Source organism: Pelophylax lessonae (genome assembly GCF_965119305.1).
Source record: "Pelophylax lessonae genome assembly, chromosome: 8".
Classification (NCBI taxonomy): Eukaryota; Metazoa; Chordata; class Amphibia; order Anura; family Ranidae; genus Pelophylax; species Pelophylax lessonae.
The window spans coordinates 176451282-176595460 of NC_138775.1; positions in this window are offsets into that span (position 1 = coordinate 176451282).

Sequence of the window (144179 nt, forward strand, 5' to 3'; positions counted from 1 at the left end):
ACTTTAAAAACCTACTTTATGGTTTCAGGGTTAAAAGAGGGAAGTACTGCGTGTGCCAGTGGACATGGAATGTTAGTCGGGGAGATGTCTGTACAATGGATATCTCATCACAAATTGCATCAATCTTTTTAAAGTGATTGGCAATCTCCTGGGCAGTGAGTGAGTTAGTAAGTGCTGGCGGTGAAGGATGAAGTACAGAGTTAAAGCATATAGTAACCCCCCAACTTTTTGAGATGGGGACGAGGGACGCCTACAGTATTTACCAAAGTATGTAGGCATATGACGCAACCCCTGCCACACCCAGGCAAATTATATTAAAAAAATGATTAGCTAAACCCACTAGTGCTTTTTTTTTTTTAACAATACTATTCCTTTATACTGGCTTTTGAAATTTACAAATGGAGCAATTTAGAAACTGGAGGAAAGCATTAGCACTGGGAAACACTTTTTGAAAGATAAAAAGTGTGTTTTTTTATATACAACAAAAGAGATCAGATCAAAATGAGGGACAAATGAGGAGGAAAGAGGGATATAGGGACTTTGTTGCAAATCAGGGACAGTCCCTCAAAATCAAGGACATTTGGAAGCTATGGTTAACGGTAGAATATAAATTATTAAATATAATTAATGAAATGATTTAAATCTAGACCATAAAGGACTGTTATACTTGTTTTCCTGTAATAATACTTCATGCCTGTTAGTGTACTGGGCCCCTAACGAATAAAAAACGAGCACAGACCTCACTAAGCAATAGATTTAGAGAGTAGTAAGATAAATCAGTTCCCTAATCTTACCACAGTTGTAAAATCTGTCCACTTGATTAATTAGTAGAAAAAAAACTTCTTCCGCACTGTTTTTCTTACAGCTTGAAAACTCTAGACTTTGAGCTGTTTGTTTCTAAGATCTAAACAGGCTATTTTATATAGTATGTACATATGACCAAAACAATATAGCATTTATTTTAATTGTGTTATTTCTTAGATTTTCTTAGGCTTAGTTATCAGTCACAAAACTGTTTTTAATATGACTCACTATACTTCTAAGGTGACAATTGTTTCTACACCGAATAAACATAAAAAGCCTGTCACCAACATTGTTAACCCATTTACTATAGTCTAACACATATATACTGTATGACAGCATGGTGGGCCTTAGGGCATAAATGTGTTACTCTGAGGGTGCACCTAACACCTATATGCCATACACTGTATGTGTCGCTGTGTTCTTCTGGGGTTGTGCCCAACCGGCGCCCCCAGAACTGTGACAGAGAAGAGGTTCACAATAACATCATTACTATATAGCCAATCATGAATCCTGATTGGGAGCCCCTTCTGCAAGTCTCAGATGTTATGGTCCACTTAATGGGTCAGCTTCCATAGTTGGAAAGGACATTCCACCTATGAATATGGTTTCTGAGTTAAAGCCCAATTCCATATTGCCTTCTAAAATGATTCATTGTCCTGCACATTTGGAAATAAAAAATTTATCTCTTGCTGTAGTACTTTTGTTTCTTTTTGTATATAGTATTGGAAAGTTTTGGGAGAGTATTATAAACCCTGTCAGTTTTTTTTTCCATCTGTGTCCTACTGGGGAGATGTTTCTTCATTTCCTGTTCCATAGCCACTACAGAAAGAGATAAGAAATCCCTCCAAAGTGAGAGAATCCCTACTTGTCAGGGTCGCTAGAACTACCATCCCCATTGGAATATTTGTCCTCTATTCCTGTTTTAGCAACAAAGAAAAATTTGTAAAAGACAGCAGTAAAACCTGACAGGACTTCTAGTCCCTTTTCACTCTATTCAACATTAAAACATGTTTTGCCTTTGGTTATACTTTAAGACTAAATCCTGAAGGAAGGCCATGCAGCTCTCTGCTCCTCACTGCTAACCTCTAATACATTGTGAGGGGGATCTAATGGAGGATCTCACAATTACTGTAGGATTTGAGGATAAGTTTCTGAACCCTTTTATGTCATAGCTCTAATATATTGTACTTCCTTTTGGTCTCTGTCTTTAAAGCCGCATAGCCCTTCCTAATTAGGGAAATTGTCTCACAGAGAGTGGATAGAGTGGAGTACAAAGACAAGTGCGTCTTGCCTACAGTCAAGAATTTTGGTGGGAGTGTCATGGTCTGGGGCTGCATGAGTGCTGTCGGCATTGGGGAGCTACAGTTCATTGAGGGAACCATGAATGCCAACATGTACTGTGACATACTAAAGCAGAGCATGATCCTCTCCTTTCGGAGACTGGGCCGCAGGGCAGTATTCCAACATGACATCCCCCTCGCAATCACAAGTGTAAATGTGCCCTAATAACTAGGGGGACAGCAAATTTACACTGCTATACATGCTGTACACTCACTACTTTACATTGTAGCAAAATGTAATTTCTTCAGTGTTGTCACATGAAAAGATATAATAAAATAGTTACAAAAATGTGAGGGGTGTACTCACTTTTGTGAGATACTGTATATAATTGTAACACACTGGGGGTGATCTACTAAAAAAAGAGAGTGCCAAATCTGGTGCAGCTGTGCGTGGTAGCCAATCAGCTTCTAAAGCCCCATACACACAATCTGAAAATTAGATGAAATGTACGGCTTTCAAAGCGATTGTACAATAAACTGATCATTAGTGCAGAGCTTTCGAGAGCCGATCACAACAGTTCATCCAATATTATCAGATCAGACAGGCATGAATATTTTTCTCGTACGATACCAGATCATACGATTTTCATTCAATCAGTACAGTTGTCATTTGAAAATAAAATACAAATACACTTACATTACTTCCAAATTTGTATTCTGTCGTATGAGAATTTTTGTAACTTTAGTAAACTCTTCATTTTCGAAGTGAGAATAGCATGGAAAAAAAAAAAAAAAAAGGACGATCATTCGTTCGATAATCTCATTGTGTGTAAAGGGCTTTACTTCAGCTTCTTTAATTAGGCTTTAACAAAAAATCCTGGAAGCTGATTGGTTTCTATGCAGAGTTCCAACAGATTTTGCACTCTCCAGTTTTAGTAAATCAATTCTGCTATGTGCATATGTTTTCTTTTCAATGTGTTTATTGAATATCATAATAAAAAGGACATACAGATAATAAATTAGCCTGCAAGGCCCAAAGGTGTAAATTAACAAGTATGATACAAATATTCAAAACCCTTTAGAGTGGTTTGTGTAATTATATGGAGACAGAGATAGTATAATTCAAACTAAACGTATGACCACAACAAGTAGCAAAACCTTTTTACGCACTCTAATGTCGTAGAAGGCTCAGGAGATCCCGGGCTAGGGGAAGGGAGCATCGCCAGGGCTCCTCCAACCCGATGGGAGTTAGGCATGCCACCTCCATGGGATCAAACTGTGGACATGGAGACCCCATCAAGAGAGTCTGGAGACCCAGGAAGGCATCCACCCCTCCAGCCCTCGTCTAGAACCACCAATCTAGCTATCGTCAAAGCCAGGGCAACTTGTATCATACAGAGAGGGAGAAGAGACATCAAAGAACTACTCTTGTGTCTAAAAAAAACTTGTGTGTTGGCTATCAAAATATAAGAAAATAGGAGGGGGGGGAAAAATTTCCATTTTTGAAACAAGTGTTCAACCTTCTGAGCATTCCATATGGTAGCACGAGGAGCAGAAAAAGGATTTCACAATTGGAGGAAAAGGAATAGATGCAGAGTAAAGAGAGAGATGTAAGGGGGGAGAAGCCAAGTGGCTTTTACAGAAAGAAAAGTCAAAGAGAAGTGGGTCTGCAGGGAGGGTCCTTTTGGGGGAATGCCATGCCCGGGTACAGGGATACTCCAAACATAATGCGCCCAAGGTTCCAAGACTGCTTCAAACCTTCACAATCTATCCTGAAGTTTAGCAACAAGTTGTTCCTGAGACATGATCCAGGGGACTTTCTGCTTTGTTGCTGATATTGAGACCAAGGGCTTAATCCAAGCTCCAGCTATCATAATTTTAGCTCCCAAAAACATAAAAAAGATCAAGGTCTGAGTATGTTTAGGGGTTTTATCTACCCTGTGGTTCAAGAGGGCTATGGTGGGATCCTGAAGAACAGCAACCCCAGTAACTTTATTAGGTGGAGATATTTGTGAAGCATGGAGCCAACACCCTCTGAAGCACAGGGAAAAAGCATCTGGGTAGATTATGGCTAATCTGACGAGGATATAATACCATCTAATGAGTATTTTAACATTCATTTCTATTAGAGATATGTTCATGATACTTTTGTAGGAGCATTGGAGTGACTGGAACCACTCAGCCGGGTCCCACTGTATATCCAAATCAGAACATTGGAACACCATTGTTCATAGGTTGTAAGTTTGGGGAGGGGGGGGGGGTCAGGTTTGTCTAGCCAGATAGAATGTAGGAAGTGCAAAATCTGGGACTGTCTAAATTTCTTAATGGGAGGCATTTCGAGTTTACTCATACAGTCCGAGAGAAATGGGACCCATTGAGTTAAAGAACTGTCCTATTCTGAAGGGTCCTTTGTTGAGCCACCAACGAAAGGCTTGTATATTCAAACCTGGGGGAAAGGAAGGGTTATTGAACAGATGGGAGAGTGGTTTGGTACTAGAGATTAAAGAAACTTGTTTTCTATAAAGCATCACACAATTCCAGGGGGTGAGAGAGGGTGGGGCGAGGACTGAAGAAGCTCCTTGCAAAACACGTTAGTATGCATCTTCTTCTGTATACTGACATGAACCTCCAATTCATGTTTGTGTGATGACTGTCTCAGAGGTGATATCCCTTACATTGGAAAGATCAAAACTCACTTCCTGTTGAATCTAAAGAACAGGAAGTGAAGACAAATCTCCTTTATAAGATACAGAAGAAGGAAAAAAAAAACAACTGTGGTTTTAACCCTCCCTACTCTATGAAAAAAAAAAACACTTTTGGCATTAGATACCATATTTATTGGTGTATAACACACACTTTTTCCTCCTGAAAATGGAATGCAAAACACGCGTGCATGTTATATATCGGTATTTGAAAAAAAAAGCTAATTGGGGAAGGGCTCCAGGCAGGGCCGATCTTGGGTGGGCGCACAGGGTGCCCCATGCCCAGCGGCAGAGGGGGGGGGCACCCAGGAACCAGGCCAAGGCAAAGGGAGGGGGCGAGTGCCACTGGATTACACATTGATGGGCACTGGTGAGGCTGCATTGATGGGCACTGGTGAGGCTGCATTTAAATAATAAAAAAAAAAAAGTTCTGAGCTACCTTTATTTTGCTTCAAAGTTCTTTATTTAAAACTTAAGATTTTTTCCTGAAACTTCCCTCTTAAAATGAAGGTGTGTGTTATACGCTGATAAATACGGCACTTTAACAGCAGTGTCAAAAACCAGTGGCGTAGCGTGGGTTGTCAGCACCCGGGGCAAGGCAAGTAATTTGCGCCCCCTAACCCGTGGGATTTTAGCACTCGAGTCTCTTCCACTAGATTAGTTAAAAAAAACCTTACCCCCCAAGCACATGTATTGTTTGTTATGAAAATACTGATGTAATTAAAGTAAAATGCATCTAAATACAAGTTTGAATGACCAGCGTGCCCCCTTTCAAAGTAAAATGCATCTAAATACAAGTTTGAATGACCAGCGTGCCCCCTTTCAATGCAGAGAGACCAGCGTGTCCCCTTTCAATGCAGAATGACCAGCGTGCCCCCTTTCAATGCAGAGAGACCAGCACGCCCCCTTTCAATGCAGAGATACCAGCGTGTCCCCTTTCAATGCAGAATGACCAGCGTGCCCCCTTTCAATGCAGAGAGACCAGCGTGCCCCCTTTCAATGCAGAGACACCAGCATGCCCCCTTTCAATGCGGAATGACCAGCGTGCCCCCTTTAATGCAGAATGACCAGCGTGCCCCCTTTCAATGCAGAGAGACCAGCTTGCCCCCATTCAATGCAGAGAGACCAGCGCACCCCGTTTCAATGCAGAATGACCAGCGTGCCCCCTTTAAATGCAGAATGACCAGCGTGCCCCCTTTCAATGCAGAATGACCAGCGTGTCCCCTTTCAATGCAGAGAGACCAGCGTGCCCCCTTTCAATGCAGAATGACCAGCATGCCCCCATTCAATGCAGAGAGACCAGCGTGCCCCCAATCAATGCAGAATGACCAGCATGCCCCTATTCAATGCAGAGAGAACAGCGTGCCCCCTTTCAATTCAGAATGACCAGCGTGCCCCCATTCAATGCAGAATGACCATCGTGCCCCCATTCAATGCAGAATGACCAGCATGCCCCCATTCAATGCAGAGAGAACAGCGTGCCCCCTTTCAATGCAGAATGACCAGTGTGCCCCCATTCAATGCAGAGAGACCAGCGTGCCCCCTTTCAATGCAGAATGACCAGCGTGCCCCCTTTCAATGCAGAGTGACCGGCGTGCCCCCTTTCAATGCAGAATGACCAGTGTGCCCCCTTTCAATGCAGAGTGACCAGCGTGCCCCCTTTCAATGCAGAGAGACCAGCGTGCCCCCTTTCAATGCATACAGACCAGCGTGCCCCCTTCAATGCAAAGAGACTTACCTGCAGCGGCGGCTTCTCCTCAGTTCCCCGCGTTTCCTCGAGTCCTCCCGCCTCCTCCTTTCGGCCAATCAGGAACGGGTCTCGGACCCGCTTCCTGATTGGCCAGGAGGAGGATCCATGTGACAATAGTGAATTTTCATTCGCTATTGTCACACAATGGGTGCGCTCGGGGCGCACTGCTCTGCGCCCCGGGTCCACCCTTTTTTGAAGCCTATTAGAGCCTCTGGCTCTAATCAGGTGATTAAAAAAAAAAACACTCTGTGACAGCGCAAGGCTGCTGACTCACTCACTGCTAAACTGACTGAGCAATGAGGAGAGGCGGCATAGGCAGGGCTGACACTGCGGATGCGCCCCCCCAGATGTTGCGCCCGGTGCGGCCCGCCCCCCCTGCACCCCCCACGCTACGCCACTGTCAAAAACTATGACAGATGTTAGTCAAAAATAGTACTTTTTGCAAGAGACAAAATACTCTTTTCTATTGCTGAAATGGTAGTAAGTATAAAGAGGTATTTTATCCACTGCTGGTTTACTACTTTTGTGTCAATTATTAACATAATATCATTTGTAAATGTAAAATAAACAATACGGTGCTTAATCTGGGAATGGGCATGTCCACTTTTTAGGGTTTTACTTAATCTTAGTTGTCTCCACAAAAAGGGCCACTAGTTTCTAAGAGCTCTGAACCAGGTGAAACATACAGTACAAAGCAACTTACCTTCCTTTCCTATCTTCTGAAAAGTCTGATGCACCAAGTCATCCAGGGTGAAAAAACATATTTCATCCAGCTTATTTTGGTGAAAAAAATTTAAATATATCAGCTAAAGGTAAGAAAGTTGGAAAGACTAATAACCAGTAATGGAGATATGACCAGATTCATCAGAAAACCCACAAAATACCTCATCACAAAGGCCAGCCAGATCAAATAACTAAAGAATGCTAATTTTTTTACATCAATTAGGGAAAACAGCTTGACAGAAATTCTGGACTTGACTCAGGGATCCATGTATGGCTTCGATACCTTCACTACAGATGTCAATGTCATAACAGCAGTAACTGCATGTTCTGAACCTGAGACCAATGAACACGTAAGAGAAGCACATTAAGTAGATTGCAGATTAATGAATTAGAAAGTTGGATGTGTTTAAACGTGTCTCCATAAGGAACCACTCTGGTTCTACAATATCTATTTATATTGTTCATGAACAGGGAAAAAGTAATTGTTTATATCTTCCACAAACTCCAGTAATGAAAGAAAATTTTCACACCACCAAGCTGTTCTCCACAATCACTTTATTTTAAATCACTGGAGTACTAATGTGCTTTACACTACAAGCATTTAATCATAATTAAAAATTAAAATCAAATTAAAATGTAAAAAAAAAAAAAAAATAAACCTTTCTCGGCCGAGCAAACAAAAGACATGTAGGTGCCCCCAATACAACATAAAACATTTATTCTTCATATCACCAAACCACATACAAATTAACATTGCATTTTTTAGGAACTGATAACAAAATTCTGCTTGCTCCACCTTTGATGCTTTTTCATCAAAATGCATTACATAGAGTTCAATAGTGAAATGCTCTTAAAATGCATGTAAAACACAACACGCATAAAACACATTGCACCTAAACTGCAAAGGTGTATAATAAGCTTTATACCAGTCTGAACAATGTATTCTAGAAAACAACAAATCATTCAAATATTAATATAATGCTAAATAGCATAATGATGACACACACACATCCTTTAGTTCTTGGTATATCTGCAGCCAAAATGTTAAAATAAAACATGGCAGTTAGGTGGTATATGGACACTTTTCTTTCTTTTTTTATGTATGTAGTTGATGCTATTGGGATCATTTTTTACTTTTAAGAATGGGAGGCCTCAAGACTGCTCATTAATGTTTTGGATTGTACAGCCTTAACCCTGTGGGCCAGGAATTTGCCTGCTCGGTTGGCATTAACAAAAGTGTTTTTATGTTTAATCGGCTAATATGTTTGTCATATTGTTGTACTAACATAGTTCTTGGGGCTTCTCTAAGGGCACGCAGGGAATCAGATAGTTTCTGTGAAGGATTTCATTTATTTATGGTTTCCAATTTGTGTATTTCAGCTATGAGATTGGTAAGGCGTAGGTTTCAGCATCTCTTGGCTCTGGCACTCTGCTGGATCAGTATGCCCCTTATGAACACTTTGTGTGCGTTCCAAAGGATAAAGGGGTCGGTGACTGATGCAGAGTTGGATGTGAAATATTCTCTTAAATTTTGGGCAATTCGTTTTCTACTTCTAGGCTCTTGGAGTATTCTTGTATTGCAGCACCAGATGGGGCTTGGGGAGGGAAAACCCTGTTCCTCAATAACAATAGATATGACAGCATGGTCTGACCATGTAATGTCATAGATTGTGGAAAAAGAGATTTTTTGTAACAACCACTTATCAACTAGAAACATATCGATATGGGAGTATGTATGATATCTGGGGGAGAAATAGGTGTAGTCCCTTTCGTTAGCATGTTGGCATCTCCAGACATCATACAACTCCTCTGAGTGGAGTAGTTTTTTCAGATCAGGATTACAGTTTGAGATGCAGGATGAGGAGTCCAGCTGTGGGTCAGCAGTGACATTAAAGTCTCCGCAAAGTAGCAGATGGCCGTATCTCATTGTAATCGCACACTTGATTAGCCTTTGGAGAAATCTCAATTGGTGCAATTTGGAGGCATAAAGTGTCATTAGGTTGTATGGACATGATTAATGTCACAAGAAGCAATGATGTAGCGCCCTTCGTCATCTATATTTGAGTCTCTAAAGCTAAAGGCCAGAGTGTCTCGTATAGCTAGGAGTACTTCTCTTTTATTTTTCCACTGCACAAAAGGGAAGACGTGTGGATAGTTATAGCCCTCATCAAGGGAGGACACTGTGATGGTGGTTCCATTGTGGGCAAGGCCAGGTATTTCCATTTGTGTGGAATCTGGCGCTTTCTTAGGGCCTTGGTGATCATGGCCAGGTTGCTCCTTCGCTGGAGTGTGTGCCTGCATAGGTCTGGGAGTAGTTATAGTGAGGCGGATTGTGTAGGGCGATGATCTACTCTGCGGAATGCTTCTAAAAGAAGTTCTTTAGAGCGGTAAAAGTGCAACCTGAGTAAGACATCTCTAGGCACATCACCAGGGAGAAATTATGGTTTTGGAACTCGGTGATTTCTGTTCACCGGGAGTTTCAGGAGTGATCGATTGGGAGCAATAGCAGAAAACAGTTCCTGGGCATACTGTGGAAGTTGGGTAGCTGGTACTGATTCTGGTATCCCCCTTATTTTTATGTTGTTTCTCCTGGACCTGTCTTCCAGGCCAGCTATTTTATATTTTATCCACATTATATCTTCCTTGTGTGCACCATGGGCATCTACTAATGTGTTAAAGGAGATGGAATATTCTCTCATGTTCCTTTCCACATGATCAACTCTAACTCTGTCCCCCCTTGCCTGAACCTCTTCCTGGCATTTCCTCACTGTGGAGACCATATCATTGTGCAGAGAAGATCTGAGGGACATCAGCATCTCTTTTAATACTGTCTGACACAGGGTGGCCTGATGTGGGGAATCCAGGAATGGGGTCAGCCGCATGACCATCAGGGGGTCTACAAGCCTGGAGGGGGTGAAATCCATCGACACCCCAAATGGGATCACGGAACCTGCTCTTTCATCCTGCAGTTTGTGGGCTCAGCCGCCATTTTGCTGTAGCCCACACTCTGCTAAGGGGAAGAATCCTGTTAGTTTGTGCAGCTGCGATGGCCTTTCTTTCCTTCTACTCGTCATGCCTCCTGCTTCTTGGGGTCCAGCGGTTTGGAATGGCGTTGTCTGTGGGCGGATAGGGCTCAGATGGATGCGGATTCCCCTGGCTGTTGGCGGAGCTCCTGTGTTAGGCAGACATCATGGAGCTTGGTCGCCACGCCCCTTAGGGGGGTGTTTTTCAAAAAGAATTCTAACCAAAATATAGCATGGAGACATGGATGGATGAGGGAGTTTGCTGTTAATATTAAAAATTAAATAAATAGTGTTTTTAGCTTGTGGTACCCAGCTGCAATGTAGTTCTGCTTTAACCACTTCTGGACCAGAAGGATTTACCCCCTTAATGACCAGGCCATTTTTTTGCGATTCGGGAACTTCGTTACTTTACCTGACAATTGCGCGGTCATGCGATACTGTACCCAAATAAAATTTATGTCCTTTTTTTCCAACAAATACAGTAGAGTTTTCTTATGGTGGCATTTGATCGCCTGTGCGATTTTTCTTTTTTGCGTTATAAAAAAAAAAAGTGACAACTTTGAAAAAAAAAAAAAAAACAATATTTTTTACTTTCTGCTATAAAACATTCCCAATAAATAAAAATATAAAAATCAAATGTTTTCATCGTTTTAGGCCAATATATATTCTGCTACATGTTTTTGATTAAAAAATCCCAATAAGTGTATATTTAATTGATTTGCATAAAAATTATTGCATCTACAAACAAAGGATAAGATTTATGTCATTTTTATTTATTTATTTATTTATTTTACTAGTAATGGTAGCGATCAGCGATTTTTAGCAGGACTGCGACATTGCGGCGGACAGATCAGACAACTAACTGACAGTTTGACACTTTTGGGGGGACCAGTGACATTACTAAAGTAATCAGTGCTAAAAATATGCACTGTTACTGTACTAATGACACTGGCAGGGAAGTAGTTAACACCAGGGCAAGCAAATGGTTAAATGTGTGCCTAGGGGGTACTCTCTAACTGTATGGAGGAACACAGGATCCCTGTGACCATCACTGACAGAACAGCTGTGTGCCGTGTTTACAATGGCACACCGCCGTTCTGTCTCTCTAGTAAGCGATCAGGGGTGCCAGGCGGACATCGCAGCCATCGGAGAAGCTGATCAGCTCCCCCTGTGGCGACTGGGTGCGCAAACGCTTTTATGGCAGGCGCACGTGTGCCCCTGCTTGCGGTCCCACAAAGCAACATACAGGTACATCGTTTCATCAGTATAACTACAGCAGCTGGTCAGCAAGTAGTTAAGGAAATCAGGCTAATGGTGGAGACACATAGCACCTGCACTTCAGCCTAAACTACACAGCATTGAATAAAGATGGGATGAAAATGCTGGCATTCTATGTTTTTATGGTTACAATTCTGTTTCTGGATAAGCACATTTTTATTGGACAGGTAGGGCAGTTCACACTTACGATCATGAATGTAACTGTTTGCTATTACTTCCAATTTAGGTATAGCACAGAACATAGCACACAAAAAAAAAAAAATCACTGACAGGATAAATGAAATGCATTTAAACGCAAAGATTTATCTGTATGCAAAACCCTTAACAGAGTGAGCCAACATTTTTAACATTGCTCTCCCTTTGATATCAATAAATTACTCTGGAAAGGCATGCAGCTTTACCAGTTTGATCAGAGCGAAATGAAGCAGGTTTGAAGAGATGCTTTCAATCTTTGACATAGTAGCCAAACTGATGCAATAAATTATTGAACTGTGCTCAACAGCGATGATTATAGTGCATATTAGAAGTGCAACCACAGTCAATAGTGAAAGGGTTACACATTTAGGATATTTTCTTTGACTGATAAATAGGCTTCATTGGTATTAATGACAAGTAACTACTGATCAGATTAAAGAATGTCTCTCTTTCTTTTGAAAATTTTCAGGAAATCCTTAGGTGCATGCTGCAAAGTCAGCCAGCACTTAGCAAAGTCTCAGATTTTTCCTGCTGCTGTGTTTATCCCAATAGTAATGAATGTGTGTATTCAAATTAGATATAGAAAAGCCTTTTTACAAACACACTTATGGCGCAGCTCCTGAGGAAAGTGAAAAACGCACATCTTTATTTTTCTTTAGTACACACAAGTTAAAGTTATGGATACTGATTTATAGTATACTAACTGTTTTGCGTGCGTTTCTAGCAAGGTTACTTTGCGGTACAACCATGGAAACTTAGACCTTTGTGGTGTATAAATGTGCTTTTACTATGCAAAAACAATCTGTACATACAAAACTATTACAATATTTAGGAGCATAATACAAGACTAGCAGATACAGATAAAGATAAAGCAAATATACTTAGCTAAAAGAAGTTTGCAGCCATGGAGTCCCGTTTGCTTTCGCACATGGCACAGAGAAAAGTCAGTAGTCATCGCTTCATGGATGTTTCGTTTGAGACTGACTTCTTGCAGCTTTGAGCAGTTATTTAGACTTGTGATTAAGGAATATACCATCCCCCCAAACCAACACCATTTATCCTGAGGACAAAAGGGCTGTTTATCCATTGTACAGTGACTTTGAAGGGGGGGGTTAGGCTTGGCCAAACTTCCTTCCGATACCTTTACAAAAGAAAGGTATCATTTAGTGAGCCACTGTTAAATATGCAATTTCCACAACACTAACATGAGCTAAAATACAATATTGCACCTATGTGTAAGGTTAGTGACATGATTATCTACTCATACCTCATATGTAGAGATGTATAGAACTGTTCGCCGGCGAACAGTTCCCGGCGAACTTAGCATGTTCGCGTTCGCCGCTGCCGGCGAACATATGCGATGTTCGGTCCGCCCCCCATAAGACATCATTGAGGCAAACTTTGACCCTGAACTTTACAGTCAGCAGACACATTTCCAGCCAATCAGCATACCTCCCTCCCACACCCTCCCACCTCCTATAAATAAGCAAGGGCAGCATCCATCTTAGATCATTCTGAAGCAGTGTGTGTAGTGAGAGTAGGGAGAGAGCTGCTGCTGCTGCTGCTGCTGCTGCTGCTGCTGCTGCTGCTGCTGCTGTTAAGCTAGGGACAGTTAGTCAGTGTTCCTGGTCTTGCAGTGTTCTTGGTCCACTACTGCTGTAATATCAGCACCCCAAAAAGCCCTTCTAAGGGCTGGTATTTGTGTTTTTTTTTTTTTATATATATATATATATATATATATATATATACCTAGCGTCCCCAAAAGCCCTTTTAAGGGCTGGTAATTGAGTTGTTTCTTCTTATATATATATATATATATATATATATATATATATATATATATATATATATCTATCTAGTGTCCCCAAAAGCCCTTTTAAGGGCTGGTAATTGAGGATTTTTTTTATTTATATATATACATATATATATATATATATATATATATATATATATATATATATATAGTGTCCCCAAAAGCCCTTTTAAGGGCTGGTAAGGTAATAGAGTTTTTTCTTTATATATATATCTATATATATCTATTGTACACTGCAGTTGCCTGCCCGCTGTGTGTGAGAGGCCACAGACCTACCACAGACTGTACTGTGTGCACACCACACTCATTTCGGGTGGCACAGGCACAGTACCTTGCATTTTAAAAAATATTTTTTTTTTCCTCTGTCATAATTGCAGTGAGTGCTGTGTCAGGTCCACAGAGTGCACTGTACCCACTGCAGTGCACTGCCCACCACTGATATATATACGGTGGCACAGCATCTTGTTGCAATAAATTGAAAAAAAAAAATATTTTTTATTATTGCAGTTGCCTGGGCTGCCAGTTACTGTCAGGTCCACAGAGTGTACTGTGCCCACTGCAGTGCCACTGTGTGCCCACCCACCACTGATATATAAGGTGGCACAGCAGCTTGCAAAGTAAAAAAAAATATATATATTTTTTAATTGCAGTTGCCTGGGTGCCAGTGACTGCTGTCAGGTCCACAGAGAGTGTACTGTGCCACTGCCCACCCACCACTGATATATAAGGTGGCACAGCAGCTTGCAAAGTAAAATAAAATATATTTTTTTAAAATTGCAGTTGCCTGGGTGCCAGTGACTGCTGTCAGGTCCACAGAGAGTGTACTGTGCCACTGCCCACCCACCACTGATATATAAGGTGGCACAGCAGCTTGCAAAGTAAAATAAAATATATATATTTTTTAAAATTGCAGTTGCCTGGGTGCCAGTGACTGCTGTCAGGTCCACAGAGAGTGTACTGTGCCACTGCCCACCCACCACTGATATATAAGGTGGCACAGCAGCTTGCAAAGTAAAAAAAAAATATATTTTTTTTTAAATTGCAGTTGCCTGGGTGCCAGTGACTGCTGTCAGGTCCACAGAGAGTGTACTGTGCCACTGCCCACCCACCACTGATATATAAAGTGGCACAGCAGCTTGCAAAGTAAAAAAAAATATATATATTTTTTAAATTGCAGTTGCCTGGGTGCCAGTGACTGCTGTCAGGTCCACAGAGAGTGTACTGTGCCACTGCCCACCCACCACTGATATATAAAGTGGCACAGCAGCTTGCAAAGTAAAAAACATATATATATATTTTTTAAATTGCAGTTGCCTGGGTGCCAGTGACTGCTGTCAGGTCCACAGAGAGTGTACTGTGCCACTGCCCACCCACCACTGATATATATGCCTGCAAGAGAAAAAGCCAGCCGCAGAGAAGCCGTATTCCTGAAAATATAAGAAAAATGCTGTTTTTTAGGGGTTCTGGACATGCTACAGAGCTGAAACTTGACAGGTACACTTTTTAGACCCCCCAGACACTAAATACAAAAAATGACATGCCTGCCTAAAAAAGTGCCCGCTAAATGCCTGCAAGAAAAAAAGCCAGCCGCAGAGAAGCCGTATTCCTGAAAATATAAGAAAAATGCTGTTTTTTAGGGGTTCTGGACATGCTACAGAGCTGAAACTTGACAGGTACACTTTTTAGACCCCCCAGACACTAAATACAAAAAATGACATGCCTGCCTAAAAAAATGCCCGCTAAATGCCTGCAAGAAAAAAAGCCAGCCGCAGAGAAGCCGTATTCCTGAAAATATAAGAAAAATGCTGTTTTTTAGGGGTTCTGGACATGCTACAGAGCTGAAACTTGACAGGTACACTTTTTAGACCCCCCAGACACTAAATACAAAAAATGACATGCCTGCCTAAAAAAATGCCCGCTAAATGCCTGCAAGAGAAAAAGCCAGCCGCAGAGAAGCCGTATTCCTGAAAATATAAGAAAAATGCTGTTTTTTAGGGGTTCTGGACATGCTACAGAGCTGAAACTTGACAGGTACACTTTTTAGACCCCCCCAGACACTGAATACAAAAAATGACATGCCTGCCTAAAAAAATGCCCGCTAAATGCCTGCAAGAAAAAAAGCCAGCCGCAGAGAAGCCGTATTCCTGAAAATATAATAAAAATGCTGTTTTTTAGGGGTTCTGGACATGCTACAGAGCTGAAACTTGACAGGTACACTTTTTAGACCCCCCAGACACTAAATACAAAAAATGACATGCCTGCCTAAAAAAATGCCCGATAAATGCCTGCAAGAGAAAAAGCCAGCCGCAGAGAAGCCGTATTACTGAAGATATAATAAAAATGCTGTTTTTTAGGGGTTCTGGACATGCTACAGAGCTGAAACTTGACAGGTACACTTTTTAGACCCCCCAGACACTAAATACAAAAAATGACATGCCTGCCTAAAAAAATGCCCGCTAAATGCCTGCAAGAGAAAAAGCCAGCCGCAGAGAAGCCATATTCCTGAAAATATAAGAAAAATGCTGTTTTTTAGGGGTTCTGGACATGCTACAGAGCTGAAACTTGACAGGTACACTTTTTAGACCCCTCAGACACTAAATACAAAAAATGACATGCCTGCCTAAAAAAATGCCCGATAAATGCCTGCAAGAGATAAAGCCAGCCGCAGAGAAGCCATATTCCTGAAAATATAAGACAAATGCTGTTTTTTAGGGGTTCTGGACATGCTACAGAGCTGAAACTTCACAGGTACACTTTTTAGACCCCCCAGATGCTAAATCCAAAGAAATTTTTTATTTTTATTTTTTTTTAATTTTTCCAATAATTGGCTCTCTATCAAAAAATTATAATTTTTAAGAACTTTTTTTTGCGTGATCCTTCTCCGGCATGCCACAGTCCAGGTGTTAGTCCCCTTGAAACAACTTTTCCATCACTATTGTGGCCAGAAAGAGTCCCTGTGTGTTTTAAAATTCGCCTGCCTATTGAAGTCTATGGCGGTTCGCCCGGTTCGGCGAATTTTAGGTTCGCGACATCACTACTGATATGTTTTGAAGGATAAATGCTAGTGGGTTGAGTAACCCAGAGGCTTCCTCAAAGCTGTAAAAATGAATGATTTTTTACCTGCGACTCTGGATTAGTCTCACAATCACTGTGGGATCTTGATAGTGCATCTTGTGTAAATATATTTAAATTAATAATGTGAATCAATTTAGTATCAAATTAAATTAAGAAAAAAATCAAATATATACCATAATTAATACAAAACAGTGAGTTGATGATGTGAATCAACCTATGTGACAACAATAATAATAATAAAATTGTGACAAATAGATAAATGTAACTGTAAAATGTAAATGTGACCACTGATGACGTCGGACGCTCTGACGAAACGCGCATTGGGTTAATACACTGTGACATGTCACTTCCTCTTGGAACGCAGGTGGAACGCGGAACAGGAACCCTGCTGTACTGAATGGCCTCTTAGCACACAACATCTTGTAAGTTTTTAATCTTTTATGCGGGTACCTATTAAATGGAATTAGTATACTATGAGGAGCCCCCTGTTCTTTATATTTTATGATATATAATCTGGAGACCAACTGGAGTAGATTTATTAAAGGAGGATACCTATTAGCGTTGGGGAGACCTCAATTGCTGGATATGCATAATTATTTCTACCTCTGGTGAGTAGGCATCCCAGATTTAGGTGGTGGAAGATCACTCTTCACTATTCACGTTTTGGAGGAGTTGGAATATCTCACGAATATGTCACCAACTACAGTTCACTGGTGTTGATGGACAATAATATTAGTGCTTGAGAGTGTGGTTTATTTTAAAGCAATATATTATTTCACATTCCTCAAAGCTGTTGGAGCCTTTAATTCTGCAGTTTTCCTCTCCAGTAGGAATGGGCTTGGGCATGTTCAGGATCCCACCTGCTCGATCCCATCAGGAAAGAACGGGAAATGTCTCACTGCCTGTGATTAGCCAAGTGCAGTGTCGGCTTTCTGGCGGAATTGGGCAAGTGGGATTTCAAACACGCTTGAGCCCATCTCTACTCTCTAGTGAATATTAATAATTTTAAGAACATGGCTCAAAAAGTGCCCAAGATACAGCGGGTAAAATAAGAATTGAACACGTCACCATTTTTCTAGGTAAATATATTTCTAATGGTGCTATTGACATGACACAACCCTGTCAGACTCAGTAGGGAAATTTGAGGCAATTTGGGACCCTGGGTGGTCTATATGGATATTCCCTGGACCACGTAAAGTATGAACTATGGGGTGAATGGTGAGGCTTCTGAGGGGTTGGCTACCTCTTCTCTCTTCTTCTTTCTATCCTTTCTTTTCTGACTCTATCTTCTTTCTTAACATTTTTACATTGCCTTTTTGTGAGTACTGTTTATACATTATGCTTTATAACCAAGGGTCTTGTTTCTAGAGGCCTACTGGTCCAATTAATACAAGGTTTCTATAATCTTAATGGAGATAGCAGCTGAAACTGTTTAACAACCCCCTCTGCTACTTAACTGACCAGATAAATATGGAGTCAGGAGTTTCACTGACTTGATTCTATACTCTAAATAAAAAGTGTTCCTTTAATTTTTGTGAGCAGTGTATAGTTAACTAGAAAAATGGTGACATGTTCATTACTTATTTTACGCACTGTATTTAGGCACCCCTCAAAGGAGATGCTGATTTTATTGGGCCTAGCCTGCCTGGCATTAAACAATTCAAAAATTGCACCATAACACTTACCAACTCACCAGTGGTAACCAGTTGATTGATTTCATACCATTGATCATTTGCTTGCAGAGAATTTATATAAAGTAATAGCCTAGCCACCTCGATTCTAAGCCTAAGCCTATTCTAACTACCCTGTAAAGGAAAGATGTTTATACTTACTTAACCTAAGGGTGCTCCGATCTAGTCACATGATCGGGTACCAGTGCTCGCTACAGTGTAAAGGTACCCCTTAGTAAGTCTATGGGCGACGTCAGTGCCCAGGCTCTGCAGCTGTTGTCGATGTTCTCTCCTCCTCACTGAAGCCAGCTGCTGGAGATTATGTAACTGGACCGGAGTGCCTAAAGAATAGGTAAGTATACATACCTTTCCTTTACAGGGTAGTTAGCACAGGGCTTAGAATGAGTGTGGGAGTAGATTTAGGCTTAGATAGCTTTTATCTGTACTTCAACTTTAACTCTGAGGGAGATGGGGTTAAGGCACAGGACACCCCTGGGTAAAAAACAGACTTCAGTGGTTGGACGAAAAGAAAAGAAAAGTGTACTCTCAACATTTAAGCCGACATTCTGTGAGTTCTTGGCTGAGAGGGTGAAGTAAACTCTCGGGCAAAACACCACCTTATTCAGGGACCATTATATTCCTCCTGGGGAAAACTGCCTCTAGTGGTTGCCCTTCCTAGGCAGTATGCCTAGGAGGATGAGGCATTCAACATATACCCTTCCCTGGGTAGGGGCCTGGGGGAAGAGAGCTTAACAAGGTCACACCCAAATATTTATGTCCTTTCCCAGCCTGAACCACTAGCAATAAATCTCCTAGTGGTTGGTGAGGGGGGACATAAATATTCATAACCCAGCATTGTTGGATCTGTGTGCTGTAATGCTGGGGACACCGCTCATCAGCAGTCAAAGATAAATGATAACACTAGGCTTAGGGAAAAACCTAGTTAATAGATATACTATTATTGTCAACTGTTTTTTGACCAGGGAAGGGTTTCTAAATTCCAAAATAATATAAAAATAACTTTATGTGTTAGTTGACAAGATGTGGGAAGTGAATAGTGTTTTAATCAATGGTATCCTAATGAAGTTGCATTGTTCTGCATTTTCCCAGATGGGAGCACGTTTATAAAACAGGAGCAATGCAAATTCAATGGATTTAGTCAATGTAGAATGCAGACTGTGCATAGTGATTCTGTCTGAAGCAGAGAACTGTTATTGAATACAATAAAATGCTTTGCATTTACTGTATTCTTTATGCAGAGGAATACATGTATAGTAGGGTTGTGTACAGTTGGATTCCTTTAATTGGATTCTATCCAAGCCAGTGGAGAATAAAACTGGCCATACATGGATCAAAATATTGTACAGTTTAACAGAAACTGTCTGAGTTGCAATCCATGTATGTGGTTGCACACAAGATGATCTATCGATCAACTTGTGTACAAGCAGCCTGTTGTTTTTTTTTTTTTCCCAAATGATCAGCGCCACTGACTTTAGCCAGCAATTCTTATTGTAGTCTGATGGCAGGGAAGGCTCCCGGCTGTCAGAATACAAAGGCTCAGCAGAAAGGAGTCCCTCAACCACATTGAATGTGTGGATGGGGAAATCGGATCATTTTTTTTTATTCCGCCTGCTAGTGGAATGAAAAAAAAAAAAGTTCAATACATGGGCTGCCTAACCAAATTCTGTGCTGATAATACCATTTCCATTTTAGGTACAGCACTGTTAACCCTATATATATGTCCAGAAAACAACTAAAACTGCACTGCTCAGACACCCCATTCAGTTGCTCCAGCCGGCTGTTATGCTGCTTGCATGTGCTGGTCAGACTAGATACAGGCTTGTCAGGCTTAATCAGGACTACAACAAAATTGTGCCAAGTTGCCTCTGTCTACACAACACAAAGCATTAAAATGGCTTCAGCTTAGGTTCCCACCCATGGGAGAACCCAATAGTAGAGGCCTAACAATTAAGCCCAAAATTGGGTGAAATACTTTTTTGGGGGTTCTCCTGTGGGTGGGGATCTATGCTGCAGCCCTTTTAATACTTGTGTGACTGTTAACCACTTGACCTCCAGATGGTTTTACCCCCTTCATGACCAGGGCATTTTTTGTTATTCAGAACTGTGCTACTTTAACTGGCAAGTGCTCGTTCACGCAACACTGTACCCAAGTGAAATGTAAATCCTTTTTTTCCACACAAATAGAGAATTTTTGGGCGGTGTTTAATCCTCACTGGGTATTTTAAATTGTTTGCTTTATAAATGAAAACATGCTGAAAATTAAAAAAAAAAACAAAAAACATGTTTTTTTTCGGTTTTTAAAATGTTGCAAACAAATAATCTTCCTTCATGAATTTAGGTCAAATGCTACATTTCTTTGGTATAAATAACACAAATCAGTGTATATTATTAAGTCTGTCTGAAAGTTATAGAGTCTACAAGCTATGGTATATATCCGTATATTTAAAAATTCATCAATCCTGATGTACATTTCATGAGAAAGTACCTCCCAAATTACCACATTTTGGAAAGTAGACAGTCCCAAGGTATTTAGTAAGAGGCATTGCGAGTAGATTTTTATTCAATTTTAATAAATGGATTCCATTCCTGACTATTGTTTACTATGTGACATGGGATTGCACAGCGGTGATGTGGTATGTGGGCCACTCACAATGGCACCAAGGTGGTGGTAGACACAGTGTTTGCGGATCATGCTGCAGTTTGTCCTATGGGACACACGCAGTACACATGAGCACCGTGTTGTTTGGGTAAGTCGCGGTGCCTGGGGAGCTGTAAATGCAGTTGAGTCACTAGGGGGGCAAGAGGGGGCCATGCTCCACCAACATTATAATGTGCCCCCCCATGTGTCCCCCCAACTAGATCCTGGCCACCTCCTGCTCTGGGATGGTCAATCGGTGAGCCCAGATTGTGGGTTCCCGACCCACCATCCCCCAGTATCAATGTGAAGAACGGAGCCTGGCACTAGAGGAAATGGAGCCGATGCTTCCTGTATAGCGTTGACTCCTGTCACAGGCGGAGTGATACCAAATGTACTCTGCCTGTGACAGTCACAGTAGCGATACAGGAAGCATCGGCTCTGCTCTCTACTGCAGCCACATGCTTCCTCCAGCGCTGGCTCCTGTCACACTGATGCTCAGGGATGGTAGGTTGGGAACCAGCCAGCAATACCAACCAACACTACCCACCAACAGTACCTTCCAGCAGTACCCGCAAGCATTACCAGCCAGCAGTACCCATCAGCAGTACCAGCCAGCAGTACCAGGCAACAGAACCCACCAGCAGTACCAGCCAGCAGTACCCACCAGCAGTACCCACCAACAGTAAAAGCCAGCAGTATCAGCCAGCAATACCAGCCAGCAGTACCCACCAGATGTACTGGCCAGCATTACCAGGCAGCAGCAGTATCAGCCAGCAGTACCCACCAGCAATACCAGCCAGCAGTACCCACCAGCAGTACCAGCCAGCAATAACCACCAGCAGTACCAGCCAGCAGTACCCACCAGTAGTACCAGCCCTGGAGGACAGCCAGCAGCAGCCACCAGCCATAATCCCCTGGGGACAGCAGCAGCCAGTGATACCTGCAGGAATCCTGAGGAAGGAATGAAGATTGAGGTCAGTTGAAGTGCAGGTAAAGCACAGTGCATTCATGTGAAAGCAGACTTAGGCCCCTTTTACACAAGCGGTCCGATCAGGACTGCCTGTCTGTTTTTCAGGTGGACCCAATCGGACCCTCCATTCACCTCTGAGGAGTGGCAGATGTAAACAGACTTGTGTCCATTTTCACCCACCTATCTCCAATCCAAACCACCTAAAACAACAGAAAGGGATCCCTCCTCTTCTGTCTGGGCTGATGAGAGGGCCCAAAGAGTAGAGCGTGCTGTGTCCGCGTCTGCTCTGCCTGTGTGGAGTGGACGCGGACCTGTCATCTGCCCGCTCCACTCATTGTGGCCCATGTCCAGTTACTAAGTCGCTGAAGTGGCCCTCGCTCTTCAAAAGGAGGGGCATGAGTCCCGGGTGGAGCGGTGCGCTGTAGCAGCCTTCACCTTTAGTTTTGCCACGGTGTGTGGAAGAGGGAAGGAGTCCTCGTTGGAGAGGTGCGCTGTACTGTAGAACATCAGGAGACCCACAAGGAAATTATTAAGATCTCCCATGAAGTTGAAAAATGTGTTAAGACCAACGCTGTCGTGGCTTGCCTTAACACTTTCATCACTGTTTTTGGGGTGTCATTTCACATATACCCATGGCATGTGTGAGCATTATATCATTTACTGACAACTTTGTGTAAAAAAACAAAAAAAAAATAATAATTTTCTAGAAACTTGTGGCAAAATATAAACTATTCCATGGACTCATCATGCCTCTCAGCTAATAGCTTGGAGTGTCTACTTTGCAAAATGGGGTCATTTGGGGGGTTTTGTGCCATCTTGGCATTTCATGGCCTTCAAAAGTGTGATAGTTAGTAAGGAGTGAGATCAACAATTTATGCCCTTAGAAAGCATGAAGGTGGGGATTGGTTTCCTGGGTCCTGTACGCGGCTAGACTGCCAAAAAGTCTCACACATGGGGTATCCCTGTACTCAGGAGAAGCAGCAGAATGTATTTTGGGGTGTCATTTCACATATACCCATGGCATGTGTGAGCAATATATTATTTAGTGACAACTTTGTGTAAAAAAAAACAAAAAAAAAAAAAAAAATTGTAATATTCCTGAAACGTAGGGCAAAATGTAAAATACTCCATGGACTCAATATGCCTCTCAGCAAATAGCTTTAGGTCTCTACTTTCCAAAAAAGGGGTCATTTGGGGGGTGTTTGAACAGTCCTAGCATTTTATGCTCAATCTTAGCAACACATCACCCACTCTTCTAACCACTTGAAGACCAAGCCTTTTCTGTCACTTTTTGTTTACATGAAAAAATATTTATTTTTTTTACAAGCAAATTGCTTTGAACCCTCAAACATTATATATTTTTTAAAGCTGAGGCCCTACAGAACAAAATGGTGGATGTTGCAATTTTTTTTGTGACACGGTATTTGTGCACACATTTTCCAAACGCAATTTTTGCGTAAAAAAACACTTTTTTATATTTAATGCAGAAATACACTATATAATTCCTAATTGTTTGGTAAAATTTAAAATATGATCTTATGCCGAGTACATAGACACCAAACATGACATGCTTTAAAAATTGTGCACGCCCGTGCAGCGGCAACAAACTAGGTACGGTTTTAAAAGCCTTTAAAAGTCTTTACAGGTTACCACTTTGGACTTACAGAGGAGGTCTACTGTAAGAATTACTGCCCTCGACCTGGCGTTCGTGGCGATACCTCACATGCATGGTGCAATTGCGGTTTTCATACGACACTAGACCAACGCTTGTGTGCGCATTTGCGCGAAAGCACGGGGGGACAGGGGGGGCTTGATTTTTTTTTTATTTGCTTTTTCATGTTATTTTGACACCTTTTCTTTCATTTTTTTTTTTTAATAATTTTTATTGTTATCACAGTGAATTTAAATTTCCCCTATGATAGCAATCTGACGTGACAGATACTCTTTTTTTAAAAAATTGGGTCTTTTAGACTCTAAATCTTTCCTCTGACCTTAACGCATCTGACCATACCAAAATTGGTGTGATAAAATGCTTTCCCAATTCCCAATGGCGCTGTTTATTTCTGGCGAAACAGAAGTCATGAATTGCTTGTAGCTTCCGATATCTTAGGCCATAGAGATGATTGGAGCCATTCTCATCTCCATTCAGCTCTATGGTTAGATAACTGAACCCCCGACTGCACTCTCGGGTTAACCGGTGGGACAGGAGAGCCCGAGAAAAACCGTGGAAGGCGGCGGAAGGCGGCAGGAGGGGGTTCCCCTCCCACTGCATGTAAAAGCAGTCTAGCGGCCGATTATCCGCTAGGATTGCTTTTACATGTAAGCCGACCACTGGCTTTAAAAAACGATACCAAGATGATGCCTGAATCTGCAGGCATCATCCTGGTATAACCACTCAAAGTCCAGCAACGTACCAGTACATTGCTGGTCCTTGTTTGGCATATAGTGCAGGTTTTTTTTTTTTTCATGCAGCCTGTGGGCTGAACAAAAAAAAGAGAACCTATCAGAAATCAGCACAGGAATATTGTGTAGTATTACCCATCATTAACCGCCGACACATCCACCCACTGAATTTAATGACGGGTATACACAACAATATTCCACGTATACCTAAATAGTATTTTAACTGCAGTGCTGAAATCAGAAAATTACCACAGCTGCTGCCAGCAAAGGTATCCATATATGCTGAGCGCAAACGCTGTTTGTGTTAGAATATATAAAATCAATGTGGCAGCTGACGAGTACCTGCAAGAGAAATAGGTTCACAAAAGAATGAAAAACAAACAGAGTACAGTAAAAGTACAGTAGGAAGTGTAGAAGAACATGTAGAAAAAAATGACTGACACGACAACTATTTTTGGCTTTTTTATTTATTTTTTTTTTCTTCAAACGTCGAGTTCCAGGTTCCAGGTTAGGGTCTCTCAAAATGACGATAGCCATCGAACATCTTTTGAGACCCTGTGTAAATGTGCCCTAAACTGTGCCGTGCTGTACCCTACGCTAATAATCGACTAGTGTACGGTAGCGACGGAAACAGTCACCGTGGCAAAGACCAGGTCGGTCAGGACAGTCGGGACAAAAATTCTGGGTGTCACACCTAAATTCACGCTTGCTGCAGACACGGCATCTTTTTTGGGGGTATCGTTGGGTAGGGGTACTCGGGAGGAATTCCGGAAAATGCCTCTCATGCAGCCGGCTCACTGCATCTGGTTGGGGAATTGGGGCAGGAGCACCAGCTGGATACAGAAGGGCTCTGATTATCTCTTCTTGGAATTGAAAGAAGGATAATGTTCCGGCAGACGCTTTGTATAAGACAAAAGCGTTGTAAATAGCCAATTGAAATAGGTATACAGACACTTTTTTGTACCAGCGTCTGGCCTTACGGGCAATTAAGTATGGTCCCATCATCTGGTTGTTGAAGTCCACCCCTCCCATTTTACGGTTATAGTCGCGGACACAGAGGGGCTTCTCAACAACAACACCGGTGACCGTAGTAATTTGGACTGCCGTGTCTGGGTGAATGGAGGATAGAACGAAAACGTTCCGTTTGTCCCTCCACTTCACTGCAAGCAATTCATCACACCTCAAGCAGGCTCTCTCCCCCGAGCTCAGTGGGGCATTTACTAGCCGTTGGGGGAAGCCCCGGCGATTAGATCGCACGGTGACACAAGCGCCAATTTGCAATTGAAAGAGGTATCTAAAAAGTGGCATGCTTGAATAGAAATTGTCCACATACAAGTGGTACCCCTTTCCGAATAAGGGTGACACCAAGTCCCAAACTATCTTGCCGCTGCTCCCTATGTAGTCTAGGCAGTCGGGGGGCTCTACAGTGCTATCTTTTCCCTCGTAGACACGGAAATTAACTGTATAGCCTGTGGCCCTGTCAAACAGCTTATACAACTTGACCCCGTATTTGGCACGCTTGCTGGGGAGATACTGTTTGATAGCAAGGCGGCCAGTAAACTTAATCAGGGACTCGTCAACGCAGACATCTTGTTCAGGGGTAAACAAGGCTGCGAACTGCTGAAGTGGTCTACGAGGGGCCGAATTTTGTGGAGCCGATCATATTCAGGGTCTCACCGAGGACTAGGGATGATCGAACGGTTCGGGTCCACCATTGGTTCGACCCGAACATTGGGTGTTCGAGGTTCGGCCGAATTTAGAACTTTTTGCCCAAAAAGTTCGGAATTCGGCAACCAGAACCGCCCGAAATGCAATGCTTCAGGAAATGGGCTTTAAAAGCCCGTGATTGGATCAGAACCATTAGCAAAAGCCAATTGAGGGGGCAGGAGAATGCTAGGAATGTGATTGGAGTGACTAGGGGGTCCCTAGACCAATCATTAGTGAATACGCCCCCCAGTATATAAGATCGCCCCCGCCATATTCCTAGCATTGTTATACTGGACATGGAAGAGAATGGAAGCAGTTCTGTTAATTTTACTTTAAAAGTGTCCTTTAGCTATTTATTAGTGTGAGGAAAGGGATATCTAGTGTAGTTAGAGTGCTCCTTTACACTTAAGTTAGCTTCAAAAATTGAGTTCCTGTAGGGAAAGTGTTAAGTGTAAGGGGACCGTAGTGTAGTGTAGGGTTAACTGGCAGTGACTGCTATGGAAGGGTGACAAAACCCTTCCATAGCAGGGTGACCGCTATAGAGAAATTATCATTTCTCTGAATAGCTTCGTAACTGGAATATGGCTTCTCACCAGCCAAGCATTTTTTATGCTGCAGGGGCTGCCACTGCCAGTGCTTTTTTGAGGACATGTTTTATGTCAGACATGACATCTGAACATGTGTATAGGGGGTATATATAGACCTATATGTCTGAATATATACCCCTAGACATATAGGTGTGATAGTAGCAGAAATAAATGCTTGCGCTAATGAAATAATTTACAGGAATATATTTCTGCTACTATCACACCTATATATGTCTAGGGGTATATATTCAGACATATATGTCTATATATACCCCCTATACACATGTTCAGATGTTTTGCCTGCCTCAAAAGAACCCAAAAAAATGCCAAAAAAACGCTAGCATCAAAAATAAAATGCCCAGGTGTGTTTTTGCTGGCATTTTTTGGGAGGTTTTGGAGGCAGGCAAAACATCTGAACATGTGTATAGGGGGTATATATAGACATATATGTCTGAATATATACCCCTAGACATATATAGGTGTGATAGTAGCAGAAATAAATGCTTGCGCTAATGAAATCATTTACAGGAATATATTTCTGCTACTATCACACCTATATATGTCTAGGGGTATATATTCAGACATATATGTCTATATATGCCCCCTATACACACGTTCAGATGTTTTGCCTGCCTCAAAAGAACCCAAAAAAATGCCAAAAAAACGCTAGCGTCAAAAAAAAAATGCCCAGGTGTGTTTTTGCTGGCATTTTTTGGGGGGTTTTGGAGGCAGGCAAAACATCAGAACTTGTGCACAGTACCACTATACACATGTTCAGATGTTTTTCCTGACTGCAAAGAACCCCAAAAAATGCCTGCTATTAAACCGGGAGAGAAGCTAACTACCTGTGTTTAAAGTGGTCTAATACAAACAATCCTTTTTTTTTTCTGGTTCTGGACATGCTACAGAGCTGAAACTTCACAGGTACACCTTTTAGACCCCCTAGACACAAAATCACACAAAAAAAAGTTCTTAAAAATTGTCATTTTTGATAAAAAAGCCAATTATTGAAAAAAAAAAGAGATTTTTTGATTTTTACTTTGGATTTCGTATCTGGGGGGTCTAAAAGGTGTGCATGTGAAGTTTCAGCTCTGTAGCATGTCCAGAACCAGAAAAAAAAAGATCGTTTGTATTAGAACACTTTCTTTCAGGACAGGTAGTTAGCTTCTCTACCGGTTTAATAGAAGGCATTTTTTGGGGGTTCTTTGCAGTCAGGAAAAACATCTGAACTTGTGTATAGTGGTACTGTGCACAAGTTCTGATGTTTTGCCTGCCTCCAAAAACCCCCAAAAAATGGCAGCAAAAACACACCTGGGCATTTTTTTTTTGGACGCTAGCGTTTTTTTGGCATTTTTTGGGTTCTTTGCAGTCAGGAAAAACATCTGAACTTGTGTATAGTGGTACTGTGCACAAGTTCTGATGTTTTGCCTGCCTCCAAAAACTCCCAAAAAATGCCAGCAAAAACACACCTGGGCATTTTTTTTTTGGATGCTAGTGTTTTTTTTTGGCATTTTTTTGGGTTCTTTTGAGGCAGGCAAAACATCTGAACTTGTCTATAGTGGTGTATATACACACATACATATATTTATATACACACCTAGACATATATAGGTGTGATAGTAGCAGAAATATATGATTGCGCTAATGAAATCATTTACACTACATTTAGGGCTTAAAAATGGTGTTTATTGATTACCGAAGTTCGGGTCCCATTGATTTCAATGGGGTTCTGAAATCCGGGCCGAACTTTCGGGAAGTTCGGATGTTCTGGCCGAACCAAACTTTTCAAAAGTTCGATCATCCTTACCGAGGACGACAGAGTTCATTGTCGTTGAAATGCATGAACCGAAATATTTGTTCATATCGAGCCCTGGACATAGCAGCAGAGAACACGTGCATTTGATGAATTGGGTCAGTGGACCAATATAACCACAATTCATTCTTTTTTGTAATGCCCGTGTTAAAGGAAAGGCCCAGAAAGATTTTAAAATTGGGAATCGTAATAGGATTCCAGGCGAATGGTCTGGCAAGGGGTAAATTTGGGTTGGCGGCGATGAATTGTTGAGCGTATAAATTTGATTGGTCCACAATAGATCTGAAAAGATCTTCTGTGAAAAACAGCTCAAAAAAGTTAATGGGATTAAAACCAGCTGTTTCCACTTGGATTCCTGGTTGGGCAGTGAATGGGGGAAGTACTGGCACTGTGCAATATGTGGGCTGCCAATTAGGAAATGCCAGCGCTTCAGGGAGGACACTATGGGCTCTACGGGCCAGTCTTCGAATACGCGGTGGCTGCGGGCCACTACTCGTGCTAGCCACCGCACCAGCTTCAACTGCACTTATGGGACTCGCCCCGTCACCAAGTGATACTGCAGTGCTGGTTGTACTAGGTCCAGGGTGTACTAGGCTGCTCGTGCTTGCAAGATCACGAGAAGTGTCAGCGGAACTAGTACTGGCACTCTGCTGCATACGAGAAACTTCCGGTTCTTGCATCTCAGCAACTCCAGAATGGGGTTGGGTACGCCTGACCTTAGCAGGGACCCCTCTGTTGCCTGAGCTATCTGTCAGGGAGCCGCTGCTGTCATATGGTTCGTATACTGACCCTGATTCTGCCAGTGAGGCTTCCCCATCGCTCTCATCTGACATGGTCAGTATACTATATACCTGTTCACCATTGTACCAACGTTTGGTCATTTTAGTAACTAAATTTACCGGTACAGTAGTGTGACTACTAGGTAATAATAGCACCTGGTTGTCGAGGACTATTTGGTCGCTACAAAAAAAAACTGCTAGTGCTAGCAGAGATCAGGCCTGACTCTGCTAACGCAGCGGTTTTGTGTTTTTTGGAAGTGACAGTAATCTATTGATTACTACACTTACCTGGGTAAGCTGGACAGGGGGGCTAAACACAGGTGCTAGCAGGAATCAGTGCTGATTGTGCAAACACTGCGTTTTGGGAACACTAAACTATGGAGACGCTAGTATAGTTCTGATCAGATCAGATATTGATCTGTTCAAACACTATACTAGTAATGGAGGTGTGTGTGTGTATGTGTGTTAGTGTACTTGACTCTAACTGACGCTAAATAACGGTGGTGTAGTGGGACCCTGATGCTAACTAGCCTAAGTTGTGTCACCCGTGACACTAATACAGTGATCGGTAATCACTCTACATAGTGAACACTGTGACAGGGCAGTGAAGGGGTTAACTGGGGGAGATCAAGGGGTTAAACCTTTATAGGGGATAGATGGCGGGTGGCCTAAACCTATTTGGGCTTAGCGCAAGCGCAAATTAGGGTCACAAGTGACACTAATACAGCGATCAGTAGTTATCTGATATACTGTATATATTAGTGCACTGTGTTATAGGGAGTGAAGGGGTTAACTGGAGGAGATCAAGGGGTTAAAAGTTTATTAGGGGATAGGTGGCGGGTGCCCTAACCCTATCTGGGCTTAGCGCAAGTGCAAATTAGGGTCACAAGTGACACTAAATACAGTGATCAGTATTTACCTATATACTGTATTTAGTGCACAGAATGATAGAGAGTGAAGGGGTTAACTGGGGGTGATCAAGGGGTTAAAACTTTATTAGGGGATAGGTTGCGGGTGCCCTAACCCTATTTGGGCCTAACGCAAGCGCACCTTAGGCTCACAAGTGACACTTATACAGTGATCAGTAAAAGATCTGTATACCACTGTATATAGTGTTCACTGTGAGGGGTTTGGGGGGGGGGGGTGATGAGGGGTGATCAGAAGTGATCAAGGGGTTAAATGTGCCTATGTGAAGTGTGTTAGTGTGCTGCTTGGTGGAACTCATGTTTTTGATGTCTCTCTGTCTTCTCCTGGAACCGAAAGGGCTCCAGAAGGGACAGTTACATCACTTCCCCTGCCTATGTTTACATTACACAGGCAGGGGAGAGGTTACCATTGGCTGGAACTGATCGCCAGATCCAGACCAAAAATCATTGGTCTGTATCTGGTGACTGATCGGTTCCCTGCCGAATCAGACCAGGATCGACTCCCGCGGCGCGTGGGAGCGTGCTCTAGGAGCCGTGATCGCGCCCGACATAGGTCTACGTCGCTGGACAGGATCATGCCACTTTGCCGCAGTAGTATCAACGTAAGCAGTCAGCAAGTGGTTAAGTGTTAAGTTAGTGGAATAAAAAGGTATCATTGCATACTGCATTACTCTCGTATTTTGTAACCCTATTTATATATTTCCTTTTTAGATTTTTTCAGTGGTATAATTAAGTGGGGAAAATTATGAGTGCCCCCCCCCCCCAGTTTTGACTGTGGTATCTTATGTGCACCCCCCCTCCCCCCTATATATTGTTCCTAGAGTCGCCGCTGAGTAAATGTACTATTGCCAATCAGCAAGTGGTAATCCTAACCACTAAAGGACTTGGGACGTACCTTGGAAGTCCTGAAACTCTTTCCCTCTGGGCAAATGCCTACAAGTATAGCTGTCATGACTTGCTGTCAATCTGACAACTGATGTCCTTACTTGTATGGGAATGTAAGCAAAAAATATATTGATCATAATCCAGGAGCAGAAAATTACAAAGGCAAACCTTTTATAGCTTTATGTAGAGTGGTGTAGAAATAATACCCATGAGGTTTTTATTTTTGTCTGGGCCTGGTTAAGGAGATTTACCCTCTCCATTTGTCAGGCTTACCATAATCAGTAAAAGTGAAAAAAAATTACAAATTTAGAATTTTGGGTTGTAGACCAAAACAGTGATAGAAAAGAAATCTTCCAACTGGGATACTAGTTCTGGGAACCCAGGTGACAACCAAAGATTCTCTCAATTTGGAGGGATTCTCTCTCAATTCTTGTTTTGGCTATGGGAAAGGAAAGTGAAGGGAAATCTCCCCAATGGTTCACAGGTGGCAAAAAATCCAGACTGGGTTTATAACCCTTTCCTACTCTATCCAAAATAAAAATAAAAGTTTTGCCTTTAGTTCTACTTCAACCCCTGATTAACCTCTTGCTCTCACTTGGCATAATTATTTCCTTCCTGTTTCTGTTGTTAACCAAATTATTTTTATATTGTTTGTAAGAAATGTTTTATAAAGTTTATGTTTACTTGTTCAAGTTGTTTCTTTTTTAATGTAAGTATTGCAAAATATGCCCCAAAAAGAAACTATTTCATTTGTAAATAACTTTGCCATGCTTTGTCTTGGAAAAAATTTTTTAATGTAATGAAAAATGGGTCAGTGATAGAATACAATTAGCACCTTATCATTTCAAGTTTTCAAATTATCACAGGTCAGACTGGAACAATTTTTTCTTTTTCATATATTATACAGTATATCTTTTACTTCTTTATGATAAGCAATAAGGTTTTTGCAAACATTTTTAGGCCTTTAACTGAAAATGCCTTTGTAGTTTACCTGGTTTAGTAGTTCAGGGGAGTAAAAAAAACTTTATTATTTATATATATTTTCAAGAGCAATTACTAAAGCTGTATTTAAATACAGGCTGTCCTCCCGGTTACAAACATCTGACTTACAAATGACTCCTACTTACAAATAGAGAGAGACAACAGGAAGTGAGAGGAAATCCACCCCTAGAAAGGGAGATTCACGCCTGTAAGACTTATCATAGGAAAAAGGTGTCTCCACTGAAGCTGTATCACCAATCCTTGTTTCCACATCAACCAAAAATTTTCAAAATCCAATTGTCCTAGGGACACAAAGTGAGGTGACATCTTCAGAACAGGGGCACAGACAGCAAAACAAATGTCACAGGGGTGTTAACCCTTCCCTGTGCTATCCAAAAAACGTAAAAATATTTTTTTTCTTGAGCTTTACTCAAAAAATGTACTGTTCTGACTTACAAACAAATTCAACTGAAGAACAAACCTACAGCCTCTATCTTGTAACCCGGAGATCACCTGTATATGTAATTGTTATGTTTCTAATAGACCAATCAAGCTTGTAAACCTATTCAACTAACAGATGGATTTTAAAGTGGGCATCAACAGGTGCTATGCATACTGCAGGCTTCTCTGTTTTTACAGTTATTTTATAGGGAAGGGGTAGAGGCACCTGTCTATGTCACCTGGTGGCCCCTGCCCCCCTTCTGACTTCACAGGTGGGTGCATGCTGGGTCCGTGACATCAGAAGGGGCTGTGCCACCAGGTGACGTGGACAGGTGGTCCTGCACTTCCCTATAAAAAACTGTCAAACGGTGCCCTTTGAGGACCTGCTATTGGGACAGGGGCCTCTCCCTCATGCTCTCTCCCACATATACTCCCAGCTTTCCTCACCGCGGCTGACTTTGTACTCCAGGGTATTCTAAAATGGGAAGGAGAACTGCGCAGAACGTTCACCGTGACTCAACGGCGAAACATAGTTTGGTTCGCACTTAAATCCTCCATGTGCATGCATTCAGGAATCCAATTACAAGCTGCTGTCACACTGGTACTATACTCCCGTGAGACTCCGGCGACTCTTTCTCGAGACCTCCGATAGGTGCTGGCGCTGCCACCAAGAACAGGGCACTCTGCTCCATATCTTTTGGAGTTGCTCTAAACTCCGTGGCTTCTAGAGTGAGGTACATAGAATAGCTCAGCTGATGACAGACTTTGTCGTTCCGGATGATCCTGCCTTCTTCCTACTCCACTGCTAACTATCCTGCCTACACAATACAAGAACTCCGTTCTCTGCCACCTATTAAATGCTGCCAAATCTTGTATTAGTCTTCGATTGAAGGACACTTCTCCTCCCTCGATATCCCTATGGTTGCAAAAAGTGAAATTGATCAATGACTTTGAGGACTTGGTTCTGACCACACAGGGTAGAAGGGAGCATTATTCCAAAACCTGGGATTGTTGGAACATGCATATCTTCTCGGATGAAGGTCAGGCCGATGTTTGTGCCTAAGTGGCCTGGAGATAAGGTGCCCGCAAATTCCCTTTCTTTTCCTTTCTCCTTTTTAGTGGTCCTCCCCTCACCTACCCTTCTCCCACATATCTCCAGCCTTCTCCCCCCCCCCCAATTATGAAAACATATCCTGGTATTACCTACACTATAATTCCGATGCATACTCTACTTTATGCTACATCATAAGTATTACGCCATTACAGTTAAGTGTATCATGTTTACAGTAGTGTACCTTTACGTTACTTACCCAGTTAATGTTCTTAGATAAGCTACCTGTCTACTTGCATGACTCTCTATGTATTTGTTCGCTACCTTTGATGAGATGTTGCTTTTTGGCAGTTTTGCCTATTTACTTTGCCCATTGACCTGATGTACTGAGTGTGCGTTGTGACTCTGTTATTTGTTTTTTTATGCCTAATAAAGAATTTGAAAAAAAAAACCTGTCAAACAGAGGAGCCTACAGTAGGCATAGAGCCTCCATATTGTTGAGAACGATTTTTTATTAAGAACATTGTGGGTCAGTGGGTGGCATGATTGATGACAGATCTTCATTGGGGGACACTGTTTTTTATATTTTATCGTATAATAAAGAATTTGTCAAAAACTGTCTCTGTGTTTTTATTTTTTTTTTTTACACTTTTTTGGTGAATGGGTACGGGTATGTGCTCGGATAAGGGTCTGGTATGGATTTTGGGGGGGCCCCAGGCCGTTTTTTCTTTTTAATTTTGGCGTGGGGTTTTTTCTAATATTTTTCTATTGCCGGGCAATGCTGGCATTGTTTTCTATACATTCATCTGTCAGTGAGGAAGCCTGCTGAAAGTTGATGACTCATGGTGGTAAGAACGTGGGTGGCCCGCTGCTTAACAACCAGCTATTTCATCACACAGAATTCAAATCGGTTGATCGTTTTTCGACCAATCCAAATTCTAATTGTTCTGAAAAGTTGGAATTCATTAGAAAATTAATAAATGAAATCAATTTTAATGAAAATGAAACTAAGTTTAATAAAACTGAAATGAAACTAAACTAATTCCGAAACCTAACGAAACAAATTCCATAACGAAAAAAAAATTAGTACTATAAAGAATCTATCTGAAACAAAACAAATTTTTTCTATCTGCACATGTTTATCTGCCTTTAACATGTGCAAATGGTGCTGTATGATCTTCTCCACCTGTTTTATACTGTATATTATATTCCAAAATTCAAGGTATTTGATCATACTGCTGCTCTCTTTGTGCCGTCATTTGAATTAGCTCTGCTCGTTTTATCTTGGCCTCTTCTTGTAGTTTTTCTTAATAAATTCATGCTGATATCCTTTATCAATTAATCTTTTCCCAATTATTCTTGCCTGATTTATATAGCCACTCTCTCTTGTTCAATTACGTATAAGTCACATTAGTTGGTCCTTCAAAATATTATAAAGCCAGGGACTGTGATGACAACATTCCACTGGCAAATACCTGTTACAGTCAACCGTGTTTAAAGTGTGTTTTAGTTGACAGCCCATTTTCTTCAATCGTTACTACTAAATCCAAAAAGTTAATTTTTTCCTTGCTGATATCCCATGATAAGTGTATACCTACATCATTTAAATTCATAACAAAGAATTCCTGGAGACTCTCTTCTGTACCTTTCCATTTGATAACGTCATCAATATATCTTTTATGAACAATGAATTCTAAGGGCATTCTACTTCTGATATACTGTATGACTTTCTCTTCCCACAGGGCCATAAAAAAATAAGCTACACTTGGGGCAAACTTAATGTCCATTGCTATGCCGGTCTTCTGTTTATAAAATGCTTGATCATACCAAAAGTAGCTACTTTTTTCTTTAAGATTTTATTTGCAAAGTAATTTGAATGGGCAAATTGGGTAAACAATGAGACGGTTACATTATATATGACAGGTCCGGGAAAAAATCCGAACAAAGAAATAAAAACTAGGGAATTGCCAAGCTTTCCAGGTCAACTTAGCATCACAACTAAAGTCCCTGAGTCTCTGGTTTAGAAAGCTCTGAGTTGTGCCGTATGGTGAATCAAAACAGCACAACCCGGACCTCATGTTGAGAATCCCAAAGCATTGAAACATGCTAGGATTAGACATCTGTATAGGTAAGTACATCCTACATTATTAGGGGGATGCAATTACTGTAACCATCCACATCTAAACCATGCCCTGCAGCGTGGTGGGCTTTAGAGATAATAAAGGAAATGGAAACTGGAAAATAGAATAGAAAAGAAAGGAAAAAGGGGGAGAGAAAAAGAGGAGAGAAGAGAGGAAAAAAAAGAGGAAGCCAGAAGGAAAAGAGGGGGGAAGGGGAGTCCTATGGAGTAAACGTCAGAGTTTTGATATTGAAAGAAGCTGGTTATCAAATTTGGAAGGTTGGGTACATGCAATCAATGGTTGCTAGACCTTGAGAAATGTATTGTGTGTATCCAAAGCTTATGCGGTCAACTTTTCATTGACCATGATATCATTCATATGATTCTTGACCACTTCAAAGCTAAGTGCAGAAGTTAGTTGTTTTAATTGCAGTAAAACGATGCAAAGCCAATTGGCTTTCCGGAGTGAGCAGTTATACAATTGGTTTATAAAGAAGGGCCTCGTAAGATCCCTTTTAATGTTGGTGTGGAATATGTTACATGTATATGTTAACCCATAATCTGCATACCTTTGGGACAAGACCACCAAATGTGTGCCATGGTGCCTTCCTGGGAACATCCCCAGAAGCAAAGAGTGGAATAGGATGGAATAAATTGTGCCAGCCTACCATCTATACAGCAATTTATAAGCATTCTCCAATATGAGAACATTTTTAGAGCTTTTAGAGAGTGCAGTTGTCATGATCTGTAATTCCTTCAGATCAAACTTTTTCCCTAAGTCTGTTTCCCATCGCAAGTGGTATGGTCACACTGGGGGTGTCCTAGAGGAGATAATTGATGCATAAACTAGAGATTAAGCCTGGGGAATGGGGTCGGGCCCTACAGAGGCTTTTCAAAAGGATTTAACCCGTACGGAGATTAAAAAAGTTGTTGGAGAAAATGCCTAAGTTGTAGATAACTGTAATATTCACGAAGAGAAAAGTCACGGGAGGACCTAAGGGCCTCAAATGTCATAATTCTCATGGGGATGGACAGAGAATGAATATCAACGAAGCTATTATCAAGAGTTTGTGTTATTGAATATGTATAATGTGTGGAGGGATCATGACCTGCAGTACCAGAAAAAAGTATAACAATTTCAGGAGATAGGATATGCAAACCACCGCAATACTTCCAAACCAGGACAATGGGAAGTGGGAAAAAAAGAGAGCATATTAGTTAAATATTTTGAAAAAGAGGGGGAAGTTGGCCTGGTATAATCCATCATACCTAGGGGTGAGCCGAATACCCAAATAGGGCAAAAAGGGAAGCCAATAAAATGGGAAAACATCTCTCAAGGCTCAAGTTCAGAAGGTGGGAGGTTTACTGACATTGCTTTGGACTTGGTAGAATTGTTGTATAAACCTGAAAGGGACACAAAAGTGTCTAAAAGGCAAAATAGATTGGGCAAAGAGACTCTAGGGGATGTTCGGGACATCAAGATATCATTCGCGAATAAGGAAATCTTATGAGCGGATCCTGCAACATCCACGCCTCTTATTTCTGGATGGGTGTGGATCCAAAGGCTCTAAAGCCAAAATAAATAAGAGGGGTGAGAGTGGGCAGCCTTGGCAGGTGCCTCTCCTGAGAGACAGAAGGTGGGATTCAAACCCGTAATATTTAATTTTGGGCTGGGGGGAATCATACAACGCCGTCAACCAGTTTAGGATCGAGTCACCAAAACTGTAATGACAGAGCGTCTTATTGAGAATAAGCCAAATAGGGTCTGAAGTAGGTCCATGAAGAATGGTCACAATCAGATTTTGGTAACATAACTAAATTAGCGGTCAAGAGATCAGGTGAAAAGGTCCAATCATTCTTGACCGAATTATACATTGCTGTCAAGTAGGGGGCTAAAACGTCTGCCAATTTTCTGTAATAAATTGCCGTGAAGCCATCAGGGCCTTGCCTTTTGCCAACTTTCAATTCTTTAATACATTGTAAAACCTCTGATACCTGGATATCACGATCCATAAGGGCTGTGTGTGCCTTGGATAATGTGGGCAACGTGAGGCATTGCAAGAAAGTTTCTGTGTCCTGGGTATTTGCTTGAGTATGGGCCGAATATAATGCAGTAAGTCTAAGGTGGAATTCATCTAAAATCCTAGTTGGGTTGGTGGTGAGGACATTATGGCGAGTGTGTAAGGTAATGGGAGTGAACTTAGGGGTAAAGGTGCGTAACCTATTGGCCAGCATTGCATTTATACCATCCACAATTGGTCTTCTGGGCAGGTTCTCTTTGTTCTTTTGTACCTTAGGTACTGTATATATAACAGGAATTCTACATGTTTTCTCCAAGATCTTATTTTTTTGTAGGCCCAGGTGTACTTCTTTCTCCAATTATTTGCTGTGTTGTGAAGTGGGGTTATTTATTAATTATTTAAAAAATGAGTGTCATAAGACTTCGACCAGATGAAAGTAAAGAAATACAAGAAAGAATTAAGGAAAGTAGTATACCTGGGCCTGAAAAAGAACATCTTGAAGAAAAAAGAAGCTAAACATCCAGAGACATGAAGAATTCCTGTTATAAGCTGAGCCAGGTGCTGGTTTAGGCATCTGGGTGAGTCCCGATTATATGGTCATGACTTTCCCCCAGCCCGGACCGGCTCTGATGTCAGCCGACAGCGGGCTTCTGCTAAAAATGTCTCACAGGAGTGCAGAACGAACTGTACTCCTGTGATCCACACAAGCTTAAGCTGTACTTCTCCGTTAAAGCGGAGTTCCAGGCACAAAATCGGTATTTTTTTTTGTGCCCCTCCGCTAGCTACACATAACCTGAAAAGGAATTGGATAGTTATTTTTTTTTTTTTTTTTTGTATACTCACCTTGTAATTGAAGATCGTAAATACTCACCTCAGGGTACTTCCTCCTCCAGCGCCGAGGCTCACCCCGTCACTTCCTGCCTCGCAATGATTCCTGGGAGCTGAACATCATCGCTCCCAGGAATCAATGCGACGGCACCGGCCCCGCACGTCACTTCCGGGCGACGCCGCATTCCCCTGCTAAACAGCTTCTGGGAATGCCCAGAAGCTGTTTAAGAATGCAGCGCCGTACCGGAAGTGACGAGAGGGGCCGGTGCGGCGCATTCTGGGAGAAGAAGACGCGGAAGAAGACACCGAAGAGGACCGCGCCGGCTTCAGCTGCCCACAAGAGAGATGGAAACGCTGTGGAAGAAATTTTCAAAGTAAGTATTTCTTCTAAAAGGTAAGTGCGAACCGGGACAGATCAGAGGCTAGCCATTGTGGAATGTGCTAGCCCTGACTGTCCCGGGGGTATGTTCAGTAAAAAATCATTTCTGTGCCCGGAACTCCGCTTTAAAGCGGTTGTATCCCGCTTTTTGACACTTTTACCTACAGGTAAGCCTATAATAAGGCTTACCTGTAGGTACAAATAATATCTCCTAAACCGGCACAGTTTAGGAGATATTTACAGTGCATGCAGCCGCTCGCGCGAGCGGCGCATGCGCTCTGAAGGTCCGGGGGGACCTTCAATTAACTTGCCGGGAGCTTGCCGGAAAAATCACTCCCGCGCGCATGCGCGGGAGTGACGTCATCGCGGCTCCGGCCAATCAGCGCGCTGGAGCCGTCTCTTTCGGCCAATCAGCGCGCCGGAGCCGCCGAACCCGGAAGAGACGACGAGGGATCATGGCAGCGCCCGCATCGATGTCCGGGGGTCCGTGTCGGGGCTTCGCTTTAAGGTAAGTTAAACATAATGGGCTAGTATGCGATGCATACTAGCTCATTATGCCTTTGTCTTGCAGGTTTTTTTTTTTTTTTTTAATAGGGTTTACAACCGCTTTAAAGGAGCTGCACCACCTTCCTGTGAGACACAGTGGGGTAATCATATGAAGGACCCCTGTGGACAAGAGGCTAAAATGGTCCTAACCTGATAAATGGGGATACTACAGTATAGTGTCCAAATATCATATGCTCATCTTTTACTTATTGGAGGTTAGAGTTCTGAGAGCCTAAAAGGAGCACGTGGTGTTAACATTAAGGCTTGCTATATCCATTACATACATAGTGAAGGGTATACCCGATCACTGAAGTTTAAAACACTATAAGAAGTTTTCCGGTAAATAGATTGTATACCTATCTGATGGATTATATTTACACTTTATTTATTTGAAATACAGTAGTATTGTCGTAGGTGGTGCATTTATAATTGAGTATTATTTTTATTACTTTGTTATGGTATAGCTATTTAACCGCTTTCCAACCACCTGCCACCTTTTTACTGCGGCAGGGTGGCTCTCCTGCGCAAACCGACGTAGACTTACGTCGGTCGCCCGCAGGAAGCTAGGAAGGCGACCGTGCGTTGCCAACCGCACACTACCACCGGCACACTACCACCCCCACTCGGCAGCGAGGAAGCCAATGCACGGGTCAGGTGGCTCAGATTGCCGCCTGACACCCGCGATTTCTCCCCACTGAGAGAGAACGGTCAGCTGTTGTAAACACAGCTGACCGCTCTTCTCCCTGGAATGATCATAGAGCCCATGTGATCCTTCTATATAGGATCACATGTCTCTATGGTCATTTCAGAAGCCACGCCTCCCCACCCCCCCCCCCCCCAGTTAGAATCACTTCTCTAGGCTCACATTTAACCCCTTGATCACCCACAGGGTTAACCCCTTCCCTGCCAATGGCATTATTATAGTAACAGTGCATATTTTTAGCACTGATTACTTAGCAATGTCACTGGTACCCCCAAAAGTGTCAAAAATATCAGTTAGGGGTCCGATCTGTCCGCTGCAATATTGCATTCATGCTAAAAATCGCAGAGCGCCGCCATTACTAGTAGAAAAAAAAACAATAAAAATTACATAAATCTTTCCCGTAGTTAGTAGACGCAATAACTTTTGCGCAAACCAATCAAAATACGCTTATTGCGATTTTTTTCATACCAAAAATATGTAGCAGAAAACAAATTTGCCTAAAATGTTAAAAGATTTTTTTTGAGAATGTCATATAGAAGAATGTGAAAAATATTGTTTTTTTTTTTTTTTTTAAATTGTCGCTCTTTTTTTGTTTATAGCGCAAAAAATAAAAATCGTTTAGGTGATCAAATACCACCAAAAGAAAGCTCTATTTTTGGGAAAAAAGAACATACATTTTCTTTGGGTACAGAATGACACGACTGCACAATGTGTTTTGATCGTTTTTAGTCACGTTATTAGCAGAGCAGCACTTTCGTTAGTATTGCTTATCATTGTATTTGTGGAAATACAAGTGTCTGCAGCAGCTTTTTGGATTTTCCTTCTCTTTCAAATCCACATTACTGTTCCCATTGTTGATTGCACATAACTGAAGTCACTAGTAACAGTTATTTTGGTAGCACAGGGCTATACACTATCACTTTCCAAAACCTGGAGCGCTCTGATGTAAAAAAAAAAAAAAAAAAATTGGCCTTAATTTGGAAATTTGACAAATTGCCATCTTTTTTACTTTCACAACTTCAGGGTTATGGATTGTCTTACTGACCAATAGTAAGTGCTAAAATAAATAGTCTACATATAGTTGAGAATTGCATAGAGCGTTCCCTTGGCTGTCAGGATTTTCCAGCAGATATCCAAAAGAGTTTATAGATATTAGTAGATAGATGCCTGTTTTTTCAAAAACATCTGCCATGTTGGTAGATTTACGTGCATGCTGATCTTATTGTCTTCTATGCGCCATCTGAAATTTTAAACAAGGGTGCGAGAGGAAATGCTTTCAACGGCTACTTGTATGATAAGTAGCTAACAGAGCAGGGAGGATTAACACAGTTTTACCTTTATATACAGCATATATTCAGCTATATTAGTGTGAAGTTTGGATAAGGCTATAACATTTCTAGTCACTGATCCTCATGAGAAAATCATTCCTATATCCAGCATAGAAATATTAACAATATTCTCTATTCTTTGAATACTTTTACTTTTTTCACTCCATCCAATTAATTCCGTTACTACCCTACAACCTGGGGGTCAAGTACGGCCAGTTATAATTATATGAAAATGTATTCCTATAGCTGTCTTATTCTACAGTGCTGGGAACATTTGAGAATAGAAGGTTTTTTATAAGGCAATGCTAGCTCACACATCAGATGTTGCTATAATTCAGCCAACATTTTAGACGGTACATGTAGCATAGATTAGTTCATGGCATTACATAGAAAACTACCTAAATGACATACAACAGCCCAGCCTGCAGATTTACATTAAATATCTAAACAATGGATGGAGCAAATGTAGGGCAGAAGATCTAGGTATAGAATAATGCATATTCTGGGTGAGGAAGGTGTTTTTAGAGCAATTGTGTATAGTTTTTACAAAGGTATTTTTTTTTTCTTTTTTTTTTTAACAGAAGTACAAGATATCAGGTCAATGTAAGTTATCTTTAATAGTGTTGAGCGAACACGGACTGTATTATTCGTGTTCGTACCGAATAATTGGATTTTTTGTACCCGAACACGGACACGGACACTTTACTGTATGTTCGGGTAAAAATCCGTGTTCGGTCGTTTTATTTCCGGGTTTTGCATGCTTTGGCGCTCTTTTCATGGCGGGCTTTCAACAGCCAATCAACAATCGTTTAACTGGTGTGCCTTAAGCCATCCCAGCCATGCCTGCAAATGTCTCAGTAGCTGTGATTGGCCGTCTGAAGCATGTGACCAAGTCTTTATAAGTTCGAGGCAGCCGCAGCGGCGTCATTATGCTGCTTAGATTCAGGGACAGAGCACACATCAACGTGCTGGCTGCTGATTAGGGAAAGATAGGCAGGAAAAAACCATTTGTGTCCGGATAGAATTGAGGGACAGGTCGGAGTGTTTAGGCAGGGCGAGTTGTAGGCATTTTAGGGATAGAGTCTGCTGAATTATATAGGGTCAGTGTCTTCTACAAACTACAATCGATATTGCTGTGTGGGGGGTGGGGTCTGCACTCAATCCTGATCTACGATCTCTTCTCAATCCTGTTAGGGACAGAGTCTGCTGAATTTTAGGGAAACTGTGTTCTACAAACTACAATCGATATTGCTGTGTGGTGTGGGATTGGAGATAGGCAGGTGTCAGTGATCCACATCCATTTTTCTGTGTGTGAGCTGCAGTGAACACAATCTTTTTGGGCTGCAGTGAACACAATCTTTTTGGGCTGCAGTGAACACAATCTTTTTGGGCTGCAGTGAACACAATCTTTTTGGGCTGCAGTGAACACAATCTTTTTGGGCTGCAGTGAACACAATCTTTTTGGGGTGCAGTGAACAAAATCTTTTTGGGGTGCAGTGAACACAATCCTTTTTGGTGTGCAGTGAACACAATCTTTGTGGGGTGCAGTGAACAAAATCCTTTGTGGGGTGCAGTGAACACAATCTTTTTGGGGTGCAGTGAACAAAATCCTTTTTGGGGTGCAGTGAACAACATCCTTTTTGGGGTGCAGTGAACACAATCTTTTTGGGGTGCAGTGAACAAAATCCTTTGTGGGGTGCAGTGAACACAATCTTTTTGGGGTGCAGTGAACACAATCTTTTTGGGGTGGAGTGAACAACATCCTTTTTGGGGTGCAGTGAACAAAATCCTTTTTGGGGTGCAGTGAACAAAATCATTTTTGGGGTGCAGTGAACACAATCTTTTTGGGGTGCAGTGAACACAATCTTTGTGGGGTGCAGTGAACACAATCTTTTTGGGGTGGAGTGAACAACATCCTTTTTGGGGTGCAGTGAACAACATCCTTTTTGGGGTGCAGTGAACACAATCTTTTTGGGGTGCAGTGAACACAATCTTTGTGGGGTACAGTGAACAGAATCTTTGTGGGGTGCAGTGAACACAATCTTTGGGGGGTACAGTGAACACAATCTTTGTGAGGTGCAGTGAACACAATCTTTGTGGGGTGCAGTGAACACAATCATTGTGGGGTGCAGTGAACTCAATCTTTGTGGGGTACAGTGAACACAATCTCATACTGAAGGTTTGAGGGTGCTGCCTGTTCCATACTCCCCCTACTCCTCATCTAGCCTTTTAGGGGTACAAACAATAGTAATTGGGGCCTAGTGTGGTTGTGTACGTGTGATATACATACACTTTTTTGGGATCATATTTTCTATTCCGCTATTTAATCAAAAACCTTTGGGGATCAGTTAAATTGGGGGATAGTCTGTGTTGGTACGTGTGAGAGAGATCCACCTTTCCAAGTTGTTGGGGTTCATCTCATACTTCTGAAGGTTTGAGGGTGCTGCCTGTTCCATACTCCCCCTACTCCTAGCCTTTTAGGGGTACAAACAATAGTAATTGGGGCCTAGTGTGGTTGTGTACGTGTGATATACATACACTTTTTTGGGATCATATTTTCTATTCCGCTATTTAATCAAAAACCTCTGGGGATCAGTTAAATTGGGGGATAGTCTGTGTTGGTACGTGTGAGAGAGATCCACCTTTCCAAGTTGTTGGGGTTCATCTCATACTTCTGAAGGTTTGAGGGTGCTGCCTGTTCCATACTCCCCCTACTCCTAGCCTTTTAGGGGTACAAACAATAGTAATTGGGGCCTAGTGTGGTTGTGTACGTGTGATATACATACACTTTTTTGGGATCATATTTTCTATTCCGCTATTTAATCAAAAACCTTTGGGGATCAGTTAAATTGGGGGATAGTCTGTGTTGGTACGTGTGAGAGAGATCCACCTTTCCAAGTTGTTGAGGTTCATCTCATACTTCTGAAGGTTTGAGGGTGCTGCCTGTTCCATACTCCCCCTACTCCTAGCCTTTTAGGGGTACAAACAATAGTAATTGGGGCCTAGTGTGGTTGTGTACGTGTGATATACATACACTTTTTTGGGATCATATTTTCTATTCCGCTATTTAATCAAAAACCTTTGGGGATCAGTTAAATTGGGGGATAGTCTGTGTTGGTACGTGTGAGAGAGATCCACCTTTCCAAGTTGTTGGGGTTCATCTCATACTTCTGAAGGTTTGAGGGTGCTGCCTGTTCCATACTCCCCCTACTCCTAGCCTTTTAGGGGTACAAACAATAGTAATTGGGGCCTAGTGTGGTTGTGTACGTGTGATATACATACACTTTTTTGGGATCATATTTTCTATTCCGCTATTTAATCAAAAACCTTTGGGGATCAGTTAAATTGGGGGATAGTCTGTGTTGGTACGTGTGAGAGAGATCCACCTTTCCAAGTTGTTGAGGTTCATCTCATACTTCTGAAGGTTTGAGGGTGCTGCCTGTTCCATACTCCCCCTACTCCTAGCCTTTTAGGGGTACAAACAATAGTAATTGGGGCCTAGTGTGGTTGTGTACGTGTGATATACATACACTTTTTTGGGATCATATTTTCTATTCCGCTATTTAATCAAAAACCTTTGGGGATCAGTTAAATTGGGGGATAGTCTGTGTTGGTACGTGTGAGAGAGATCCACCTTTCCAAGTTGTTGGGGTTCATCTCATACTTCTGAAGGTTTGAGGGTGCTGCCTGTTCCATACTCCCCCTACTCCTAGCCTTTTAGGGGTACAAACAATAGTAATTGGGGCCTAGTGTGGTTGTGTACGTGTGATATACATACACTTTTTTGGGATCATATTTTCTATTCCGCTATTTAATCAAAAACCTTTGGGGATCAGTTAAATTGGGGGATAGTCTGTGTTGGTACGTGTGAGAGAGATCCACCTTTCCAAGTTGTTGGGGTTCATCTCATACTTCTGAAGGTTTGAGGGTGCTGCCTGTTCCATACTCCCCCTACTCCTAGCCTTTTAGGGGTACAAACAATAGTAATTGGGGCCTAGTGTGGTTGTGTACGTGTGATATACATACACTTTTTTGGGATCATATTTTCTATTCCGCTATTTAATCAAAAACCTTTGGGGATCAGTTAAATTGGGGGATAGTCTGTGTTGGTACGTGTGAGAGAGATCCACCTTTCCAAGTTGTTGGGGTTCATCTCATACTTCTGAAGGTTTGAGGGTGCTGCCTGTTCCATACTCCCCCTACTCCTAGCCTTTTAGGGGTACAAACAATAGTAATTGGGGCCTAGTGTGGTTGTGTACGTGTGATATACATACACTTTTTTGGGATCATATTTTCTATTCCGCTATTTAATCAAAAACCTCTGGGGATCAGTTAAATTGGGGGATAGTCTGTGTTGGTACGTGTGAGAGAGATCCACCTTTCCAAGTTGTTGGGGTTCATCTCATACTTCTGAAGGTTTGAGGGTGCTGCCTGTTCCATACCCCCCCTACTCCTCATCTAGCCTTTTAGGGGTACAAACAATAGTAATTGGGGCCTAGTGTGGTTGTGTACGTGCGAGATACATACACTTTTTTTGATCATATTTCCTATTCCGCTATTCAATAAAAACCTTTGAGGATCAATTGAATTGCGGGATAGTCTGTGTCGGTACGTGTGAGAGAGATCCACCTTTCCAAGTTGTTGGGGTTCATCTCATACTTCTGAAGGTTTGAGGGTGCTGCCTGTTCCATACCCCCCCTACTCCTCATCTAGCCTTTTAGGGGTACAAACAATAGTAATTGGGGCCTAGTGTGGTTGTGTACGTGCGAGATACATACACTTTTTTTGATCATATTTCCTATTCCGCTATTCAATAAAAACCTTTGAGGATCAATTGAATTGCGGGATAGTCTGTGTCGGTACGTGTGAGAGAGATCCACCTTTCCAAGTTGTTGGGGTTCATCTCATACTTCTGAAGGTTTGAGGGTGCTGCCTGTTCCATACCCCCCCTACTCCTCATCTAGCCTTTTAGGGGTACAAACAATAGTAATTGGGGCCTAGTGTGGTTGTGTACGTGCGAGATACATACACTTTTTTTGATCATATTTCCTATTCCGCTATTCAATAAAAACCTTTGAGGATCAATTGAATTGCGGGATAGTCTGTGTCGGTACGTGTGAGAGAGATCCACCTTTCCAAGTTGTTGGGGTTCATCTCATACTTCTGAAGGTTTGAGGGTGCTGCCTGTTCCATACCCCCCCTACTCCTCATCTAGCCTTTTAGGGGTACAAACAATAGTAATTGGGGCCTAGTGTGGTTGTGTACGTGCGAGATACATACACTTTTTTTGATCATATTTCCTATTCCGCTATTCAATAAAAACCTTTGAGGATCAATTGAATTGCGGGATAGTCTGTGTCGGTACGTGTGAGAGAGATCCACCTTTCCAAGTTGTTGGGGTTCATCTCATACTTCTGAAGGTTTGAGGGTGCTGCCTGTTCCATACCCCCCCTACTCCTCATCTAGCCTTTTAGGGGTACAAACAATAGTAATTGGGGCCTAGTGTGGTTGTGTACGTGCGAGATACATACACTTTTTTTGATCATATTTCCTATTCCGCTATTCAATAAAAACCTTTGAGGATCAATTGAATTGCGGGATAGTCTGTGTCGGTACGTGTGAGAGAGATCCACCTTTCCAAGTTGTTGGGGTTCATCTCATACTTCTGAAGGTTTGAGGGTGCTGCCTGTTCCATACCCCCCCTACTCCTCATCTAGCCTTTTAGGGGTACAAACAATAGTAATTGGGGCCTAGTGTGGTTGTGTACGTGCGAGATACATACACTTTTTTTGATCATATTTCCTATTCCGCTATTCAATAAAAACCTTTGAGGATCAATTGAATTGCGGGATAGTCTGTGTCGGTACGTGTGAGAGAGATCCACCTTTCCAAGTTGTTGGGGTTCATCTCATACTTCTGAAGGTTTGAGGGTGCTGCCTGTTCCATACTCCCCCTACTCCTCATCTAGCCTTTTAGGGGTACAAACAATAGTAATTGGGGCCTAGTGTGGTTGTGTACGTGTGATATACATACACTTTTTTTGGATCATATTTTCTATTCCGCTATTTAATTTAACTGGGCCTCCATGCGAGACCTGTGTGCCTTGTTGCGCTGTTTTGAGTACTCCACCAACATGGCCAGTGGCAATGACGCCGTTCTCAGCTTAACTATCCCACTTCTATGCCTCCTTGAAAAAACAATTCGGGCGATGATGGAAGAGGATGTGGCACAGGATGAGGAGGAGGAGGAGGATGAAGAGGTAACATTTCCAAGGCTTTCAGGGCAGTCATTCGCAAGGGGCTCCGAGGGTGGGTTCCTGCACACGCAAACGCCAGGGACGCAATTGTCCAGCAGGGGCACAGTTCTGGAGGATGAGGAGGATGAGGAGGAGGAGGAGCTGGAGGAGGAGATGGAACCATGTTCACAGCAGGGTGGCACCCAGGCCAGCTCATGGCCATCACTGGTGCGTGGCTGGGGGGATACAGAGGACACGGACCATACACCTCCCACAGAGGACAGCCTTTCGTTGCCTCTGGGCAGCCTGGCACACATGAGCGATTACATGCTGCAGTGTCTCCACAACGACCGCCGAGTTGCCCACATTCTAACTTGTGCTGATTACTGGGTGGCCACGCTGCTGGATCCCCGTTACAAGGACAACGTACCGTCCTTAATTCACTCACTGGAGCGCGATCGCAAGATGCGCGAGTACAAGCGCACGCTGGTAGACGCCATGCTGCTGGCATTCCCATCTGACAGCGGGGCCACAGTGGAAGCACAAGGCAGAGGAGGAGGAGGAGGAGGTCGCCAACGCAACCAGGGCACCGCCAGCACCTCAGAAGGCAGGGTTAGCATGGCCGAAATGTGGAAAAGCTTTGTCAGCACGCCACAACAAACAGCAGCACCAGCAGCTCAGATGGAACGTCTTAGCAGGAGGCAGCATTTTACCAACATGGTGGAGCAGTATGTGTGCACACGCCTACATGTAGTGAATGACGGGTCTGCCCCCTTCAACTTCTGGGTCTCCAAATTGGGCACATGGCCTGAGCTTGCCCTTTACGCCTTGGAGGTGCTGGCGTGCCCTGCAGCCAGTGTATTATCTGAACGGGTATTTAGCACGGCTGGGGGCGTTATAACAGACAAGCGCAGCCGCCTGTCCAGAGACAATGTGGACAAGCTCACGTTCATTAAAATGAACCAGGCATGGATCCCACGGGACTTTTCCGTACCTTATGCAGAATAGCAATGGATACCGACCTTACCCACCCATTGTTCCATTTTTGCTCTTTCTCACTCTTTTGGGGTGTACCCTCATTTAAAATTTGTGAAAAGAAGCAGTGTTGGCTACCTCGTCCTCCTCCTCAGGGCCAGATTAATGTAGGGGCTATTGGAGCTGCAGCTCCAGGCCCCTACCTTTTATATAGGCCCCGGGTTGGCCATATTCACTGTTACCGCTCTTCTGTCACTTGTAAACACAGAAGTCTGGCTTCTATGCTCGCTTCCCCAGGCAGCACCCTCAGAACCTCCCCACACAGCGTGAAGGCCGGACAAGGAGGGACAGTTGGCGATGCATGGATGTGTTTATGGGCTTCAGAGACAGCATCCCATGTTGAATTAGGCATGCATGGCTGCACCCTTCCTCCTCTGGGTGCATGGCAAGGCACGGCCCTAAGGCCCTTCAAAATCCTCAGCACCAAGCCCATGATGCTGTTAATCCGGCCCTGGTCCTCCTCCACCGCCGCTTCCACCTACACCGCCCATAGGTGTGCGCAGCCTATTGCATTAAGGTGTGCACCCCAAAGTTGAAATACACATGCATGTGTTTGCCAGCAGGGAGAGTAATGTATCGGGGCCATGTACCTGTAGGCAAGGAGAAATAGAGCAGAGCAGGTCCCAGGGAGATCTTTCCCATCTCCTCACTGGCAATGCTATGTGCCCTAGGTGATTAGGGTGTGCCCAGGCACACCCAGCACACCCTGTGCGCACGCCTATGTCACCGCCACATCCACCACCACCTTAACCTCCCTCCTACTCCATATGGGCCTCGTCCTTCAGAGATGAAGAAGAACATTGTTTTATTTTTCTGTTTTTTTTTGTTGTTTTAAGTTATTTCCCTATCCACATTTGTTTGCAGAGCACTTGCCATGCTCTTAATTACGTTTTGCTGCCATTTGCAGCACTCTAGCCCTTTCCTTTGGTGTTTTAGAGCCATTTTAGTGCCTTAAAGTTCGGGTCCCCATTGACTTCAATGGGGTTCGGTGTCCGGGAAAAGTTCGGTAAAAGTCCGGGACACGGACCCGGACTTTTTTTTAAAGTTCGGCCGAACCCGTCGAACACGGACATCTAGGTGTTCGCTCAACCCTAATCTTTAACTGTGTTACTTTTACACCTTATTCCTATGTATACATATGTTTTACTATTTGTAAAAGGAGACAGGTGTATTTGTTCAGGACTAATGTAGACTTTACTTTCTGCTTTAAAATGCTAGAAAATGGTTGTGCTTTATGCATTCTCAGAATGCAATGCACTTCCCTTATGGATGATAGACAATTACACTAAGCCAATGAGAACTTCCTCTAGTGGCTAATCTATACATTTCTATGTTTATTAAATTCAAAATAGAGAAGCTTTAGCTTGCAAAAAATGTGAATGCCAGATCAAAATTGGCTATAAGATAAACATTTAATGCAGATTTCAAGGAAATAGGACAAGGACAAGTAACACTGAATCAAATACGTGATTTACTGAGTTAGTACTTCATACACTGTTGTGGGTTCACTTCAATTTCCAAATCTTGTCAAGGGGTAAACTTTTTTCATTACATTGTGCCTTTCTAGATAACACAGAGAAGTGTAAAAAATGTATGCTTTTTGTAAATCAGCCTCACAGTAAATTGTTGAAATTTGTAAAATGTTCCTTTCCTGACAGACTCCATGGCAGCATACGTTCGGGTAGGCCCCGCCTCCTCTCCTACCTCATAGGACCCCACTCCCATAAATCTTTGCTCCCTTTCAGCATCAGTGTTCCTTTTTTGTCCTCCTCATTCATACGGTGTATGTTCCTACAAATTTCGGTCCTATATGCTGGAAGCAGGATTGGGTCGCGGAGCCTCCGCTAAGCCCTGGCTCTTAGCAGGGTATGGAGGGGGCAATAGAAGAGACCCCTTGCAGGAGCTTGGAGGTCCGGCCGAGAGAGCCCTGCTGCTGCGGGTGGCCCATCATTGCCCGAAGATACAGCTGGTGATGCGTCTCTGGACCCGTCCGTGCTCCGGTCAGGGTGGTAAGCCCTGTTATGGGACCCTTTTTTACTATGTTGGAATGCTTGTGTTTCATGTTCTTTGTTATTTTACTGTGGCAGTGTCATGTCTTTTGTGGCTAGTCTCCCCAGGGGTCTTTCCTAGGTCGCCTGCAGTAAAATCGTTTTGTTGTTTGTTTGTTGTATGCCTGTTCCCTGTCCGGTTCCCGGCCGCGGCCGTGATCGCGGGCTGATACTTCCTGGGTTGCGCCGTGCGTCTGCGCATGCGCGGTAGCCGCCGAGAGGTTAGATTCGTCGTGCATGCGTGGTAGTGACATGTGACGTCACTCGCGCATGCGCGGCGCGTCCCAGCGGCCACAGGGCGGTCTATTTGAACTGCCTGAAGTGCCAGAGCTGGTGGGAAGGTCGGCGTTTATGACAGCCTCCCCCAGTCTCTGGTTCTGTGATTAAGGTAAGAGGTGAACCTTCTTTTATGCCTTATAAGCCTTATTTTTGTAAGCCTTCATATTGATTTCAGCCTGATATTTTTTATGTCCAGTTGGAAGCTATACTGCCCATCTTCTATTTTTGAATATGGATGCATCTCCGCCCCCTAGTGGCCAGCCCGCTCATACAAGGTATGTGCTGGGTGATTTAGGGGGGGGGGGAGAGACCTGTGTGTGTGCTATTGGCTCTTGTCTCTTCTATGCTATGTCTGTCTCCAGCTCTTCTAGGTCTGATCAACAGCCCAATACACGCAGTGAAGACAGACACTCTAAAGCGCATCACCGGCACTCCTCTTCGAACTCCAGACGCAGCTCCCCCCATAGTAGGGGACGTGATGGCCATTCTTCTTCTGACAAACATCATGGGAAGAAGTGTTGGGGGTGCGGTACCCTAGTATCGGAGGGGACCTCCCTGTGCAAGCCCTGCTTTGCCCAAGCTACGGGTGAACGGGAAAGGTCGGACCAGCATATTGAAGAGGTTGTGCATAGAATCCTTAAAGACTCCCTTGCGGATCTACACAGGCCAAGTACCTCTGCAGGGCCATCCCGCTCTCCTGAAAGAGACCTTCTGGTTCAGGATCCTTTTGAATCTTCCCAGCCCAGCCATCCTTCTATATTACCGTAAGAGTCTGAGTCCGACTCAGAAGACTCCGGTACAGGGTTTGAGTTTAACCTTGTCTCCCCTCTAGTTAAAGCGGTGAGAGAAGCTCTTGATTGGGAAGATCCTGCTGTCTCCTCCCCGAAACAGCGGAAATACTTCAAGCAGTTATGTAAAGAACGCCTGAATTTTCCATTCCTGGGAGAACTGGGAGACATAATCTCCGAAGAATGGGGCAAAGTGGAGAGGAAAAATTCCATGACCACGAAAATGACAAAGCTGTACCCATTTAAACAGGAAGAGGTGAAGCATCTGGAGTCTTCCCCTAGTGTGGATGCGGCTGTGATGCGTCTTGTGAAGCACGCCACTCACCCGATGGAGGACACGGCATCATTTAAGGATCCTTTGGATAGGAGGATTGACGCTGACCTTAAGCGGGCATATCTTTCAGCCGGCATGGCCTGCAAGCCAGCCTTGGCCTTGGCTACAATTTCAAAAGCCATGGAAGTCTGGATCAACGCCCTGGAGGATACTCTTAAAGGAGTTTCGGAAGAAGTTCTTCGGAGCTCCCCGATTCAGGAGCTGAAGATGGCTGCGGGCTTCCTGAGGGAGGCATCTATAGACACCATTCGCCTTTTGGCCCGAGTTATACTGTCTTCGGTCACGGCTAAACGTGCCCTTTGGCTTCGTCCTTGGGTTGCCGATGCTGCTTCCAAACAGGCATGGTGCCGGATTCCCTTTGAGGGTTCTTCCCTCTTTGGGAACAAATTGAATGCGGCCATAACTCGGGCTACCGGCGGGAAGTCTGGGTTCCTCCCTCAGGATAAACGCCCAGGCGCTCAGAAGCGCTCCTTCCCAAAGAGACAGAATGTCAATCCTTCTAAGGAAGCGCGCAGCTACAGACCGGGCAAGTCCTACGGAAGAGGCTGGAAGTCAAGACAATCCACCTTCCAGAAAGGCCCAAAAGGCACTTCGTCTGGGCCCGTCCAGGCTTTCCCGGTAGGAGCCAGGTTGCTCCAATTTAGGGATGTCTGGGCGGCCTCGATCCAGGATCCCTGGGTTCTAAATATTGTGTCCAAAGGGCACTCTTGGGTGTTCAACAACGTTCCCAAACCCAGGTTCATTGCCACATCTCTTCCTCCTTCATCAGAAAAAAAGAAGGTTCTTCTTTGCTATCTAGACACCTTATTGGCTCAGCGAGCTGTGGTTCCAGTACCCGAAGCGGAAAGAGGTCAGGGAGTCTATTCACCCCTCTTCCTTGTTCAGAAGAAGAACGGCACTTGGCGGCCTGTGATAGACCTCACGTACCTCAACAGATCTATCCGTCGAGAAAGATTCAAGATGGAGTACCTGGTCACAATCCAGCATTCGGTTCTTCCAGGAGACTGGCTAGCATCGATAGACCTGAAAGATGCGTATTTTGATGTGCCTGTGGCAAGAGAATATCATCAGTTTCTCCGATTCGCTATCGGTCTTGCTCACATGCAGTTTACATGTCTCCCCTTCGGGCTTTCAACACATTTTCCAAGACCTTATTGGCAGTTGTAGCTCTCATCAGGACCAGAGGTATGAGGTTGCACCATTATCTGGACGACCTCCTTCTTCTGTCCCAGGACAGGTCTCAGCTACTGATACATCTGGAGCAGGTGATTTCTACTCTCCGAGAGTTCGGGTGGATCTTGAATCTCGAGAAGAGCCATCTGGCACCAACGCAGTCGCTAGTGTTCCTAGGGGCATTGTTCAACACGGTGAAATGCACCATTTCTCTGCCCAAAGAAAAAATCCCAGTGATTCAAGGCAGGGTGGCTTTCGCTCTAGCTGCCTCCCGTCTCACTGCCCGCCAGTGTCTGAAGGTAGTGGGGACTCTTGTGGCTACATCACCCATGGTAAAGTGGGCTCTGTGGAAGCTGAGACCCTTCCAGAGGGGTTTTCTCCAGCAATGGACGTCAGAGAACATGTCACAGGTTATTCACCTGACCCCATTCATGAAAGGGTGCCTTCCTTGGTGGTTACGCCGTGTAAATCTCACCAATTGCCACTCGATTGCCCCAATCACTTGGATCACGATAACCTCCGATGCCAGCAGTACCGGTTGGGGAGCCCACTGTCGCTCAGAAGTAGCACAAGGCAGATGGAACTTTCCCGCTCACGGAGTGGTGTCCAACATTCTAGAACTGCGAGCTGCCCTCAAAGCCCTTCAGGCTTTCCACCATCTGACTCAGGGAGCCTCAGTGCTACTCAGGATGGACAACACCACAGCAGTGGCATACGTCAAGAGGCAGGGAGGAACTCGCAGCATGTCTCTCCTCCAGGAAACGGAGCCGATCATGTCGTGGGCCCAGCAACATCTGGCCAATCTTTCAGCAGTCTTTGTTCCGGGAGTGCTGAATGTGGAAGCAGACTTTCTGTCCAGATACCAACTCGACAACAACAAGTGGTCCCTCCATCAGGAGGTGTTCGATTGGGTTCTGTCTCTGGGAATATCTCCAGAAGTGGATCTTTTTGCGAGTCCACGCAACAAGAAGCTTCGGAAATACTACGCAAGGTTCAGGGATCCTCGAGCCTTCGGAGTGGATGCCCTCACGGACAGATGGATTTTCAAGACTGCTTATGCCTTTCCACCGGTGCCAATAGTTCTCCATTTCCTTCGGAGACTGAAGATGGAGGAGGTAGAAATCATAGCGATAATTCCCTTCTGGCCCAACAGGCCCTGGTTCACCCTGCTGTCACTTCTCAGCTTCAGGGATCCAATCCCTCTACCTCTCAGGCCGGACCTTCTATCACAGGGTCCTACTCTGCATCCATGCCCAGGGCGTCTGCACCTCAAGGCTTGGTTCTTGAGAGGGGGAGGTTGGAGGCCCTCGGATGTCCAGAGGAGGTGATCCCTACTCTCATGAGTTCAAGAAGAGGTAGCACCAACAGGGTCTATGAGAGGATCTGGGCTAGGTTCATGAGTCATCAAGCCCAGGGGTCTGGTCCAGTAGACACACCTACTATTCAGCAAGTCCTGAGTTTTCTGCAGTCTGGGCTGGATCTCTCCCTTTCGATTAGTTCTCGCCAGGTGCAAGTCTCTCCCATCTCAGCCTTCACCGGAATTCCGTGGGCAAGACATCAACTGGTCCAACAGTTTTTCAAAGGCGCAGTCAGGCTTAGGCCTCAGAGAGAGCCGAGATTCCCAAAATGGGATCTCCCATTAGTCTTGGATTTCTTTTCCTCTGCGGATGTTGCTTCCATGTCAATCAAGCAGCTCACCTTGAAGACAGTATTTTTGGTAGCTATTACCTCTGCTAAAAGGGTCTCTGAGGTCCATAATCTAGGTTGCAAAGAGCCTTTTCTGACCTTCTTTCAGGACAGAGTGGTCCTAATACCTATGCTAGGGTCAAACCCTAAAGTAACCTCTGTCTTCCATGAAAATTCTGAGATAGTCCTTCCCACCTTCAGAACCGATGAAGGATCTCCAGTCCATCCACTAGATGTGGGCAACACTTTGAGTCTTTATTTGGAGTTTACATCCTCCTTCCGCCAATCGGATTTTCTTTTTGTCCTCCTTCATGGAAAGAAAAGAGGAATGCGTGCCTCTTCTAGAGCAGTGGCTGCGTGGATTGTCCAGGCTATTCAGTGGGCGTATAGAGCAAAGGGCTTGGCTCCTCTGGAGGCGGTGACGGCTCATTCTACCAGAAGCTTGGCTACGTCTTGGGCAGCATCTAAACATGTCGCTCCCGATGTGATCTGCAGAGCAGCCTCCTGGTCATCTATCAACACTTTTCTTTTCCATTATTGTGTTGAACCTGCCTCATTATCCTCTGTTAATTTTGGCGTTCAAGTCCTGTCAGTTGATGGTGCCAATTAAAATTTCTTTTGTTCAGCATCTTCCCACCCGGGAGTGTATAGCGAGTTATTTCCCGAACGTATGCTGCCATGGAGTCTGTCAGGAAAACGGAAAATTGATATCAATACTTACCATAATTTTCCTTTCCTGATGGACTCCATGGCAGCAGGAGTCCCCTCCCAATTCCTGAGTAGGCTAGTTACAGAACACTGATGCTGAAAGGGAGCAAAGATTTATGGGAGTGGGGTCCTATGAGGTAGGAGAGGAGGCGGGGCCTACCCGAACGTATGCTGCCATGGAGTCCATCAGGAAAGGAAAGTTACGGTAAGTATTGATATCAATTTTCTGTTTTTTTACACGCACTGCAGGACAGGTAATCCCATGTCCGCAGATTATTGGAATGACAGCCTCCTATCAGGTGACAGGGCTTGGCCCAAACATTAGCTTATTCTTAATCATTTACCAAGATTAAAGTCCAAATCATTTCTTTCTTCCTACATCCTTGTTGGAGCTTCGCAGTCAATAAACATACACTATACAAAATAAATCATTATTCATAATAAAAGGCAACTCAATATATACAATATGCAATACATTATTCCTATCTATATGTATACACACTAATATCATGTATAAAATAAATATCTGACACGAAAACTGAAGGAAATTATATACTGTATATTTATTAATAATAACCTCTACCACTGCTAACCACAAGCTAACCCTTTAAGTGCTGAAATCAGAAATCAAAACCATTCGAATGTTTTTTGAGCCCAATTAATCTGTGATGTGAGGAGAAAGACGAAAAGAAGGAAGGAATTGAAGGAAGAAGATAGAAAAAGAAAGAAGGAATGTCCAAACAGCACAGGCATTAGGCTAAAAAAACACCTTTTAACCACTTAAGGACCGCCCACCGCAGATTTACTGTGGCAGGCAGCCCCTCCTGCACAAACCGACGTAACTGTACGTGGGTCGCACCCCAGTAGCTAGGGGGCGAGCTCGCGCAGGCGCGCTCCCACCCCCACTCAGTAGAGAGGACTCCGATGCACGGGGCTGGAGGCTCCGATTGCCGCTGGGCACTCGCGATCGTTCCCCGCTGAGAGAGAAGGACGGTCAGCTGTTGTAAACACAGCTGACCATTATTCTCTCTGGAATGATCACATAGCTTCTGTGATCCTTCTATATAGGATCACAGGTCTCTGTGATCATTTAAAAAGCTCCGCCCCCCAGTTAGAATTACTCCCCTAGGCTTACATTTAACCTCTTGATCACCCACTGTGTTAACCCCTTCCCTGCCAGTGTCATTATTACAGTAACAGTGCATATTTTTAGCACTGATTACTGTAGTAATGTCACTGGTCCCCCAAAAGAGTCAAAAATGTCAGTTAGGGGTCCAATCTGTCCGCCGCAATGTCGCAGTTCCGCTAAAAATTGCAGATCGCCGCCATTGCTAGTAAAAAAAACAAACAATAAAAATTACATAAATCTTTCCCGTAGTTAGTAGACACAATAACTTTTGTGCAAACCAATCAAAATAAGCTTATTGCGATATTTTTTTTAGTGAAAATATGTAGCAGAAAACAAATTGACCTAAAATGCTAAAAAATTTTGATTTTTAAATTTATTTTAGGGAATGTTATATAGCAGATGAAAAATATTGTTTATAGCGCAAAAAAATAAAGTCGCACAGGTGATCAAATACCACCAAAAGAAAGCTCTATTTTTTGGAAAAAAAGGACATCAATTTTATTTAGGTATAGCGATGCACGACCGCACAATTGTCCATTAAAGTAACGCAGTGCCGAATCGCAAAAAATGGCCTGGTCATTAAGGGGGCAAATCCTTCCGGTTCAGAAGTGGTTAAACTGGGACCTATCTGACAGTTGAATAAAGTTTTGTAACATAAGGTCTCATTCACATGGGTGAAAATTTGTGTGCCCCATGCAGGGCCGTGTTTTGCTGGCAAGAGGATGCACAGGTATTGGGCGCATCCCTTTGCAAGCAATACTATAAATGTCTATTGAGACAAGCAGCCGCATGGAAACACCACTGTGTCCCACTGTGACGCACCCAGGGTGAGTTTACGGACACACAGATTTGGACTATTAAGAACAAATCCCAGTTATATTAGATCCACCATATACTGTTTAATATTGTAATATATTAGAAACTATACAGATTTTTGTTTTTTAGATTATATTACTCTTTTTCACCATACCAGTGATTTTCTGGTAAATCAGTGCTTAAATGATGATTAATCAACTACAATTAGTGGTGTTTTACTTAATGTAATAGTAAATAGAGATGAACTGAACACCCCTCAGTTTGGTTCACGCCAGAACTTTCAAACAACGCAGGACGGCCCTGAACGAGGAACCCTATTGAAGTCTATGGGACCCTAACAGGGCAAATCAAAAGTCCCCATTTTGAAGGCTTATATGCAAGATATTGGCCAACAAAAGTGTCTGACGCTGTGATCAAATAATTTAGCTGACATGTCCATGCATAATGCTAAAGCATCATAGGAGTAACTGTGGACAAGGAGGCAGAATAAGCCACTCTGGCAGCTGCGGTGGACTGCGCACTAGTGCCAGCTTGGGCCATAGAGGATGAGGAGGATGGTTTAGTAAGCCAATCCACCACCTCCTCCACGTGCTGTGGCTGGAAAGCATTGGCAACATCACTAAACAGAGACAAAGGTGATCTACCAGAGGACAGACCACGTGCACCTTTTCCTGTGGACACAGACCCTGCTGCCCCCCCCACCATGGGCATATTGCTCTAATTTTAAAGATACAGGGAAATGTGCATTTGAATGCACTTTTATTCATTATTTATTTATTATTTGGATTGTGGACTGACACTGACAGAAATGTAAAAACAATAAAAAAAAAATAACCGCGTCGCAGTCAGAAAAACTGTGACTGACAATATAAAAAAAGGGGCAGGTAGGGGACAAAAAAATAAAAACAAACAGCAACCAAAAAATAAAAAGGGGGTATACAGCACTAAATGTTATGTAAAGCTGTGTTAAACACTGCACTACACTAACACATTACACTGACTCACTATTCTCACACATTATACTAACACTAAACTAACACTCTACACTCAAGAGTCACAATAAGTGAACACACTAACTGCTAGTAGCAAAACGAGCCCTGCTCTATCTTCACTACAACACGCTACAAGAAATTTCTATGGGAAGTTACCTTTTATAGTGTGGGGTGTGACTATGAACATTGAGCCATGATTGGAGAAAGTAATCAACAGTTTGTCAAATCAGGGCTCTGACAGTGCTAACTGGTGAACCCTTGCACCTTACCAGCATTAAGGGGCAAAGCTTTATCCAATTAGGGCCCTAGAATGCATTGTGAAGTATGCAGTACATTGTGGGGTATTCAGCGGGTGAACATCCCGCCAAGCTACCCCGCAAATTTAGATGTTCGCCGAATAGGTGAACAGGTGAAGTTCGGTCCGAACATTTACTCGGCTCGAACTGTTCACCCATCTGTAATATTAAACCCATTTTTTAAAATGTAGTTATTAAAGTCCAGACTTGCATACAATGTACAGTCTACATCCTTAAAAATATCATCCTTCTTTTGCTGCCCAGCCAGACCCCGAATCAGTAGGTAGAACAGGCACGTGTATAGGTATGGGCTGGAGAACATAAGCACTGGGTTGTGTTTAAACTTATTGTTGTGAATGCATTGAGATAAAAAATGCTAAGCTTTGAATGCAACTTTAATTTCCCTTTATTAAGTAATAATTTACTTTACATTACAAAACATCTTTACAAAATATCTTTACATAAGGTACATGACAGATTTTAAGAGATTACCCACGAGCCACCTTTTTTAAGCACTTGCAAACCAGGCTATTTCTGGCACTTTTTGTTTACAAGTTTAAATTCAGCATTTTTTTGCTAGAAAATTACTTAGATCCCCCAAATATTATACATTTTATTAGCAGAGACCCTAGAGAATAAATGGTGATCGTTGCAATTTCTTATGTCACACTGTATTTGTGCAGCGGTTTTGCAAGCGCAATTTTAATTGTTTTTAATTTTAGTTAATTTTAATTAAAAACCTTATTGAGTTTTAAAAAAAACACATTTACCCCAATTTTTTGTAAAATGTATAGGATGACGTTATGTTGAGTAAATGGATACCTAACATTTAATGCTTTAAAATTGTGCATGCTTGTGGAATGGCGACAAACTACAGTACCTAAAAATCTCCGTAGGTGGCGTTTAAACCACTTATGGACTGCCCCATGCAGAAATACTGCAACAGGCCGGCCCTCCTGTGTGAAATCACGTACATGTACGTGATTTCCCACACAGGGTCTGGAGCGTGCGCGGGTGCCTAGCAAACCTTTCCTGCTGTGATTGGACACAGCGGGAGCCAATCATTGGGCCCAGTGGACACGATGTCTGCCAGGACCCGCCGATCATTCACATGAGAACTGCGATCTGCCTATGTAAACAAAACAGATCACCGTTCTGTCAGAGAGGAAGATGAAGATCCTGTTTTTCTGCTAAGCAGGTACAGGGATCTCTGTCTTCCTCTAGTTAAGCCACCCCCACACAGTTAGAAAGCACTCCCTAGGAGCACACTTAACCCTTTTTGTATGCTCTGATATAGTCCTTTATATGGATACTAATGGCACTATAAAGCCCACAGTTTCATTGGATGTACAAGAAAATTACCAAAGTCCAAAGTTCTAGTGTTGGATATCAGGCATAGAAGATTCCAGCAGTGGTATACACATTGTATTTACCCTGTATGAGCCTTTAGGAGGTGTAGTAGCCTAGAGGAGGCTGGTTAATCAAAGCTTTAGAAAGAAATCACACTCAGCTTATTAGGTCAGCAAAAGTTCATGCCTGCATAACCATGCCAGGAAATGTCAGTGTACACTTTGAAATCCTTCCTCGCACTGTAGATGGTATATCACAACAACATAAGATGAACTTTTCCAAAGCGCACTTCTGGAGACTCCACTCAGCGCCCCAAACAGTATTACATAGGAAGTCCATGTAAATCTTGTAGTCAAATCATGGTCAATATTCCAACATCCATAAAAGTCATATTTTGTGCAGTAATACAGTATCTACACACACACACAAAGGCTTTCATATGTGAATCCTATAAACAATGTACACTGCTAAATAAAATTAAAGGAACACTTTTTAATCAGAGTACAGCATCAAGTCAATTAAACTCCTGGGATATTGATCTGGTCAGTTAAGTAGCGGAGGGGGTTGTTAATCAGTTTCAGCTGCTTTGGTGTTAATGAAATTAACAACAGGTGCACTAGATGGGCAACAATAAGACAACCCCCAAAACAGGAATGGTTTTACAGGTAGAGGCCACTGAAATTCTTTTTCCCTACTCATTTTTTCTGACTGTTTTTCACTAGTTTTGCATTTGGCTAGTGTCAGTGTCACTACTGATAGCATGAGGCAATACCTGGACCCAGTAGAAGTTGCACAGGCAGTCCAACTCCTCCAGGATGGCACATCAATATGTGCCATTGTCAGAAGGTTTGCAGTGTCTCCCAGCACAGTCTCAAGAGCATGGAGGAGATTCCAGGAGACAGGCAGTTACTCTAACAGAGCTAGACAGGGCCGTAGAAGGTCCTTAACCCATCAGCAGGACTGGTATCTGCTCCTTTGTGCACAGAGGGACAGGATGAGCACTGTCAGAGCCCTACAAAATGACCTCCAGCAGACCACTGGTGTGAATGTCTCTTAACAAACAATCAGAAACACACTTCATGAGGGTGGCCTGAGGGCCCCACATCCTCTATTGGACCCTGTGCTCACTGCCCGGTACTGTTGAGCTCGATTAGCATTTGCCATTGAACACCAGAACTGGCAGGTCTGCCACTGGCCCCCTGTGCTTTTCACAGATGAGAGCAGGTTCACTCTGAGCACATGTGACAGACGTAAAAATGTTCCTTTTTTAATTTAATTGAAATTTTTGGAGCAGTGTGTATAAAGTGCCACAGAAAATCAATGATAAAAATTGTACAAAAAACAGAGCAAAAAAAAAAATGTTTCCTGACAGACTCCATGGCAGCATACGTTCGGGTAGGCCCCGCCTCCTCTCCTACCTCATAGGACCCCACTCCCATAAATCTTTGCTCCCTTTCAGCATCAGTGTTCCTTTTTTGCCCTCCTCATACATACGGTGTTATGTTCCTACTATTTCGGTCCTATATATTGGAAGCAGAATGGGTCACGGAGCCTCCAATAAGCCCTGGCTCTTAGCAGGGTATGGAGGGGGCAATGGAAGAGACCCTTAGCAGGAGCTCTGTGGTCTGGCCGAGAGAGCCCTGCTGCTGCGGGTGGCCTATTATTGCCTGAAGGTACAGCCGGTGTTGCGTCTCCAGGCCTCAATTCTGCTTTAGGCAGGGTGGTAAGCCCTGTTATGGGACCCATTTTTTGTCTCCTCTTTATGTTATGTGTATTGCTGTCTGCCTGCATGAGTCTATACCGAATATTGTGCTTATTGTCTCATCCGATATATACAGTCCAGGTTCACTCTTTTTGTTTACTAGGCCTTTTCTGTATTGCTTACTTGTGTATGTGGCTCCCGGTCCGGCCGCGGCCGCGAACGCGTCCTCTGCTTCCTGGTTGCAGTACGCCCCGGGTAGTAGATTCAGCACGCATGCGCAGAAGCGACGTGTGACGTCACTCGCGCATGTGCAGTGCTTCAGGATGGCCGCAGGGCGGTCTATTTAAACGTACAATTCGTCCAGAGCTGGTGGGAAGGTCGGCATATCGGTAGCCTCCCCCAGACTCTGGTTTAGTGCATTAAGGTAGGTTCTACTATCCTATTCCGAATTACTGCAGTATTGTATGGGTACTTAATGTGCATATCCTCCCTCCAGCTAGACAGACAATTTACGGATTGCTTTAAGCTATGGACTCATCACCGCCCCCTAGTGGCCAGCCAGCTCATACAAGATATGTGCTGGACATTTAGAGGGGTGGAGAGGTCTGTGTGTGTCTTTCTTATGTCTCTTATGTCTTGCTGTATGTGTCTGTCTCCAGCTCTTCCAGGTCTGATCAGCAGCCCCGCGCACGCAGTGAAGACAGACATTCAAAGTCGCAGCACCGGCACTCCTCATCTAAGTCCAGGCGCAGCTCCCCCATAGTATGGGATGTGATGGCCAGTCTTCTACGTCAACACATCATGGCCACTTGGAGCGCCCGCACGGGAAAAAATGCTGAGGGTGTGGTACCCTAGTAACAGATGGTTCCTCTCTGTGTAAACCCTGTTATGCCCAAGCTACGGGTGAAAGGGAGAAGTCGGACCAACATATTGAGGAGGTTGTGCACAGAGTCCTGAAAGACTCTCGCTGAATTTCACAGGCCAAGTGCTTCCGCAGGGCCGTCCCGCTCTTCTGAAAGAGATCTTCTGGTTCAAGATCCTTTTGAGTGTTCCCAGCCCAGTCATCCTTCTATCCTTCCGTCAGAGTCCGAATCTGATTCAGAGGACTCCGGTACTGGGTTTGAGTTTAATCTCGTCTCCCCGTTAGTTAAGGCGATGAGAGAAGCCCTTGATTGGGAAGATCCTGCTGTCTCCTCTCCGAAGCAGAAAAAATATTTCAAGCAGTTATGTAAAGAACGCTTGAATTTTCCATTCCTAGGGGAGCTGGGAGACATAATCTCCAAGGAGTGGAGCAAAGTGGAGAGGAAAAATTCCATGACCACAAAAATGGCGAAGCTGTATCCATTTAAACAGGAAGAGGTGAAACATCTGGAGTCTTCCCCTAGTGTGGATGCGGCTGTGATGCGTCTTGTGAAGCACGTCACTTTTCCGATGGAGGATACGGCGTCGTTTAAGGATCCTTTGGATAGGAGGATTGACGCTGACCTTAAGCGGGCGTATCTTTCAGCCAGCATGGCCTGCAAGCCAGCCTTGGCCTTGGCTACAATTTCAAAAGCCATGGAAGTCTGGATCAACGCCCTGGAGGATACTCTTAAAGGAGTTTCGGAAGAAGTTCTTCGGAGCTCCCTGATTCAGGAGCTGAAGATGGCTGCGGGCTTCTTGGGGGAGGCATCTATAGACACCATTCGCCTTTTGGCCCGAGTTATGCTGTCTTCAGTCACGGCTAAACGTGCCCTTTGGCTTCATCCTTGGGTTGCCGATGCTGCTTCCAAACAGGCATGGTGCCGGATTCCCTTTGAGGGTTCTTCCCTCTTTGGGAACAAATTGGATGTGTTCCTCCCTCAGGATAAATGCCCAGGCGCTCAGAAGCTCTCCTTCCCAAGGAGACAGAATGTTAATCGTTCTAGGGAAGCGCGCAGCTACAGACCGGGCAAGTCCTATGGAAGAGGTTGGAAGTCAAGACAAACCACCTTCCAGAAAGGCCCAAAAGGCACTTCGTCTGGTGACTGTGAGGCCACCAAATCCTTTTGAGGTTGGGCCCGTCCAGGCTTTCCCGGTAGGAGCCAGGTTGCTCCAATTTCGGGATGTCTGGGCGGCCTCGATCCAGGATCCCTGGGTTCTAAATATTGTGTCCCAAGGGCACTCTTGGGTGTTCAACAACATTCCCAAACCCAGGTTCATTGCCACATCTCTTCCTCCTTCATCAGAAAAAAAGAAGGTTGTTCTTTGCTATCTAGACACCTTATTGGCTCAGCGAGCTGTGGTTCCAGTTCCCGAAGCGGAAAGAGGTCGGGAAGTCTATTCACCCCTCTTCCTTGTTCAGAAGAAGAACAGCACTTGGCGCCCTGTGATAGACCTCACGTACCTCAACAGATCTTTCCGTTGAGAAAGATTCAAGATGGAGTCCCTGGTCACAATCCAGCATTCGGTTCTTCCAGGAGACTGGCTAGCATCGATAGACCTGAAAGATGCGTATTTTCATGTGCCTGTGTCAAGAGAATATCATCAGTTTCTCCGATTCGCTATCGGTCTTGCTCACATGCAGTTTACATGTCTCCCCTTTGGGCTTTCGACATTGCCTCACACATTTTCCAAGACCTTACTGGCAGTTGTAGCTCTCATCAGGACCACAGGTATCAGGTTGCACCATTATCTGGACGACCTCCTTCTTCTGTCCCAGGACAGGTCTCAGCTACTTGTACATCTGGAGCAGGTGATCTCTACTCTCCGAGAGTTCGGGTGGATCTTGAATCTCGAGAAGAGCCATCTGGTACCAACGCAGTCGCTAGTGTTCCTAGGGGCATTGTTCAACACAGTGAAATGCACCATTTCTCTGCGCGAAGAAAAAATCATAGTGGTTCAAGGCAGGGTGGCTTTCGCTCTAGCTGCCTCCCGTCTCACTGCCCGCCAGTGTCTGAAGGTAGTGGGGACTCTTGTGGCTACATCACCCATGGTGAAGTGGGCTCTGTGGAAGCTGAGACCCTTCCAGAGGGGTTTTCTCCAGCAATGGACTTCAGAGAACATGTCACAGGTTATTCACCTGACCCCATTCATGAAAAGTTGCCTTCCTTGGTGGTTACGCCGTGTAAATCTCACCAATTGCCACTCGATTGCCCCAATCACCTGGATCACGATAACCTCCGATGCCAGCAGTACCGGTTGGGGGGCCCACTGTCTTTCAGAAGTAGCACAAGGCAGGTGGAACTTTCCCGCTCACGGAGTGGTGTCCAACATTCTAGAACTGCGAGCTGCCCTCACAGTCCTTCAGGCTTTCCACCATCTGACTCAGGGAGCTTCAGTGTTACTCAGGATGGACAACACCACAGCAGTGGCATACGTCAAGAGGCAGGGAGGAACTCGCAGCATGTCTCTTCTCCAGGAAACGGAACCGATCATGTCGTGGGCCCAGCAACATCTGGCCAATCTCTCGGCAGTCTTTGTTCCGGGAGTGTTGAATGTGGAAGCAGACTTCCTGTCCAGATACCAACTCGACAACAACGAGTGGTCTCTCCATCAGGAAGTGTTCTATTGGGTTCTGTCTCTGGGAATGTCTCCAGAAGTGGATCTTTTTGCAGGTCCACGCAACAAGAAGCTTCGGAAACACTACGCAAGGTTCAGGGACCCTCGAGCCTTCGGAGTGTATGCCCTCACGGACAGATGGAATTTCCAGACTGCATATGCTTTTCCACCAGTGCCAATAGTTCGCCAATTCCTTCGGAGACTGAAGATGGAGGAGGTAGAAGTCATAGCGATAATTCCCTTCTGGCCCAACAGGCCCTGGTTTCCCCTGCTGTCCGTTCTCAGGTTCAGGGATCTAATTCCTCTACCTCTCAGACCGGACCTTCTGTCGCAAGGTCCTACTATGCATCCTTGTCCGGCACGTCTGCACCTCAAGGTTTAGTTCTTGAGAGGGGGAGGTTGGAGGCTCTCGGGTGCCCAGAAGAGGTGATCCCTACTCTCATGAGTTCAAGAAGAGGTAGCACCAACAGGGTTTATGAGAGGATCTGGGCTAGGTTCGTGAGTCAAGTCCAGGGGTCTGGTCCAGTAGAAACACCTACTATTCAGCAAGTCCTGAGTTTCTTGCAGTCTGGTCTGGATCTCTCCTTATCGATCAGTTCTCTCAAGTCTCCGCCATCTCAGCCTTCACTGGAGTTTTGTGGGCAAGACATTAACTGGTTCAACAGTTTTTCAAAGGCGCAGTCAGGCTTAGGCCTCAGAGAAAGCCGAGATTCCCAAAATGGGATCTCCAATCAGTCTTGGATTTCTTTTCTTCTGTGGATGTTGCTTCCATGTCAATCAAGCAGCTTACGCTGAAGACAGTATTTTTGGTAGCTATTACCTCTGCTAAAAGGGTTTCTGAAGTGCATAATCTAGGTTGCAAAGAGCCTTTTCTGACCTTCTTTCAGAACAGAGTGGTCCTAATACCTATGCTAGGTTCAAACCCTAAGGTGACCTCTGTCTTCCATGAAAATTCTGAGATAGTTCTTCCCACCTTCAGAACCGATGAGGGATCTCCAGTCCGTCCTCCAGATGTGGGCAACACTTTGAATCAATATTTTGAGTCTACATCCTCCTTCCGCCAATCGGATTTTCTTTTTGTCCTCCTTCATTGTAAAAAAAGAGGAATGTATGCCTCTTCTAGAGCAGTGGCTGCATGGATTGTCCAGGCCATTCAGTGGGCATATAGAGAAAAGGGCTTGGCTCCTCCGGAGGCGATAACAGCTCATTCTACCAGAAGCATTGCTACGTCTTGGGCAGTGTCTAAACAGGTCGCTCCTGATGTGATCTGAAGGGCAGCCTCTTGGTCATCTATCAACACCTTTCTTGTGTTGAACCTGCCGCATTATCCACTGTTAACTTTGGCGTTCAAGTCCTGTCAGTTGACGGTGCCAATTAAAATTTTCTTTGTTCAGCATCTTCCCACCGGGAGTGTATAGCGAGTTATTTCCCGAACATATGCTGCCATGGAGTCTGTCAGGAAAACGGAAAATTGATATCAAATACTTACCGTAATTTTCCTTTCCTGGTGGACTCCATGACAGCAGGAGTCCCCTCCCAATTCCTGAGTAGGCTAGTTACAGAACACTGATGCTAAAAGGGAGCAAAGATTTATGGGAGTGGGGTCCTATGAGGTAGGAGAGGAGGCGGGGCCTACCCGAACGTATGCTGCCATGGAGTCCTTCAGGAAAGGAAAATTACTGTAAGTATTTTATATCAATTTTCCGTTATAGTCCAAATAGTCCCATAGACCATATAAAATATATGCAATCAAATGAGAAACCAACAAAAAAAAAAAAAAAGCAAAGAACTTCCTCCGATTCAAAAATGTCTTCAGAAGTGTAAACACCACCACAGTGGCTTTCACCACCCCTTGGGGGTATTCGCTCACCCTATACTGTGGCCCTCACTAATATGTGAAGTAATTTGCACTTTGTAAGTATTGACTCAAATCCCTCTTTATTCCATGAAGCTGACCATCTGATCACAAGTATGTTCTCAATAGGCAATAAACCAAGGAAGGAAGCACAGACATCCAATAGTGCAGACCAATTAATTCATATTTTTTTATTAAAAACAAGAATTGCAATTACATGTAATCCATAAAATCAGACATGGTATAAACACAGGCAAAGCACTGTTCTCTAAGATGTCGTCCAAGCCCTACCCAGTGTGTCGATGTCACTGCCCACCTGACGCGTAGTGCCCATTTGGCTTTTTCAAGCACTGCCTTTCCAATGAAATGCTGTATAGTTCTAAATCTAGCCATGAATTCACACTGAGCCTTCAGATACCTTTTTCGATGAATGTGTAACACTTACCTACAACCACCCCTTTTTATTCTTCAATTTGAAGTGGTCTCAATGCACAGCTGGTCTCAGCTCTGGCTGGGGAACTGCATCCCCTCTTTCTCCCTCCCCCTACATGTCCATACTGGCTTGGGGAGTGGCAGTTGGTCTATAAGGATGGTGGCAAATGTGTAGTTTCACATGTTGTTTTTACATGATCACCATTAATTTTCACTTGTTTTAAGAACACTTTATCACACCATAATGTTCACAAAGTTGTCCCTGAGGAAGAAGCCAGTTGGCTTTGAAATGCGTTGGACACAATATGCAACCTCTGCATAAAGATTAGTCTGTATGTATCATATTACATGATCATGTGTTCACTTTACTATATAGAATTTCTAAATATTGTTCTTTGTACACACTTTTACTGTATCTTTAATAAAATGTATACATTTTCATAAGAATATCAAATACCTTCTTGAGCCTTTAAAGTCCCACCTCATAGGGGAATTATGATTCTTGGTACAGATTGCAATATAGAGATGTGGCCAACATAACAAGAAAACCTCTAAATCATTATATTGTTTGGTATGTTGTTCAGTGAGGAGGATTCTAAGGCCATTCCTGGCCTAGAAGAGTCGGTTACTAGTTGTTGGTGTGGGGTTTTTTTGTTTTCACTTTCAAGTCTAATTATAATATTTAGTAATTCATTTAGCTGCTGTGTTCTTTGGTGTTTAACCTGTGAGCTTATTTTAATTAAAATGCCTCAAATGTAGGCCTTGTGTGAGGACCACAAGAGAAAGGGGTCAATGACCGAAGAAACAATGGGCTCAATTCACAAAGAAGTATCTTACTGCATCCGAGTGTGAGGTAAGATACCATGCAGCGTTTTTGAAAATGTTTTTGTCATTCACGAAAAAAACATGCAATATTTTATGAAGTCATGCAGTATTTTAGTAGTGAAAGCCTGGGGTAGCTGGCATCCTTAACAAAGACTGTAAATAGCTGGTTTTTAAGGATGGCCACTGCATCCTTAAAAACCGATGAGTCATTAGCTGTTGACGGATTTATTTAATCACTTAACGCAAAGTGACGTAGACCTACGTCGACTGACTTTAAGAGGTTGTACCGGGATGATGCCTCTAGCTAAAGGCATCCTCTTGGTGCCGTTTTTATAGCCGGCAGTTGGCTTTCCGGCGGTAATGACCAATGCGCTCGGCCGTTTCCCTGGCGAGCGGAAGGTGGACATCCCCCCTCCCGCCGCCTTCCGCGGTTCTGCCTGAGTCTCCTATCCCACCGGGAGACCCGAGCAACCAGTTGGCACATCCGCCGGCTACCTGGAGTTCCGATCAAAGCTGGATGTGTCTCCAATGACGTAACCCGGAGGCGGTGTCCATGACGTCACATCCGGGTTACGCAGCTGCTAAAGGCACCGGATTTAAAAATGAGTGTATTAAAAAATGCAGTTTTCGGTGTTTTGAATACATGGAAGTGTAAAGGAAGGGTCTTTTAGACCCTCGATCCCTCCATAAAGAGGACCTGTCACTGCCTATTGCTGTCACAAGGGATGTTTACATTGCTTGTGACAGCAATAAAAGTGATCAGATTTTTATTTTTTTTTTAAATCCTGTGTTAAAATAAAAAAAAAAAAAAAAAAATAAAAAGCAAAAAAAAAGTTTTAGCCGCCCCCGTCGCCGTGAGCTCGCGCACATAAGAAAAAGTATATGGAAGTCGCTGTTCAAACCACACATGTGAGGTATCGCTGCAATTAAGAGAGCGAGAGCAATAATTTAAAAAAAAGAGCTACACTCTAACTCTAAACTGGTAACGGTTAAAAATTTTTAAAGAGTCGCTTATGGGGATTTTTATTGACCGTAGTTTGGCGCCATTCCGCGGGTATGCGCAATTTTAAACCATAACATGTTGGGTATCTGTTTACTTGGCGTGACATCATCTTTCACAATATACAAAAAATGGGCTCAGTTTACTGTTTATTTTTTTTAATGCAGTGAAATGTAATTTTTTCGTAATTTAAAAAAAAAAAATGGTGTTTGAAAGACCGCTGCGCAAATACCGCGTGACAAACTTTATTGCAATGACCCCCATTTTATTCTCCAGAGCCTTTGCTAAAGAAATATATATATTTATCACGTATCACATAGTAAACATTTCTAAAATGCCTTTGTTGTAGTTTTTAAGTCCAAAGTTCTTCTTCAAGAAGAGAATTAAAACTAAACATAGTATTTAGAAAATCATTGATGTTGTAGTTGATTTGTCTCACATATTCGCATTGATGTGATCTTGAACGAATCCTAGTTTGTGTTTCTTTTTGTTTTTAGGTAGACATAAATGTAGTTATAAACACAGTAAATAACAAAAGCATTGATAAATGCCAGTTTTAGCCAATTTTTGATTCTTGTATGAGGGCTGCTGGGCTGTGGTGCCTAAAGGTGTTTGGAAACCATGCATCAAAACCTTATCGTCACCTACCCCTCGTACCCTCATCCCTGGTGAACAGTTGTTTCACTAATGGTAGAATGGAGAAATATCTCTAGCCCATCACAAACTTTGCCTACCTGTTTAACTGCTACACATAAATAAATGTTGTGTGTTGGTTTTTGAGGGCTCTGGGCACCACAGACTAAAAAATATCAAACAAGAATGTATGCTAAAGAAGGTATTTAACTATACTTCTGATATTTACTATACGCCTAACCTGTGGAAACCCTCCAAATAATGGAAAATTGATATCAAATACTTACTGTAATTTTCCTTTCCTGATGGACTCCATGGCTGCATACATTTGGGTAGGCCCGCCTCCTCTCCTACCCTATAGGACCCCACTCCCAAAAATCTTTGCTCCATTTCAGCATCCATGTTCTGTAACTAGCCTACTCAGGAACGGGGAGGGAACTCCTGCTTCCATGGAGTCCATCAGGAAAGGAAAATTACGGTAAGTATTTGATATCAATTTTCCATTTTCCTTACAGACTCCATGGCAGCATACGTTTGGGAAATAACTCGCAATACACTCCCGGGTGGGAAGATGCTGAACAGAAAACTTTAATTGGTACCATCAACCGATAGCACTTGAATACAAAAATGAACAGATGATAAAGCAGCTGGTTCAACACAGTAGTGAGACATAAAAGTGTTGATAGAAGACCAGGACGCTGCCCTGCAAACTACTTCAGGAGCGACATGTCTGGAAGCTGCCCAAGACGTCGAAACACTTCGAGTTGAGTGTGCCGTTACCACTTCTGGAGGATCCAAGCCCCTAGATTTGTATGCCCACTGAATGGTCTGAACGATCCATGCAGCAATACTGTAGCTCTAGAAGAAGCCTGCATTCTTTCTTCATCCCGTGAAGGACGAAGAGAAAGTCTGTCTGACGAAAAGCAGCTGTAGTCGATATATATTGCTTCAGAGTGTTACCTACATCAAGAGGATGAAGTCGAGAGTCTTCGTCTGTCCTAAAGGTGGGAAGGACGATTTCCTGATTTTCGTGAAACACTGAAGTTACTTTAGGAGTTGAACCCAGCATAGGTATTAGGACCACTCTGTCTAGAAAAAAGGTTAGGAATGGTTCTTTTACCTCCAGACTTTGGATCTCGGAGACACACCTTGCTGAAGTAATTGCCACCAGGAACACAGTTTTAAGAGTAATTTCCCTAATTGATAGAGGTCTACTTGAAGATGATTCAAGTGATGAGAAGAGATCCAAAACTAAGGAAAGATCCCATTTTGGAAAGCTCGTCTTCCTCTGGGGCTTAAAGCGGAGTTCCGGGCACAAAATCGATGTTTTTTTTTTTTTTTGTGCCCGTCCGCTAGTTCTGGATAACCTGAAAAGGAATTGGATAGTTAGGTTTTTTTTTTTTTAAAACTCACCTTGTAATTGTAGATCGTAAATACTCACCTCAGGGTACTTCCTCCCTCGGAGCCGCGGCTCACCCCATCACTTCCTGCCTCGCGATGATTCCTGGGAGCTGAACGTCATAGCATTCCCCTGCTAAACAGCTTCTGGGCATGCCCAGAAGCTGTTTAGGAATGCGGCGCCGCACCGGAAGTGACGAGAGGGGCCGGTGCGGCGCATTCTGGGAGAAGAAGATGCGGAAGAAGACGCAGAAGAGGACCGCGCCGGCTTCAGCTGCCCACAAGAGAGATGGAAACGCTGTGGAAGAAATTTTATAAGTAAGTATTTCTTCTAAAAGGTAAGTGCGAACCGGGACAGATCAGAGGCTAGCCATTGTGGAATGTGCTAGCCCGTGCTTATTGAAAAATGACATCTGTGCCCGGAACTCCGCTTTAAGTCTCATTGCACCCTTGAAGAATTGGCGAATCAGTACATTTCTTGCCCAAGAAAGTCCTGTAAAGGATGAGATAGCTGAAACCTGAACTCGTAATGAACTGACAGATAAAGACAGATCTAGGCCTGATTTTAGGAAGCCCAGAACATCCTGTATTGTAGGAGTCACATCAGGATCGCTTCTAGGAGATAAATAGCTGGAGAATTTTGCCCAGATTCTTTCGTAAACCCTATTGGTGCTGCTTCGTCTAGCGCTCAGAAGGGTAGGAATAGCCTCAGCTGGACATCCTAGGGCCTCCAGTCTCCCCCTCTTTAATTATCGAGATATAGACTGGGCAGAAGGAACCGCGCATTCAACCAAGGCTCGGCAGTTCCTTAATGTTTTGCAGGACAATTTCATGGGTCAGATGGTGAATGCACCAACAAGAAACAATGCGGTACTTGACCTACTGATTACCAACAATACAGACCTGCTCACGGGCAACTTAGGAAACAGTGACCATAGGTCAATTAGTTTCAGTATTAATTACAGTAATAGGAAACACAAGGGTAATATAAGGACACTGAATTTCAAAAAGCCAATTTCCCAAAACTGCGCTCTCTGCTAGAAAATATCAAATGGGATAGAACCCTGCGAACAAAGAACACGGAGGAAAAATGGGAGTGCTTCAAGAGCATACTTAACAAAGGGATTGACCAGTGCATTCCAAAGGGAAATACATTTAAAAGAGCAAAACTAAAACCTGGGTGGCTAAACTCCAACATAAAAATGCATATTAATGCTAAAAAAAAGGCCTTCAAAAAATATAAGACTGAGGGGTCATTGGCAGCATTCAAGCATTACAAAGAGTGTAATAAGAAATGTAAAGACGAAATCAAGGTGGCTAAAATAGAACATGAGAGACATATAGCAGAAGAGAGTAAAAAGAACCCCAAAAAATTCTTTAAGTATATAAACAGTAAGAAAGCGAGGCCAGAACACATTGGCCCCATAAAAGATGACAAGGGAGATTTGGCCACAGAGGACAGGGAAAAGGCGGTAGTGTTAAATAATTTCTTCTCTTCAGTGTTCACAAAAGAATTTGGGGGCTACACTAACCCAGCTTGTAAGGCCAAACTAAACAACACACCTCAGGAAGTACCGCCATGGCTAACAGAAGATAGACTTAGAACTAAACTAGAGAAACTTAACATAAATAAATCAACGGGACCGGGTGGCTTGCACCCGAGGGTTCTTAAAGAGCTCAGCCAGGTGATTGCCAGTAGGGATGATCGAACGGTTTGGGTCCACCATCGGTTCGGCCCGAACATTGGGTGTTCGAGGTTCGGCCGAATTTAGAACTTTTTGCCCAAAAAGTTTGGAATTCGGCAACCAGAACCGCCCAAAATGCAATGCTTCAGGAAATGGGCTTTAAAAGCCCGTGATTGGACCAGAACCATTAGCAAAAGCCAATTGAGGGGGCAGGAGAATGCTAGGAATGTGATTGGAGTGACTAGGGGGTCCCTAGACCAATCATTAGTGAATACGCCCCCCAGTATATAAGATCGCCCCCGCCATATTCCTAGCATTGTTATACTGGACATGGAAGAGAATGGAAGCAGTTCTGTTAATTTTACTTTAAAAGTGTCATTTAGCTATTTATTAGTGTGAGGAAAGGGATATCTAGTGTAGTTAGAGTGCTCCTTTACACTTAAGTTAGCTTCAAAAATTGAGTTTCTGTAGGGAAAGTGTTAAGTGTAAGGGGACCGTAGTGTAGTGTAGGGTTAACTGGCAGTGACTGCTATGGCAGGGTGACAAAACCCTTCCATAGCAGGGTGACCGCTATAGAGAAAAGATCATTTTTCTGAATAGCTTCGGCACACCCATATGGCTTCTCACCAGCCAAGCATTTTTTATGCTGCAGGGGCTGCCACTGCCAGTGCTTTTTTGAGGACATGTTTGATGTCAGACATGACATCTGAACATGTGTATAGGGGGTATATATAGACATATGTCTGAATATATACCCCTAGACATATATAGGTGTGATAGTAGCAGAAATAAATGCTTGCGCTAATGAAATCATTTACAGTAATATATTTCTGCTACTATCACACCTATATATGTCTAGGGGTATATATTCAGACATATATGTGTATATATACCCCCTATACACATGTTCAGATGTTTTGCCTGCCTCAAAAGAACCCAAAAAAATGCCAAAAAAACGCTAGCGTAAAAAACAAAAATGCCCAGGTGTGTTTTTGCTGGCATTTTTTGGGGGTTTTTGGAGGCAGGCAAAACATCAGAACTTGTGCACAGTACCACTATACACAAGTTCAGATGTTTTTCCTGACTGCAAAGATCCCAAAAAAATTCCTTCTATTAAACCGGCAAGGTGTTACAGGAGCGAAGCAAACCCCCTGTCAGAAAGTTTTCTAATACAAACGATCTTTTTTTTTCTGGTTCTGGACATGCTACAGAGCTGAAACTTCACATGTACACTTTTTAGACCCCCCAGATCTGAAATCCAAAGTAAAAATCAAAAAATCTCTTTTTTTTTTTGTTTATTTTTTTAATTTTTTCAATAATTGGCTTTTTTTATCAAAAATGACAATTTTTAAGAACTTTTTTTTGTGTGATTTTGTGTCTGGAGGGTCTAAAATGTGTACCTGTGAAGTTTCAGCTCTGTAGCATGTCCAGAACCAGAAAAAAATGATCATCTTATATGTGTTAAAGTTAAAGGAGGGTCCCGACCCACATCCCTGTTCTACTGAAAATTTATCTTTTTTTTTTCATGGTTCTGGACATGCTACAGAGCTGAAACTTCACGTGCACACCTTTTAGACCCCCCAGATACTAAATCCAAAGTAAAAATCAAAAAATCTCTCTTTTTTTTTTAATTTTTTCAATAATTGGCTTTTTTATCAAAAATGACAATTTTTAAGAACTTTTTTTTGTGTGATTAATAGTTAATGGGGCATGACCCAGAACCCTAGGCACTTTTTATGGGCATTTATTGGGTTTTAGGGCTTCAAAATGGTGTTTTTTGATTACCGAAGTTCGGGTCCCATTGATTTCAATGGGGTTCTGAAATCCGAACCGAACTTTTGGAAAATTCGGGTGTTCTGGTCGAACCGAACTTTTCAAAAGTTCGATCATCCTTAATTGCCAGACCATTATTCTTGATCTTTAAGGATAGTTTACAGACGGGTATGGTGCCAGCTGATTGGAAAAAATCCAACGTGGTACCAATATTTAAAAAAGGGCCGAGATATATCCCGGGTAACTATAGACCGGTCAGCCTTACATCAGTAGTCTCCAAGATTTTGGAGGGGATGTTAAGGGACCACATACAAGACTTTAGTAATGAAAATAGTATTATAAGTAGTAATCAGCATGGATTCATGAAAAATCGTTCTTGCCAAACCAATCTATTAACCTTCTATGATGAAGTGAGCTGCCACCTAGATAAAGGTAAGCCTGTGGATGTGGTGTATCTGGACTCTGCAAAGGCCTTCGACACAGTTCCCCACAAACGCTTACGGTTCAAACTAAGGAAGGTAGGTATGGACCATAAGGTGAGTACTTTGATAGAGAACTGGCTCCAGGAGAGAGTGCAAAGGGTGGTGATTAATGGGGAGTACTCGGATTGGGTGGGTGTGGAAAGTGGGGTCCCCCAGGGTTCTGTCCTGAGGCGAATCCTGTTTAATTTATTCATAAATGATCTAGAGGAGGGGATATCTAGTACAATCTCAGTATTTGCGGATGATACTAAACTAAGCATGCCAATATCTTCTATGCAGGATGTGGAAACCTTACAAGCGGACCTGAACAAAATAATGGGGTGGGCAACTACATGGCAGATGAGGTTTAATGTTGAAAAATGTAAAGTAATGCACTTGGGTGCCAGAAACCAGAAAGCAAGCTACTCATTAGGGGGGGAACCTCTGGGTGAGTCTAGGATGGAAAAGGACCTGGGGGTACTGGTAGACAACAGGCTTGGCAGTGGCATGCAATGCCAAGCCGCTGCAAGCAAAGCCAACAGAATACTGGGATGTATAAAAAAGGGGATTCACTCCAGAAATAAAGAGATTATTCTCCCACTCTACAAGACTCTGGTCCGGCCACATCTGGAATATGCTGTCCAGTTCTGGGCACCAGTCCTCAGGAAGGATGTGCTGGAACTGGAAAGAGTCCAGAGAAGGGCAACAAAAATAATTAGGGGAATGGAGGACATCAGCTATGAGGAAAGACTACAAGCACTGAACTTATTCTCTCTGGAGAAGAGACGATTAAGGGGGATATGATATCAATGTACAAATACTGTACTGGCGACCCTAGCATAAGGAACAAACTATACAGAGAAAGGGAATACAATAAGACACGTGGCCACTCACTAAAACTAGAGGAAAGGCGGTTTAACCTTAAAGTACGTAGGGGGTTCTTCACTGTCAGAGCAGTAAGGATGTGGAATTCTCTTCCGCAAACAGTCGTATCAGCAGGGAGCATCGATAGTTTAAAAAAACTATTAGATGGGCACCTTAAAGACCACAACGTACAGGGGTATACAATGTACGGTTAACAGCAAACACACACACACACATCATAGGTTGAACTGGATGGACTGATATCTTTTTTCAACCTCACTAACTATGTAACAGAAGATCCGGCCTGAGAGTTAGAGAGACAGGAGCCCGGTAACTGAGCAGTGTCAACAGAGGAAACCATGGCCTGTTGGGCTAGTATGGGATCACTGCTAAGACCTCCACCGCCTCCATCCTGAGTCTCCGTAGGAACTGGAGAATAATCGTAACCGGGGGAAAGACGCAGGCTCTGGGAAACTTCCAACAGTCCATGAGAGCATCTACCCCAACGGTTCAGGGGTCTCGGAATCTTGGAAAATCAAAGCCCACACAGGGATCGTCTGTCTCCGAATCACTCTCTGAGAGGAGGGAAGGACGACTTGGCTGAGAAGAATCTAAGCAGTCTTGACCCTGCGATTCCATTTCTGGGGAGCGAGGTTGCACATAAGTCGCTCTTTGGTGAGAGACCCCTAGATCCGCCAGAGAGTCCTTCAGGACCCGTTTCACTACAGACTCCAGATGCTGGTCTGAGCTTTGTCTTTCCCCTGCGGCTTGAGCATAGCAACGGTCACAGAGAGATTTTCCGTCTGGGACCTGCAGGCCACACCCCCAGCATTTATTTTTGCGGGATTGACCCGAGCTACCGTGGACCCTAGAAGGAGAGGACAAGTCTTCACCACGGTGCCTAGAGCTGGAAGGGGATTTACGCCTTGATCTAGCAGAGGAATGCCGGTGCTGTGACTTTGAGTGGCGATCCTCTTTGCAGGCAATATGCTGCGGATCAGACCTTGAAGAACTACAAGACATAAATGATAGAGAGAGATAGCACAGGAAATACTGGATCCGTGTTACCTCCCACCAATAACTGTCCCCCAAAATACCTGCCATGAGAGGGCTGACCACCTAGGGGCGGAGATGACTCCATGCTGGCTGAAGCGATTCGCTAAAGACAGAAGGAGACAGAAAATAAGTATTGTGCTATAAGCTGCCAAAAAGTGGGGGGGGGGGGAGGGGAAAGGGAGAGTCCCCCACCAGTGTCACTAACCTGTTGGATAGGAATCCGGAACCTGGGGAAGCCTGCTGCAATGAAAATGACATTCCCATTTTTGCAAAGGCAACTTCCCTATTTAAATTTGGCGCCAGGATGATGTCAGCGCCAGTCACGGCAACTGCGCATGCGCAACATGGCCGCCAAACGCGAAACTGCGTAAGTGTAAGGGATGTCAGGTACCCCATAAAAATAACACATTTCCGTTTTATGGCATTTCTATTAATTTACCAGTAGATGGCAGCACAAAGCACAAAGTTCTACTGCAAGCAAGGCATGGGAGGAACTAAAAGTTCGACGTTTTGTTTCTGGGGGAACAGAATAGAAGTGCTGTGTCCCTCAGACTCATAATACCTCATGTCCTTATTGCAGGTAAGAAGGAATATATTTATGGTTATAAACAGGGCAAAGTCGATTTAATTTACATCCCTGTGATCAGTAAAGGCTCCTGTCACTACTGTGTGATTAAATAACATACTGCACAAATGTTAGTGGGTCACACTGTAGCATCACATGACTACAGTGTACCAGGAATGGGATTATTATAGTGTTATGTTGTTATATCTTATATTAGATTGTTTTATGAGACCGCTGGGGTACAGGAGGAGTACAACATATCAGCACATGTTTAATTGGTTATTATTTTCTATGAGGATGTTATTCCTGTATATCAGAATGTTGATATTATTATATATATAGTTATGTAATACAATAGTATATATGAACAGAATAGAAGTGCTGTGTCCCTCAGACTCATAATACCTCATGTCCTTATTGCAGAAACGGTTTCAATAAAAATAATTCTGGTTTCACCCGGTCCGATCCCTTCGCACATTGGAATTATTGACCATACTTTCAGCATATGTGCAACAAAATTGGCGCCCGAACAGGGACTGGGTGAAGAAAACGCAAAGGTCACGGAAGTGGAAGAGAGCGGTTACGCTGTCCGTGGCGAAGCTGAGAGAAGATTAAAGTATTAACCATTGCTGCACGGGAATCGCATACAGATGGATATAGAAAAGTTGCAAGATGAAATCAGTGGGCATCTGATTCACATGACAGTCGGTGATCTCATAGAGACTTGCCAGTTTATTAAGGCCTCTGAAGCAAGTATGGCGAAAGGAAAAACCCGGCGCCACTACATGCGGATAGTCAATGAGGTGATAGATGAACTGGTCGAGACTGAAAGTGAAGAAGCGGTGACACAATTTCTCCAAGCAACTAAAATATTTGTCAGTGAGCTAGAGAAAAAGAGGGACGATGCTGAAGCACCAAACACCAGTGAAAAAGACCCCCAACCGGAACATCAATTAGCCAATCTGAAACTACAATACCACACTATGCAGGAGAAGTTCCAGGAAACGTCCAGAATGATCGAGGAACAGAAAAAAGAGCTGAGTACTAAAAGCAAGGACTCAAATGACAGTCATTCAAAACAAGAACCTATTCCAGTTACTCAGAGACTTCACCATGGTAACTTGCCAGAGGTGACAATCAGGAAGGACTTTAAGATTGCTGGTCAGATAGGTGAAAAGGAACAGAAAGACAAGTTGTCCTATACAAACCTTATGCACCAGATCGACATGGGACTACAAAAAGGGTATCCCGAGTCCGAGATTGTGGAAGCTGTGGTAAAAGCCATTAGCCCCAGCCTTAGTCTCAGTGGTATGCTAGAAATGAAGAATGGACTGACCCTAGTGCAACTTAGGAGAATCCTAAAAAGCCATTACAAGGAGGAAAATGCTTCCGAACTGTACCAACAACTGATAAACATCTCACAGAATAGTAAGGAAACTCAATCTTGTAAAAGAACTGGTCGGAGAACTGCCTGTGACCATTGCTTCCGCTGTGGTCAATCTGGACATATAGCGAGATACTGTAAAATGACCAGTCCCAACCAGTTAAATGGGAGAGGGTTGCTGTCAAGGGACCGACAGTAACCTGTGCGAGAACCAACCCTGTGTCCCAAAGTGCAACTCTTGTCGGTAGCAAAGCAACAAGCTCTCAAACCACCATCAGTGCCACGGCTGGAAGGGTGAATCCAGATCCCTTGCAAAGGGTACCCACCCGCAGTAACCAAAGATTCTACCAGGTGGCTGAGGAAGTGCCAACTCATGTGGACGGTGTTACCATGAGACAAAACAGCATGTTACTGAGTCTCGTTGGAAAAAAGTGCCTTGTGAACTGTGAAATAGATGATACTCCTGTCCAGGCCCTATGGGATACTGGCTCTCAGGTTAGCATTATCAATGAGAGCTGGAGACAGCGGGTTCTGCCACATACGGTGCTCCGATCTTTTGAAGAATTGCTTGGGCCTGGAGTCCTCCTAGGTAAAGCAGCTAATGAGACTGAGATTCCCTTCTCCGGGTGGATTGAGGTAGTTTTTCAGCTAACATCGGGAAGTAACACCTGCAAACAGTTAATAGTGCCCCTTGTGGTATCGGAGGATGAGAAAGTAGCTGAAAAGCCCATCATTGGTTATAATGTTATTGAAGAACTCTTCAAGGAGACCTCTGTCAAAGGAAAGAAAGCCATTCCAGGTTTTGTGGATGTACTAGGGACAGCATTGGAACTGTCGACCACCAAAACAGAGATCCTTGTAAGTCTACTACAAGCCAGTCACAGGGAAACTGGTGGTGCTACACTAAAGACTGGTACTAAGAACCAAAGAATTCCAGCAAACACTGGGACATATCTCAGCACTTCAAGATCAGACAGTTTTGTTTACACCTGATGAGGCCCATCATTGGCCTGATGGACTGCATGTAGGTGAGACATTAGTATCACTCCAAAAGGGACGATTTTCCAAACTATCCATTCCGGTTTGGAACACAACTAAGCAGGACATTATTTTATCAGGTCAGACTAGAATGGGGTGCCTTGAGCCCATAAAAACAACTTACCCAGCTCAGGTGAATCTGAAAGAATCAGTGAGTGTGGCCAATCACTCAGTAACTCATCGGCCACTGACATCCAGACCAGGGCCGTAAGGTCGAGTGGATAACCTAAACACGAGTCCATCACCGGTAAGCGATGCTATCGAACACCTACCGGAGGAGGATCAACAGGTAGTGAAGACGATGTTAAGGGAGGAATGCAATGCTTTCGCCAAAGATGACTCTGATGTAGGATGTATCCCTTCCCTACAATTGCAACTTCGCCTCAAAGACAACACACCAGTTAGGAGAACTTACATGTCCGTACCGAAACCACTGCACCGGGAAGTGAAAGAGTACCTGCAAGATCTACTGAACCGCGGATGGATTGCGGAGTCAAAATCTCCATACTCATCACCCATTGTGTGCGTAAGGAAGAAGGACGGTAGTTTAAGACTGTGTTGTGACTACAGAGAATTGAACCAGAAGTCCATCCCTGACCGCCATCCAATCCCTAGGATCCAAGACATGCTGGACAGCCTAGGAGGAAGTTCATGGTTTTCGGTGCTAGACCAAGGGAAAGCCTACCATCAAGGATTTGTGGAAGAATCCAGTCGACCACTGACTGCATTTATCACACCTTGGGGTCTGTATGAGTGGATCCGAATACCCTTTGGCCTTAGCTCTGCACCAGCTGAGTTTCAACGCAGCATGGAAACCTGTTTAATGGGACTGAGGGATGAGATCTGTCTGCCGTACCTAGATGACAACCTTGTTCACAGCAGATCATTCCAAGAACATGTGGAGCATGTCAGGTTGGTACTGCAACAATATCAGCAACATGGAGTCAAGTTAACAGCCTGGAAGTGTGAACTCTTCCGAAACAAAGTAAGATTCTTGGGCAAGATCGTGTCCAAAGATGGTCATTCCGTGGATCCAGCAGACACTGCGCCTGTGCTGGCATTGAAGAACAACCAGCCAAAGACTGTTGGAGAACTGAGGAAACTGCTAGGATTCATTTCCTACTATTGCCCTTACGACCAAAACTTTTCCAGAATTGCAAAACCTCTCTATGAATTACTATCAGCGGATACAACACCTGCTGCATCATCAGCACCAACTAGCCAGTCCAGGAAGAAGAAGAAGCCATCACCAAAGCTAAGAGGTCAACTACCCTCTCATCAGTCTATAGTCTGGACTGACCACCACCAGGTAGTGCTGAACCGGCTTATTGAGGTGTTAACTCATCCTCCAGTGATGGGTTACCCTGACTACAGCAAATCCTTTGTTCTACACTGTGATGCCTCGCAAGAAGGACTAGGAGCTGTGCTGTACCAAGAGCAAGAGGAAAAGTTAAAGGTAATTGCTTACGGGTCTAGAACTCTCACACCTGCCGAGAAGAACTATCACATGCATTCGGGAAAACTAGAGTTCCTAGCAATGAAGTGGGCCATATGTGATAGGTTCCGAGACTACCTATACTACTGTCCATCCTTTGTAGTATATACTGACAATAATCCCCTAACCTATGTCCTCACTACGGCTAAACTAAATGCAACAGGTTATCGATGGGTTGCAGAATTAGCTGACTTCAATTTTACCATCAAGTATCGTCCAGGAAAAAGGAATGCGGACGCAGATGTACTTTCCCGCATGCCATTAAGTCCTGAACAATACATGCAACAGTGTTCGCAAGAAGTGGACCCCAAAATTGTCGGATGCATAACCCAAGCACTTCAAGTACGTCAGAAGGAAGAAATGCCTTGGCTGTGTCCAGTAACCATCGCCCATATGACATCAGCAATAGATGATACCCAAAAGAAGGTAGCTCAAATACCTAAAGAGACCATTAGGAGAGCCCAAAAAGAAGACTCCGTGATTGGCCCAGTGTGGAAGTACAAGAGCCAAAACCGGTTCCCATCAAAACAGGAACAAGGTGGACCACTTGATCTCTTCATACTAATGAAACAGTGGACCAAGCTATACCTTGATGAAGATGGAATCTTGAGACGGAAAACATCATCAGGTTCTCAATTAGTGTTGCCCAAGTTGTATCATCAATTAGTGTTCAAAGAATTACATGAAGATATGGGACACTTAGGAGTCGAAAAGGACTGTAAAACTGATCAGAGAAAGATTCTTTTGGCCACATATGCAGAGAGACGCTGAGCAATACATCAACCACCAGTGCACTTGTCTGAAAGACAAACGCCCACATAAGCCTACTAGAGCTCCATTGAACAGTATTGCCACCACTTATCCTTTTGAGCTGGTCTCCATTGACTTTCTTAATCTCGAGACTTGTAAAGGAGGTTATGAGTACATATTAGTGGTAATCGACCATTTCACCAGGTTTGCTCAAGCCTACGCAACCAAAAACAAGTCTGCAAAGACTGTTGCCGACAAGATATTCAGTGACTTTGTCTTGAAATTTGGATTTCCTACCAGAATTCACCATGACATGGGTAAGGAATTTGAAAACCAATTGTTCTTGGCATTAGGGAAACACTGCCATATTCAGAACTCTCACACAACTCCATATCATCCAGAAGGCAATGGACAATGTGAAAGATTTAATCGTACCCTGTTGTCTATGCTTCGGACCCTGTCACCAGATTCCAAGAAAGACTGGAAAAGTTCACTTGCACTGGTCGTACATGCATACAATTGCACCAAAAGTGAAGCTACAGGGTATTCTCCATTCTTTCTACTGTTCGGAAGGTCTCCAAGATTACCCATAGATAGCATGTTTGACACTCCAGTAACAGAAAAATACAAGACTCACTCTGAGTATGTGAAAACGTGGACAGATAGGATGACTGAGGCCTACCAAGTTGCTTCAAAGGTAGCTACTCAAGCTGCACAAAGAGGAAAAGAACACTATGACAAGAAGACTCATGGAGTGGAACTTTCACCTGGCAGCAGAGTTCTTGTAAGAAATCTTAGTGAAAGAGGAGGACCAGGAAAACTGAGATCGTTCTGGGAAGATTCCGTACATGTTGTCCTTAGGAAAAAGTGTGAAGATAGTCCAGTGTACGAGGTCAAGCCAGAAATTGGAAAAGGCCGAACAAGGATTCTACACCGCAATTTGTTATTGCCATGCGATTACCTACCCGTCAACAGAGATCAGAAGATACCTGACAGACCCAGTGCCAGAAAACAAGGCAAAGTTCCAAAGAATACTCAACTGTCTACACAGATATCTGAGGAAGTATCAGAAGATGAATCTGATCATGAACAAGAGCAATGGAGATCTTTCATTCCTGTAACTCAGAGAGACCACGCAAGGAAAGACACAGAGTTAAACCCAGAAGCAGCAGAGTTCTACCCTTGTCAGTTTGAAATGAGTGAGGAAGTTAAAGAGGAAAGTACAGCGGAAGTTCAAGAAGAAAGTACAGAGGAAGCTACAGTGGAAATTAAAGATGACAAGCCTGTGGGTCAACCTGAACAAACTGCATGTTCACCAGGGGATATAGAAGAAGAAAATCCTTCACCAGGAAAGCCAACAGAGACAGTTGACTGTGACGAAGGCGAGTATGAGGATGCTTCGGATGCTCTTCCTCTACGCAGGATACAACCCAGCAGGAACAGGAGACAACCAAAAGTTCTGACTTATGACACTTTGGGTCAACCCAGTAGTACTGCCAGAAATGCAGCTGTACAGGTCATATACTCTATTCATACACTACCCATTTGCCCTAGCTGGTATTTAAGTCCAGAATGTTTTGCTGAGAACTCTAAAAACTGGTAAAAACAGTCATGAATATATTGATACGGTCTATTAATTATCACTATGTTATAGTTGTTTACTTATGTCGAAGATGTTAGGTGTTATTTTCTGTAGTTAACAGAAGGACATTTCTTGCACTCTCACTGCAGATTTTCCAGGTCAAGCAAAAATAGCTTCACGTGATGGAACTAGGTAGTTAAGGTAAAGTTGTCCGACAACAAAAAGATAGAGAGTATTAGGTGGTTATGCTGTATTGTATTGATAACGTACCATGGGTATCCCACCTTAAACAATGGACAGAAGTAATAAGATGTTCCCTAGTTCTCCATCAAACCTCTTCTTCGCAATAGCCTACACAAACCTGTGTTGTGGAGGTGTCCTAATTGGTTGGCTATATGCAACAATATCTCACCAGGTACATGAGCGCTCTGGACCGGGTGGGAAACTGTGACATAACTGGGAGTAGATGTCGCAGGGAGGACGGTTCCTCCAGTAATTGGATTACTACTTAACCTTGGCTCCCAATGGCTATTGTGAGATGGGGAATGGAATGGTTCTAAGTCTAAATCTGCATATGTCGGGGACGACATCAAATTTTGTGGGGGAGAGTGTAAGGGATGTCAGGTACCCCATAAAAATAACACATTTCCGTTTTATGGCATTTCTATTAATTTACCAGTAGATGGCAGCACAAAGCACAAAGTTCTACTGCAAGCAAGGCATGGGAGGAACTAAAAGTTCGACGTTTTGTTTCTGGGGGAACAGAAAAGAAGTGCTGTGTCCCTCAGACTCATAATACCTCATGTCCTTATTGCAGGTAAGAAAGAATATATTTATGGTTATAAACAGGGCAAAGTCGATTTAATTTACATCCCTGTGATCAGTAAAGGCTCCTGTCACTACTGTGTGATTAAATAACATACTGCACAAATGTTAGTGGGTCACACTGTAGCATCACATGACTACAGTGTACCAGGAATGGGATTATTATAGTGTTATGTTGTTATATCTTATATTAGATTGTTTTATGAGACCACTGTGGTACAGGAGGAGTAACAACATATCAGCACATGTTTAATTGGTTATTATTTTCTATGAGGATGTTATTCCTGTATATCAGAATGTTGATATTATTATATATATAGTTATGTAATACAATAGTATATATGAACAGAATAGAAGTGCTGTGTCCCTCAGACTCATAATATCTCATGTCCTTATTGCAGAAACGGTTTCAATAAAAATAATTCTGGTTTCACCCGGTCCGATCCCTTCGCACATTGAAATTATTGACCATACTTTCAGCATATGTGCAACATATGCGCTAACCAAACCTCGCTTTCGGACCCGGTCGCGCATGCACAGAAGACCAGAATACTGGGACCGAGATACAGGAAGACCGGCAATTGGTGAGAAAAGACACCCCCCCCCCCCCCCCAGCAGCACAAAAAATTAGAGCACGAATACCAGGGAGGACAAAAAACAAAAGTAAGCATAAAACAACACTAGAACTAGGGAAATAAACATAAATATAGCATTGATATCAAAAGGTACTCGTGGTTTAGCTCAGACACGGTCAGCACAGTACACCAGACTTCAGGCAACACAGGGCCACCCGCAGCAGCTGGGCTTTTTGGCCACCAGATGAGTCTTCAGTTGCCCCCTCCATACCCAGCTAATAGCAAGGGCTTATCAGAGGAAGGCTAATACTAAAAAAAAATACTAAAATAACAAGCTGCGCTACTTAGTGAAAAAGTGCTATAACCACACAATACCAGATATATTGAAATACAAAAAAAAACCCAAAAAATCCTTAAGTCTCTGAATAAACTCCAAAAATTGGATTAGGTGTTCATAAAGTCCACTAGGTATGGGTGAACATCCACTAGTAGTGCATACTGCTTACCAAAGTGCTTCAAACTTTGCGCCCAATATAAGGGTTTGGCACCCTGGAGCTCCAGAGGGATATCCTACAACCAGATCAGATTCCGCTGTGTTACAGGTCCTGTAGCATAAGATGACTCAGCAGACATTAGACCACGCACATAGAAAAGAAAATGGTATAGGATCCCATAGTGTAAAACTGATATGTGATGAACTAAATATCATGAACAAGGAATGTTCCTCTAAATGGTGAAATGAAAAATGAAAAAATATTTTCCAATTGAAAAAATAACACCGAAAGTGCAGTGACCACCACCAGTTGTGCAATCTGCTTACCAGATAGACATAATAAAATCACCAATAAAGTGTATAAGGACACCCGAATTTCTCCAAAAGGGCAGTGCCACCACCAATAGTGCTATCTGCTTACCAGACAGAAAATATATAATAGCTGGTGAGGGAAAATGATGGGTGATATAGATGGATGCCAACTCCACACAGAAGCGATGACCGCCACCCCAATCCACCAACTGCTTACCAGATGGGTAATAAGGTATAGCCAGAAATAGGTATCAATCCACCAATTCCATATGCTCCAAGGTTCCAACTAATTCTCCAAATGAAGTAGAAACTCGTATTTCCCAAAGGAAGCATCAATCACAGGGTCATATAAATAAAAATAAAATGCCCCATAGTGTAAAACGGTAAATTTTTAATATAAAACCAATAGAAAGCAACTTACAAAACATCAAAATGGGGAACGCTTTGATCAGAAAAAGGCAAGCCGCCGGCCGGTCGGCTCTTCCGCCTGTCCTCCGTGTCACTCTGGTGACGTCAGCACTCCGCGATCGACGTACGTTTCATCAGAAATGAAGTTTTCAAGGTACGGGCGGCGTGCTGACGACACCGCTTAAGTACACGCTCAACAAGGATCCGCCCAATGTGACTTCCGGGATCCAGCTGTACAGCCATATTTAAATAGGTATATAACCCGGGATTGCGCCCATAAGTCTTCCCACATTATAGCAGGTTACTAATAATGTGAAAAATCAAATATTTTGGGATGATTAGATATCAATCTATCACCCACTAGAAGTGTTAGTAGCTATTAAGGCAAAACCTGTAAATAAACTTAAGTAGAACAAATATTCTACAGAAGCCAGAAATTGCCAAATCAAGCTGAAACCTAATTTTACATCCATATAAATCAGCCAAGCTGATCACAAAAACGCCAAATAGCGTTGCATATCCTGTTGATTCAATGATGTCCCACTGATATCAATATCTAAACATACTTTGTACTGACAAAGCCAGATATTACCATATGAAGCTAAAACTTAATCAATTTGGCCAGTACTCACAAAAGTGTGTATACTAACCAAATAGCTTCTAATGACTTTGTCATAATATTATTTTGTAAAATTATTTTATAAAAAATATCGACCAATTATATTCTTAAGCCTAACTCCCACAAGTCACATCAGGTGATGACCCCAATAGTTCACATATTTGACAATATCCAAATGAATAAACAATAATTAAAATAGATGAATAAAAATAACTAATAAGTAATAAAAAGTATTATATAAAAATATTATATATGGGCAATGTATGGCAATGCGAGGTGACAACAGTACACCAAAAATACTCAATTCCCAATAGTTGTATATAGAATGAGCCCCCTGGAATCTTCTGCTCCAATCATGCCAAGTTCCCAACTCTAACAAGAATACATCATCGGACCACTCCACGAGTATCCAATCACGTACATCTAAATAGAGCAATCCACAAGGTAACAAATTGGGGGACTCAACCACATAATGCCAAAAAGGGCTAATATATGGACAGGGACCTCTACGCGTTATCAATAAAACTGGGCGCAAAGTTTGAAGCACTCTGGTAAGCAGTATGCACTACTAGTGGATGTTCACCCATACCTAGTGGACTTTATGAACACCTAATCCAATTTTTTGGAGTTTATTCAGAGACTTAAGGACTTTTTGGGATTTTTTGTATTTCAATATATGTGGTTTTGTGTGGTTATAGCAATTTTTGCACTAAATAGCATGGCTTGTTTTTTTAGTATTATTATTTTGGGTGTTTGTCACACTTTAACCACTTAAGCCACGGAGGATTTGGCTGCTAAAAGACCAGGGGGTATTTTGCGATTCGGCACTGCGTGATTTTAACGGACAATTGCGCGGTCGTGCAACACTGTACCTAAACAAATTTGACGTCCTTTTTTTCCCACAAACAGAGCTTTCTTTTGGTGGTATTTGATCACCTGTGCGATTTTTTGATCACGCGCTATAAACAAAAAAAGAGCGTAAATTTTGCAAAAATAACAATATTTTTCACATTTTTTTATATTAAATTCCCCCCAAAAAAAAAGTAAAAATCCAAATTTTTTAACATTTTCGGCCAATTTGTTTTATGCTACATATGTTTGGCAAAAAAAATCGCAAAAAGCGTATTTTGATTGGTTTGCGCAAAAGTTATCGCGTTTACTAACAAAGGGAAAGATTTTTGTCATTTTTGTTGTTGTTTTTTTTTAACGCGTAATGGCGATCTGCGATTTTTTTTGCGGTACTGCGACATTTGGGCGGACAGATCGGACCCTTGACTGACATTTTTGACACTTTTGGGGTTACCAGTGACATTTTTACAGTAATCAGTGCTATATATATATGCACTGTTACTGTAATCAGTGCTATATATATGCACTGTTACTGTAAAATTACACTGGCAGTGAAGGGGTTAACTTTATTTGAGAGGGAGGGGCTGTGTGTGTCCCTAGGGGCGTTATTCTAACTGCGATTGGCTGTGGCTTGAGCTGTAGGAACACTGATCAACGGTCATACATAGTAGAACCGTATGATCAGTGTTTCTACACAGGGGAGAATGACAGGAAGCTTGTTTACACAAGCTGCCTGCCTTTCTTCCTCTCCCCCGACGATCGCAGAGTGAGCGGCGGACATCAGGTCCGCCGGTCACACGCGCGGGGGGGTCCGTGACCGCGCGGGAGCGGGAGCGCGCCGCCGGCGGCGCGCGCTCGCTCCCCAGAGCCTCACAGGCTAGTGACGTACTGATACGTCACTCTGCCTGTGAGGGGCTGACCACCGCAGTATATGTACTTGCGGCGGTCTGCAAGTGGTTAAGCTGCTGCTTTTTTATTTATTTGCTTAGCACGGTTTATTCCCCCCTACCTTATTTTTCAGAGGAAGGACCATGCTGAACCAAATCCACATTCTAAAACATCCATTCGAAGGTAGGAACGCACCGATATGTGCAATCCTGAGGAGGACAAAAAAGGAACATGGATGCTGAAAGAGAGCAAAGATTTATGGGAGTGGGGTCCTATAGGGTAGGAGAGGAGGCGGGGCCTACCCAAAGTATGCTGCCATGGAGTCTGTCAGGAAAGGAATTTATATCTACATTTATCCTTTACTGAAAATAACTCCAAATGTGCTTGATTTTTATATCTTTTTAGTTTGGACTTTTTTTATCACTATTCTAAAGCAAACAGAGTTAGTTTGCCCCATAAAAATGTATATTTATATAAGCAACTACAATAGATATCCTTTAGTTATCTATTTATAACAAAATAACAATACATCTAGCAAATCTCACAAAATACAATAGTGACAAGATACCAACTAGTAGCCTACACACAGAATTTTTAGGGAGCCTTGTACTTTTGAGTGACAAATGATCTCAAAGATAATAGAAAAGGGTGTCTCTACTATGTCATCATGCCAGAAAAAGTGATATCTGAGACAACATAATGCTGTGCTAAACAACCACTACTCTTAACTACATCAACAATTTTGACATATTTAAGCCACTAAATCTTTACAATTTTTTTTTTTAATATTACGGGGTCTGCGAGATATTGGTTTGAACATTTACGTAGATAGCATTCCCTAATCTAACATCTCAGATAAATTGCTTGGTTGCCTTTATACAGATACTGACCACAAACCACAGATAAAGGGCCTGCTGTAATTTTGCAAAGTTCATGTATGGTGCATAGATAACAAAGATAATGTGCTCTTTGCTGTAACATGTTAGAATAAAATTGGTACACTCCAGCAGTACATAAATATTTTGCATTTAATCTGACTCAAACATCTCAAGAAGCAGCACTAATTTTCATCTCTAAATTCAGCTTGTGCAGGTGTATGACTTGTCCAATTAAAGCAGAACTGAAAGGGCAAGTATAACGGGAGCGGAAGCAGTAATGTACAAGTATGCTCCAAAAATATAATATAAATAAGTGACAAAATCTGTTTAAACTGTGAAAATATCAGGCAGCTAGCACTAAAGGTAGTATAGCCAACCTTAATCAAACTTTATATATCAAGTGCAGTGCCAACAAATATATAAATGACAATTTAATCAGAGAATTATTGATTTAAAACAACATATACATTTCCGTAGTGTCAAGACTAAGTCCATGCATGAATTAGAAAAGTTTATGAAGAGAAATCTGGCGAGAACCAGATTGTGTGTCCAAAAAGCTATCCGCCATCTTTAGGTAAAGTGAAAACTAACCAGAAATAAATAGTCTTGACAAAGTTCTACCCTAACACCTCCCACTTATGTTAGAGGAATTGGGGCTTCCCAGGAATTCTTTTCCATATATGGTAGGAATGCCCAGTCCTTAAATTCTTTTGGACTCAAATGTGAAATCTACTAAAGTCAAACCAAACTTTCATTTCTAGATCTCCTACTTTGCTTAACCACTTAAGCCCCGGAAGATTTTACCCCCTTCCTGACCAGGGTTTTTTTTGCGATTTTTTTATTGCGTGACTTTAATGGACAATTGCGCAGTCGTGCGACGCTGTACCTAAACAAATTTGACGTCCTTTTTTTCCCACAAACAGAGCTTTCTTTTGGTGGTATTTGATCACCTGTGCGATTTTTACTTTTTGCGCTATAAACAAAAAAAGAGGTTACATTTTGCAAAAGCAACAATATTTTTCACATTTTTTTTATATGAAATTCCCCCCAAAAAAATGTAAAAATCAAAATTATTTAACATTTTTGGCCAATTTGTTTTCTGCTACATATGTTTGGTAAAAAAAATTGCAAAAAGCGTATTTTGATTGGTTTGCGCAAAAGTTATTGCGTTTACTAACTAAGGGAAAGATTTCTGTCATTTTTGGTGTTTTTTTTTAACGCGTAATGGCGGCGATCTGCAATTTTTTTTGCGGTACTGCGACATTGCGGCGGACAGATCGGACCCTTGACTGACATTTTTTACACTTTTGGGGTTAACAGTGACATTACTGCAGTAATCAGTGCTATACATATGCACTGTTACTGCAAAATGACACTGGTAGTGAAGGGGTTAACTTTATTTGAGAGGGAGGGGTGGTGTGTGTCCCTAGGGGCGTGATTCTTACTGTGATTGGCTGTGGCTTGAAGTGTAGAACTGTATGATCACTGTTTCTACACAGGGGAGAATGACAGGCGGCTTGTTTACATTAGCCGCCTGACTTTCTCCCTCTGCACCGATGATCGGTGAGTGACCGGCGGACATCGGGTCCGCCGGTCACATGCACGGACTTGCTGGGGAACGAGCCGGGGCGGGAGCGCGTCTCCGCGGGTGCGCGCTCGCCCGCTATTGGCTCCCAAGCAAGTGACAGGCTAGTGACGTATATATACGTCACTTTGCCTGGCCGGGGCTGACTACCGATGTGTATCGTCGTGCGGCGGTCGGCAACCGGTTAACAATCCCCACATGGCCTCGACCACATGTGTCAAACACAAAGCTGAGAGCCGAATGCGGCCCTCCAGGCCATTTCATGTGGCCCTCACACCTCTCCTGCAGCTCCATCCCCAGCTTCTTCCTGGCAGAGCTGCACTCTGATGTAAGGGAGGGTGGAGGACTCTTGACTTCTGATGGTCTCTTGAAATTCGATGTTAAGGGGGTTGGGGTACTGTGGACATCTGCTTATAAGTATTATGAGAATATTGATTCTATGCCAGTTGAAAAGGAGGGTCGCCCACACTGCTGGTATCTTGTACAGAAAACTTTATTGGAGACTTCAGAGAAAACACCAGGGCATAACCATATTCTCTCTGAGCAGTCTCCAGTAAAGTTTTTTGTGGATGATACCAGCAGTGTGTGCGACCCTCCTATCCAGACTTGCAGTAGATATATTTATATAGTCTTACAGATACAACTGGCCCTTTGAGGGCAACCATAATACTGATGTGGTCGATGCGAAATCGAGTTTGACATCCCTGGCCTAGACGATTCCAAATCATAGCTACACACATGCTCATTGCCACACGTCTGGCATTAGCTAAAAAATGCAAATGTCTACAACCACTAACCATCCAAGACCTGACCATAATACTCTAAAGCTAAATTAACCACTAATAAATTCTACAAAGTTTGGGACCTCTGGCTCAAAGACCCTAGAATCCTAAAACTGGACTGACCCTCTGGACTGTACTATCCTTTAGCATTCTCTGTTCTTTAAGTTCAACCTTCAATTTTTTACTGGTAACACACAGTTCTCTGCACTGTGCACCTAGTAATACTACCTGTTGTCTTAAATCTACATGTGTGAACAACAGCTAGCTTAATCTACATTCGAAATTACAGCTAGTTCTAGACACAAACTTTGTATCGTTATCCATTAGTCTGTCATTACTAAAAGGCACTGTATATATACAATACAGCAGCTTACCTACCTGTACTTTCTGTGTTATATATCTGCTGAATTTCTGTACTATCCAATGTGCTTACACATTATCTTTTGAAAATGCAAAAAAAAAAAAAGAAGAAGAAATAATGGTCTGGACCTTGATAACGTCTGATTGCACGAAACCCATCTGGGTGGGATATTTGGAACTGACGTCTCGCCGATGTGTGATTCCAGGTCACCAGCGGCTATCCATGTGAGTTTTTACTTCTGTTTTATACTGTTTATACTTGGATATTACTTGCAATAAACATACTACACTATGGAAAATCCATCTGGGCTCCTGGTGAGCTTTATTTATCCTTAGTGGGATTCCTTTCCAAGGTACCATGGAGATGCAATGCTGGTGAGTTTGAACTTGAATGTGGCAAGTAGCTACTTGGACACACATCTGAATACTGTACCTGAATTCACTGGAGTGGTTCTTACCAGATTTCTCTTTATAGGCTTTTCTAGATCATGCACAGACTTATTCTGGATAGTACGGAAATGTATATGTTTATTTAACTCATAAATACTGTGATTTAATTGTCATTTATATATTTTTTGGCACTGCACTTGATATATAAAAAATGTACAAGTATGCACGTCACAATAACACAGCTCTGCTTTGCTGTTGTCACTCCATAACCTTTGGCATCATCTTGCACTGCTACTTGCTGTCTCCTCCAACCATAAGGTGGCCAGTGATAATGCAACTACTCTAGATGCATAATGTAGTTACACTATCCACTTTTTGGCATCTTAAAGGATAAATCACCTTTTCGGGCAGAATTTCCCTAGTTTCCACAGTAAGTGTGCCACTGCCAGTTACATGTATTTCTGTCTGGCGCCTCAGGTCAATCGGCGCCGTTTTTGCAGAGGAGGAGGGGCCTGGTCGCTGGGTCAATGTGCGGTTCGTCGCCTGCACGCCGGGGGGGTGCCAGATATAGGATCTGCCCCGGGTGCCAAATGGTACGCCCCTGCTCGTTTCTCTATCCCAAATCTACTGTACATACTAGCGACCAATGAATCTTTCTAAGAAATACAGCAAGGGCTAAGGTAAGGTTTTAAAAATGAAAGAAAGCTTTTATTTTTCTGCGACCAAGGTAAATTAATTATCTATTGGTACATGGCTGAGCTGGATTTTTGTAAAAAAAAGGGTGAACTTAGCCTTTAAAGCGGTTGATAGTAGTAAATGCACAATGCATGTGCATGCAAAAATAGTTGCTAGTGAAATGGGCAAGCAGTTTTTTGGAAGTAAAGTCTCGTCTACCAAAAAAAAAAACCACGGTGCCTTCAAGCAATTAACGCTACTTTAAAGACTGAATATTAAAGAAATAATTGTTACTGTTTCCTGTTCTTTTCAAATACTGATCAGATTCAGTGGGATAAAAAAAAAAAATATACAGGAACTTCTGAACCTGATCAGGTACTTAAAGCGGATCTCCACCCAAAAGGGGAAGTTTCGCTTTTAGGACTCGTTCCCCGTTCCTCTTGCACAATTGGCACTTTTAAGGAGTCGGGGAAGCAGGTACCCGATTTTTACAGGTACCTGCTCCCACTTCTATTCCCATCTTCCTCCCTCCCCCCTGCAGTCTTCTGGAACACTGACGGGTCCCAGAAGACTGCATCCACCAATACAGGATGCACCGTGCAAATCGCGCATGCACAGTGGGTACCCGGCTGTGAAGACCCAAGCTGTCACAGCCGGGTGCCCATAGTGAAGATGCTGGCCGAGGGAGGATGGAGAAAGAAGATGGCTGCAGTGAGCTCACCGATGGACCGTTGTGACCGACTTGAAGGTGGAGCTCGCAGTCTCCACTCTAATTTATCCCAAATGTGTTCTATCGGGTTGAGGTCAGGACTCTGTAAGTCCAGTCATGTCCCTCCACCCCAAACTTTTTCCAAGTCTCAATGAACCTTGTTTGTGCACTGGTAAACAGTCATGTTGGAAAAGGAAGGGGCCATCCCCAAACTGTTCCCACAAAGTTGGGAGCATGAAATTGTCCAAAATGTCTTGGTATGCTGAAGCCTTAAGAGTGCCCTTCACTGGAACTAAGGGACAAAGCCCAACCCTTAAAAAACAACTCCACACCATAATCTATCCCCCCCATCAAATGATTTGGACCAGTGCACAAAGCAAGGTCCATAAGACATGGATGAGCAAGTTTGGGGTGGAGGAACTTGACTGGCCTGCACAGAGTCCTGACCTCAATCCAATAGAAAAATATCTTTGGAATGAATTAGAGCAGAGACTGCGAGCCAGGCCTTCTCATCCAACATCAGTGCCTGACCTCACAAATCATCTGGAAGAATGGTCAAACATTCCCACAGACACACTCCTAAACCTTGTGGACAGCCTTCCCAGAAGAGTTGAAGCTGTTATAGCGGCAAACGTTGGGCCAAAACCATTGGCAATATAGTGAATACAGTATATATATATTTGTTATATGTACATGTTTATATTTGTTTTTTCATACAGTCACCAGAGCAAGTTCAGTGTGACCATGGTGACATCATACTGATGTGGCAGTGATCATGTACAATGGCTTACTGATCTGTTATCACTGTATGTCAGTGCAGCCAACCATTGCCTCTGATCTCCACCACAGCAGAACAATGTCAGCATACCAGTGCAGCCAGTCACAGTGTCCCTGATCACTGCCACACCAGTCCCAGTGTCACCATCAGGCCTCATTCAAATGTGTGTTGCATTGTATCACATCCTCACCATCTACGTTAACCCCTTGGACCCCACAAAAGCACCTCAATGCACTTGAATAGGTCACAATCAGTGGGTGCTATGCCTACTGAAAGAGACAGGGTGTATAATTCTTGCCAAGGCTGTAAAGGAAAGTATCACAGCCTTGGCATGTGTACACCTCCAACCACTGCCTCTGCACTGAAAGGGGGTAGCGGTTGGGGATGTGGTAAAACTCAAGATTTCACTGCCCCCCACATCACATGTGAGCAAACTCTAATAGAGCAGCCAGTCATAATATCTCTGATCACCACCACACCCATCACAGTGTCACCAGTGTAGCTAGAAACAAGTTGGGCGGAGCGACTTCTATTACTCAAACCTGTTATTTTGTCTTATTTTTTATAACTCACAGTTCTCTCGTTACTTCTCTTTTCTCCCCTATATACTCTTTTTTTTTCTCTTTCAAATTCTTCCTCTTTTCACCCCATCTTTTATTGCATTGAGCCTCATATGTTTGAATAACGAGGGATGGTGACCTTATCTGCCTTAAGAACAATGTATATTCACGGTGAAACTTTGTCTACTGTTTTGTGCAATTAGCAATTTGCCAACAAAGTTTTGGTATTTTGTTATACTGGATATATCTTTATTTTTCATTTGTTGGTCTAGATACCTATTTGTATCTTAAAACTGACTTTAAATACTTTAAATCTAAACTCAATAAAAATTATTGAAACTGAAAAAAGTCTCAAACATGTGGTATACTGCTACTCGGGAGGAGTAGCAGGGTGGGTTTTGGGGTGAAATTCTAAATATGCCAATAGTTTGTATAAAAAAAAAAAGTATTTTATTTCTGCATTTTCCAAAAACTAGTGACAAAAAAAATGAAGTCTTTAAAAGACTCACCATGCCTATTAAAATACCTTGAATTGTGGTCATTGTGGGATGTTTCTACTGTCCTGGTGCTCCAGTGCCTCCACAAATGTGATAAGTATTTAGGAAATCAGATGTGCATTTATAGAAAGCCTGAAGGTACTCTTTGGATTTTGGGTCTCTTTGTGTGGTTGGTTGGGAAAAGGTCTTACACGTGTGGTATCACCATACGCGAGAGGAGTAGCTAAATGTGTTTTGGGGCGAAATTCCAAGTATGCCTATTCTGTTTGTGGGAAATACTAAAAAGTATATATTTTGCTTTACATCCCTCATTTTGCAAAAATCTATGTCAAAAATTGAAGTTATTAGAAGACTCAGTGTGCCTCTTAGAAAATAGCCTGGGATATTTTCTTTACAAAAAGTCATAATTTTGGTGGTGTGTCCTGGTGCCCCAGAACATCCAAAATTGTCATATGTGGTCAGGAAATTAGAAAGCCAGAAGATTCTCTATGAATTTGGGGTTTCTCTATGTGGCCGGCCTAAAAAAGTCTCATTCATGTAATATTGCCTGTTTGGGGGGGGGGGGGGGGGTGGAATGCATTTTGGGTTATAATTCTAAGTATGCTTATGCTGTGTGATAGAAAAACCTTATTATTTGACAACTGTTTAAAAAAATACATTTTAATTTTCTCTCTTGCATTTTTCAAAAACTTGTGGCAAAAAATTTAACATTTTAAAAAGACTCACTATGACTTTCAGAAAATACCTTTCCAAAAAGTGGTAATTTCGTAGTTGTTTCTACTGTCCTGGCACTTCAGGGACTCAAGAAATATGATAGTCAGGAAAATAGACGCATAATTTATGCTATTTGAAAGCCCAAAGATACTCTATTTTAGGCTAACATATGCATCTAGACCAGGGGTCTCTAATCTGTGGCCGGGAGGTCAGATGTGGCCCTTTTCTTGCATTTATCCAGTCTTTGGGGCACTATTCATCCCACTGATATGAAACGCTATTCTGCCCTCTGACACATTGAAGTCTATGGGACCAAAACTGGAAAAATCAAAAGTGCCCAACTTGAATGCTTATACGCAAGTTATTGGGCATAGAAAATGTGTGGGGGTCCAGGTAGTGCTCTAGGAGACATGTATCAATGAAAAAAACGTTTGTGAGAAAGATAATTTTTAAATAAGCAGTGATTTACTGATGCTTAAAGTAAAATAATAAAAATGAAAAATTCCTTTATATATATAGTGCCTAGGGGTCCCCTTAGTCTGCCTGTAAAGTGGCACATCTGTACCATGTATAGAACCTACTGCAGCAAAAATGACATTTAAAATTACATTTAATAAGTCAAAAAATGACATTTTCCCTGCAAGCTTTCTTTATTTTATGAAAAGCGGCTTAGGGAGCCAGTCTGTTTGATGAGGCCACAATTTAGTGCTCTTGGAACAAGATTAGAGATTTTTTGGGTAAATTCTGGTGTCTATTTTGCAGACTTTGAATAGAAGTAATAGGTGAGGAAAAATTGGGCTTTTGGTGTTGGTGGTGCCTTTACACTGTAACGCTATAGAGGTACTCTTGATGAAAGCAAGAATTGGCCTTGCTGTCAAAATTTTAAATTTGTATGCACCTGTCAAACCGGTGTGGAAAATTGGTTCTTGGGTGTTAATTGTGCCCATAAAACCTATACCAAAAAATGTCTTCACGATAAAATCAACACCCACAAAGCTAGGCAGTGTAGACAGTCTTGCACAAATTCCACATCCAAAAATACTTAATCAGCAACATCGGCATCAGGGGCTTGATAGGTGATGCTAATCCAGGAATGATTCAGTTTGATAAATGTCAGCCAGTCAACCAAGTCTGTAGACAGACGCGCTCTTTTATCTCTCACAAAACCTCCAGCAGCACTGAATACCCATTCGGAAAGTACCCTGGATGCAGGGCAGCCCAGCAGCTCAATTGCATACTGGGCAAATTATGGCCAGTGGTCTATTCTCATGACCCAGTAACCCAGTGGATCATCAACTGGAAAGCACTCCATGTCTGTTTTCACCCCTAGATAATCTCCCACCCTCTGATGCAGATGCTACTGTGCTACTGATGGGATGTGGAAGCTGACAGTCCTGGGCACTTTGAAATACATCACTAAGGTGGCCCCATTCTCCACTGCTCCTCTCTTGACCAACAGAAGCCTTAAAACTAGCTTTTCCATGACACTGTAACCTACTAGACTCTGGAAAGACATTACATAAACTCTTCTTTAAGGTGTCCTCAAGATATTTCCTCCTCTGCTCCCTCGGTGGGGAGCCAGTGATGTTTGAGACTTTGCCCTCGTAAGGGTGATCAAGGAGGGTTGCCAACCAATAGTGATGCCAAAACCAATATAAAAGAGCTCAAACATCTTGCTGCCTAAATAGTGATCTAGCCATAGAAACATTTTTGACATTACAGACATCAAAACCTTTACCCATTAGAATCTTTTGATTGAGGTTAAAGTGCAGTAGTGGAAGGTTTTTGGAAGCAGTGAAATTTAGTGTGGGAACTAGTGAGTAGCTTTGGTTCAGACCAAACCGTGGGAAGCTGTCCCATTAAAGCAGGTCCCCAGCCCAATAAACTGCAATCAGGAAATTCCCTGCCCCACAGCTAAACATACCAAAAGGGCAGGGATGCTGGTGACATTATTGACCTAATATGGCCACATGGTCATATTTGACAATGTCATTGACCAAATATGGTCATGCTATACTTGCCTACTATCATGTGACAATATCCCATTGGTTCTGGACAATTTGGATTAAGCCAGAAATTTTAGGGCATCATTAGAGGGCACCAGTGAAGAATGAACATCTATGTTTTTATTTGCAGTTTGATAAGTATTTACACTGCATTTCATTACACACAAAGCAAGCATCTTTATAAAAAGATTTTTAAGATTTTCAAAGGAAGCATTAAATTGAGCCAAAGCCCTACATCTTTAACATCCCAACATAAGGATGGGTGAACTTACAGTTTCTGTCTAAAGTTTTCATTGTAATTAAGCAATGAAATGCTGGCAAAGTGTTGGAAAGCTTCTGCTACAATGGCCAAATGCTGAAATAATTCTGTGCATTTTTCTGGGAAATGCTCTCCCATTACAGAGGCATAAATGCAATAGGCCTGAAGCCAGTTCAGACAATTATAGGCACCACTCTTATCCTATCCTGCTCTGATCTTTATTCTATTTTTTTTTTTTTTTTTTTTTTTAGATTTAGATAATTCCTTGGAAGATAATAGTAGAGTTAAAATACCATCTTATCCACATGTTTTCTTTCAAAGATGCGGATGAATGGTAACCCAAAAGGTGATAATGCAAGAGGGATGGCCTCTTTCATATCTGATTCTGGAATGTATCTCAGAGGGACAGTATGAGGTTTTGAGATTGTTAGCAGCAGAAGGGATTTTTATAAGCATTAACTAAACTAGCCAATTGAGATAAATTATTAAGAGTACTGGAATTATTCAAAGGAGAAGCTGTAGTAAACCAACAAAACTTCACTTATCATTTCCTAGGTCGTTACCACTTCATGCCAAGAACCAATTGGACACTGTAATCCTGACTTCTTACACACAGAATTCTTAGTGTTTCAAGACGGGTATGTAGAACATGTCTCATTCTTCACCAGGGCCTTGTGTCATTTCTTCAAACACATGTAACTTGTTTATTTGTATTTTTCTGTACCTTGTATTCACTTGGGCCTACTCATGGACCTACAAAACAGGAAGCCACTGCACTTTTTCTTATGCAAAACCTTTGCAGCAGCCTCTAATTTAGAGACTGAGCCATGAGATGAGGGACATGAAGGTCACCTGTCCTACCACCAACAGGGTGGCAGTCACCTTCCTCACTAACCAACTTGAGGTTCATATGCTTTTTTCACATACATCCACAGATGATTGCTTACAAATTGGTTATCTGATTTTGCTAAGGTAGGTTGGCTGTGCTGCTGCACTTTCCCTAGCAGTTTTACATAGAACAGGTGCAAGAGAACATATTGAATCCAATACCTGAGATGGCATTAGTTCTTTTACATAAAGTCCAGGGTGGAGTGGGTCCCTGAAGATGGGCAGGGAAAGTAAAAAAGATGCATGAGGGTTACTGTACATTATTGTTTTTAAAACTCATTGACTTCTTCAATGTTGGATCCCTCCTCCCCAAGTTTGGTCTTCTGCACATGTATATATACTCTAAACCAGGGGTCTTCAAACTATGGCCCTCCAGTTGTTCAGGAACTACAATTCCCATCATGCCTAGTCATGTCTGTGAATGTCAGAGTTTTACAATGCCTCATGGGATGTGTAGTTCTGCAACAGCTGGAGGGCCATAGTTTGAGGATCACTGCGAGGACATCACATATAACCCAACTCCTGCAGCAATCAGCCAGAATGTTAAAGTAACACTACATTATAATAGTTAACATAGGCAAAAAACACAAAAGAAAAGTGACATACAGTAGGCACTTGCCTACAAGTGAGTTGACTTTGCAGGTAAAAAAATGTGCATTTATTATTTTTTGTTGCAGGAGCCTGTAAAGCATTGCACCACCAATCAGCAGATTGCTGATACCATGCAAGTCTGCTACAGACCTGTCAATGTATCTGTGTGCCTGTACATCATACTGCCAATCAGATACAATCTGACTTAACCACTTGCCGACCGGTCACGTTGACTGTACTGCGGCAAAGTGGCTCGATATCGTCCAGCGACGTAGACCTACATCGCTGGGCTCCTCCCCTTGTGGGCGGCGCACGCGCGCACCGCCGGAGGCTTGCTCCCGCTGTTTTCAGTCACAGCGGGAGTCGGGCCAGGGGAAGAGAGGTGGTGATCATCGGGGATCGAGTGTGGAAATCTCCTAAGTGACAGGCAGTGACAGATTGCAAAATTCAGCATAGCTGAACCTGCGATCTGTGCCTGTGTCACTCAGTCCCCTCCCCCCACACACGTTAGTAAGCACCAGGCATACATTAACCCCTTGATCATCAATAAAAGTTAACCCCTTCCCTGTCAGTGTCATTTTTACAGTAACAGTGCATATTTATAGCACTGATTACTGTAGTAATGTCACTGGTACCCCCAAAAGTGTCAAAAATGTCAGTCAAGGGTCCGACCTATCCGCCGCAATGTCGCAGTCCCGCAAAAAAAAGCGCAGATCGCTCCAGATCGCCGCCATTACTAGTTAAAAAAAAAAAAAACAATAAAAATGACATAAATTTCCCGTAGTTAGTAGCTGCGATAACTTTTGTGCAAACCAATCACCAATCAGGTGCAAACCAATCAAAATACGCTTATTGCGATTTTTTTTTTACCAAAAATATGTAGCAGAAAACAAATTGGCCTAAAATGTTAAAAAAATTAGATTTTTACATTTTTTGGGGGGGGGGGGGATTTCATATAAAAAAAAATGAAAAATATTGTTTTTTTTTCAAAATTGTCGCTCTTTTTTTGTTTATAGCGCAAAAAGTAAAAATCAAATACCACCAAAAGAAAGCTCTATTTGTGGGGAAAAGAAGGACATAAATTTAATTTGGGTACAGCATCGCACAACCGCGCAATTGTCCATTAAAGTAACGCAGTGCCGAGTCGCAAAATATGGCCTGGTCAGGAATGGGGTAAAATCTTCCGGTCTTAAAGCGGTTAAAAATACGCTCATTGAGAATTTTTTTGTCAAAGACATGTAGCTAAATACATTTTGGCCTAAATATTTGACAAAAATTGAATATATTGGATATTTTTTAACTGTCAAAGTAGAAAAATATTGTTATTTTTTCAAAATTTACACATTTTTTTTATTATGTGTTGGTCAGTGATTGCAGCGCTGCTACAAAGTGTTCAAGTGCATAAATATCTTAAAATTCTCTAATGCATGAATAATAAATCATTAAAATAATATTCCATAAAGTGCAAATATGTATGCTGTGCTAAAAAATGTGCAAAATTACTTGTTAAATCTCACAAGAAACAAGTGCAAAATAGTGCTATACTGAAGTCCATATAATAGTCCTTTTTCCAAATTATAAAAGTGCTGGTGCTTATTCCGTGCTGCTTGTGGGGTTTCCCCCTTTGTAGATCTACTTACCACAATGTGGCTATAAAAAGCAGGAAATGTTGGTCATGGTAATCCTTGGACTCATTAAGGGTTGCTGTATATCCGTAAGAATCCTTTTCCACATGTGATAATCCCAGGTGTCAGGTAATGTGTTCGCTGATCAGTCTCGTCCTCTTTTATTTTATTTTCCTTCTTCCTCAAACCGCAGTTACAATTTCTTCCAAACGTGTATAGTTTTGCAGAATTGGTAAGGAAACTAGGCGCAGCAATTATCCAGCACCGCATAAAGTTGTACAGCTGAGCCCCCTCCCTGTCCAGCGATGTCCACCAGTCCCTCGGCTGTCTGGGACTGGTGGACATCGCAAAAAATAAAAAAAGCGCAGAGGTGATCAAATACCACCAAAAGAAAGCTCTGTTTGTGGGAAAAAAGGACGTAAATTTAGTTTGGGTGCATGACCGCGCAATTGTCAGTTAAAGTCGCACAGTGCCGAATCGTAAAAAGTGGCCTGGACGTAAGACAGCAAAATCTTCCGGTGGTAAAGTGGTTAAATACTCAATGTAATACCACAGTGCTCTCAGCGCCGTGGTAGTTCATTGAAAACTACAAGCTGACAGCCGTTAAGGAAAAGATCCCCCTGTAGCTGTCAAAGGGGGGGGGGAGCGGGGGCCGGTCCTTTGATAACATGTTACATGTTTCACCCTGAATATGGATGTAACATGTTATGAAAGGTGAACTTATCCTTTAAAGTCTCACCAGATCCATGTTCCTTATTGCTCTGCTGCCCAACTGTGGCCACCTCACTGACTGGTCAAGAAGCATCCACAGAAGGTGGCTGAGATGTATCAGCATTAGCTCATTTTTAGGAGCAGACTGCCTGCTGTTTTTTGTTGACCCTAACAAAGGAAGAGGGAGACTGATCCATTCTCCACTTCTTCCTCCTGTCAGGCTGATGGAGCCTGATATGTATACTAGAGGAGGCAAGTTCTTCAATATTAACTAAAGGGAGCCCAGTCTGCACCATTCCCAGGTCTTGTGATGGTATGGCATTCAATGTCTCCTGCACTTTCTTTCCACTGTTTGAAGTGCTGTAAAAGGACCTCAATTGGGAGCTTGCAAAATGAAAGGAAAGCTGGGTCCTCATCAGACAATCTGCTGAAAATGGAAATGGCAGAGAGATTTATAGGCTCCGTAATCTGTGGACAAACAGCCTTCTAAAGGTAAGCCAATTGATTGCTGTTGCTGTGGAAAATTCCTGGTGGGATCACCAATAGCAACCAACAAAACAAATGGGGGAGGGAAAGGAAGGACAGTGTCCCCTACATTGGTTACCCACTGAAAGCTAGGGACCTGATCATTAGGGGAAAAGCTGATAAAGCTTAATAAGTAACTCCACTTTTGTTGAGAAAAAATAATCCACACAGAGTGATCATTGTTTACTGCAGGGAGTTTAACAAACCTTGCTGCAGATTCCTACCTGTTTCTGCTCTGAAGCAATAAGTGTTTTTTGTTTGCAGAGTGAATCTGAATGGGGGTGACTTTTTTATCATTAATCAGATGACACACTTTCAGTGTTCTAATAGGAAAATGCAGTGTCAGCATGCCTGCAGAAGTGAGGCACAAAGAGAAAGTAGAAAGATGACAAAGACGCTATCACAAAATATTAAAAATTCACAATTTGATTACAAACTTGAATGATTTAAAAAATGTATCATAATAAAAAACTCCCAGAAAAGAAGTATATTTGCCACCACACAGGAGTAGGGGGAAAAACTGTGCCCATCATCTGACCAGTTAGGCTTTTCCATGATGATTTTTCTTAAAATCTGTGATAGTGTGAATCTTTTTTTTTAATGTTCAAAAAAAGAGATATTTTACCTACAGACTTACCTTTGAATTTTAAATAGTTGTGGCTGCTGAAAATTCACAGTTTTGGATAACCCATATACAGCACTGTAGTTTGAAGACCTAAAGCAAATTTTTGTTAACCACTTAAGCCCCGGAAGATTTTACCCCCTTCCTGATCAGGGCCTATTTTGCGATTTGGCACTGCGTGACTTTAACAGACAATTGCGCGGTCGTGCGACGCTGTACCTAAACGAATTTGACGTCCTTTTTTTCCCACAAACAGAGCTTTCTTTTAGTGGTATTTGATCACCTATGCAATTTTTTGATCATGCGCTATAAACAAAAAAAGAGCGTCAATTTTGCAAAAATAACAATATTTTTCATATTTTTTTAAATGAAATTCCCCAAAAAAAAAAATTTAAAAATCAAAATTTTTTAACATTTTAGGCCAATTTGTTTCATGCTACATATTTTTGGTAAAAAAAAATCGCAAAAAGCGTATTTTGATTGGTTTGCGCAAAAGTTATTGCTTTTACTAACTAAGGGAAAGATTTTTGTCATTTTTGTTGTTTTTTTTTTTTAACGCGTAATGGCGGCGATCTGCGATTTTTTTTTTGCGGGACTGCGACATTGCGGCGGACAGATCGGACCCTTGACTGACATTTTTGACACTTTTGGGGTTACCAGTGACATTACTACAGTAATCAGTGCTATACATATGCACTGTTACTGTAAAATGACACTGGCAGTGAAGGGGTTAACTTTTTTTGAGAGGGAGGGGTTATGTGTGTCCCTAGGGGTGTGATTCTAACTGTGATTGGCTGTGGCTTGAGGTGTAGGAACAGTGATCAACGGTCCTACATAGTAGAACCGTATGATCGCTGTTCTTACACAGGGGAGAATGACAGGCGGCTTGTTTACATCAGCCGCCTGCCTTTCTCCCGCTGTAACGGACGATCGCGAGTGCCCGGCGGACGTCGGGTCCGCCGGGCACGCACGCGGGGGGGTCCGTGACCGAGCGGGAGCGCACCTCCAGCGGCACGCGCTCGCTCCCCAGAGCCTCACAGGCTAGCGATGTACCCATACGTCACTTTGCCTGTGAGGGGCTGACCGCCGCAGTATATAGTGGTGTAATGGTGTTCTGGAATCCAGACCCGAACTTTCAGGAAGTTCGGGTGTTCTGGTCGAACCGAACTTTTCAAAAGTTCGATCATCCCTACTAGATACGTGATCTGCAACAGAGCGGTTGCCCTGCCACAGTAAATCTATGGTGGGTGTTCTGCAAGTGGTTAAGAAGGAGCAATGTCACGGGAAGTTTTATGCTCCCTGCAAAACCTTTCACTTTCACTAGTTTAGATTGTGCATTCATTTACATACATACACAGAGAAATGAAACTTTGGATAAAAACTGATGGTGTTAAGTGTGAATGCTAAATAAACCAGTTCAATAAATTGTTTATCTGTGGGGTATTGCAGTCTGGGGAAGGTCTTATTTTGGGTGGCTTAACTGACACATCCTTTGTACCAATATTTTATATTTTTGGGGAATATACATGCATGTCTGATGGCTGTATCTCATCAATATATCCAGTATGTTGTGGTTCCTTCTGGTAAACCAATATGTTAGTATGGCAATTAACCTATGATGTAATGTTCTGTCCTTTACATGAGTTTTGTGTGGAGACAAATGAGCAAGCATACAGAAGCGGAAGGTGAAAGAGCGAGGCGGCCTGTGTTTAAACAGATGCAATCAGCTCAATTCTTCCCGTACCTGGCATTTAATTAGCTCTGAATATCATCTGAATTAATGCATGAAGTGAATGGAGGAAACGTTAGGAGTAATTTATGTAAATTGCACTCTAAGATTTGTCAAGTTTGGGTGAGTACAGAGCCTCAGATATTTATGTATATTAACCCCATCTATTGTGTGGTGGACTAAAGAATGTATAAATACTTCAAGAAGTTATTTCAGTCATGATAGGATTTGCATGCCTCTGTATAGTATTTATAAAGCTTTGAAGGTTATCAGATGCTTGACAAACTGTGTACTGTTTTATTGCAAGTATATTTTAAACATGCATTGTATATTACCTTAACCCCTTGGCGCCAGTCGTTTGCATATATGTGGTCTCTCGCCGCCTGGTCCTTAGCACCGAGGTGCCACATATTTGCATGAATTGTAAACACCTGTGCTGAGAGTGGGCGCCCTGTGCGCCCCCAGCCCAGTTACTGTCCCCGTTATCAATGCGATCAGGAGTTTTTGGACCACGTGACAGGCAATCATGGCAGTCATGTGATCTTGAGCCGCACCCCGCCTCCCGGCATCATAATCCTCTTAAAGTACCGGGAGCCGTCAGTGCTAAGACGTTAAAATACACTAAAGGCAAAACTTTTTTGTTTTGGATAGAGTGGGGATGGATTAGAACACCTGTCTGATTTCTTTTTTTTTTTTTTTGCTGTCTGTGTCCCGATTAGTGAGATTCACCTTCCCTATTTGTCCTGTTTTCCATTATTATTGAAAAAGAATGTAAAGGAAAATTCCACATTTTGGGTTGTCCAAGTAGTAAAGAAGAAATCTTCCAATGGGAACACTAGTTCTGATGACTTGGGGATCCCCAAGGAATTCAAAAAAATGTGTAGGGATTTCCTCGCACTTCCTGTTTTGGCAACGAGACAGGAAGTGAAGGGAAAGCTCCGCAAGGTGACACAGATGGCGGAAAAAAAAATCTGAGAGGGATTATAACCTTCCCTTGCTCTATCCAAAATGAAAAAAAGTTTTGCCTATAGTTCTACTTTAACCACTTGCCGACCGTATACTGTGTATACCCGCCAGCTGCAAAAAATCCCCCGGATGTTTTTTTAGAGAAACCCAGTGCCCTATGGGGGTACAGGGGATCAATTGGAAAACAATCTGGGGAAAAAAGAAAAGAAAAAAAGGACGACGAGCAGGTCGACGCCTCCAAAAAAAGCAAAACCCAATAGGAGCAGGCATATTCAATATCAGTGGCATACCTTTGACTAAGGAAGAGAGGAAAGTCCTAGATAAAGGGTTAAAATATGCCCCAGTTAAGAACTTAAATAAATTCGACACATATGTCAATTTACAGAAATACATGAGAGGTCTAAATCAAAAGAAATATTTCCTATCCAAACCAGATAATCGCTCTATGAACAGTGAGAGAACACATCATTCCATGTTGAAAAATAAATCGGTGTTCAATCCACCCAATAAAGATAGCAAGTATATGGACGTATTCAAAAATCTGGTAGCACAAGAGATTGAGCAATTAAAAGTAAGGAAAATCCAAGACCCCCAATGGATTAAAAAAGGGATTGCGAGCCTGGAAGCCAATAAACAATTGGTGATTAGTAGGGTTGAGCGAACACCTAGATGTCCGTGTTCGACGGGTTCGGCCGAACTTTAAAAAAAAGTCCGGGTCCGTGTCCCGGACTTTTACCGAACTTTTCCCGGACACCGAACCCCATTGAAGTCAATGGGGACCCGAACTTTAAGGCACTAAAATGGCTCTAAAACACCAAAGGAAAGGGCTAGAGTGCTGCAAATGGCAGCAAAACGTAATTAAGAGCATGGCAAGTGCTCTGCAAACAAATGTGGATAGGGAAATAACTTAAAACAACAAAAAAAAACAGAAAAATAAAACAATGTTCTTCTTCATCTCTGAAGGACGAGGCCCATATGGAGTAGGAGGGAGGTTAAGGTGGTGGTGGATGTGGCGGTGACATAGGCGTGCGCACAGGGTGTGCTGGGTGTGCCTGGGCACACCCTAATCACCTAGGGCACATAGCATTGCCAGTGAGGAGATGGGAAAGATCTCCCTGGGACCTGCTCTGCTCTATTTCTCCTTGCCTACAGGTACATGGCCCCGATACATTACTCTCCCTGCTGGCAAACACATGCATGTGTATTTCAACTTTGGGGTGCACACCTTAATGCAATAGGCTGCGCACACCTATGGGCGGTGTAGGTGGAAGCGGCGGTGGAGGAGGACCAGGGCCGGATTAACAGCATCATGGGCTTGGTGCTGAGGATTTTGAAGGGCCTTAGGGCCGTGCCTTGCCATGCACCCAGAGGAGGAAGGGTGCAGCCATGCATGCCTAATTCAACATGGGATGCTGTCTCTGAAGCCCATAAACACATCCATGCATCGCCAACTGTCCCTCCTTGTCCGGCCTTCACGCTGTGTGGGGAGGTTCTGAGGGTGCTGCCTGGGGAAGCGAGCATAGAAGCCAGACTTCTGTGTTTACAAGTGACAGAAGAGCGGTAACAGTGAATATGGCCAACCCGGGGCCTATATAAAAGGTAGGGGCCTGGAGCTGCAGCTCCAATAGCCCCTACATTAATCTGGCCCTGAGGAGGAGGACGAGGTAGCCAACACTGCTTCTTTTCACAAATTTTAAATGAGGGTACACCCCAAAAGAGTGAGAAAGAGCAAAAATGGAACAATGGGTGGGTAAGGTCGGTATCCATTGCTATTCTGCATAAGGTACGGAAAAGTCCCGTGGGATCCATGCCTGGTTCATTTTAATGAACGTGAGCTTGTCCACATTGTCTCTGGACAGGCGGCTGCGCTTGTCTGTTATAACGCCCCCAGCCGTGCTAAATACCCGTTCAGATAATACACTGGCTGCAGGGCACGCCAGCACCTCCAAGGCGTAAAGGGCAAGCTCAGGCCATGTGCCCAATTTGGAGACCCAGAAGTTGAAGGGGGCAGACCCGTCATTCACTACATGTAGGCGTGTGCACACATACTGCTCCACCATGTTGGTAAAATGCTGCCTCCTGCTAAGACGTTCCATCTGAGCTGCTGGTGCTGCTGTTTGTTGTGGCGTGCTGACATAGCTTTTCCACATTTCGGCCATGCTAACCCTGCCTTCTGAGGTGCTGGCGGTGCCCTGGTTGCGTTGGCGACCTCCTCCTCCTCCTCCTCTGCCTTGTGCTTCCACTGTGGCCCCGCTGTCAGATGGGAATGCCAGCAGCATGGCGTCTACCAGCGTGCGCTTGTACTCGCGCATCTTGCGATCGCGCTCCAGTGAGTGAATTAAGGACGGTACGTTGTCCTTGTAACGGGGATCCAGCAGCGTGGCCACCCAGTAATCAGCACAAGTTAGAATGTGGGCAACTCGGCGGTCGTTGTGGAGACACTGCAGCATGTAATCGCTCATGTGTGCCAGGCTGCCCAGAGGCAACGAAAGGCTGTCCTCTGTGGGAGGTGTATGGTCCGTGTCCTCTGTATCCCCCCAGCCACGCACCAGTGATGGCCATGAGCTGGCCTGGGTGCCACCCTGCTGTGAACATGGTTCCATCTCCTCCTCCAGCTCCTCCTCCTCCTCATCCTCCTCATCCTCCAGAACTGTGCCCCTGCTGGACAATTGCGTCCCTGGCGTTTGCGTGTGCAGGAACCCACCCTCGGAGCCCCTTGCGAATGACTGCCCTGAAAGCCTTGGAAATGTTACCTCTTCATCCTCCTCCTCCTCCTCATCCTGTGCCACATCCTCTTCCATCATCGCCCGAATTGTTTTTTCAAGGAGGCATAGAAGTGGGATAGTTAAGCTGAGAACGGCGTCATTGCCACTGGCCATGTTGGTGGAGTACTCAAAACAGCGCAACAAGGCACACAGGTCTCGCATGGAGGCCCAGTTAAATTAAATAGCGGAATAGAAAATATGATCCAAAAAAAGTGTATGTATATCACACGTACACAACCACACTAGGCCCCAATTACTATTGTTTGTACCCCTAAAAGGCTAGATGAGGAGTAGGGGGAGTATGGAACAGGCAGCACCCTCAAACCTTCAGAAGTATGAGATGAACCCCAACAACTTGGAAAGGTGGATCTCTCTCACACGTACCGACACAGACTATCCCGCAATTCAATTGATCCTCAAAGGTTTTTATTGAATAGCGGAATAGGAAATATGATCAAAAAAAGTGTATGTATCTCGCACGTACACAACCACACTAGGCCCCAATTACTATTGTTTGTACCCCTAAAAGGCTAGATGAGGAGTAGGGGGGGTATGGAACAGGCAGCACCCTCAAACCTTCAGAAGTATGAGATGAACCCCAACAACTTGGAAAGGTGGATCTCTCTCACACGTACCGACACAGACTATCCCGCAATTCAATTGATCCTCAAAGGTTTTTATTGAATAGCGGAATAGGAAATATGATCAAAAAAAGTGTATGTATCTCGCACGTACACAACCACACTAGGCCCCAATTACTATTGTTTGTACCCCTAAAAGGCTAGATGAGGAGTAGGGGGGGTATGGAACAGGCAGCACCCTCAAACCTTCAGAAGTATGAGATGAACCCCAACAACTTGGAAAGGTGGATCTCTCTCACACGTACCAACACAGACTATCCCCCAATTTAACTGATCCCCAAAGGTTTTTGATTAAATAGCGGAATAGAAAATATGATCCCAAAAAAGTGTATGTATATCACACGTACACAACCACACTAGGCCCCAATTACTATTGTTTGTACCCCTAAAAGGCTAGGAGTAGGGGGAGTATGGAACAGGCAGCACCCTCAAACCTTCAGAAGTATGAGATGAACCCCAACAACTTGGAAAGGTGGATCTCTCTCACACGTACCAACACAGACTATCCCCCAATTTAACTGATCCCCAAAGGTTTTTGATTAAATAGCGGAATAGAAAATATGATCCCAAAAAAGTGTATGTATATCACACGTACACAACCACACTAGGCCCCAATTACTATTGTTTGTACCCCTAAAAGGCTAGGAGTAGGGGGAGTATGGAACAGGCAGCACCCTCAAACCTTCAGAAGTATGAGATGAACCCCAACAACTTGGAAAGGTGGATCTCTCTCACACGTACCAACACAGACTATCCCCCAATTTAACTGATCCCCAAAGGTTTTTGATTAAATAGCGGAATAGAAAATATGATCCCAAAAAAGTGTATGTATATCACACGTACACAACCACACTAGGCCCCAATTACTATTGTTTGTACCCCTAAAAGGCTAGGAGTAGGGGGAGTATGGAACAGGCAGCACCCTCAAACCTTCAGAAGTATGAGATGAACCTCAACAACTTGGAAAGGTGGATCTCTCTCACACGTACCAACACAGACTATCCCCCAATTTAACTGATCCCCAAAGGTTTTTGATTAAATAGCGGAATAGAAAATATGATCCCAAAAAAGTGTATGTATATCACACGTACACAACCACACTAGGCCCCAATTACTATTGTTTGTACCCCTAAAAGGCTAGGAGTAGGGGGAGTATGTAACAGGCAGCACCCTCAAACCTTCAGAAGTATGAGATGAACCCCAACAACTTGGAAAGGTGGATCTCTCTCACACGTACCAACACAGACTATCCCCCAATTTAACTGATCCCCAAAGGTTTTTGATTAAATAGCGGAATAGAAAATATGATCCCAAAAAAGTGTATGTATATCACACGTACACAACCACACTAGGCCCCAATTACTATTGTTTGTACCCCTAAAAGGCTAGGAGTAGGGGGAGTATGGAACAGGCAGCACCCTCAAACCTTCAGAAGTATGAGATGAACCTCAACAACTTGGAAAGGTGGATCTCTCTCACACGTACCAACACAGACTATCCCCCAATTTAACTGATCCCCAAAGGTTTTTGATTAAATAGCGGAATAGAAAATATGATCCCAAAAAAGTGTATGTATATCACACGTACACAACCACACTAGGCCCCAATTACTATTGTTTGTACCCCTAAAAGGCTAGGAGTAGGGGGAGTATGGAACAGGCAGCACCCTCAAACCTTCAGAAGTATGAGATGAACCTCAACAACTTGGAAAGGTGGATCTCTCTCACACGTACCAACACAGACTATCCCCCAATTTAACTGATCCCCAAAGGTTTTTGATTAAATAGCGGAATAGAAAATATGATCCCAAAAAAGTGTATGTATATCACACGTACACAACCACACTAGGCCCCAATTACTATTGTTTGTACCCCTAAAAGGCTAGGAGTAGGGGGAGTATGTAACAGGCAGCACCCTCAAACCTTCAGAAGTATGAGATGAACCCCAACAACTTGGAAAGGTGGATCTCTCTCACACGTACCAACACAGACTATCCCCCAATTTAACTGATCCCCAAAGGTTTTTGATTAAATAGCGGAATAGGAAATATGATCCCAAAAAAGTGTATGTATATCACACGTACACAACCACACTAGGCCCCAATTACTATTGTTTGTACCCCTAAAAGGCTAGGAGTAGGGGGAGTATGGAACAGGCAGCACCCTCAAACCTTCAGAAGTATGAGATGAACCTCAACAACTTGGAAAGGTGGATCTCTCTCACACGTACCAACACAGACTATCCCCCAATTTAACTGATCCCCAAAGGTTTTTGATTAAATAGCGGAATAGAAAATATGATCCCAAAAAAGTGTATGTATATCACACGTACACAACCACACTAGGCCCCAATTACTATTGTTTGTACCCCTAAAAGGCTAGGAGTAGGGGGAGTATGGAACAGGCAGCACCCTCAAACCTTCAGAAGTATGAGATGAACCCCAACAACTTGGAAAGGTGGATCTCTCTCACACGTACCAACACAGACTATCCCCCAATTTAACTGATCCCCAGAGGTTTTTGATTAAATAGCGGAATAGAAAATATGATCCCAAAAAAGTGTATGTATATCACACGTACACAACCACACTAGGCCCCAATTACTATTGTTTGTACCCCTAAAAGGCTAGGAGTAGGGGGAGTATGGAACAGGCAGCACCCTCAAACCTTCAGAAGTATGAGATGAACCCCAACAACTTGGAAAGGTGGATCTCTCTCACACGTACCAACACAGACTATCCCCCAATTTAACTGATCCCCAGAGGTTTTTGATTAAATAGCGGAATAGAAAATATGATCCCAAAAAAGTGTATGTATATCACACGTACACAACCACACTAGGCCCCAATTACTATTGTTTGTACCCCTAAAAGGCTAGGAGTAGGGGGAGTATGGAACAGGCAGCACCCTCAAACCTTCAGAAGTATGAGATGAACCCCAACAACTTGGAAAGGTGGATCTCTCTCACACGTACCAACACAGACTATCCTCCAATTTAACTGATCCCCAGAGGTTTTTGATTAAATAGCGGAATAGAAAATATGATCCCAAAAAAGTGTATGTATATCACACGTACACAACCACACTAGGCCCCAATTACTATTGTTTGTACCCCTAAAAGGCTAGGAGTAGGGGGAGTATGGAACAGGCAGCACCCTCAAACCTTCAGAAGTATGAGATGAACCCCAACAACTTGGAAAGGTGGATCTCTCTCACACGTACCAACACAGACTATCCCCCAATTTAACTGATCCCCAGAGGTTTTTGATTAAATAGCGGAATAGAAAATATGATCCCAAAAAAGTGTATGTATATCACACGTACACAACCACACTAGGCCCCAATTACTATTGTTTGTACCCCTAAAAGGCTAGGAGTAGGGGGAGTATGGAACAGGCAGCACCCTCAAACCTTCAGAAGTATGAGATGAACCCCAACAACTTGGAAAGGTGGATCTCTCTCACACGTACCAACACAGACTATCCCCCAATTTAACTGATCCCCAAAGGTTTTTGATTAAATAGCGGAATAGAAAATATGATCCCAAAAAAGTGTATGTATATCACACGTACACAACCACACTAGGCCCCAATTACTATTGTTTGTACCCCTAAAAGGCTAGATGAGGAGTAGGGGGAGTATGGAACAGGCAGCACCCTCAAACCTTCAGTATGAGATTGTGTTCACTGTACCCCACAAAGATTGAGTTCACTGCACCCCACAATGATTGTGTTCACTGCACCCCACAAAGATTGTGTTCACTGCACCTCACAAAGATTGTGTTCACTGTACCCCCCAAAGATTGTGTTCACTGCACCCCACAAAGATTCTGTTCACTGTACCCCACAAAGATTGTGTTCACTGCACCCCAAAAAGATTGTGTTCACTGCACCCCAAAAAGGATGTTGTTCACTGCACCCCAAAAAGGATGTTGTTCACTCCACCCCAAAAAGATTGTGTTCACTGCACCCCACAAAGATTGTGTTCACTGCACCCCAAAAAGATTGTGTTCACTGCACCCCAAAAATGATTTTGTTCACTGCACCCCAAAAAGGATTTTGTTCACTGCACCCCAAAAAGGATGTTGTTCACTCCACCCCAAAAAGATTGTGTTCACTGCACCCCAAAAAGATTGTGTTCACTGCACCCCACAAAGGATTTTGTTCACTGCACCCCAAAAAGATTGTGTTCACTGCACCCCAAAAAGGATGTTGTTCACTGCACCCCAAAAAGGATTTTGTTCACTGCACCCCAAAAAGATTGTGTTCACTGCACCCCACAAAGGATTTTGTTCACTGCACCCCACAAAGATTGTGTTCACTGCACACCAAAAAGGATTGTGTTCACTGCACCCCAAAAAGATTTTGTTCACTGCACCCCAAAAAGATTGTGTTCACTGCAGCCCAAAAAGATTGTGTTCACTGCAGCCCAAAAAGATTGTGTTCACTGCAGCCCAAAAAGATTGTGTTCACTGCAGCCCAAAAAGATTGTGTTCACTGCAGCTCACACACAGAAAAATGGATGTGGATCACTGACACCTGCCTATCTCCAATCCCACACCACACAGCAATATCGATTGTAGTTTGTAGAACACAGTTTCCCTAAAATTCAGCAGACTCTGTCCCTAACAGGATTGAGAAGAGATCGTAGATCAGGATTGAGTGCAGACCCCACCCCCCACACAGCAATATCGATTGTAGTTTGTAGAAGACACTGACCCTATATAATTCAGCAGACTCTATCCCTAAAATGCCTACAACTCGCCCTGCCTAAACACTCCGACCTGTCCCTCAATTCTATCCGGACACAAATGGTTTTTTCCTGCCTATCTTTCCCTAATCAGCAGCCAGCACGTTGATGTGTGCTCTGTCCCTGAATCTAAGCAGCATAATGACGCCGCTGCGGCTGCCTCGAACTTATAAAGACTTGGTCACATGCTTCAGACGGCCAATCACAGCTACTGAGACATTTGCAGGCATGGCTGGGATGGCTTAAGGCACACCAGTTAAACGATTGTTGATTGGCTGTTGAAAGCCCGCCATGAAAAGAGCGCCAAAGCATGCAAAACCCGGAAATAAAACGACCGAACACGGATTTTTACCCGAACATACAGTAAAGTGTCCGTGTCCGTGTTCGGGTACAAAAAATCCAATTATTCGGTACGAACACGAATAATACAGTCCGTGTTCGCTCAACACTAGTGATTAGACCAGCGGATAAAGGGGGCGGGATTGTTGTCATGAGTACAGAGTACTACAACAATGAAATGAATGGACAACTCTCGGACCCGAATACATACTCCCGGTTCATAAGTCTGTAGAGAAACCCCCGGGGAGACCCATTATTAATGGGATTGACTCCCTGAGCTCCAGATTGGGCCAATATATCGATTTTTATTTGCAGCCACTGGTTACCCGTACGCCGGCATACATAAAAGACACCAAACATGTGATTCAAGACCTACAATCCCTTCCCATTACAGAGAACTGCATTCTAGCAACAGCAGATGTGGGTTCTCTGTACACGATCATAGGGCACGATGCCGCTATGAGAGCTGCATCATGGGCCCTGGATGAATCGGATTTGGAAGAGGAACATGTAGAGTTTATATTGGAAAGTTTGGACTTTTGTTTGAAACATAATTATTTTTGGTATGCAGGGGATTTTTTTCTACAAACCAAAGGCGTGGCGATGGGGGCAAGGTTTGCCCCCAGTGTCGCCAATTTATTTATGGCCCAATGGGAAGCAGAAGATATTTTATCTCACATACCTCCAGAACTCATCTTTTACAAAAGATTTATAGATGATTTGATTATGATTTGGGAAGGTGATATGGACTCTTTTAATTTTTTTAAAGCCAGAATGAATTTTAATAATAGAAATATTGTTTTAACATGGACTGAGAGCATAGAAAAAATACAGTTCCTCGATTTAGAGATTTTCAAATACAGTATTTCAGTTCTTATCTGGCTTTCACGCATGTGGCAGATGTGGTGTTTGCCAACAGACAAGAAAGAACATAAAGAAAAGGAAAACCTTTATATGTAATAGTACAGGCAAAGAATACCAGATTAAAGACCTTATAACATGCACTACGATTGGGGTGTTGGAATGTGGGTGTGGACTCCAATATGTAGGACGTACCTCCAGAGCCCTAAACGTAAGGATAGGAGAACACATTGCAAATATTAAAAAGGGGGAGGTTTCACACAATGTGCCAAAGCACTTTAAAGAATTTCATGATAAGAAACCACATACAGTGGGTACGGAAAGTATTCAGACCCCCTTAAATTTTTCACTCTTTGTTATATTGCAGCCATTTGCTAAAATCATTTAAGCTCATTCTTCTTCCTCATGAATGTACACATAGCACCCCATATTGACAGAAAAACACAGAATTGTTGACATTGTTGCACATTTTTTAAAAAAGAAAAACTGAAATATCACATGGTCCTAAGTATTCAGACCCTTTGCTGTGACACTCATATATTTAACTCAGGTGCTTTCCATTTCTTCTGATCATCCTTGAGATGGTTCTACACCTTCATTTGAGTCCAGCTGTGTTTGATTATACTGATTGGACTTGATTAGGAAAGCCACATACCTGTCTATATAAGACCTTCCAGATCACAATGCATGTCAGAGCAAATGAGAATCATGAGGTCAAAGGAACTGCCTGAAGAGCTCAGAGACAGAATTGTGGCAAGGCACAGATCTGGCTAAGGTTACAAAAAGATTTCTGCTGCACTTAAGGTTCCTAAGAGCACAGTGGCCTCCATAATCCTCAAATGGAAGACGTTTGGGATGACCAGAACCCTTCCTAGAGCTGGCCGTCCGGCCAAACTGAGCTATCGGGGGAGAAGAGCCTTGGTGAGAGAGGTAAAGAAGAACCCAAAGATCACTGTGGCTGAGCTCCAGAGATGCAGTCAGGAGATGGGAGAAAGTTGTAGAAAGTCAACCATCACTGCAGCCCTCCACCAGTCGGGGCTTCATGTGTCTTACACTGAGAAGCCTCTCCTCAGTGTAAGACACATGAAAGCCCGCATGGAGTTTGCTAAAAAACACCTGAAGGACTCCAAAATGGTGAGAAATAAGATTCTCTGGTCTGATGAGACCAAAATAGAACTTTTTGGCCTTAATTCTAAGTGATATGTGTGGAGAAAACCAGGCACTGCTCATCACCTGTCCAATACAGTCCCAACAGTGAAGCATGGTGGTGGCAGCATCATGCTGTGGGGGTGTTTTATAGCTGCAGGGACAGGACGACTGGTTGCAATCGAGGGAAAGATGAATGCGGCCAAGTACAGGGATATCCTGGACAAAAACCTTCTCCAGAGTGCTCTGGACCTCAGACTGGGCCGAAGGTTTACCTTCCAACAAGACAATGACCCTAAGCACACAGCTAAAATAACGAAGGAGTGGCTTCACAACAACTCCGTGACTGTTCTTGAATGGCCCAGCCAGAGCCCTGACTTAAACCCAATTGAGCATCTCTGGAGAGACCTAAAAATGGCTGTCCACGAACGTTTACCATCCAACCTGACAGAACTGGAGAGGATCTGCAAGGAGGAATGGCAGAGGATGCCCAAATCCAGGTGTGAAAGACTTGTTGCATCTTTCCCAAAAAGACTCCTGGCTGTATTAGATCAAAAGGGGGCTTCTACTAAATACTGAGCAAAGGGTCTGAATACTTAGGACCATGTGATATTTCAGTTTTTCTTTTTTAATAAATCTGCAACAATGTCAACAATTCTGTGTTTTTCTGTCAGTATGGGGTGCTATGTGTACATTCATGAGGAAGAAGAATGAACTTAAATGATTTTAGCAAATGGCTGCAATATAACAAAGATTGAAAAATTTAAGGGGGTCTGAATACTTTCCGTACCCACTGTACATTAAAATTCTGGGGAATAGAACACGTCCAACCACATTGGAGAGGAGGAAATTACATTCGCCAGTTAAGTAGGAGGCAATCCTTCTGGGTGTATGAGGCCAAGGTATTGGCACCCAGCGGTTTGAATAAGGACTTCGACCTTAACTGTTTCATCAGCAATAAATAAATAAACGATTAATATTGCATCATGTATTGTACAGATCTGAGACGATTCGCCTAATTTGCATCTTATGATCCTTTATTATACATTAATGTATTTTTATTGATTTTTATTGTATTTTTATTGGATTTTTATCCTGTAGATTTTAGAGTGTATTGATGTATTTTATGCCGTATATGTTTTTAGCATTATTGGGTATAGAATTTATGTGATTTTAGATTAATATGTTTTAGCGTATTTAGTGCATTCCTGGGAGAAATCAGCATCGCCACGCGGTTTCCGCAATATAGATTATCATGGTCTATAGTAATATAATTTTCCATATACAATAAAATGCCCCAATCATTACATTAGCCAGTGACACCGCCGAACGAATGCCTGGTTCGGAGGTTCCAGTGTCCTACATAGAGCTAAGAGGAAGGGGAGGGACTGTGATCCGCTGGCCAATCCACCTTAGTGCTTACCTATTTAGAGCGAGGCTTGACACGCACTACCGTGGAAGTCAGAGGAGCATCACGCTCGACGTAACGCGTATAGGGGGGGCGGAGCGTGCGTGGCCGATGCAGATCTTCTCTCCGGAGCACTATCTACACTACCTGTCAGCATAGCAGGCACGGCTGTGTGCCCTGCAAATGTGAGTGCATTTATTTATCTTCAATAAAGCTGATTGGAATTTATAAACAGAGAGCACTAGATTCTGCCCTATTTTTATCCCCACACATGTCCTGGAATCCCCGGAGCTGATTAATACGGAGGCCCTTTCCTGGAAATCTGCCATCCATGATATATGTGATTGCTGGCCCGTTTGGGTCTGACGGGAAGGTGAGAGGCTAATCTATCTGGTGGAGGGATTCACTAAGTGGTGTTCACATTATTCATGGCTAATCACTACTGGATCACATTTCAGCTGAACACTCGGACTTTTGGATTGTTTATTAGATTTGAGCACGAGCACGATTGTGTGCCTTATGTACTGTCTTTATTATTAATAATGTATCACTGATTTGATTTGTGTATTTCTGGCGCAGCACGTTTTTGTATTTTTATGAATTTGTTGTGATTTGTGAACACGATTGGTGTATGCAGCCGGAATAGCAGATATGCATTTACACATTGAAGGATATATTTTTATAACACTTTATTCACGCACAGTGGTTTTGTGTTTTTATCACCATTTGAGTTTGCGCTGATAGTTTTTTGGTATTGTATACTGTATATATACATCAGCAGAGTGGCTTTCCCAGGCAAAACCACATTTGCCTGGGAGGGGCTAGGGGGCTCCCGCCCCCAATCGTCAGCGGGGAAGCTGGCGCGTGTGTCAGGCGGCTCCGATTGCTGGGCAGATTCAATCTCTCCCTGCTGAGAGAAAAGGACAAACAGCTGATGTAAACACATCCGTCTGTCCTTCTGCCTGTTTTAATCACAGAGGCTATGTGATCCTGCTATGTAGGATCGCATGTCTCTGTGATCATTTCAAAAGCCTAACCCCCCCCCCCCCACAGTTAGAATCACTCCCCTAGGGTCACATTTAACCCCTTGATAACCAACAGTATTAACCCCTTCCCTGCCAGTGTCATTATTACAGTAACAGTGCATATTTTTAGCACTGATTACTGTAGTAATGTCACTAGTCCCCCCAAAAGTGTCAAAAATGTCAATTAGGGGTCTGATCTGTCCGCCGCAATGTCGCAGTCCCGCAAAAAATCGCAGATCGCCGCCATTACTAGTAAAAAAAACCAATAAAAATGACATAAATCTTTCCCGTAGTTACTAGACGCAATAACGTTTGTGCAAACCAATCAAAATATGCTTATTGCAATTCTTTTTACCAAAAATGTGTAGCAGAAAACAAATTGGCCTAAAATGTTAAAAAAATTTCACTTTTACATTTTTTTATTTGGGAATGTCACATAACAGAATGTGAAAAATATTGTTTTCTTTTCAAAACTGTTGCTCTTTTTTTGTTTATAGCGCAAAAAATAAAAATCGCACAGGTGATCAAATACCACCAAAAGAAATCTCTATTTATGGAAAAAAAAGGACGTCAATTGTATTTGGGTACAGTATTGCACGACCGCGCAATTGTCCGTTAAAGTCACGTAGTGCCGAATCGCAAAATAGGGCCTGGTCACTAAGCAGGAAAATCTTCCAGTCTTAAAGTGGTTAAAGAATAACTTGAGTGACATAATAAATGTAAATCTTTTCACTCTTTATAAAAAAAAAAAAAAAAAAGCTTTGAAAATTTGTTCTTATTTGTAGAACAACAATTCTTGTCTAATATGATTAATTTTGAAAGGTTTATTGGATAAAACTGGATTTTTTTGTTTAAAACTGAAATGGTTTAATATAATAGATGATGAAATAAAGAGAACATTTAAATTCCTAAAGGTGAAAAATTAGAAAGGCCATTCAGCAGAAATCACCTTAACCGGTTGCCGACCGCCGCAAGTATATATACTGCGGCGGTCAGCCCCGGCCAGGCAAAGTGACGTACCGGTATGTCACTAGCCTGGGAGCCAATAGCGGGCGCGCGCACGCCGCCGGAGGCGTGCTCCCACCTCGGCTCGTTCACGGACACCTCCGTGCGTGTGACCGGCGGACCCGATGTCCGCCGGTCACTCGCGATCGTCCGCTGTGAAGGGAGAAAGGCAGGCGGCTAATGTAAACAAAGCCGCCTGTCATTCTTCTCTGTGTAAAAGCACTGATCTAACGGTCCTGCTATGTAGGACCGTTGATCTGTGCTGTTACACACACAGCCATATCCCTGCACAGTAAGAAGCACACCCCTAGGGACACACATAGTCACTGCATCTCTAATAAAGTTAACCCCTTCTCTGCCAGTGTCATTTTTACAGTAACAGTAGATATGTATAGCACTGATTACTGTAGTAATGTCACTGGTACCCCCAAAAGTGTCAAAAATGTCAAACAAACAAATTTGACGTCCTTTTTTTCTTTTGGTGGTATTTTTCTTTTGGTGGTATTTGATCACCTATGCGATTTTTTGATCATGCGCTATAATCAAAAAGAGAGCGACAACTTTGCAAAAATAACACATTTTTCAAATTTTTTTATATGAAATTCCCCCCCAAAAAATGTAAAAATCATTATTTTTTTAAATTTTATGCCAATTTTTTTTCTGCTACCTATGTTTGGTGAAAAAAAATCACAATAAGCGTATTTTGGTTGGTTTGCGCAAAATTTATTGCATTTACTAACTAAGGGAAAGATTTTTGTCATTTTTGTTGTTTTTGGAGTAATGGCGGCGATCTGCGATTTTTTTTGCGGGACTGCAACATTGCGGCGGACAGATCGGACCCTTGACTGACATTTTTGACACTTTTGGGGGTACCAGTGACATTTCTACAGTAATCAGTGCTATAAATATGCACTGTTACTGTAAAAATGACACTGGGGTTAATTTTATTGGAGAGGGAGGGGTTAATGTATGCCTGGTGCTTACTGACGTGTGTTGGGGGGAGGTGACTGAGTGACACAGGGACAGATCGCATGTTCAGCTATGCTGAACCCTGCAATCTGTCACTGTTTGTCACTTAGGAGATCCGCCTGCTCCGTTTATACAAGCGGGCAGATCTCCAGACTCGATTCCCCGACGATCGGGGAAGAGCGGCGGCGATCGCCGCTGCTCCTCCCCTGGCCCGTCTCCCGCTGTGACTGAAAACAGCGGGAGCGAGCCTCCGGCAGAGCGTGAGCGCCGCCCACAAGGAGAGGAGTCCAGCGACATAGGTCTATGTCGCTGGACGGAATCGAGCCACTTTGCCGCAGTACAGTCCCAGTGACTGGTCGGCAAGTGGTTAAGCATGAGCATGTTTCTCCCCAGTGCCTGCAACTACAGGAGTCAGTGAATGCTTGTTTAAAAAAGTTATTTTATGAGTGGTAAAAGGTATATAGGATGAGATGGAATATGCCCATGTAGGCCAAATGCCATTTAAAGTGCAACATAAATGAGATGGCAAAGGTAGTTGAGTTGCAATGGCATAGGCAAGTGTCAAGATACCATCAGATATGCAACATGTATGAAATCAGTATTGTCTAGTATCATTGCACTGTACTACTGTAGCATCAGCATGCTCTAAAGTGTCTCACAAAAACACTAAGCTAGTTGCATTCTCTGCACCTGAAAAACTTATAGTATTCATCCTTAGTTTGTACAGCAAATAGGTACTTGGCCTGTTTAGGTAGTCAAAAACCTACCAGTATGAATTTAGCCTGTGGGAAAAAACAAAAATCCTAAAGCCAATCCAACCCACCAGAGCACATACAACCTACATGAAGATAGTTTTCCCTAACTCTAACAACTGAGCCACCATGTTGCACAGATTCCTGCGAAAAAACACCACTATTATTCATTAGAAAACAAATGAATAGAAAGCATGCATTTATCTTAAAAACACTCAAAGAGAAGCTAAGCAAAATTGAAAAAGTAACAGAAATGAAAAGATTGTTTTAGTGTTGGAAACTTACTCCATATTTATTAGTTCTGAATAAATTAATCAGGGAGAGGGCTTAAATCAAAGCTGCACTTCTAATCTCATAGAGATTCATTCTTGCTTTATTGTATTATTTAACAAAAGAATGGAGTGCGTCCTCAAAGAGTTTCTTTCTGCAACTGTCACTTGTCTCATTAAAGGGAAAAATTGTACATCAGAAAAATCATAAAAGAGAACTTGTGGCACATAGTACCATCGTTGGCATCCGAAATGTGTAAGCCATTACTTTATTGGCATTTTTTGTGCTCGAAACAGATTTACAATTTTGTAATAGGTGGTTTCGATTCATATAGAATAAAAACTGGAATGAAATTAAATTGTGCTCAAGAATTAAAAAATAGGAAACACATTTGCTGAACTGTTGATCATTTTTAAAAATTCACATATTTTAGTAAACAATGTTTAAACAAGCATATATAAATACATGTAATCGGTATCTTTGCAAAATTATATATGTATGAATGGCTGGTGTCACTAACACAGAATACACGTTGTAGCGCCCAGGTGAACATTTTATTATTAATGGGGAATATGAAGAAATGTGAACCAGGGTTAAGCCAATCATATTGGGGGGATTATATTTATTTTAGGAATAGAAAGTAATGCAGAAATCGACTTGATATTTGAAGAAGGCGCACGTTTAATTCAGTTCACTTTACACTTTGAAAACAGATCTTTCAGGACAATGGCTATATTAGATAAACATTCCTTATAGTAAAATATAGGTGCGTCATAAGGTTTTTTTCACTCCACTTTTTTTAAAGCAGAACCAGTCCAAAATAACAAGATAAAAACAAATATCCCATTAACCGGTTGCCGACCGCCGCACGACTATATACGTCGGCAGTCAGCCCCGGCCAGGCAAAGTGACGTATATATACGTCACTAGCCTGTCACTTGCTTGGAAGCCAATAGCGGGCGAGCGCGCGTTCCCCAGCAAGTCCGTGCGTGTGACCAGCAGACCCGATGTCCGCCGGTCACTTGCCGATCGTCGGTGCAGAGGGAGAAAGGCAGGCGGCTGATGTAAACAAACCGCCTGTCATTCTCCCCTGTGTAGAAACAGTGATCATACGGTTCTACTATGTAGGACCGTTGATCACTGTTCCTACACTTCAAGCCACAGCCAATCACAGTAAGAATCACGCCCCTAGGGACACACACCACCCCTCCCTCTCAAATAAAGTTAACCCCTTCACTACCAGTGTCATTTTGCAGTAACAGTGCATATGTATAGCACTGATTACTGCAGTAATGTCACTGGTAACCCCAAAAGTGTCAAAAATGTCAGTCAAGGGTCCGATCTGTCCGCCGCAATGTCACAGTACCACAAAAAAAATTGCAGATCGCCGCCATTACGCGTTAAAAAAAAAAACACCAAAAATGACAAAAATCTTTCCCTTAGTTAGTAACCGCAATAACTTTTGCGCAAACCAATCAAAACACGCTTTTTGCAATTTTTTTTACCAAACATATGTAGCAGAAAACAAATTGGCCAAAAATGTTAAAAAATTTTGATTTTTACATTTTTGGGGGGGGGGGGATTTCATATAAAAAATGTGAAAAATATTGTTGTTTTTGCAAAATTTACGCTCTTTTTTTGTTTATAGCGCAAAAAGTAAAAATCACACAGGTGATCAAATACCACAAAAAGAAAGCTCTGTTTGTGGGAAAAAAGGACGTCAAATTCGTTTAGGTACAGTGTTGCACGACCTCGCAATTGTCCGTTAAAGTCACGCAGTAAAAAATCGCAAAAAAAACCATGGAAAGGAAGGGGGTAAAATCTTCCGAGGCTTAAGTGGTTAAAGGATAAAAAAAAAATCAGAAATATTTACCTTTTATTCCAGTGCTGTCCCTGCAGTATTTCTTTTCCCTTACTAGATGTCCTCAGTCTGACTCTGATGGCCAGCATTATTTAACTCACTTCAACCCAGGCTGTCATGGACTCACCCCAGGCGGTGACTGGACAATGAAATGAAGAGCAGCACAGTGATAAGCTCAACTATCATGAAATGACAAACAGCACAGTGATAAGCTCAACTATTCCTCACTCTACTTCACATAGTTGGTAAGGTTGAATAAAGACACCAGTCCATCCAGTTTAACCTATGTGTGTGTACTTTCTCTACCTATCAGCACGCTCCCAGTCAGTACATAACTGATGTGCAGAGACCTCAAAGGACTGATACTAGGTCAAACTCTGCACTGCTTGAATTACAAACACACACTTAATTACATTTTTATGATTATGGAGCTGCAAAAATGTGTCTTTTGTATCTGCCCAGTTTTTTCCAAGAACTTTGACAAGTGTAGCACTACTCTCATGGGAGCTGCTTAAAGCTGATTCCCCTGGGTTACCCATAGCAACAGCTTGTAAATTCCTAGTACTTTAGATTCTTGGCTCAGTCAGTAAACAGTCCAGGGGATTTGTTTTTTGTTGTTTTTATTTTATGATGGGATGGGAGAAGGGATTAGTGGGATACTCCAATTTAGCAAACTATGCACAATCTTGAGGGCTTCTATATATGTTGAATGCGGCAAGGCCGCTGCTTCACCCTGCCACTAAAGTGAAGTATGTGAAATGCAAACTACTTGGTAGATTACTCTTCAGGGTTCTACTTGGCACCCCCTTTCTCACTGACTGTGTGCGCTGACCTTTTGACCACTGACCTCACTGGAGTGGTCCCCTTCCTGGGCAGACCCCTTGGCAAGCCCCTGGTACTCACTGACACTGTTTTTCCCAGGTAGCTCTGCCTTCAGCTCCGCTGTCAGTTTCTCCAGGACCTTTATGGCTCAGCTCCACACCTGGCTCACCAGGCCGACTGCCTGTGACCACTTTGCTCAACATACAGAAGGAGAGACAGCCGTCACCCTCCTCCTGCTTCCCGCCAAAGACACCCTGCCTCATGTGCTCTCAGCTTTTAAGGTCAATCTCAGGATGCACTGCGGTGGGGCCCTCCCACTGGGACTCCCACAAAAGCCTGTGCATCATTGGTCAGGTTTCCTCCACTGTCCAACATGCCTCCCTATTGGATGCAATGGGGACACTCCCTCAGACCAAATGAATGCACACTGAGCACAGAGAGCAAGCCTAACTAAAAGATCAGGCTCCCCTGATAAGCAGACGGAGCAAATCAAATGCTTTACCTAGCACCTGCCTAGGAGGGTGCTACATATGTTTTCCAAGATAGACATAGGCGTTAACCTCACAATCTTAACACTGCACTTAAGAAGACATCAAGTGGGGCTTATACCGCTGCAGGGAATGGTAATACAGTAAGTGGATAAATCAATGTATAGGGAACATATTAACCTAATAAACAATATTGAGCATTTCCCCCCTCCCGTAATTCTTCACTATTATTACCACGGTTTCTGTTAGATATAGAATTTTTTCAACCGGGGTGTCTTCGGTTAGTTGGAATATCTACAGGCTATCAGAACTAGTATGATGCATATTCTTAACTTGTAGCTCTACTCAAATTAGTGAAATTGAGAAGGGGAATACCATATCCTATAGAGAAACTGGAAGAGCTTAAGTAGCGTTTGAATGGTGGTATGGGAACCTAAAATATCTGATGTTATAATGAAATAGATAAGCAGATAAATACATTAATCCTAATCAACTTACCCACTACCTCCAAAGTAAGCATTTTACCAAGGTGGAAGTGAGATAGGATAATTTTAAATGGTTTTGAGATCTAAGATTAAAGAGAAATTAAATGAGAAGAAAAGAGAGGAGGGGCTGTATTCGGTAGAGGTCGGGGTACAAATAGAAGGCAAAAAAAAAAAAAAAAGTTGGCCACCCCCCCCCTCTCTATCTTTCATACATTACCATACTAAGGTGTGCATGGACAAGCTATGTGTTGTGCATAGTCTGCTATTTCCATATAGTGTTGCCAACAGGCCCATACAGATCTATACTTGGTTGTCATCTCCATTGCCTGATGTACAAGTTCCTCAATGTGTGTGATTTTATCTACTTGTTTAAGCCAATCAGTTATGGTTGGAGGGACATTGAAGACCATTGTACCAGCACACACATCATCGCTGCATTAACCAGGTGCATGGCCAGGAAAAGGTGATATTCTTTGCGAATGTGGTAAACAAAAAAAATTGGGCCGGGTTGAAATCCAACGTATATGTAGTCATGTGGCAGATAAGTCAATGGATTTCTTTAAATTTTTGGGCAGAACCACCAGATGTGTAGGAAAGTTCCTAAATTGTCATGACAGTGCCAACACTTGAGAAATTGTGGGCGTGAATTTTTAAAGTCATAGGGGGATTCTATACCAGCGCAAATATATTTTGAATCCATTCTCCTGTGTGGATACATTGACAGTACCCTTGTGGATATGTAGAAAGATTTGCTCCTGTTCCTCAGTAGATAGGTCTAAATCTAGTTCCTGTTTCCAGGGTTGACAGGCTTTACTGGATTTCAGATGATAGTCTGCAAACAGAAGAGCATAGATATCTCACATGGGATGTCTTTGGGGTTCCTTCCGCATACAGATGTCTTTAAAAGGTGTATGTTGTAGCGACCAAGAGGGGGGGGGGGGTCTAAGAAATTTCCTTGGTAGCACATAGGACCAGAATGGAACAGAGTTTGGCTTTAATGAATATGACATATATATATATATTTCAATTGGAATGTTAAATAGTGAATGAAAAGAACCAGGTAAAGCAATGGTAAAATCAAAATACATATGCATATTCTTTTAAAGGCTTGCACTGTTAAAAGTTGAAAAAAAAATATGTAAATAAAAATGAAATCAGAGATTATCTTTAGTGGATACTTGAGTGAAGTGAATTAGTACACATCTTCTTCAGTACTTCACTACTCTTCTATAAATTATGTATATAAAAATAAGGATACTGTAGATATAAATGCATGGGGATACCAAGTACAAAAACATGATGGTATTTTAATGAGGAATTTCTGCATTTTAGAATTAGTGTAAATCACTGTGTAAATGATTCAAGCTATTGATCACTTTGGCCCCCAGACAACGCTCAATTCCTTCTATTGTAGATAAACAATAAAAAATCAGATCATTTATTCACTCACATTACAAATATAACTCACAAATAACACAACAAAATGTATATTACATTTGCAGAGCAAAATCTTCCTTTAATCGGTGTGCTTTCCTTCTCAACTTGATTCTGCCAAAAATAAAAGTTTAATTTTAAAGCATTAGAGTTTTTGTCTGTGGCCCAACACTTCCTGTCCCGGTTACATTAATATCAAGGGAACAGAAAGTGAGGAAGATATTCAAAATACACACAAACAGAAGTAAAAAAAGCTAATTGTGGTGCTAACTTTTCTCTACTCTTCACAAAAAGACTCCTTACCCTAACTTCTGTACAGACAGCCCGAAACACTGGTAAGTAAGAATTCCACTAAGCACGTTTGAAAAAAAAAGCTAAAAACAAAAAAGCACAATGATATTGCAGCCTTAAAAAGAATCCTCTCTTACAAGAAATACAGAAGTTGCTACTGCTGATTTTAACATTGTATACCTAGGCCAAACATGTTGTATATAATGTCAAATAAAGTAAAAGCTTTTATCAATAGATGCTCCACATGTTACTACTGGACACCATACACTTATGTCCCTATATGATTTACTACACTAGATTTTACCAGGCACTAACTGGACTGTCAGGAGAGGCTTTGCCATAATACAGATGCTGTTTCCAGGCACATACGCATGCCAGGAATGAACAGATTTGGGCAAACATGCACATACGCATGCGTAAATGTGAATGTGCATTCCCGAGCGCGCATTTGTCACCAAGGCTGGCACCAAACAGCCTATTTAAATAGACCTTCAGCACTGGCTATTTGCTGTTTGGTCTACAGTGTTCTGTATATGTTCCTGTGTTCCTGATTCCTGTGTTTAACCTCTGATCCTGACCCAAATTGCTCCCGACCATTCCTGTCTGCTACTTGTCCTGACCCCTGGCTTCACCTTGTATTCTGTCTCTGCCTGCTACTCCTGTTTGATCCTGCACCTGTTGCTGACTCTGCCTTTGACCTGACTATGCTTCTGTCTGCGGTATATGCTTGATCTGTCCGTCTGTTACCGACCCGGCTTGCCTGGCCCTGCTTCCAGCTCTTCCATTCTGCTTCCGCTCCTTCTGTCCAGCTCAGAATCTTCAGGCACCTGCTTACTGCTGTGCATCCTCAGTCTGTCATCAGCCAAGTCAACCCAGTCTGCCTGCTTACAGCTATCCTGCTGGTACGTCTGCCTGCTGTCTCATCTGCCTGCTGTCAGCTACTCCTGGCTTCCTTCCCAACTACTACCTGCACAGACTACTGGACTTATCATAGGCACTCTTATCCTGCCATGCTCCAGCGGCTACTGTCTCACCATCAGTGGCCCTCAAGCCGGAGCTATACGAGAGGCCTTCCTCTGCACATCAGGCTCACCAAGCAGGTTTGTGACATGGACACACCGCATGAACAAGTTTTTTATACAAAGCCTGTTCTCCTAACTTATGAAGCTCTGTTCCCCTCACTTATGAAGATTTATAGGCCCCGCCATCTAGGTTATTTTCCCCTCATTGTCTCTAAGTCCTGCAAACCCCCTTCCCACTACATTAGTCTCTGGTCCTCCCCATACTAGACTAGCTTACCCTCCCACCTACCTTTGTTCGCCTGTCCACCCTTTCCACCTACCATCCCCTTTTCTCTCCTTCATACTCCATCTGTCCTCCACCCTGGCTGAGTGCATACCTCTATTGGACCTGTTTAATTAACACCCTTCATGGAATAGTGCTGCAAACTAGTCTCCTTGAACATAGAAGGGCTGAATACCCCTACCCCTGAATACCCCTAAGAAGACGTTGATCTTCCTTCAGAAACTGAAGACTGAGAGCACAGGTCTGCTTCATACAGGAAACAGGAAGAGCTGCCAAACATCCTAAATTCCAAAACTATGAGTATCATCATGCCTACAGTAAATTTTAATTCTAAAGGGGTAAGCTTTCCCCTACCTCTGCAAAACCTTGGCACTGGTGACTGAACAGCAAACTCTTTTAGGACTCCTCTGTGGTAACAGATGTTAGAAAGGAATCAACCAAATACTTACCTCATAAAAAAACTCCTGAGTATCATCCAACTATCCTCTAGAAGGCCTATAATGCATATATACTTGAGATCTTCTTTAAACATGGGGATAAGAGCAAGAACAGTACATACAGACTAACATAAATTGGAAACTGTACATAAGAAAACATAAGCTCAATCTATATTGCCCACTCTTACTGACCTACACAAACATCCTAAATTGCTCTAGAGAACAACAAGAGCAGAGTTAAATCTCAGAAATTCAGGACAAACAAGGCTATAAGTGCTCTACAACAACAGGCATTGCTGAGATTACTACACCTTCCTTTATAATCTTTGACCTTCTGTTTTGAAACAGGCCTCATTGGGAAACAAGAATAATGCATACTTATTGGAGGCAGCCATGGTGTGCCTCTCTGAAACAATGCTAGTCTCTTTAGAAGCCCCAATCTCCCCAGAAGAGTTTTTGGAGACTATTTCCCAGGCACACTTTTCTACTATAAAACAGTGGAAGACCAACCCTCCCCCACTTCATTAACCACTTTCAGTCTGGGCCAATTCTGACATTTCTCTCCTACATGTTTTTTTTTTTTTTGCTAGAAAATTGTATACTATACCATACGCCAACAAGTCTTCTAGAGAAAAAAAATGTCTCCCCCCTGTATTCCACTGTATCCTATGCTTGGAAACCCATTGTTTGTTCCAGTGTTAGAAGACCTGACGTTTCATGGACTAGTGCGTTATACCAATGATTGTATAGAGTCACCTATGTTGTGGAGCATGGCAGGATAACAATGGCCTTCCATGGTGAAAATGTAAAACGGATTCTAGACTGGAGAGCTTGGATATCTAGTGGAAGACCCAATTTTCTCACTTTCCTAGATCTTGCTTAAAAGCAAAGGTCTTTATACACCTCACAGCGGCATTAAAAAACGAGTGTCTACAACAAGAACCACTTAGGCATACAGTCTCCATAATGCATTTATTCCCTACCACCTTATACTTCTACATACTGTACTGTTTGGGAAAGTGACCTACAAATACAATTTTTGTAAAGCATAGGATTTTATATTACAATTGTAAAACCTCCATCTGTACTGAGTACCTGGAGTATGTCTTCCAAATCCTCACCAACTGGTACAGCATACACCAACTTTTCCAACATATGCTCCCAGCCTCTTCTGAGTCCTGACACTTGTTGGAGATGTGGTCAAGCAAAGTGTGACATACTCTACATCTTCTGATCACACAACTTTTCTAAACCATTCTGCACTGAAGTTCAAAGAATAACACTAAAATTATTGAATTCATGGTTCCCTTTGGTCTTTCTTCTATACACTACAAAACTGTGCCATGGAAAGCATATAAAAACTTTGGAAGCAATCTAGTGTTTTACCGATCTCAGCTGTGGTTGGACAAAATGTACCACATGGAGAATCTCATGTCCTCCAACAAAGGTACACATAAAAAATTCTGGAAGACCTGGTTCTACTGGATTGAGTATGGAGCTCTCCTTTGGAGTAACCCTTCATAATGCTTGTTGCCAGCTCAGTAGCAACAGGCCTATGATGGCCAGTGGAGTGTAGGTGAGGACCTTATTATCTACCTTCCCTAAACCCACATCATTGAGATCACTCATCACTCCCCCCAGTAGCATCATATCACCTTTTAGTCCCCTTCCTACTTTCACCCCTCCTCCTTTCTATCTACTTTGGACCTCTCTATCCCTGTTTACATTTCCTTAAAACTTTCTTAATCAGTTAAGTCTTTAAAATACATTTACTGTATTGTGTGCTCCTCCTTAGCACTTGCAGCTAGCTGTCCTTGTGCACTATGTCTTGAATGAATCATGACAAATTGTATACCAGAGTGTCTATGGGTGTGTTATCTGGCAGTGTTACTGTACCATCCGTGTGACTTGCAAAGTTTAAAGTTTTCTTTTGCCAGGGTAAAAAGGAGCACCACACCCCCTATGAGTAGATATAGGAAGTATATATAGGGATTTTTGGGACTTTTAAGGTGCAAACATTAAGGGTAGAACCAATTGATGGAGAAAAAAAATGTATACTTTTATGTATATATATATATATAAAAAAAAAAACATAAATCTTTTTATTGAAACAATATAACAAACATTTAAAAACATGTAAAAACATTTAGGGAAACACTTGTGGTGGTATCGGCTCTACATGTTTCGCCATGATAGCATAGCTTATTCGGGAGACTTACGAACCCCTTAGTTACAAAGGATATTCTGAATATAATGAGAAAAATACATATGAAAATGTTATATTGAATTTCAATTATACAAAAGTGCAAAGAGATTTTTAACAACGATTCAGATAAACATACAACACAAAAAAAGGAGGAAATGCATACCTCAGAGAATTCAATATTGCTCTGCGTCAGTGAAAGGCTGCAGGATAGAAAAGTCTCACAAAGCGGAGCAGTAAAAAAAAACAAATCAAGACCTTTTGGTGAATCATAGAGGGGGAAGACACCAGCTGATAATGGGAAGGCCTAAATGTTGACAAGGCAACACATAAGGAGAAATCAGGCTAAATTTAGAATAAAATTATCCTTGTGACTTATTTGACCACTATGTTGAGTAGCCATATTGTCTGTATTCTTTTTTTTTCCATAAATTGTTGTCTGTATTTTATCATGTTCCCTGTGTATGTGCTTATTTTACGAAAATAAAGAATATATAAATAAAAGGATAAACAGAGGGTTATTCTCCCTAGCAGGGACACGGAGAGCAATAAAAAATTTACAGAGGGTCTAAACTTTCCCCATTCATCCAAAGAAAAGTTTTACATTTTAAAACATCTACAACCATTGATATGGAATATCATAACTACAGTAAATGCTGCCTGGGGACTTTCTTTTAATTCTTCACACACCTTTAAATCTGCATTTTTTTTGCTAGAAAATGACTTAGAACCTACAAACATTATACTGTATATCTTCCAAAAGCAGAGACCCTGGAGAAAAATGGTGGCTGTTTAACCACTTTACCACCGGAGGATTTTGCTGTCAGGTCCAGGCCACTTTTTGTGATTCGGCACTGTGCGACTTTAACGGACAATTCCAAATGGAATTTACGTCCTTTTTTCCCACAAACAGAGCTTTCTTTTGGTGGTATTTGACCACCTGTGCGATTTTCATTTTTTGCGATATTAATTAAAAAATGCGACAATTTTGAAAAAATAACAATATTTTTCTACTGACAGTTAAAAAATATCCAATATATTCAATTTTTGTCATATATTTAGGCCAAAATGTATTTAGCTACATGTCTTTGACAAAAAATTCTCAATGAGCGTATTTTTAAACACTTTATGACCGGAAAGGTTTTACCCCATTCCTGACCAGGCCTTATTTTGCATTCGGCACTGCGTTACTTTAAAGGACAATTGCACGGTCGTGCAATGCTGTAGCCAAATTAAATTGACGTTCTTCTTTTCCCCACAAATAGAGCTTTCTTTTGGTGGTATTTGATCACCTATGCGATTTTTACTTTTTACTTACTACTTTGCGCTATAAACAAAAAAATAGCGTCAATTTTGAAAAAATAACAATATTTTTCACATTTTTTTAAATGAAATTCCCCCCCAAAAAAATGTAAAAATCAAAATTTTTTATCATTTTAGGCCAATTTGTTTTCTGCTACATATTTTTGTTAAAAAAAATCGCAATAAGCGTGTTTTGATTGGTTTGCGCAAAAGTTATTGCGTTTACTAACTAAGGGAAAGATTTCTGTCATTTTTGGTGTTTTTTTTTTTAACAAGTAATGGCGGTGATTTGCAATTTTTTTTGCGGGACTGCGACATTGCGGCGGACAGATCGGACCCTTGACTGACATTTTGGGGGTACCAGTGACATTACTACAGTAATCAGTGCTATACATATGCACTGTTACTGTAAAAATGACACTGGCAGGGAAGGGGTTAATTTTTATTGGAGAGGGGGGGTTAATGTATGCCTGGTGCTTACTGACGTGTGTGGGGGGAGGTGACTGATTGACACAGGGACAGATCGCAGGTTCAGCTATGCTGAACCCTGCAATCTGACCCTGCCTGTCACTTAGGAGATCCGCTCGCTTTGTTTACACAAGCGGGCGGATTTCCACACTAGATCCCCGACGATCGGGGAAGAGCAGCGGTGATCACCGCCACTCCTCCCCTGGCCCGACTCCCACTGTAACTGAATACAGCGGGAGCGAGGGGAATGTCTGGTGACGTAGGCCTACGTCGCCAGACGATAACGAGCCACTTTGCCGTAGTACAGTCAATGTGACTGGTCGGCAAGTGGTTAAATTTTTTATGTCACACAATATTTGCGCAGCCGATTACTAAATGCAAATTTTCAAGAAAAATTACAAAATTTTGCACACAAAAACAATACAGTATGATATGCATTGCAAAATATTAAAGATGATGCTGCATCAAGTAAATAAATACCAAACAAAAAATTGTATGTGTCTGAGAAATGATGACAAACTAACATAGCTAACATTTTTCATAGGTGACGTTTAAAAGCATTTACAGGTTATCAGTGTAGAGTTAATCATGGATGATGAACCTATAATTGTTTTTCTCACTCTGCCATTTATGGTGATACTTCACATGTGTGATGCAATTACTGTTTACAAATGCATGCAGGAGCTATGCAGAGTTTGCATTTGGTTGTATGCATAGAGGGACGGGGGGTGCTTTTACATTTTTATTATTTTTTATTTATTTTTTTAATTTTTTAAAATACTTTTTTACATTTTGTATTTGACTTTATAGCTATCACAAGAGTAGTTTCACCTGTCCAAAATATCACATGGTTAACAAGCCCCCATTTGATAGTTTGGACAGGTGAAAGGTATTCTTCATGTAGACTAGGGGATCTATTAGAGCCCCAATTTCTCCTTTACCCTTCAAAGCGGTAAATCAATCATAGACCATGCAACAATCAGGAAAGTATAGCTATAACACCAGAAAAGACAACATAATTTATTTTATGTTCACTGATAATCGTTGTTTGCCACCATTTAGTGCCGGTTCACATTCATGCGATGCGGGAACGCTGCGAATATACAGAGTGTTCCCGCATCGCATCTGCACAACTGGCAGTTCACACTGCGATATGCGATACGCTGGGGGTGTCAATTCAAAGTTAATGACACCCCCAGATCAGATCGCATATCGCAGTGCGATCTGAAAGTTCGCACAGAATCAGATCGTACTAGTGTGAACCACCATGCTATCCGATTCTGCTGAGGACCAAAAAAAGGGTCCTGTGCATGTTTCAGTGCGATTGTGGTGCGATCTCAGCCATACAAACTATATGGCTGAATTTGCACTGCACAGACATGGCATGTCATTTTAAGAGCAGTGAGCTCCAAATTACATGCGATCTCTGTGATCACACAAATGTGAACCGGCACTTACCGGGGCTGGTGGTGGAAGGAGCAGTTTTTCTCAGCAATTTAAAAGTAACCAAGCGGCTGTAGAGTTACCACAATCACTTTTGCTAAGTAGCTGGTTGTTGACTGTAAAAAATCACACAAAACCATGTCTGTAACTGCAGCCATCATCTTGGGATAACTACTTTCTGACAGGCTGTATTCATACTTGTGGCAAGTAACAAAAGTGTATTTCCACATTTGCAGCCAAATCTGGATAACACCTGCTTTATATATGTTCTCATTCACACAGCATAACTTAAAAAAAAAAAAAAAAATGCAACCTACCTTTATTAGATGCTCTATTCTGGATCTTTCAGCACTGTAAAATCCTACTAGTTTTCTTTGTTTATGAGGGTGTCGGGAGCTGTGTTTGCCCTAATTAACCCTGTCTGTATTGTGCAAATGAATCTTAATTTCCAGTTAGATTTGAACACTGTCTGTCCTAACAAAGAGTTACTCAAGCTGAGTGTGCATCTACCTAAATCTGGCTAGTTCAGCAGGAACTAGCTAAATTTTGGTTCATGTGTACTCCTGTCTGTTCAAAAGAATCTAGGTTAATGATTGGTGTCTGTTGAATGATCCTGCTGGAAAACCAGCATTCGATCATAGCTTGCATCCTATGGCAGCAGCTCTGATCAATGTATTCTGATGGGGGAAGTTCTCACTGACAGAATACAATAGCGCAGCGGGAGAGATCCCCGCATCCAGATCACTTGTGTGGATACAGGAAACTGATTTTTTTTTTTATGTTTAATGCACTGATTTAAAATTCTTGCAGTCAGCCATAACACCTTCTCCTGAGAAACATCTTAAAGGTAAAAAAAACATGTTTTTTTTTCCCCCTATGTTGTGTGATTGGGAACATATAACAAACATATAGTGGGGTTCACCTAATTTTGATAGCAAATGTGAGAATATGCTTTAAGCTTTAAGCTGGTGGTCACACAGGATATCATCTCTGTATAATTGCCTTCACTTACCAAAACTATTTAAACTGAGGTCCTACCTAACAATCCATCTAATTTGAACCCAAACAAGCAAAATTTTTACGTAGTGGTTTAGAGATTAAATTAAATTAGTACAACCAGCTAATGAAAGAACTATTTGAAGAAAGCTGAATTTTTAATTTTTTTGTGTCCTCCTGCTGAGAAAGTCAATTTTTTATTAAGCTGCTAAGTGCTTTAGAATTGAATTACAACCACAAAAACTATTGTATCTTTGTGATTTCCGCAATAGACAGTTTCTATCGTACAATGACAGATGCTTTACATTCTTTGTTGGACAAGCATCATGCCTCAGTTCTTTTTTAATGGAATAAAAACCAGCCAAATATACAAGGACTCTCTGCATAACGTAAATAATATCAAAGGATGCATTTCTTTACAACTGTCATAGGTGAACTTTGTTACAAACCTGTGAAGGTAATCAATCTTAAGCTGGATATTGTGCAGGACACCAGCTTTTCCAGTAACCCAAAGCAGATGGGAACATTAAAACTTGAGTATAGGACTGGTATATTGGCAGTGAGCTGTTATGTTGTTTGATTTTACCAGGATTAGGGACTATTTGCTTTATTTTTGTTGCAGACAATTCTGCTTTTGCTGCTTTATTTGCTTATTTTGAATGTCCAATAAAGACTGTTACTTTTACAACTGGCTGTCTGGTGATCTCGGATTCTCCACATTACAGTATACCGTACACTAGCAGAATATCATCAGAAATTTTTCTTTTTAAGAACATTCATTTGAGTTTCTAATCTTTGGTAGGGTTAAATGAATTTATTTTCAAATGAAGTGATGAGAAAATTGGAGCAAATGAGCAAATTTCTAACACTATAGGTGATTTTCGTTCAGGAAGGTCCATTCACTACAAAATCAAATGTTAACCACTTAAGCCCCGGAAGATTTTACCCCCTTCCTGACCAAGGGGTATTTTGGGATTCGGCACTGCGTGACTTTAACGGACAATTGCGCGGTCGTGCGACGCTGTATCTAAACGAATTTGGTGTCCTTTTTTTCCCACAAACAGAGCTTTCTTTTGGTAGTATTTGATCACCTGTGCGATTTTTTGATCATGCACTATAAACAAAAAAAGAGCATCAATTTTGCAAAAATAGCAATATTTTTCACATTTTTTTATATGAAATTCCCCCCCAAAAAAATGTAAAAATCAAAATTTTTTAACATTTTCAGCCAATTTGTTTTATGCTACATATGTTTGGTAAAAAAATCGCAAAAAGCGTATTTTGATTGGTTTGCGCAAAAGTTATCGCGTTTACTAACAAAGGGAAAGATTTTTGTCATTTTTTTTGTTTAACGCGTAATGGCGGCGATCTGCGTTTTTTTTGCGGTACTGCGACATTGCGGCGGACAGATCGGACCCTTGACTGACATTTTTGACACTTTTGGGGTTACCAGTGACATTTCTACAGTAATCAGTGCTATACATATGCACTGTTACTGTAAAAATACACTAGCAGTGAAGGGGTTAACTTTTTTTGTTATGTGTGTCCCTAGGGGCGTGCTTTCTACTGTGATTGGCTGTGGCTTCAGATGTATGAACAGTGATCAATGGTTCTACATAGTAGAACCGTATGATGATCATCCTTCATACACAGGGGAGAATGACAGGCAGCTTGTTTACACAAGCCGCCTGACTTTCGCCCTCTCCCCCGACGATCGCAGAGTGACCGGCGGACATCGGGTCCGCCGGTCACACGCGCGGGGGGGGTGAGTGATCGCGCGGGAGCGGGAGCGCGCCTCCGGCGGCGCGCGCTCGCTCCCTAGACCCTCACAGGCTAGCGACGTAGACTTACGTCGCTTTGCCTGTGAGGGACTGACTGCCAACGTAGATCTACGTTAGGCAGTCGGCAAGTGGTTAAAAGGAAACCAAATTTGTTACTACTTTTGAACGACATTTGTTAAAGCATTGAATGTACTGGGAATTTTTGCACCAATGTTTGTGCAAATGTTCTTTCAAAAGTCAAATAATGTATAACCAGCTTAAGTCATAACACATGTACAATACATAAGCATTTAAAAATAAATCTGTTGTCTTTATAATGTTTAGGTCACCGAAGGTACAAATTTTAATTCCCCAGTAACCTCACTATCTTTGCACTATCTTTGTACTCTGGGTTTACTTAAAGTGGTTGTAAACTCCAATTCATTAAATTTTACCTAAGCACATACAGTATATGTGTAGTGTTTACTTATTTCTCTCCAAAGTCCTAAGTGCCGTGTCTTTCTAATGGTCCATTCTTCTGTTATCAGCATGATAACTTCTGACCGGTTCTTCGACACATGAGATAAAAGCAGCTGGAAATTTTTGTCGGGTTGGGGTGTTTAGAGATAGATAATCAGAGACCTTGTCTATTCAGACTGTGGCTCTGCAAGTTTCTTTGTTCCTCGCCTATGTGGAGGGGGGGGAGGGGGGTGCCTTACCTCCAATCAGCTCTCACACAATGTTAACCCAGAACCCACACCCACTTTTGGAAGAGGAAACTAGATTTGTAACATGAGATGCACTTTCTAAAGAGTTTAGAAAGCTAAAGACTGCAGATATACAAGTAAAACTTATGTAGGGAGATTTGTTTAATCTCTGTGTATCATCTGAGGCTGTTAACTTCACTGGGTATATGTGAGGGTTTACATACACTTTAATGGACAAACCAGGCATGCTGGTAGGTACCTGAAGCACATTTAAAGGCAGCCAGAATCATCACAAAAACACAGGTCTGTTAAACCGAAAAAATTTAGGCTAAGTTAACAGGCCAGAGATAAAAACATACAGTAAGCAGAATCTATAAAACCCCATTCACACTAGCGCGACTTGTAAGGGCAACTTGGTCGCCTGACAAGTCGCGGTGGGTCGCTCGCCATTGAATAGTACAGGACCCGTTCTAATAGGAGCGACATAAGTCGCTCCGACTTAGAAAAAGGGTCCTGTACTACTTTGGGGCGACCTGGAGGTGACTTGCATTGACTTCAATGATATGAAGTCCATGCAAGTCGCGCCGAGGTCGCGGTGCACGCTGTGCACCGCAACTTCACAGGTCGCCCCACCAAGTCGTGTCGCCCCTGTCTGAACGGGGTCTAAAACGGGCCATGTTTATAAAAAGAACAATAACATAAACCATAGTTAAAAAATTATCAAGATTAATATGATTTTTTATTTTTGCTTAGGCTGTGTCCCAGTGTATTAAACAGACTTTACAACTGCCATCTTTGTCATCATGAGACTACCAACACTGCAGTGCCCAATACAGAGCACAAGTTGTCAAGGACCCACATCTAGACAGACAATCCCTGTGCAAGAGGAGGACAAAGGTGGAGGAGAAATTGAAATAGAGAATGCTTAACATATTCAGTAAGAAAGTTTTTTAACTCTTACAGAACAGTAAAAGTATCTGCTCACTATTTTCTTGCCTGCAAATAAAGAATGAAGATCAACAATTTAGGGAAATTATGTTTGAAAAGTGATCTCATTTGATCATCGCGGATCACATTCAATCTGTTTTTCTCCATAGCAGTTTCAAAATAACAGTATTTGTCATATTATCCACATTATGGATAGTGTATTATTGAAATGAATTTTTTTTCATACTCTTTAAATGTTTTTTTTTATGCCCAGATTCTAGCCTCCAGCTAGTAACGAGATAATAAGTGATGGCTATTATCTATGACACCTTGTATCCCTTTTATGTGGTCAGATAGACATTTATTTGATCTACAAAGCTATGGCAATGGAACGATGACAGAGAACAGCTTTAACAGAGCTGGAACCTTGAGCTTATCAAACTTGGAGATTGAACGGGGAATGATAATCCGATCACTCTCCCTAGCCTTTCATCTGACTTCTGAATGCAGGACAAAATAGGGAGAGAGGAGAGCCATTCAGGATACAGACTGTGTTATTTTATTATGTTTGACTTTTCACTTTTATCATGTCAAAAAAATTCTTAGATCTTGGGCAACGAAAGTGAGCCAAATCCGTAACTCCCCATAGAAGACATCTGATGTTAAATTTAATACAATCAGTTGCTTTTAAAACTATTTGAAAAGCTTTTATTTTCAATATTTCCTTTTTGGCCAAATTATTTTATGGCTCTTGTTTCCTTGGTGATATTTAAACTTTCTGTTTTCTCATAATAAAACAATCAATGTCATGTCATACTCATTTCTAAGGAGTCATTGTATTTGGAATTTAAAAAAACCTTTGTGTTAAATGAGATCTCAGGCCATAACAAAATCAAAATTACACTTTAATAGTGTTGGAATATTTGTAATTGGAAATTCATAAGTGAGCTCTAAGTATAAATAACTAAATGTTAATCCCCTCAACCTTTGGTAGGTACATTGGACTGTGAGATACTTTAGGTAAATAAACTGAGCCTTGAGGAGCACAGTTATCATTCACTTACTATAAAAGAGTATTACACTTTTTACTTTGGGACAATATGATTTGAAAATGTATTATGCATTTCTTCACAGTTTTTATTGGTGTTAGTATCAAGTATTATTCACAAACTGACACATAAGAGCTATACCTCTGCTTAAGCTTTGCTGCATTTATCACATACATTTTATTGATGCCTTTAAGTATAATGTCATATTGCCTGACTTGAAGGGCATCTCACTGAGAATTATAGCCAATGTTTAAGATAGAGTGATATAATTTAACAAAGCAGTAGAGGTTTTTGAAGTGCACCAAGCAAAGGGATAGATCGATGTAGAATAAAGATTTGAATAGCTTTTTTTTCTATCAATAAACAGCATCAGTAGGCACCAACAATAAAGGCTACAACAACGAGAAACTCCAGACCACTTTGTTTACATAGTTACATAGTTTGTCAGGTTGAAATAAGACACAAGTCCATCTAGCTTAACCAATAAAAAAAAAAAAAAAAAGAAAACACAACTATACAATCCCATATACACAATTCTATACCCACAGTTGATCTAGAGGAAGTAGAAAAAAACCCAGCAAAGCATGGTTCAATTTGCTACAGCAGTGGAAAAAAAACCTTCCTGATCCCTTGAGAGGCAATTGGATATTCCCTGGATCAACTTTACCTATAAATGTTAGTAACCAGTTATAATATGTACACCTAGAAAAGAATCCAGGTGTTTTTTAAAGCAATCTACTGAGCTGGTCAGAACCACCTCTGGAGGGAGTGTATTCCACATTTTCACAGCTCTTACTGTGAAGAATATAAATAGAAGAGAAATTTCCGCGCTAGATGTGACAGAAAACCAAATGATTAAGAACAATAGTGAGCAGCTGGCACAAAATCAACTAACAGTGATTCAAAAAATACAATAAAAACTAAAAAGTGCAGCGCTGTGAAGAAACCTTTCCTTATTTGAAGATTAAATCTTTTTTCCTCTAGACGTGAAGAGTGCCCCCTTTTCCAGTGTGATGACCGTAAAGAGAATAATTCAACACCAAGTTCACTTTATGGACCCCTTATGTATTTATACATGTTCATCATATCCTCCCTTAATCTTCTCTTCTCAAGAGAGAATAAATTTAGTTCCTCTAATCTATCCTCATAGCTGAGCTCCTCCATGTCTCTAATCAGTTTGGTTGCCCTTCTCTGCACTTTATCCAGCTCCCTGATATCTTTTTTGAGAACTGGTGCCCAAAACTGAGGTCTACTAATGATTTGTACAGGGGCAAAATTATACGTATGCCTCTCTTAATACAAGAAAGGACTTTGCTCGCTTTGGAAACCGAAGCTTGGCATTTCATGCTATTATTAATCTTATGATCTACCAGAACACCCAGATCCTTCTCCACAATGGATTCCTCCAGTTGTATCCCCTCCCCAGTATGTATGATGCATGCATATTCTTAGCCCCCAAGTACATAACTTTATATTTATCAATATTAAACCTCATTTGCCACATACTTGCCCAATGAAACCATGCATTTAGGTTGGCTTGTAGGTTGGAGACATATTGTAAGGAAGTTATTCCACTACATAGCTTGGTGTCATCTGCAAAGATTGAAATGTTACTTTTAATCCCAGACCCTATATCATTTACAAAGGTATTAAAAAGTAAGGGTCCCAACTATTGCTATTGCTATAAAAACAAGCTATTCCTGGAAGTTTTTTTCTGAATTATAGATGAAGTTTCACTTTCTAAACTATAGAATAAGTTTAACTTTCTAAAGCGGTCTGGCTTTAACCACTTTACCACCGGAGGATTTTGCTGTCTTACGTCTGGGCCACTTTTTGCGATTCGGCACTGTGCGACTTTAACTGACAATTGCGCGGTCGTGCGACACTGTACCCAAACTAAATTTACGTCCTTTTTTTCCCACAAACAGAGCTTTCTTTTGGTGGTATTTGATCACCTGTGCTATTTTTACTTTTTGCGCTATAAACAAAAAAAGAGCGTTTATTTTGAAAAAATAACAATATTTTTAACATTTTTCTATATGAAATTCCCCCCCCAAAAAATGTAAAAATCAACATTTTTTAAAATTTTTGGCCAATTTGTTTTCTGCTACCTATGTTTGGTAAACAAAATCACAGTAAGCGTATTTTGATTGGTTTGCGCAAAAGTTATTGCGTTTACTACTTAAGGGAAAGATTTCTGTCATTTTTGGTGTTTTTTTTTTAACGCGTAATGGCGGCGATCTGCGATTTTTTTTGCGGGACTGCGACATTGCGGCGGACAGATCGGACCCCTAACTGACATTTTTGACACTTTTGGGGGTACCAGTGACATTACTGCAGTAATCAGTGCTATATATATGCACTGTTACTGTAAAAATAACACTGGCAGGGAAGGGGTTAATTTTATTGGAGAGGTAGGGGTTAATGTATGCCTGGTGCTTACTAACGTGTGGGGGGGAGGTGACTGTGTGAGTCAGGGACAGATCGGATGTTCAGCTATGCTGAACACTTCGATCTGTCACTCTCTGTCACTTAGGAGATCCGCCCGCTCTGTTTACACAAGCGGGCGGATCTCCAAACTAGATTCCCCGACGATCGGGGAAGAGCGGCGGCGATCACCGCTTCTTCCCCCCCTGGCCCGACTCCCGCTGTGACTGAACACAGCGGGAGCGAGCCTCCGGTGGCGCTCGCGCGCCGCCCACAAGGGGCTACGTCGCTGGATGATAACGAGCCACATTGCTGCAGTAGCAGCAATGTGAGCGGAGGCAAAGTGATTAAGCAATATCCTGTAGCTATAGTCTGAAAAGCAACACTGACCCTTGCATTTATTTACTTGTCATTGTCTCATTACATACTAAAGTTCAGTAAGAACCTTAAAATTATCTAGTGCTATAACTTACTATATCGGTACATATATTTTCAGTTATTATCACACTACTTTGACAACAACTTTGGGACTCCCTTGTTAGGTGAAATACCCCGAACCATTGAAGCTTTTATTTGTCTCAAAGCATATCTGAACTGTAAAACAGAGATATCATCTATTGCAGATGACCAGCTCTTAGATGAGGTGGCTGTACTAGTTTTCACTCACCACTCAACTGTATCTCCGGAAGGAGAAATGGTTA